The sequence below is a fragment of the Eretmochelys imbricata genome, chromosome 11, assembly GCF_965152235.1.
Source record: "Eretmochelys imbricata isolate rEreImb1 chromosome 11, rEreImb1.hap1, whole genome shotgun sequence".
Lineage (NCBI taxonomy): Eukaryota > Metazoa > Chordata > Testudines > Cheloniidae > Eretmochelys > Eretmochelys imbricata.
This window is the reverse complement of record NC_135582.1, coordinates 69,704,742-69,848,920: the sequence shown is the minus strand read 5'-3', so window position 1 is coordinate 69,848,920 and position 144,179 is coordinate 69,704,742. Positions and strand designations below refer to the sequence as shown.

At 46.9% G+C, this 144,179-nt stretch overlaps 1 protein-coding gene across 1 annotated transcript; it reads left to right on the top strand.

Annotated features, from left to right (window-relative positions):
- Positions 1 to 79,414: 79,414 nt before the first annotated feature.
- On the top strand, positions 79,415 to 142,938 carry MLPH (melanophilin). Its single transcript, XM_077829928.1, has 16 exons — positions 79,415 to 79,524; positions 92,129 to 92,350; positions 93,945 to 94,081; positions 98,519 to 98,557; positions 100,518 to 100,612; positions 103,287 to 103,415; positions 105,771 to 105,972; positions 108,233 to 108,450; positions 117,229 to 117,312; positions 119,922 to 120,110; positions 131,683 to 131,838; positions 132,808 to 132,900; positions 136,280 to 136,372; positions 138,033 to 138,090; positions 142,002 to 142,099; positions 142,912 to 142,938. Exons 1-16 carry the CDS (start codon positions 79,415 to 79,417, stop codon positions 142,936 to 142,938), a joined length of 1,950 nt encoding a protein of 649 aa, XP_077686054.1.
- Positions 142,939 to 144,179: the final 1,241 nt, after the last annotated feature.

The following is a 144,179-nucleotide window of genomic DNA, read 5'->3' as shown; positions in this document are numbered from 1 at the left end:
CACCTTTTACCATTTCCACAACTTTCAAATGTTTACTTTCCTCCAAACCCTGTATTATTAATTTCTGCAAAAGGTATTTGTAACTTTTCACTCACTTCTTTAAATCACTTACATTTAGTTCTTTAAGGTAGTGCAATTTGTCTGTAACAACTTAGCCACCAAGTACAATTATTGCCACACAGCTGCCTTAACCTGTGCTGTCTTTACCTTGAGACTGTTCAAAGAGGCAGTAAAACATTTGTCTCCATGGATGCCCATGGATCTTTTACTCCAAAAATTCCAGTGGAACACAGCAGACCTCCCTCATACTTTGTCCAAAATAACCCAAAACATTTCACATAAGTATCCAAAGTACCCTCCATTAAAATTTCAGAAAAACAAAAGTGTGGAAAGGCAGGGGGAGGGGAGGGGGAAGAGGTGGAAAGAAACCAATTAAGCCTGTCAGGTCAGTTTAAAGTATAGGCTACCAGCAGCAAATTAAGTAAACCGAGAAAAAGAAGAAGGAAAAGAAGAAAAGGATATTGTTAGCTCTGAGCCAAGAGTAGGCTCCCTGGGTTGAAACAGTTGGGAACCCTTATCCCCAGGTTCTCATTCTGGCTCCGGGAAAAGAGTGTGGGTTGTTACCTGCTCCTACAAACCCTGCCATTTTGCATTTTGAAACTTTTTTTTTCCTCTTTCTCTCCACTCCCCCAGGACCAAGTCCCAGCTCCAGACTCTAAAGGTAGTCTGTTAACTCTGCTTTTGACTTTAAACCCTGTTGTGCCAAATCGTCTTTCACTACCGCTAACTAATTTACAACCCTTTAGCAGCCCCTGCTGAAGCAGCACCAAACTTGAAAGATTCCTGGCAGCTTCCCATAATGCTGCCCTTACGTCAAACCTCTCACAAGCGGACTGAAGTGCCTCCTTTCCCTGGAAGGCATTCAGTCCCCATGGGCAGGGACCTTCTTCCACTACCCATCTACCAAAGGAGGGTGGGCTCCTCAGCCACCCCGCATCTCTCTGGGTCCCCTAACACTGCCTCCATTTCCTTTTTAATCTCATCCCAGATTGACCCCTGCATCTGGTATGGGCCCTGGTTCTTCCTTATCCATTTATCCAAAAAATCCTTTACCCTGGCTTGCCAGAACTCGCAACTACCATCACGAGAGTTCGCGATACCCCGCCCCAAGCAGCTGTGCGGACTGTTGGGGAGGGGGACTTACAGGCTGCCACTCACCTATCCAATGCGATGAATCCAAGTCACGGCACCAAGATGTTAGGGGGCTTATTCCTTCACCCACTTACTTCCCTGGTCCTTCTTGCATGAACAGAGAGCAACAATACCCAAAGTCCAAAGGTGCAAACAATTCCATGTTTATTGGGGTGAACTTCCAGCAAGCATGATTCCAGTTTCCTTCCTTAGTGTCCTCCTTCCCAGCTCTGACACCACAGAGCCTTACCTGTGTCCCTGTTCTCATTCCCCCCCCTTAGCAAAACAGGATTCCAATTTCCCCATTCCCTGTTCCCATTCCCCCCCTTACTTCCTGATTGACTGAAGACTATATAGTAAAACTTGAGGTCTGCTGAGCTATACCTTAACCAATTATTTTTCTGAAATTTAACTAACCAATCCTAACATGCTGTAACATGATTATTTAACCAATTATATCCCACCACCTTAATTAGTTTACATCCAGCAAAATTAATTATACAGCAGACAGGAACAATCACAGAACCAGACAGAGATTATACAGACATACAATAGGGAAATGGGGACTACAGTGATAGAACAAACACAGAAGAGAGGATTTCACATCCCAGCTATTGATAAGTGAGTTCTTGCCAGACAGGATGCTATCAACCTAAGTTTTCTTTTACATTTTCTAGGCACTTCCCTTTCTCTGGAGGCGATAGGCTTTATCAGGACAGGACTGTATTCCTAACAGCCCAATAGCACCTGATTTCAATGTGACTAGTTTTGAATGTAAGGATGTGACCGTTCGCTTCCCAGCTTATGGTTGCCTCTGCTGCTTAGCCAAAGGCCTTAGCCTAAGAACAGGGCCTCAGACTGCCGCAGTAAGAGAAGACCCTTACACCAGCAGACAGTGATTTTGATTCTTTCTTTTATACCTCTATAACTAGCTAAGTGATAAGAATACAGCTAAGTTCTTAAAGTATAGGCCTTTACCGACAGGCCTGAATATCTATATCCTAACACAGGTGACCAGAACTGGCCATTTGCATGCACAATAACTCCCATTTGCACACGAAGGCATGGCAGTTGCACACACAAATTAGGGGTGCAATGGCACATACATTTTGCACATGCATTGCATGCCCCAAATCAGGAATCACACTTCTCTGTGTCTTAGCATCCCCATTTATACAGTGGTGATGGTAACACTTACCTTCAAGGGTGTCAGGAGGCTTAACTTAAGTTTGCCAAGCAGACTGCTATAAAGGGCTATGGTAGTCAACATTTCATTATCTTCTGCCTCTAAAATGGAAGAAAAAATAACAAATCTGCATGGACATTATAGATTATGTGCAAATTTTGTTGATCAGTTTTACTGGAGAGATGTTACAATGTGGGTCAATAAAATTCCATTTTGAGACAATTAATAATAAACAGAACATACAAAGTATGACTGTATGACTGAGCCTAATTGGCACGCTAATTAAAGAGACCAAAGAAGCTCACAGGACAACTAGCTGGAATAAGGTTCTTTGCAGAATATGGACAAATATGATCAGTTGCGATAAGGCAGCTGGAGCAATGACTGCTAGACAAGTAAATATGCACAACCAGTAGAGAGTTCAAGTAATTTATTGACAAAAATGTTCCGTCATTTATTCCAAACCACAGGATTTTCTTCTCCAGATTTGAGGACTTGGGGCCAGATCCTCATCTTGCATAAATCTGCATAGCTCCATTGAAGTTAACACCCTCGGAGCTATAACACACCTTCAAAAATAGTAATAAAAGTATTAATTAAAAATCTCAGCAACCACTATAATTTCACATAAGCCTTCTGTGAAAGACTGAATTTACAACTGTTCACTAGAGACAGAAATGCAGTCTTAAATTTGCCAGATTAGGCTGGACTTAAGGTAAAAGCATATCTCTAAAGAGCAGAATAACTTACAGTTTTGAATTGTTCACAGCAGGCTCCATGCTAAATTGTTGCTCAGCTGGGTTTCCCCATTTCTCAAAAAAAGCATGTTATGCTAGATACACACCTCTCTGATGCTCAAGTCCCATTCTATGCAACTCTCATTGATTCTACATACCAAAGGGAGAATAAACCCTCTAGGCTTCTCCATTTGGGGATTGACCCTGGACCATTCAAGCCAATGGGAGCGTTTCCATTTACTTGAACTGGAGCAGAATCAAGTTCTTATACTGCAGTCAACGGAGTGACTCCTGTTTTTCACCACTGTAAATTAGAGCAGAGTTTGGCCCCATCATTGGAAAGCAAGATCATGCAGTCAGACACACTGTGACTAGAAGGATCAGGTTTTAGACCCTCACGCAAATTACCAACATTGAACGTGGCACCAGTTTCTGGAGTGTAATTCACTCCATGCTCTTGCCAACTTGTTTAGTCCTACTGAGTCTCCCAGCTGACAAGCTATCTGGTTACAGGTCATACCTCTCTGTTGTTAGACACTTGATTGCTCTAGGATGTGAGGTGGATTTGCAAATCTCCTGAAGGATCTGGGCTCTGTACCTGACTGAATAGACTGTACTCGCCCATACCTGTCATCATCTCATGTGGGACCCTAGTTAGAGTGGCAGGTGGGTGTTCCCACAGAAAGCCATTGCCTAGGGTGGCAGGAAGCTGAGGCCTGCCTCCTCACTAGGGTGACCAGACGTCCCGATAAAATCGGGAAGGTTCCAATATTTAGTTGTTTGTCCCATGTACATCGGTCGGGACGCCATTTGTCCCGATATTTTGCTTCGGCGGCACTCCGGCTTTTTTTTTTTTTTTTTTGCTTGGGGCGGGAAAAAACCTAGAGCCGGCCCTGGTGGGGGGGTGAGCCTGTGGCTGCTCCCCCCCATGTGTCCCGGTATTTTGTTCTTGTCATCTGGTCACCCTACCACTCACAGCTCTTTCAGAGGCCGGCAGAGGAGATGCCATGGGCTGAAGAGCGAGGCCTTGCCATTCTGCGGAGAAGTGCCTGCCGGCCCAGCAGAAGACTCCTGTGGTTCGGAGGCAGACGGCCACCCTAGCAGACGGCCCAGCTGCAGAGTCAGGTTGGGGGAGGCAGAGGCTCCCACACAGGACCCTTGGTTGGACTGGCAACGGTGTGACTGGAAGGCCTCCCACCACACTGTGTTCAGCTGGGGGAGTGGGGGGATATGGTGTCTCCTCTGGCCCAGGGCTCTGCACCGACAAACATTGGAAGCAGCGCACTGACCAGGAGCAAGGCCTCGACCAGCCTGAAGAGCAGCGGCACCATTCTCCCTGCATGCTACCCCAGCAACGGGCAGTGTGTGGGCACACATGTGGGAGGGGGGGATGCTGAAGTGTCCAGCAGAAGGTACTGCCACCGATGGAAGGTACTGCCCCTCCCCGCAGAACCTCACCTCGCCCAGGGCTGGCCGCAGGGGCAGCCTTGACAATTTTAATAGGAAGTGCAAAAGCCAGACATGCTTGAAGGGCAACAGCTGCCTTTGCTAAAGCATAGAACCAGTCTTGGCCTTGCTCACTTCTACCATTGGCCACATTCACGTCCCTAGCTACCAAGTTTTCTGCAGCTCCCTTCGTTGCGGGGGGAGGAGTGGAAGGGGGGGCACACAAACTATTTAATGAGCTAACTGACATAGCTGCAAGTAATTTGCATATGCCCATAACTTCAGTTCAGGGTCAACGCACCCCAGATTGCCTTACTCCCATCCTGAGTCTGGTTTCCTACCAAAGAAGTGTGTAAGGGGGTTAGAGAAGTGGGCCCCCTGCACACTCTCCCTACCTTGAACACCCATGCCAAGGGCATATCACAATCTGTCCTTTAGCATGCTGGCTTTTTTGATGGTCGAGAAATTACCAGGAAGCCAGTTAGGGACCACACAGCCAAAATGAGGCCCATGGCAGATGCTCAAGAAGAAATATAGATTATAGTTGTGGGTGAATCACAAACCGTGATTGCCAACGGCCCTTTGGAAATTATGTCCACAATCAGCAGACACTGGGCCAAAATTCACCACTCGCTTACAGGCAAATCGTGGAATAATTTTTTGGTATCAAACTTTTGCCCCATCCAGCTGTGTTATGACTGCATGTTCAACACATACCTTGCACATTCAAATGGGGTCACGTTTTGACGTCCTTACTCAATTGTCAGCAGAGAAGAGCTCTTACTGACTTCAGAGGGAGTTTTGCCTGAGTAAGAACTAAGGGCTTGAAACGCAAAAGGGGCACAGCTAGAACACTTCAGTGTAGAAGCTACCCACAAGAGCCAGTAGCAAGGTTGACAGAAGAATTCCTCTGTCAGTGTAGCACTGTCTGCACTAGGGACTAAGGTGACTTAACTGTATTGCTCAGATGTGTGGATTTTTCACACCCCTGAGAGACACAGCTGGGTCAATCTAACATTGTCGTATAGACCACACGTAAGTAAGGACTTCAGGATTTGCCCATGCATAGGATATAATCAATAGCTAATTAGCTACGGTCCAGTGGACAGGGCACTACACTGGGAATTAAGAGCCTTAGAGTCTATTTCTGGTTCTGCCATCATCCTGCTGTGTGGCCTTGGGCAAGTTAGTTCTCTCTGTTTGTTTTCTCTCTCACCCCTTGTCTATTTAGACTTTATGATCCTTTGGATAAGGGCTTTCTTCTTACCTATTCCTACAACGGCTACCACAATGCTCTCAGTTGGGGGGTTTGTTTTGTTTTGTTTTGAGATATTGTGCTACAAACAATAATTGATCATAAAAGTAAGTCTCAATTAATAATGAAAAGTGATAATTGCATAATTCTGAGTTCTGTCCTAGCCTCCTATATGCATATAATTTCCATTGTCATCAGTACAAATTATGCACAAATATCCAATGACACTGTAGGATTCATAGAATCATAGACTTTAAGGTCAGAAGGGACCATTATGATCGTCTAGTCTGACCTCCTGCACAACGCAGGCCACAGAATCTCACCCACCTACTCCTGTAACAAATCCCTAACCTATGTCTGAGCTATTGAAGTCCTCACATCGTGGTTTAAAGACTTCAAGGTGCAGAGAATTCTCCAGCAAGTGACCTATGTCCCATGCTGCAGAGGAAGGCGAAAACACCCCAGGGCCACTGCCAATCTTCCCTGGAGGAAAATTCCTTCCTGACCCCAAATATGGCAATCAGCTAAACCCTGAGCATGTGGGCAAGACTCACCAGCCAGACACCCAGGAAAGAATTCTCTGTAGTAACTCAGATCCCACCCCATCTAACATCCCATCACAGGCCATTGAGCATACCTACCGCTAATAGTTGAAGATCAGTTAATTGTCAAAATTAGGCTATCCCATCATATCATCCCTTCCATACATTTATCAAGCTTAGTCTTGAAGCCAGATAGGTCTTTTGCCCCCACTGCTTCCCTTGGAAGGCTGTTCCAGAACTTTACTCCTCTGATGGTTAGAAACCTTCCAGTAGCACTGTAGGATTTATCAGAGGAGCTCTCTGTTAAAAAACCCAGAAGTCTAGTGAAAAAAGCTAAGATACAGCCTCACAGATAAATAATGACACTGGTGAAACTCATATGGTCTGCATTATATTTCTACAGCAGTTCTATTTAAAACATATTTGACTGGTAATTTAATATTTTGTATTTTTATGACACCAATTTTTTCTTAATATGGTTTTAATATTAAAGCTATCTAACCTACTGCTCTGATTGTTAAAGTAGAGTAATGGAGGTTTAAAAGCTTACATATGATTGGCTTTATTTATGCTAAAAATCTAGTTAAAGGTTTTTCTTTACAAAAAAAGGGTTGAAGGCTTCATGGCAAGGGTGTCATAGCAAATCCAGCAATGTGCTTGGAGGGTTTTGTAATGCATAATATTTTTCAGTTATTTCTGTTAGTGGTTTCATAACAGCCTCAATCATCAACTCCAGCAATTCCCTCTCTTTCTGCAGAGGCACTTTGAGCCTCCCCAGCAGCATCAGGAAATATTCCATCTGCCAGCTGGAAAATATCAAAGAGAGACATTCCAGATAGAAACGGTCAATTCAAAGCAAAGACAAATCCTAGCCATATTTACAGTCTGTCATCAGAGTTTATCTAGAGATGATGGGGTACAAACATAGCGTAGAAAATGGAAATGGTACTTATGAGACTCAGACTTGTTTCCATCTTCAACCTTAAGGGCGGGGGGACTTTGATCATTATTAAAACATACCATCTTGATGTGCATGAAGGTCTGCAGACAGTAGCCGAGCAGAATGGCTAACACTAGTACATTTCCTCTCTGTAGTATTATAGCCAGACATGATTTAATGGCCATGAGTCAGGTTTAGGTTTTTCAAAGATTCCTTTCCCATCTAGCTAGCACAGAGCAATAAAAAACCCAATGAATTATTTTATGATCCCTAATGCAAAGAGCTAGATTAAGTGTTGGACTACACGCCTGCACAGGGGAGCAAGTTATCCAGAATCATAGAAATGTCGGGATGAAATGGATCTCAAGAGGCCATCTAGTCCAACCCCCAGGATTAAATATACCCAGCCCATATATAGCCTTATGCAGGCTACCTGGGATTCATGTGTCTGTCTAGCTAAGGTACTTCTATGTCCCCTATTATAACAGTATCCAGGCAGCTCACATTCCTTAACATATTTATCCCCAACTCCCCGAGCAGATAGGAAAGTTCCAATTTTCCTGTCAAAGAGTGTGGACCCGTCTGGAGTTCTCCCTTTCAGCAACCCATAGCATAGCAGGCATGTCTGCCTCAGTTTCCCTTCTTCAGACTCCCCAGAAGTACTCCAAAGCATCTTCCCATGTATAAATATAGCCCTTGTGGGGTTCGTTTATTATAAGAATTCCCTCACATCAATCATAACAGGAGGTCCTCACTGAAAGTCCAGATTTCCCAAGTATAATCCAAACAGTACATGCAACATACAGCCGGGGCGTCCCTCACCAGGTGCCGGATCACCAGTGCAGCCCCGATGCCCTTCACCAGGCTGTGGCTTGCCAGCACAGCCCTGGCATCCCTCACTGGGCCCTGGCTCGCCAGCGCAGCCCTAGTGCCCCTCACCGGGCCCTGGCTCGCCTGTCCTTGTACTAGGACAGTCGTCCAACTGGAGTGCAACCCTGCTCTTCCCAGCAGTAACCCCCAAGCCTCTCTACTGGGAGCATCCTTTCCAGGCGAGCATCCCCCATCCTCTGATGGTGCCTTAGGGTCCAGCTGTCCAGCCCTGGAGATGTCAGCAGGTCAGCCCATCCACTGCTCCCCTGCCTTCAGGCCACTCCAGCCCTGTGCTCTGGCTTAGAACCTGCAGACAGCTCCCTTTATTGCTGTTTCTCCTGCCTCCAGGAGGCTGTTTGGCTGTCAGATTGGGAAAGTCAGCTAGCAATGGGCTCTTGGCACTCTCCGTGTCTTCAGCCTTCCCCCAGGAAACACCTTCTGCTTCCTTCCAGAACCTTCCACAGTCCCCTGCTCCTCCCACCTAGACCGGTCTGCTCTGACTCACTGGCTTCCTGCGGGGACTTCCTCTTCTGGCTTCACTCCCTGAGCCTTTATAGCCCCCAGGTGCTACCCCGCCGTCTTCACTGGCCAAATGGGAGCATCTCTCCTGGTGTGGGGCCTATTTCATTTACAGGGGCCAGCCACCCTCAGACTGAGGGGGAGCCCACAGATGGCAAACAGGCACCTAACTCTCCTTGAAAGTCATTGGGAGTTAGGCACCTGACCTACGTGCCACTTGCAACTTTAGAACATCCCCCCTTAACTGACCAATCTACAGGAGCTGAGCCCTGGTTTCCTGTATCCCAAGTTAGTGTCCTAACCTCTAGACTAGCCTCCCTGCATACTTATTCATCCCTCAGAGCAGGTGGATAGGGAAGGGTGGGGAACGGAGAGTGCCTTAGTTCCACTGCCACTCACTAGCCAGCATGTGCGAGGCAGCAGTTACTGCTGGTATAAACCAGCTGTAATTTGCTACTCCCACAAGGAGCAAGGCAGATAGCGGGATGGAACAGTGGTTTCCTGAGCCACAATTCCTTCCCAGGAATGTTCCTGGCACAACAAAGCTACATGCTGCCCCTTACAATGGGCTCAGGACACAATCTAGCCCAAAGTCTGGATAGGAAGAAAAATCAATATTGAAATCAGCACCAAAGCACCTGAAAAGCAGATCGGGTGCAGTCCTGGCTCCGCTGAAATCCATGCCATCATCTTTAGCACGCAGCTAAACCAGAATGCTGTGTAAACTGACCCATTGGACCCAGGACGTCCTGGGCTTGGGGCAAATGCTGATTCTGCAGCCAGTCATTCTGAAAGTCATTGGGGGAAGCATTGTTGCTGGGATTCATCTGGAGTCACCTACATTTTTGCATCACTTGTATTATACATCGCACAGCAGGACACAAGATTAGCACTTAATTTTACCAAGCTCCTTCCTAACTTTTACTTCCTGTGTCTCAGAAGATGTTGTCTTTTCAATACTGTAGTAAATTCTCAACTTAGGGGGTAGGAGAAGAACAGCTTTGGTATTATCCTAAAGAAATTCATTTTTAAGGCCAGAAGGAGCCCTATTTTCCACCGCTTGTTGGGCTTGAGGGCTGGGCAATCCTTTTTCTATTGGCTTTGGGCCAGATTCTGATCCCTTCACTCAACACCTTACTCCATAAGTCGTCTCGCTGATTTCAGCAGTGGAGTAAAGGCTCTCATTCAGGGTACTAGAATCTCGGGCTTTGTATATATATTTTTTTCTGCCTTCTACGGCAAAAACATAAGCTATTTCTATGTCAGGAATCCCAAAAGAACTTTGTTAGTTGAACCCAAAGGCTTCTTTATGAACCATGTTTCGGGCAAGTCATCTCAGCACCAAGTGGTCCTGTCCTTGCAGAAGAAAAATCATTTCTCAGAGAAGGGGATCAAGTCATCACCTGCATGGCCAAATAGAAGGTTGGGGAGCATTCCCCTTTTCAAGCCCCCAGCCTGTACTCAAGGCTCCTGTTAGCATGAGGATACTCTACCATCAATCTTGAACCTTAAATTTCCACAAAATTTGAAAGACAGGGTGAGTGAGGTAATATCTTTTACTGGACCAACTTATATTGGTGAGAGAGACAAGCTTTACCCACCTCGTCTCTCTAATATGCTGGGACCAACTTAGCTACAGCTACACTGCATACAACAATGCAATTTGAAGGCACTGCACCCAGGGGACATTTCTTCTCTCCGGAGTAAGGGCTCCAGGATTGGGCCCCTTAAAAAAACAGTCAGTGGGGCAGAGGTGGGCCAGTGCTGAGCCCTTTTGAAAATACCACTTAGTTAGGATTTGGTAGTGACATTTGTATGTGTGGTTAGAAAGAGATGCTTTGTGGGGTTTTTCAGCTTCCTTGAATGCAGCGGGGCCAGATTATTCCCTCAGGCATAGACACAGAAGCTGCTGGGAGTTGTGTATGTGTCGGGGAGGGCGGGATCCATCTGTGTGAGTGTAGCAGGGGTTCTGTGCCAAAAGGGATGAATCTTATTTATTATTCCCTACTTACAATAAATTGAATTTCCATCAAATAATGGCATTGTGTGTTAAGAGCATTTATTCTCTTTTCTATGAAAAGCTTCAATGTCATCTGCGGCAACCCACTCAAATAGAGCCCCGCCGTGTAATGTAAGCCCTAAGACAGCCTCCCCATGGGGCGCTATCACCCATATAGAGGGTAGGATGCCTCCAGAAAGCCCCACCTTGGGATAACATCACCTATGTGGGGGAAGGCCCACCAGTAAGGCCACCTTCACCAAAGTGTGAGGGAGGCCCCTAAACTTTTCCCCTTGTTCCAGGAGTGCGCTACATCTGTAATTATGTCAATAAGTTGACTGCGAGGCCCTGGAGAAGTTCCACTTTTCACAGCTATCCTCACTCATCACTGCAGAGACTAGAATGTTGCCCAATGAGCTGAAGGAGTGAGAAGTCTCTGATTTCTGATGCTACATTAAGAGCTGATGTAAGGAGCTGCACAGAGGAAGCCGTGTGACGTGCTGATATCAAATTGTATTGGTCCTACAAAACCCAGGATCTAAGCTACAGATTCTTAAGCACCATCTACTGACACCTTACCTAGGCACTAACCATTCCCACAGATACACACAGGGAGGATCCATAAACCACTCCTACAGCTTGGGTCACTTAGAGTACTTAGTCCACCACTGAGGACCTTGCTTAATAAGTCCTGTCTGCCTTCCACTCCATCACAAGCCTAAGCAACTCACCCCTCGTACAAGGAGCTGAACATGCTCAGAACAGTATCTCTCTTCCTCCAGAAGGCATAGGTTGTGTGTCCTTCGGGATCTGTGGCTTTCCTCCCAGAGAAAGTGCTTGCAGTTCTTGGAAGACAAGATTGATGTTTGTAGTGAGGTTAGCTAGTGACAAATCACTGAAATTAGGGGCCGAAAAGACCTGTTCATCTTGTCCCTCTGTCTGTCAGCAACAGGACAACATCTAACCTGGATTATGCATGGTTAACTGAACTAGAAAAATCTGATTTTGTGTATATTGTACCCTGTCACCTTAAGAAAATTGTTCTTCTGTTTTTATTATTTACTTCCAACACAAAGGATTTACGTCCTAGACCAGGATCGCAGGCTGCATTATAATTTTGCTTGAAATATATGTTTTTCATTAGTTCCAAAGGATTTTTCATAGCTTTCTTCTAAAGTATTTTCCCCCAGTTAGGACATGATCTGGAACATATTTTCTAAAGCTTCTCTTGGTTCCACTTCTCTCCAAGTTTTGTGTTTTGTGTGTTGCACTGCATGCAAATACTTCACTGACATTTCCACCAACTATTTGGGACTGTACTTGGGCTTAAAACAATAGGCGGCACAGTGCAGAGGAAATTCTGAGGTATGTGGCGGGGGAGGGAAATGCAGACAAGATAGAAAATAGCAAATGTTGCATGTGAATAAGTTAGGAGAATACATACCCTGCTCTGCCTTCCTCATCACATGGTGCAAAGAATACACCTGCAGCCAGGGGAGTGATTCAAAATAATGTCTGCCTCCCAAATATGATTCCCTGCTTTGTCCTTACCCTGTTCATATTCCCGATTAGTCTTAGTCTGTGATGTGAAGTTAAGTGGAGGAAGCACTGTGGGGTGGGTCCCATAAGGGAAGGAGGAATCTTAGTTGGGTCCTGATGAGTAGATCAGAAGATCCTGGGTGCAATCCTGGCTCCATTAAGTTAATGGCAAAACTCCCATTGACTTCAGTGGAGCAAGGATTTTACCCATAATGCACATTGGAGTAGTAGATTACTGCTGATTCTATGTCCAGCTGAGTCATTATATAAGGAAGGACGGTCCCAGGGTTAGGGCACTAGCCTGGGAGATGGGTGTTCAATTCCTTGTTTTGCTATATGACCTCGGGCAAGCTGTTTTGCCTCAGTTCCCCATCTGTATAATGGAGATAAGAACACTGCCCTATCTCACAGCGGTGTAATGAGGGTAAATTCATTAGAAGTTGTGATGAGCTCAGATGCAGTGTTAATGGGGGCCAGGTACCCAATAGATCTGTGTAGGAACTAGAGTTTCCATTTTGTGGGAAATTCCGTGAATTTGAATTTTTGTTTCCATTTAGAACAAAATCAAAAATTTTAAAATATCCTGCAAAATAAAAATGGGGGGGGGGGGGTAGGGAATATCATTTTGTGTTGATTTTTACATTTTTATTTATTGTTTTACATTATAATACAAAATAAAAGATATTTCAAAACAAACAGTCATTTCCAAATGAAAAAATCCCAATGGTCCATTCTGAAAATGCTGCATTCAGACATTATGGAAGCCCTTTGCGTCACTTTTTAAAAATGAAAATCCGTCTAAATCAACATTTCACTTTCAACAAATTGGCATTTTCTGATGGGAAAACATTCTCTCAGAAAATTCCCAGCCATCTTTAGTACCTAAGATAAATAGAGTGATGGGATAACCTCAGACGAGGAAGTAAAAAACAAGGCTGTACTGATACTATAAGTGATGCTAGGCATAGTGATGCTATACATAGCAAATCATGTGCTTAATCCAAACCTGGTTCTTATTTGGCTATCAGTCATAGGACATTGGAGCTTATGCAAAAAACAAAATCAAGTGAAAAGACTCCTATCGTACCACTTTCTTTTACCACTTTCTTTTCACGTCATCTCTAATCACAAGGAACAAACTACTCTCAAACATTTAAATAATTTTAATCCTGTTTCCCTGTAATGTAATGTGTGTACAGGACCATGGTTTAATTTGTAAGTAAAGTATTCAAAAGTGGCCACTGACTTGGGGTTCCTCTGTTCTGTGCGAGGGTCAAGGTAGTTCATGGTGGCGTCTGAAGTTGAATAACCAAAAATCTCTGGCCACTTTTGTAAATTTTGGCCATAATCTTTTGTGGCAAATTCAAAGAAATTGTGTTGTTTTTGGAGCCAGCTGACAGTTTATGAATTTCAGAGTCTGAATGAAATTTCAAATCTGGGGAGGAAAATTGGGACAATCAAGCCCAGTCCTTTCGGGCTTGAGCTAAAGGAGAAGTTCTTTAGTGGCTGCAGGTTGTTATAACCCTGGACCCAGCCACTAATGATCATATGCATGAAAACCCTAAATCAAAGCCATCAGAGGCAATGGACAGACTCCCTTTGACACCAGCTCTGGATCAGGACCCAAGCCAGTGTATTACTATATGGTCTAGAGTGAGTTCTGTGTGGATAACAGAAAAAACACCTAAACTCTACAATAATTATTTACAGTGCTGGTTAGGATCACAAACATGTACAACCATTCCTGTAAGCAGATCTCTATGCACTTCATGGCTATGCACCTTTTATTGTAGCATTTAATCCATCTGAGGATAGGAATAACATTTGCCCACATTTTTTTCTTGTTTATACCTCTGATGGGGTGTACAAACCCCACACTGGGCAACAAGGGGTTAAGGCACTGCTCTGGGCTCAGCCAGCCCCACCCTGCTGCACCTGTAGGAAATGCTCCACCTGGAGGAGGAGTTAACAGGCAGGGGAGCAGCACACATGGGGGCTGACCAGAGAAGAGAGCAGAACTGCACCCTGCAGCTCCGGCAGAGAAGAGCTGAGGGGAAGGCAGAATCTCTCCCCATGACAACTGCCCAAAAGTCCCTCTCTGAGGGATGGGAGGGCCTCCTACAGAGACAGCCTGAGAGGGAAGCATCCCCCACTTATACAAGCTTTAGGTTTTGGTAATTCCCTTGGTTTGGGTTGGACTACCCCTGCAGGGGAAAGCCCTAGGACTGAGCTGGTCCAGAAGGATGGGCCACACCATGGAAGGAGGCAGGTGCCACCCAAAGGAGGAAGCTGCCACGCTACACGCAGCCGCCAGAAGGTGCCTTGTGGTGTGCAGACACCCTTCACACCGTCTTAACCCAGATGGCAACCCTCGGATAATTGCGGTGGCGGGAGGGGTGATAGGAAGTGGCCCAGGGAGGGCATCTTTAAGCAGCCCCAGCTGTCAGCTCACTGATAGCCCTCAAAGAGCCCTGGGTCAGAGCCTGGTGGAGTGCGAGGGCCCAGACTCACCTACCAACACCCCCTCTGCAAGTCAAAGGCCTAAGCCCTGACCGTTACAGGATGCTGCCCTACCCACTGACCCCCAGGTAAGGACCGTCACAGTACCCCTTACACCTTTTCCTTTCTGTGCCCGCACCCAGCCACCCTCCCCATTTCCTGCTAAGCCATACCCCTTGCTGCATTATTACGGGCATAGCTTTCCTACTCCTGTATAACATGAGCATAAAAGCACGTACAGGTTTATTGAGCTATTCAGGTTCAAGCAAGTGAACAGAACATGCTTGTGTAAGTATCTCAAAATACTACACAGCCGAGGGGTATAAAACTCAAACAAATACTTCAGAGGGAATCTAAATGTGCTTGGAGATCAAACATAAAAAGACAAATGAACACAGCTAAGCAGTGGGAAAAATAGATTGTAGGGCTCGCCTGCTCTCAGGCTTTCAGCCAGATAGGAAGGGTAGTCTAGAGCAGTGGTTCTCAAACTAGGGCCACTGCTTGTTCAGGGAAAGCCCCTGGCGGGCCGGACCGGTTTGTTTACCTGCCACATCCGCAGGTTCAGCCGATCGCGGCTCCCACTCGCCGCGGTTCGCCACTCCAGGCCAATGGGGGCTGCGGGAAGGGCGGCCAGCACATCCCTTGTCCCGTGCCGCTTCCCGCAGCCCCCATTGGCCTGGAGCGGTGAACCGCAGCCAGCGGGAGCCGCAATCGGCCGAACCTGGGGATGCGGCAGGTAAACAAACCGGTCCGGCCCGCCAGGGGCTTTCCCTGAACAAGCGGCAGACCGGCTTTGAGAACCACTGCTCTAGTGGACAAAGCACGGGGGTTGGAGTCCCAGTTCACTCTTACACTGGTCACATGACCTTGGCCAAATCAAGTAATCTATATCATGGCTGTACTCTCCTACCTCAGAGAGGGGTTGTGAAAATGAAATCCACTAACTAATTAAAGGAAGGCAGTGTGACCTAAACTATACAGCACTGAACTCAGAAGAGAGGGGTTCTCTTCCCAGGTGGGCAACCACGGACAAGTCATTTTGCATCTCTGTGACTCAGCCTCTCCATCTGTAAAATTGGGCTAATGATGGCAACCTACTTCATAAACTGCTTTGAGACCTTCTGATGGAACATGCTAGGTATTAGTATTAATGACTATGAGCTGTTCATATACTTTGGTTATGAAGTGTCAGATCAAGGTCTTCACACAGACAATGGCTGTTGTGTAAAATATTTATGAATGATCCGGAAAAGGGATAACAAGTGAGGTGGCAAAATTTGCCGATGGCTCAAAATTATTGAGGTTAATCAAATCTAGAAAGGAGGCTGCATCACTCTGGAATGGCCTAACGATGCACAGGGACTGGGCAACATGACGGCACATTCAGATCGGTATAAGAAGGGATATTGTGAATTAATGAAACACATTAAATTATCTGTACACACTCAGGAGAAAAAAGGGCCTATGAATCACTCAGTACTGCTCATTGAAAACATCTGCTTATTGTGTGGTAATAAATAAACAATGTGAGGGCATCTTACAAAAGAGAACAATGCTGAGACTATTATAAAGCCATTATATAAACGTATAATACATCCTGACTTCAAAGACTTCCAAATGAGGGTGAATAGAATATAGCACGAATCAAAATATGGGTCCTTTCCTGTTCAAGGCAATTCTTGGCATGTATGCCCTGCCATTTTCTGGATTTCTTTAAACTAAATGATTTTAAGTAATTATTTCACTTACTGTGTTGTTCTTTTTTAAATTAAATGGCACAGCGAAGTCAGGGGGAGAGACCCGCTGGAGTGGATTTTCAGTTTTGTACTGTCAGCGTGTATGGTTTAAGTATGGGGGCTCCAGTAGTAGCTAAGGATGGACAGTAGAAGTCTTTTAATATGGACAGTCTGGTGGCAAAAACTGTGAGCAGATTCTCACCAGCCCTTCAGTCCCTTTGCATTGGTCACTTGCTGGGGAGTCCCCTAGCACAGGGGAGTCCCTGCCTAGCATAGCTGGCTCCTACACCACTTCTCTGCAGACTTCTGTGCCAGGGGGTGTGTTGGGAGAATCAGACTGGGAGGGATAGCTAGAGCACAATGTACTTTGACATCACCACCTAGCAAATGCTCCCTTAGGGATGACTGTCGGTTGGTATAGGTTAGAGCAGCCCTGTTAGGATATAGATATTCAGGCCTGTCTGTAAAGGCCTATACTCTAAGAATTTAGGTGTATTCTTATCACTTGGCTAGTGATAGAGGTATAAAAGAAAGAATCAAAATCACTGTCTGCTGGTGTAAGGGCCTTCTCTTACTGGGACAGTTTGTGGCCCTGTTCTTAGGCTAAGGCCTTTGGCTAAGCAGCAGAGGCAGCCATAAGCTGGGAAGCGACCGGTCACCTCCTCACATTCCAAACTAGTCACATTGAAATAAGGTGCTATTGGGCTGTCAGGCACTATCAGGACAGGATTGTATTCCTATCCCCTCCAGAGAAAGGGAAGTGCCTAGAAAATGTAAAAGGAAACAGCATCCTGTCTGGCAAGAACTCACTTATCAATACTGGGATGTGAAATCCTCACTTCTGTATTGTTTTGTCATTATAGTTCCCACTTTGCTATTGTTTGTCTGTATAATCTCTGTCTGGTTCTGTGATTGTTCCTGTCTGCTGTATAATTAATTTTGCTGGGTGTGTAAACTAATTAAGGTGGTGGGATATAATTGGTTACATAATCATGTTACAATATGTTAGGATTGGTTAGTTAAATTTCAGGAAAATGATTGGTTAAGGTATAGCTAAGCGGAACTCAAGTTTTACTATATAATCTGTAGTCAATGAGGAAGTGAGGGGGTGTGGGTGGGCATGTGGGTGTGTGAGATGGGAACAGGGAATGGGGGTAAGAAAATTGGAATCATGTTTTGCTAAAGGGGGAAATGGGAACAGGGAATGGGAGTAAGGAAGTTGGAATCATGTTTGGCTAAGGGTAGGAATGGGAACAGGGACACAGGTGTAAGGCTCTGTGGTGTCAGAGCTGGGAAGGAGGATACTAAGGAAGGAAACTGGAATCATGCTTGCTGGAAGTTCACCCCAATAAACATCCAATTGTTTGCACCTTTGGACTTCGGGTATTGTTGCTCTCTGTTCATGTGAGAAGGACCAGGGAAGTAAGTGGGTGAAGGAATAAGCCCTCTAACAAGCCCCCAGGTTGCTCCTCTCTGTGATTGTTTAGGGGTGGGCTGAGAATGAAAGTGCCATAACCTTTGATAGCCCCTGCTGCTTCACCAGTTTAAGACAGATGAAGAAGAGGACGTGCCCCAACAGATGTAGGAGAAATGAACCTCATCCAAAGCCCATTGAAGTAAATGGGTGCCATTCTGTTGACTTTAATGGACTTTGGATTAGGTCCTAAATCTGTATTTTCATAATGTCCCCACTCATCAAAATTTCATTACTTTGAATCCAACTGAGAAAATAAAAATGGCTCTGGGAGAATTCACCATTTACAGAGATCCCACCTATAAATCAATTCTTCTTCATCGGCTGTCTTGACTGTGTGTGGCTTTATTATAACAGCTGTTGCGAATAGCTGTGCGGAGATCTTTGCACCGCTAGAGTCTGTATGCAAGAATAGGTAAGCTGGAGCTGGGGTTTGAGTGTGGGAGGAATATCTTGTCCATGGGTAACCTCAGGTTTGCTTATTTCAAGAAAAACAAATGTGATCATTCCAAACATCTGTAGTAGCTTCACTTGGAAACCCTGATTGCCATACAAGAGTCAGAAACACTCCCTGAGGCTCTCTGCATACCAGTACTGTGGTCTAGGGACCTGATTTTGGCTCCGAGACCAAGGATCATTAATTAGGCTCTTTCTCAGCTGCCTGTCACATTCAAATCAGAGATACTTCAGAGATTTTTTGGTAACTCTTTGGTGCAAGTATAAAGACTGAGCACTAAGAGGACTGGTGTAAACTGGGAGATTCCACTGAATTTAAGAGAGCTATGCCAATTTACATGAGCTGAGAATCTGGCCTAATAATTTGTCCATGATGAGTACGTTGCCACAGTTAGTAATGAGCTTTTCCTCTCCTCTATATCACATGCATCATGCAGTGTTCCCAATTGGTTTCGTTTTCTGTTTAATTCCTTCTCATGTCTAATCATGCACCTCATGGTCCCTGGACATACTCTGAGCCCTCTAATGTGTTTTGTTTATTTCCTTCTACAAGGTTCAGATTTTCTGCAGAAGGTTAAATGGCTGCACTCCAGGAAGCTGGAGGACTTCCTACAGAAAAGTCTTGTATCTCAATCCAGAACAAACAATTGTCTTAGCACAGACTTAAGAACTCCCGGCACATATGCCCACGACACACATGCCCACCTCGTCTTCTGCCTGACCCCTAACCTATCACCACAGCTAACCTCAGGTATTAATTACAAGTTAATTATCAAAGAAGCTATTCTTCGTGGAGAGAGGGGGAACTAAGCCTTTCCTCAAGGGGCGGGAAGAGAGCTCGAGGAGCGTGGGGTGAATTGAAGTGGCAATGTGGAGAAAAGTGTGAGGGGATCTGAGGGGCCGCATTGGTTTCCATTGAGACGAGTTCTGAGGACAGAAGTCAATAAGAGCTCATTGGTGACAAGATGGAGAGCACATTTCAGTGTAATAAAAACTTAAGGTTAAATCAATGATAACTGAACACTGGGATAATAAACTCTGAAGCCTAAGATACTACCTCAGAGGCCTATTCTATACAGGTTCTTATACTGCCCTCACCCCTGTATTATCTGTGACCCAAATCTTCAAAGGTATATAGGTGCCTAAATATCCATGGGGATCTGGACCTGACCACCTTCCATTTGTGCATGAAGGACATGACTAACATCTGTCACATGATGCTCTTTCTTTCTTTTTTCTCTCCCCCAGGGGAGAATTGTGTGTGCAGTGAATAGGGCTGTTTGAAAATTTTCCAGAAAAAGTCAAAAAGCTGCAGTGGCATGAGATCCACCTGCTTAGCTTTCCCTTTTCCACCCCTCCTCCTTTGGAGAGTCAGGGGATGCGGGGGGGGGGGGGCGGCAGAGACAAATACAGAAGTTTTCGTAAAAAGAGTTATAGAACTTTCCCGCTGTTCCCTTTGTCTCTGGCTGCAGCTCAGATCTTCCTGTCTTGATACATGGTCACCAGGCTGACAACATCTCTGCTTCCTGCTTCATTACTTCATATTCCACTTTGTCACATGGTCAGCATTTAAACTTGAGTAATTTTAGTAGAAATATTTTCCGTGGGATCCAATGACTTGAAAATCTATTGCTGTTTGCCTTGAAGGGCTTTTTTCTCTCCATATTCCTGTGCAAATGTAAACAAAGTCAACTGGAGTTAAGCATGCACATGGAGAAAATAAGAGAGCTTGAAATCTACCATCCAAAATTAATTGTTTTCATGTGTTCATTAGCACTTCTGCTGAAAATGTTAACCGAGGGGTGACAGATACCCCTGGGCAAAACTCCCCCAGTGGAAGTGGTCTGATGGGAGCATATTATCACAACTGTGTTTTGCTCTGGTTTTCTAATTGTTTATGGATGCAATCCGAAAAGTGTTAGTTCAGGGGTAACATTTTCAAAAGTGACATAAGCACTTAAATCCCAGATTTGTAAAGTTATTTAAGCATCGCTGTGCTCAGCGTTACAATGACTAATGATTGACAATCCTAAACCTCATTTTCAAAAGAGATTTAGGCACCTAGGAGCCAAAATCCCATTGACAGTTGGTGGTTAAACCTATGGTTAAAATTTGCAGTAGAAGTGCCAGGAATTCATGACCAGCATAGATGGTAAAATGGTTGTTGCTTTGTGTGCAATGAAAGCCAGATTATTAAAGTGAAACCAAAGATTGTTTGCTGTGTTTATATCACTGACCTGCTTGATAACGTGTGAGGGCCAGGCTGTTCTGTGATGATAAAAGAAAGTTCAAAGGAAGGGATAATAAAGAGAGCAATCCCGTTTCTAAAAACACTGAAAACAATTAATTTTGCATGGTAGATTTCAAGCTCTCTTGTTTTCTCCATATGCATGCTTAACTCCAGTCGAGATTGGCTATAGTTGCACATGACTATGGAGAGAAAAGAGTCCTTACAAGGCAAACAGTGATGGACTTTCCAATCACTGTATCCAATGCAAAACATTTTTATTACACACACCCCCCAGGATGTCAATGGGAGTTAGTTGCTTAAATACCTTGACCAATCGGACCCGTAAGAGCTTAGGTTTTATTGTAAATCAGTAGGACTTACATTCCTAAGTTAATTTTTAAAAATGGGGCTTTGGCTTCTAGGGTTGGGCCTACACTACAGATCCTATGCCGACACAGCTGTGCCAGCGTGGCCCCCTAATGCAGAGGCAGTGTAAACCCACAGGAGTTTTTCTGCTGGCGTAGGAACACCAGCTCCCTGAACAACGTTAACTGAGCCAGCAGAAAGAAAGAGGAGGACTTGTGGCACCTTAGAGACTAACCAATTTATTTGAGCATCAGCTTCCGTGAGCTTTGCTACGAAAGCTTATACTCAAATAAATTGGTTAGTCTCTAAGGTGCCACAAGTCCTCCTCGTTCTTTTTGCGGATACAGACCAACACGGCTGCTGCTCTGAAACCTGAGCCAGCAGAAGCCCTCTTCTGGCCCCAAAGCGAGGTCTGCCCTGGGGGTGCAGCCAGCACTGCTATGTCACATCGCTGTGTGGTTTTTTTCACACCTCTGACTGACAGCTATGCCGGTCTAACTTTTAAGTGTAGACCAAGCCTAAGTTACTTAGGCCCAGACCCACAAAGGTATTTAGGCACCTAACTCCCATTGAACTCAATGTTTAAAACTTTACTCCGTTTCTGTAAAGCCCTATATGGCTGGGGACCTGGGACCTCTCTAGCAATGCATCACTGTGATGAATGAGATCAGCTGAATCAGTTTGCAGGCAGCCTCTAAGAGGGTCAGATTCTGATAACCACCTCTACCAGCAGTGGATCTACTCATGCTATAAGGTACCCCGTGGGAGTAAGGGTGCCAGATTCTTCCTTTCGGAGACGAAGAGCGAGGCGCTCTAAGTGGGAAGGAGAGGCATTTTAAATATGGCCCTCACTCCATCTGTCACTGCTTCGTTTAAAGAAGCCCCCAGAGCACGGTACGAGGCAGATCTCTTTCATTAATTACTTGCAGGACTGGGAACCGTTGCTGGGTTTTTCTGTTCAGATGGCATAGCACAAAGAGGGCTGTTGGGTCTCCTGTGCGCTATCTGTTTGGCTGTGTTGCTGAAATTCGAACCCTGAATGGGTGAATATCCTCCCTGGTAAGCAGCGAGAGTATCCTGAACCACATGGTCTATGTGAATCATAGAATCCTAGAATATCAGGGTTAGAAGGGACCTCAGGAGGTCATCTAGTCCAACCCCCTGCTCAAAGCAGGACCAATCCCCAATTTTTGCCACAGATCCCTAAATGGCCCCCTCAAGGATTGAACTCACAACCCTGGGTTTAGCTGGCCAATGCTCAAACCACTGAGCTATCCCTCCCCCCACATACTTCCCCCTATGTGGAGTGGACTGAGCTTGTTAACTAGTTTATATGAAGGGAGTCTGTTTTTTTAGGTGTTCTTTATACATGCAAGATTGACATGTTCTCCGAGAGGAAGAGGTGGGGAAGGATTACATAGTTACAGTTACTGTTTACCAGCCTTTCCAACAGCTGGTGGCAGAAGCCAGTGGAAAAAAGGCTTCAAAGTTCCCTGTAAAACATGGTTCAAATGAAGTCGCCAGCCTTACTAACGCATTCTCAGTCAAACGTTTCATTCGTTCTGCGTGCGAAAGCCCTGTCACCCGCCAGCGTTATAACACTGCACATTTGTCCCTTTCTCTTGTAAAAAAACCTACCGAGCAGCAAGTTGCTTGGATCTTAAGAGACGTCATCAAAACTTGCTCCAAAAACGGCAACAGCAAAGCGCTGAGGAATTGAACTGTGGTCCCCAATAAAGCACAAATAATTGGGCTGTGCCCCTTTTGGGTGATTTTTCTCTTCCAGTGGAATAGGGTCTCACTGGTATACAGTATAGGTAACCATTCTAAGGCAGAACACAGAGAGGATGAATTTGAGCAAAAGCCATTTGTGCTTGGATACAGATTGCAGAATGGCATTCTGCACTCTTTTCCCCATATGGAAATAAGCCACAGTAAAGACATAGGAAGTGTCTTGGATACTTTAGCAGCAGAAGAGTTTATCCAAGAAGACAAAAGCTTAAACAGTAAGGTCACATGGTCTGCAGAATGGCATAGCAGATGTCTTATGAAAGATAACAGCATCTCTCTAATTTTTTTTTTTTTTTTGCTAGAATCATAGAATATCAGGGTTGGAAGGGATGGCAGGAGGTCATCTAGTCCAACCCCTTGCTCAAAGCAGGACCAATCCCCAATTTTTGCCCCATATCCCTAAATGCCCCCCTCAAGGATTGAACTCACAACCCTGGGTTTAGCAGGCCAATGCTCAAACCACTGAGCTATCCCTCCCCCCTAAGAGAGAAATGAATAAACTTCTGGAGGAAAGAAATGCTATTGCACACAAAAACAAGTGTGTGATTTTAATTTGAGCCGTGAAAAGCACTTCATCGCTGTCACCATGTATAGAGATTAATACTCAGAGCATTGCCTGTGTCTAAACAGATTTCAGAGTAGCAGCCATGTCAGTCTGTATTCGCAAAAGGAAAAGGAGGACTTGTGGCACTTTCTTTTTGTGTCTAAACAGTAACCAAGGATGTAGAAATCCACATCGTGGTGAATTCTGCAAATTGCATGGCTTCACTCTTCAGGATAAACTTATTCATCCAAAAACTTGAACTGACAAGTGAGTTAACTAATTGCTGGTTATTTGTTCTCCTCTTTAAAATGTTTCTAGTCTTCCAATCAAGAAGCAGAAACTATACCATGTGACTCAAGTGACCAACTAAGCAACGTATATGTAGAATAGTTAAAGTGAACAGTTCAGAAACACCTTCCAGTCTGAACTCGAGCTGGGCAGGAAATGGCTTTCCCATCCCATGCAAATTTGAGATTTCAAAAAAATTGCTGTTCCACACTGGGATGAAACCAAAACCTTTGGAATTTTTTTTTGCAAGGGGCGGGGGGGTTACAGTTTCCCCAAAATAGCCTGGTGGGAAGGGCACTCTCCTGGGATGTGGGAAACCCAGGGTCACATACCTGCCCCAAATCTGGCAGAGCAGGGATTCGGATGTCCCCTGTCCCAGCTGGATCTCTTTCCATGTGTTTAGTTACATGGGATTCGGTCACTGGAAGAAGCATACTTTCTGGCTGAAGTGTTCAAATGTTGCAAAGTGACTTAGGAGTCTAAGTCCTATTTGAAAAAGTAACATGGGTTCCTACGTCACTTAGGTGTTTTTGAAAATTTCAGTGCAATGATAAGAATAGAGGGTAACAATAGTTATTTCAGGCTATATTGTGTGTGGCTCTAATGCAGCAAAGAAAACCTCCTACAGCCCAGATGGCCATGTTAGGGGTCCCTGGACCTTGGGTCCATAGGGAAAAGCAAGGGTTGAGTGGCTGGTACTCCACCCTGAGCCAGGAGGGGATGGAGAGGGACCAGGCCAGGGCAAAGCTTGGCTGTGCTCCCTCAGCTCACAGCTGGGAGGGAAGTATGCTACACCCTGTAAAAGGGAGCAGCATATTACACCCCACCCCTTCACCCCTCATCCCCAGAAGGAGGCAGTTCTGAGTCAGTTCCTCCCTGGAACAGCATGACTATGCACCATGCCATACTCAGAGCCCTGAACAAGGGCTCATTCTAACCCTTAAGTGGTATACCAAACACACTAAGTGTAGCTCCTCTGTAAATCATGCCAAGTTTGGGCCTCTTGAATGCAACAGGAATCTTTGCGCTGATTTCAAATGAGTGTTGCGTGACTTCGTGGTCACCTTATTGGTGGACTATCACAAACAGGCAGAGCCCCAGGAATGATGATGCTGGCGTGAGCTCAGTAAACAGAACATGTGTTTATTACTAGGTTACATACAGATCACAGAGGCAGCTCCTCATGATGCCGGTTGGTACTGATGGAAAAAACATTTTCTTCTCCTTCCAAGCAGGAAGCACAACCCCACCCTGAACGTGCTCAGAGTTACTTCCTGAATTAGGCATCTTTCCCATCAAAGAGGAGCTGCACCTGCTGGTGTTTTCTATAGAAGTGCAACACACAGACCCCTCCAACATGGTAACTGTTTCATGGACTTTGGATCAGTATTGGAGCTGGTCGGAGTATTGATTATGAATAACATACACAGTGAATTTAACCTTTTCTCTCCCTTTTTAGTTCTGGAATCATTTGCAGATCCAGATTGCTACTGATGTATTCTTTCAGCATAATCACCCAATAGATTTTAAATACAAATCAAATGGGATAGCTCAGTGGTTTGAGCATGGGCCTGCTAAACCCAGGGTTGTGAGTTCAATCCTTGAGGGGGCCATTAGGGGCAAAAATTGAGGATTGGTCCTGCTTTGAGCAGGGGGTTGGACTAGATGACCTCCTGAGGTCCCTTCCAACCCTGATATTCTATGATTACCAAATGCCTGTCTAACATCTGTATGAATAATTTACATAATCAGATTACAGCCTACAGCATATTTGTGAACTGCTCACCTTGATGATCCACTGGTTATGGTATGTTTCAGAGTAGCAGCCATGTTAGTCTGTATTCGCAAAAAGAAAAGGAGTACTTGTGGCACCTTAGAGACTAACCAATTTATTTGAGCATAAGCTTTCATGAGCTAAAGCTCACTTCATCGGATTCATGGTATGCAACCAGTAATTCCGTCTCCATGTTAGGATGACTGAAAGTTCTTAAAGCAAAATCTAACACACTTTTGGCCTGAATTTTCAAATGATAAAAAGAAAAGGAGTACTTGTGGCACCCTAGAGACTAACAAATTTATTTGAGCTGTAGCTCACAAAAGCTCATGCTCAAATAAATTGGTTAGTCTCTAAGGTGCCACAAGTCCTCCTTTTCTTTTTGCAAATACAAACTAACACGGCTGCTACTCTGAAACCTTTCAAATGATAGTAACTTGGAACTGATTAGGAAATTCTTTCAACAAAATTTCAACTGGCACACCTTCCTTTTTTGTCCCTTTTTCATCAAACATCTTTCCATTTCAGTCAAAACTGAAAACCCCTTTTTTTTTGAGGGCCAAAAAAAAAAAAAATCTTGGTTTTCAGGTTTGATTAAAATCTAGAATTCTAGTTTTTAAAAACAGGCATTTTCCATCAAAAATTCAATTCAGTTGAAAAACCAAATTTTCCTCAAGCAATGTGATGACAATCTTTTTACCAGCTTTAAATCACTCAGATCAAGAATGACTCACCTAGACATAATATTTGCCATGTCATACCAATTACAGGCTTCTAGAAATGTAAAGTTGAGTGGAAGGCCAGAAGATCACCAACAGAATCTTGTATAATTCAGTGGTTCTCAAACTTATTTGATCACACTCCCCTTCTTTGTGTCTGTAGTCATTTATGCCCCCTCCCCCACGCCCACAACACAAGTATGTATACTGCCACCCAGCTCTGAAGGCAGCGTTGCCGCCAGCAGCAGCGCAGAAGTAAGGGTGGCCTGGTAGGGAATTGTCACCCTTACTTCTGCACTGCTGCTGTAGGCCCAGAGCTGGGCATCCGGCCAGCAGCTGCCATGTCCCTAAAGCTTCTCACGCCCCCTCAGATTGGGGTCGCACTCCCCGGTTTGAGAACCTCTGTTGTATATAACAAGATCATTGGTGCTATCTAAACAAGTCTGTCTGTTCTGACTGGATTTCAAACTTAAAATGAGAGGGTAACACCAGGTGGCAAATAACCTTAGCTTAGCAGCACATTCAACTTGTATGTGTTTTGTCTGGTAAATAGTGTAACCTCATTTTACTTCAGTTCAGGATTTAACTTCGTTAATTGAAAGCAAATGTCCATACGGGAGCACAGCACTTTACACTTGAAGTTGAACAGTTGGAAGCAAGAAAAAATCCTTTGCAGATGCAGATTGAAATAGCTGTAAATTGTAACTCCTTTGTCCTGGAACACACTCATTTTCTTTCTTTCTTTATCTTCCCACACCTTCAGCTGCACGGGGCCCTAATATGTGGGTATAAAAAACATACTTGGATAGATCATGGTAACAACAGGGTATTCTCCTGACACATGCACAGTTCTAGTGCCAGATCCTGTGTCTTAGGAAATACCAGCTGTTATTACCCTGAGGTGAAATCAGGAAATAACAACCATTGTGCTTGGGTTGTGAGTAGAGTTTGAATTTGGAACCTTCCGTAATAAAAACTACGAGCTTCTACCAATTGAACTAAACAAGTTATAGGCTGAAGTAGCTGCCTCTTATATAGACCAGCCATTAGAGGTGAACACAGACATGTATGCAGCAGAAAATGGCCTGGGGAAGGGGAACTGTAAGGAGGGAAGAGGATTTTTAGCTTTTTTAAGTTTGTTGGTGGGTTGGTGCTTGGTGATAGATTAGCCTGAATAGCTGCAGTGCTCCTGCAATGTATAAAGTTATGTCTTGGATTCCTAGGGTGTGAGTGATGCTTGCTTATTAATTGTTTAACTCTTTTTGTGTGGGGTGGGAAGGCAAGTGACAGGGGAAGGGGGGAAAGAGATGTGAAGGGCACCAGCATGGAGAAGAGGAGGGGGAAGAGAAACATGGGAAAGCACAACAGATGGGAGAGTCATTTCATGGCAAAGTGAGTAGGTAACAGCAAGTGTCAGCAAAGCCCATGAACTGCATCTGGGGGCGTCCGGAGCCCAGGGGCTAATCTGGAGAAATCCATGCTGTGAGGTCAGCAGCCATGCCCACCAGCTGTGAAAGTGTTTCCTGCTCCCCCACTGCTTTTCCCAGGCCTCCAAAGGAGCTGGAACTTCTAAGCTCCACCCATGAAGCCTGGTGCTCTTGGCTGGTGAAGGCCTGGCCGTGTGGTGGTAGTGGCCCGAAGTAGGACTAGGCCTAGCAGCAACTTGCCCACATTCTCTCTCGTGACTGCAGCATTGTCCTGAGGCACGGCTTCTATTAGTGCCACAGTCAAAAGGGGCTTTAACAATGAAGGAAGGTAATGATATGCCACTCGGCTGGAGGTCTGCCCTGACCTACAGTCTCTCTTGCCTGATCTCCAGCCCCTCCCCTGAGGCACAGCTTGGTGTCTGCTCTGCAGATATTTCCCCAGGACCATGGTAGAGCTGTTTCCCCAGCAGCTTTGCAGAGGGGATGTTCTTAGATATATGGCAGCAAATTTTTCTCTCCTCTCCCACCATGAGTAATGCTGGCCTCCATGAGTAATGCTGGCCACCATGAGTAGTGCTGGCCTCCATGAGTAATGCTGGCCTTTGGCCTGTGTGACTTTTCCAGTCATGCTTCCAGGAACTCACATGTACACTTGACCTGCCAGACAGAGCCACTCCTCTCTCTATCGGACTCTGGTGCCAGAAGGCCGGAGCAAAGACTCAACTGTCTAACTTCTAATGCCCCTTAGTTAGTAACTGCGCTTCAAACCTACCTCTCCTCTTAGGCCCCAGCTGGGAGGTGCACTCCAAAATGCTGTGTAGACATGCCCTTAAGCAGCCTTCATCTCAGTGTTCTCTAGCTGAACACCAAGGCTCACTCTGGGGCTGGTTTGCTGGTACTCAGTGGCTCTTTCAAGTGCCTTGGCAGCCCCATGCCCCTCCTCCTAGGGAAATAAGTCTGGTGTTGGTCAGCAGCACAGACTGCACTGCAGTGGAGAGCCCCTGGAACAGGGGGTGTGCTAGGTGCAGGAAGAGACATGATCACTTCTAGATAGACACAAGGCAGGATAGTCCTAAGTAGTGTGTGGGGGCTGACTGGCACCCTCTCCTCCAGGATAGATGAACCATAACCCACCTCTGCTCAGTCCCTGCATCCAACCTTTACAAAACCTAAACTTAACTTCCCCAATACTAATGTCTCCCTACTGTTACTCACACCTTCTTGTCAACTGTCTGTAATGGGCTACTCTCTTACCACTTCAAAAGTTATTTTTCCTCCCTTGGCATCCTGCTGTTCATTGATTTATCTCGTTAGACTGATCTCACACTTGGTAAAGCAACCCCCCATCTTTTCATATATTTATACCTGCTCCTGTATTTTCACTCCATGAATCTGATGAAGAGGGTTCTAGCCCACAAAAGCTTAAGCCCAAGTAAATTTGTTAGTCTCTAAGGTACCACAAGGACTCCTTGTTTTTGCTGATACAGACTAACATGGTGACCACTCTGAAACCTGTTCCCAGAGAGTAATTATCAATGGTTCACAGTCATTCTGGAAGGGCATATTGAGTGGGGTCCTGCAGGGATCAGTTCTGGGTTCAGTTCTGTTCAATATTTTCATCAATGATTTAGATAATGGCATAGAAAGTACACTTATAAAAGTTTGCAGATAATACCAAACTGGGAAGGGTTGCAAGTGCTTTGGAGCAGGGGTTTTCAAACTCTGGGTTGCGGCTCCTCAGGATTAGCCACTGGCGGACCGGAGACGCTTTGTTTACCTGCAGGGTCCGCAGATATGGCCGATTGCAGCTCTCAGTGGCCGCAGTTCACTGTTCCCGGCCAATGGGAGCTGCGAGAAGCAGCGTGGGCCGAGCCGCCATTTCCCGCAGCTCCCATTGGCCAGGAATGGCAAACGGCGGCCACAGAGCTGCGATAGGCCATACCTGCGGATGCCGCAGGGAAACAAAGCATCTCCGGTCCACCAGCAGCTAACCCTGCAGAGCTACGACCCAGAGTTTGAAAACCCCTGCTTTGGAGGATAGGATTAAAATTCAAAATGATCTGGACAAACTGGAGAACTGGTCTAAAGTAAAAGGGATGAAATTAAATAAAGACAAATGCCAAGTACTCCTCTTAGGAAGGAACAATCAGTTGCACACATACAAAATGGGAAATGACTGCCTAGGAAGGAGTACTGTGGAAAAGGATCTGGGATCATAGTGGATCGCAAGCTAAATATGAGTCAACAGTGTAACACTGTTGCCAAAAAAAAGTGACTATCATTCTGGAATGAATTATTAGCAGGAGTATTGTAAGCAAGACATAAGAAGTAATTCTTCCGCTCTACTCCATGTTTCAGCTGGAGTATTGTGTCCAGTTCTGGGTACCACATTTCAGGAAAGATGTGAACAAATTGGAGAAAGTCCAGGGAAGAGCAACAGAGATGATTAAAAGTCTAGAAAACATGACCTATGAGGAGAGATTGAAAAAATGGGTTTGTTTAGTCTGGAGAAAAGAAAACTGAGAGGGGACATGATAACAGGCTTTAAGTACATAAAAGATTGTTAGAAAGAGGAGGGGTTGTTCTCAACCCCTGAGGATAGGAGAAGAAGCAATGGGCTTAAGTTGTAACAAAGGAGATTTAGGTTGGACATTAAGAAAAACTTTCTAACTCAGAGTAGTTAAGCATTGGAACAAACTGCCTTGGGAGGTTGTGGAATCTCCATCACTGGAGGTTTTTAATAACAGATTAGACAAATACCTGTCAGGAATGGTCTAGTTGTTACTTAGTCCTGCCATGAGTGCAGGGGACTGGACTCGATGACCTCTCAAGGTCCGTTCCAGTCCTACAGTTCTATGATTCTGTGCCAAGTGTGACTTAAATAGTGTTTACGGGTTTCATTTTTCCCGTCTTCTCAGTGTGAGAATGCCCTTTTGTTCTTGGAAGTAGGATTTAATGCATGTTACAGTGTGATTCCTGCCATAACAAGATGGCATGACTAAACTGTCTTCCAAGATCTTCTTAGTGTGTGAGCAAATGGTCAGTCATGGGAAGATATGTTGTTCTAACCTAGCCAGACAATGAAAGGTTCTTGGAGAAAGAACTGTCTGAGCAATAGTAGTATTTACTCTCTGCCTTGGGCTCTGAATAGAGTCAATTCTTGAGGCTCCATTCTTGACTGGCTATCCTGGAACTAAGGATTGGTGTGGGCTGAGATCCTCGAAACAAGGGATTGACTATGTGTTGTCTGATTATCTTATTTCAGGAGTGGTATAAATAAAGCAAGTGAAACTTAGAATATAGCCAGCCTCCATGTCTCCTCCCCTGGAGGGCATGGCACCAGAGATCTGCTATTGCTTGGCAGATGGACAATGGTGGCATCACAATGGAACAGTGGTGTCAAAAGACCCAACTATATCTCTTAATTCTTAGAATCAAAAGCCATCTTCCTCCCAAGCATCTTGTAGTCCAGGCATAAGATAAGTGCTCTTTTATTAGCAGAGTTCCAGCAATCTGCTTCACACTCACTCTGAGTGTGCACTAACTCCACCTAGTACCAATACTGCATGAGATGCTCAAGTCAAGAACAGCATCCTCAGACATTGTGACAGAAGCACTCATTAACCTGACTCTGGTCAGATTGTGAACAGACTGAGTTGCACATTTAAGGCTGCTGTAATGAGATCCTGTCAAATGTGTATCTTAAATGCCTTCTTTTCCCCATGTCCCATCCACCCCTATCTCCAGAGCACTTAATATTAGAGTTGGGGGAATAACTGATTTTTCATTTTGGTGGCAATTCTGAAAAATCAAACTTTTTGGATCAGGTCAAACTGAACGTGAAAAATTTCAGAACTTCTGGTGAATCAAAAATCTGTTTGGGGTCTGTTGCAGAGCAGGGATTTGAACCTGGGTCTCCCCATCTTAGGTGAGGGCCCTAATAGCTGGGCTAAAAGTTATCATGGCAAACAGAGCGGGGGAGGGGGGGCAGCAACAGCTCCACCATTACCACTTCCTCATCCTCTGGCCCTCTTGCGAATGGCCGAAATTACCCGTGTCAAATGTTCAAATAGTTCCGGGTTGACCAAAACTGCATTTTTGGCAAACTGTTCACCTGAAAAATGTTCAGAAGCCCACAATCCAAAAGCATCAGTCTTTTTTGGAAGTTAAATAACATCCAAGGAGTTTAGGCATCTGACAGAAAAGCCATATATCTGCTTCAGTAACTTGGGCGCATCTGCGTTCCAAAAGAGAAACTACTGGCTATATCCGTTCCTTTCAGCCAGCAGGAACGTGCAATAATGTTCAAAGTACAGTATGTACCCTGCTCTCACAGCAGCATGTTCTCTCCAACTGTCCTCTTAATGTTTCAATTGATGTATATACTCTAGGAACATCCCACTAATATCCTCCTAGCTGTGCTCTATAGAAGTACAAATCTCTGCAGAAAACATCTGGTCAAATAGCTTAGCCAAGCATCCCACTAAAACTCCCTGTATAAAATAGCTGTCACAAGAGAACTCAGTGGAAATATATTCTACATGAAATAAGCACCCACTGAGATGTCTAGCTGTGATGCACTTGGCAGAGGATTTTTAAATGCTCTTTTTAGCTCTTGAGGAAGTTTTAAGAGGCTTACAAATCATTGCCATGTAAATATCAGACACACGATAATCATTACTACAGTGAGCTTATTTTTTGTTGTTGTTTAGAGAAACATTGGGCAGTAATATAATCATCAAATCTCTCTATGTAACAGAGTGTTCCCTTATTAAAGTGAGCCTTTTTACAGCAGCCAGGATGTGGTCTTTCTGGTGATTTCTATTAAATTGAATGAAAATGACTATTCGTTTTTATCAAACCAGGTGTCAAACTTTAATATTCTAAAACATTGGAGCGGTGTGCTAGCTGTAAAATGCATTTCCTGAGTTCAGTAGGTACAGGAGGTAGGCAAGTGGTTAAAGTGGTTAGTGTTGGGCTCTTCTCTCCTCTATAGACACACAAAGTACAGCCACAAAAATAATCCTTGTAGCGCACGCGTTAGTTCTTGTTCTCCCACACCTTGCTCCATTCTTCCGCAATCCATCACCCTAATTATCTGAACCTTCCCACCCCTAAAACTTTGACCTGTGTAAGCCATGGCCACGTGATGTGATGCTCTGTCCCCCCCGTGATGGCTGGGCCTGAGACATTAAGGAGCCTGTCTACAGCCTGTGCCATGCTCAGGCAATAGGAGCTCACACATGAAGATGTAGACAGCCCAGGTTCGATCCCCGCTGCCGACAACCCATCCAAGGAGGTTACACCTGTAAGAATTCTGCTCTTTGAGTTCCCAGACAACTGTTTTCCCTTCTTGTGGTGCTTCCCCTGATCTCTCTGTGCTATGCCCAAAACCCATGGGAATGTGAGCTACATGATCAGCGTTCCCCTAATGCAGAGATGTTTAGGTCACTGCCGCTGGGTGTTTTATAGTCTCCAAGTCATCTGTCGTCCCCAAAGATAGCACCGGTACTATATCCCAAAGAACTAAAAACCAAACAGTCAAGCTAGCGAAACAACCGGGCTGTGATAGCTACACAAACCAAGCAGCATTTCAAACAAATTATCAAGAGCAACCAGAGAAATACAGAATAAAGGGAAACTTTGAAAGGAAACCATTGCCGTTGTAAATTGGCTGAGCAGGAACTGGCAGCTAATAAAATTACTGAGTCAAAACCGTGGGTAGTGCAAATGGACTTCAGCAGAGCTATGCAGAGTTACATCAACAGAAGAATCCATTTCCATAGGCTTCTAACGATGGAACAATTCTCCCCTAGCCTTTATGGGGTGAAGGCTTCAGCCATTACTATTGATTTTTGGATGCCCAGCTTGAAACCCCTTTTAAAGGGGCCTGACCTTCAGAAAGAGTTGAACACCCACTCTCAGAACAGCAGGTCTCTTTAAGGTGTCTCAGTATTTGGCATAAAAAATTCCCAGTTTATATATATACACACACACACACACACACCCCCACACACACACACCCCTTGGCATATACAGCTGTATCAAAGTATAAGTTTATAGAACCAAACATAGACTGTGTTACCTACATTTCTGACGCTTATTATAGAGCTTCAGAGCTTTACATCTTGTTGTCTGCGACAAACTGTTAAAACGGATTTTAGATTGTGCGTGTATATTGCTAGTTTTAGATAAAATACATGTGTGAGGTAATTATCTCAAAACTGTGTTGCAAACCAAGGAAATTCAGAGCATATGGTTAAAGTTAATGTCTGGACTTCTTTGAAGGCACTCAAAGAACTTTAACCCTGTAGGGAGACCATGCTATAACCGTAAGATGGAGATTTGTTGTTGCAGACTAAACTGGTAGATTGGGGGAGGGCGTTTCCTCCTCTTAGCATGTATTAGGTGTATTACTGTAGTGCCTGGGAACCCCAGTCTATGGACCAGGACACTACAGTGCTAGGTCCTGTACAAACACAGAATGAAAAGACAGCCCATGCCTCAGACCGCTTACAAGCTAAGCATAAGACAAAAGACAACGGATAGAGACAGATTGGCGAGTACCAGGAAGCAGAGAAGATATTGGTCAGCATAATAGGCTGTGGTATCAGTGTACCAGTGGCCTACCCATACAATGTTTTTCGTAGCCATCACACAGAGGAGAGTTTGAAGCAGGATAACGTGGTGGCTTTTGCAGATCTTTGAGGAGGTCCTTGCAAGTGTGAGGGACAGCATGGGAAAAAGTACAAAGGGGCTTGTTTGGAAATGTAACTAGTAGGTGATGGAGGCTGGCACATGGGCTGATTGGAGGAGGGAGCTGACATCTTGATAACAAATGAGAGATAATTGGTAGGGTGGAAAGAGGCTTTGAAGGGGCTTGACAGTGAAGACAAGCAGCTTATGTTTGATGTGATGGAGAAGGGGGAGCCAGTAGAGAGATATCATCTCTGTGTCTCAACCTCTGGGATTCTAGGCCCGGCATATTATTGTGCCCTATACCCCCATCCTGTAGTATATCTAACAATATATCATAGAAGATTAGAGTTGGAAGAGACCTCAGGAGGTCATCTAGTCCAACCCCCTGCTCAAAGCAGGAACAACACCAACTCAATCATCCCAGCCAGGGCTTTTGTCAAGCCGGGCCTCAAAAACCTCTAAAGATGGAGATTCCACCACCTCCCTAGGTAATGCATTCCAGTGTTTCACCACCCTTCTGGTGAAATAGTGTTTCCTAATATCCAACCTAGATTTCCCCCACTGCAACTTGAGACCATTACTCCTTGTTCTGTTATCTGCCACCACTGAGAACAGCCGAGCTGCATCCTCTTTAGAACCGCCCTTCAGGTACTTGAAGGCTGCTATCAAATCCCCCCCTCACTCTTCTCTTCTGAAAACTAAATAAGCCCAGCTCCCTCAGCCTCTCCTCGTAAGTCATGTGCCCCCTAATCATTTTCATTGCCATCCACTGGACTCTCTCCAATTTGTCCACATCCTTTCTGCAGTGGGAGGCCCAAAACTGGACGCAGTACTCCAGATGTGGCCTCACCAATGCCGAATAGAGGGGAATGATCATGTCTCTCGATCAGCTGGCAGTGCTCCTACTTATACAGCCCAAAATGCCATTAGCCTTCTTGGCAACAAGGGCACACTGTTGACTCATATCCAGCTTCTCATCCACTGTAACCCCTAGGTCCTTTTCTGCAGAACTGCTGCCTAGCCATTCGGTCCCTAGTCTGTAGTGGTGCATGGGCTTCTTTTGTCCTAAGTGTAGGACTCTGCACTTGTCCTTGTTGAACCTCATCAGATTTCTTTTGGCCCAATCCTCTAATTTGTCTAGGTCCCTCTGTATCCTATCCCTGCCCTCCAGCGTATCTACCACTCCTACCAGTTTAGTGTCTTCTGCAAACTTGCTGAGGGTGCAATCCACGCCATCCTCCAGATCATTAATGAAGATATTAAACAAAACCGGCCCCAGAACCAACCCTTGGGGCACTCCGCTTGATACCGGCTGCTAACTAGACATGGAGCCATTGATCACTACCCGTTACGCCTGATGATCTAGCCAGCTTTCTATCCACCTTATAGTCCATTCATCCAATCCATACTTCTTTAACTTGCTGGCAAGAATACAGTGGGAGACCGTATCAAAAGCTTTGCTAAAGTCAAGGAATAACATGTCCACTGTTTTCCCCATATCCACAGAGCAAGTTATCTCGTCATAGAAGGCAATCAGGTTGGTCAGGCATGACTTGCCCTTGTTGAATCCATGTTGAGTGTTCCTGATCACCTTCCTCTCTTCCAAGTACTTCAAAATGGATTCCTTGAGGACCTGGTCCATGATTTTTCCAGGGACTGAGGTGAGGCTGTAGTTCCCAGGGTTCTCTTTCTTCCCTTTTTTAAAGATGGGAACTACGTTAGACTTTTTTCAATCGTCTGGGACCTCCCCCGTTTGCCATGAGTTTTCAAAGATAATGGCCAATGGCTCTGCAGTCACATCAGCCAACTCTCTCAGCACCCTTTGGATGCATGAGATCTGGACCCATGGACTTGTGCACATCCAGCTTTTCTAAATAGTCCTTAAGCTGTTCTTTCACCACTGAGGGCTGCTCACCTCCTCCCCATACCATTCTGTCCAGTGCAGCAGTCTGGGAGCTGACCTTGTCTGTGAAGACCGAGGCAAAAAAAGCATTATCATAGAATCATAGAATATCAGGGTTGGAAGGGACCTCAGGAAGTCATCTAGTACAACCCCCTGCTCAAAGCAGGACCAATCCCCAACTACTTCAGATTTTTCCACATCCTCTGTCACTAGGTTGCCTCCCCCATTCAGTAAGGGTCCCACACTTTCCCTGACCTTCTTCTTGTTGCTAACATACCTGTAGAAACCCTTCTTGTTCCCTTCACATCCCTTGCTAGCTGCAACTCCAGTTGTGCCTTGGCCCTCCTGATTACACCCCTGCATGCTCGAGCAATATTTTTATACTCCTCCCTGTTCATCTGTCCAAATTTCCACTTCTTGTAAGCTTCCTTTTTGAGTTTAAACTCACTGAAGATTTCGCTGTTAAGCCAAGCTGGTCGCCTGCCATATTTGCTATTCTTTCTGCACATCGGGATGGTTTGTTCCTGAGCCCTCAATAAGGCTTCTTTAAAATATAGCTCTCCTGGACTCCTTTCCCCCTCATATTAGCCTCCCAGGGGATCCTGCCCATCAGTTCCCCGAGGGAGTCAAAGTCTGCTTTTCCGTAGTCCAGGGTCCATATTCTGCTGCTCTCCTTTCTTCCTTTTGTCAGGATCCTGAACTCAATCATCTCATGGTCACTGCTGCCATGGTCGTCCATCTACCTCGTACACTGATTAAATTTAATCCAGTATTCAGACATACCAGCTGTTGCTTTGTCAGATGAAACATGGGAAGGGGCTGGGTGGCCCCGTCTAGGAGCAGTGCTTGGTCAGTTTAGGTTCTGGCCCAACATTTCTGTGCTTAAAGGTGCTGTGCGGTTCCCCTGGCCGCACACTCCACTGGAGCCATACTGCTAGAGAACCCCCTACAGTCCCCGCCTCTGCTGTCCTTGGGGGACCCCAGGAGCACCTTAGAAAAGAGGAGTTTAAATGGGGGCACAGCCATCTCTGCACCAGATCTGGAATAGGAGGCTTGGCATGGGCACGACCAGGGAAAGGGAACATAGCTGGAGCACAGCTGTATCGAGCAATCCCCTGCTGGTGGAGCAGCCTCTGAAGCTTATTACACACCCCTGTAACTTACAGCAGCCCTAAGGCTGCTCTTCATTGTGCTGAGGAATGAACCAGCCCTATTGCCCACTCTCCTCCCCCATGGTGTTACTTCTCTGTACCCGTTTCCTGCATGGTGTGGGTCCTGCTTTGGTGTTTCTCACACACCCAAAAATGCCCATTGGTTTCAGCAGGAGCCTTGCTGTATGAGGAATGCCATATTAGATGCTTGGATACCTTACACAGACTTAAAGAGGCATCCTTGTCTTAACGGGACATGTTTGTGCACATTCAAGAAGCTCTGGGCTGCCCTGAGCTCACCTAACTAAATTAATCTCCTCAACTGTAAAAAGAAAGACAAGGAAACTTCACCCTGGGAGAAGCAAACGCAGACTGGCTTTCACTAACATAGTTTGCAAACAGTTTATATTTTTCTTCTTTAGCAACCGAGGCAACAAGGAGGGGGAAAGGCAAACACGCAATCGCTCCCACAGGAATGGGAACGCCTTCCAAAAGGTGTATTAAAAAAAGGAATCTTTAAAAGTTATGTTTGCTGCTTTTCCATGGGTTGACTTTCTGGCTGGGAAAATGGCCTGTTGACAGTCCCTGGCACAAGAACTGCATGGAACAGCTTTCTAGAGGAGCCGCACAATGTGTGACCCCAAAAAAGCTCCAGAATTTTTGTTTTTCCCAACCCACGCCCATTTGAGGAATAGGCTCTGAAAATCCTGCTTCCAGAGGGATGGAAAGCCCCACCACCACCACCCCCTTTGTCCTGCTTGATGAGTAATTGCTGCTTCGATAGAGACAGACCCAAAAGCTAGCCAGTAGTCTTTTTTTCTTCCTCACCCTCATCACCCCAAAAAATACCTCCCATTCACAGGCTCTCTCAATTGAGATCTCTTGTGGCTTAATTCAGCAAGGCCCCAATCCTGCAAATCACTTAAGAACATGCTTAACTTTAAGCACATGAGTCGCCCCATTGAAACCAAAACGAGGCATGTACTTAAGCATTTTGTGGGACCATAGCCTAAATCCAGAGCTAATGTAAGCACTCCAGCTTAATACCTAATACTCCAGCTCCTATAGCCCTCTGGACTTTGGGGCAGCAGGGGAGGGATCTGTACTTTATCCCTCCAGTTTTAATTTGTGTCACGTGTTGCTTCGTGTATTGATTGTCACTGTGTGACACTTCTAGCTTCACCACATGCCAATTATTGGTTTTTAAAAATACAACTCAGACTGGAGTGTGTCCACATTTCAGATGACTGGGTGTGACTTTTCACATCCCTGAACAGGTGAGCTAATATGGAGAAGGCAGGTGATTTTACAAGACACGGCAACATGCTTCCACAGATCTCTCAACGCAGACTTGCAGTTCAGTAAATCTGGTGCAAGCCCCTGTGTGGAGCCTCTCAGGTCACGCTTAACCCTGGTCTACACTAGGACTTTAGATCGAATTTAGCAGCATTAAATCGATGTAAACCTGCACCCGTCCACACGATGAAGCCCTTTATTTTGACTTAAAGGGCTCTTAAAATCGATTTCCTTACTCCACCCCTGACAAGTGGATTAGCGCTTAAATTGGCCTTGCCGGCTCGAATTTGGGGTACTGTGGACACAATTCGACGGTATTGGCCTCCGGGAGCTATCCCAGAGTGCTCCATTTTGACCGCTCTGGACAGCACTCTCAACTCAGATGCACTGGCCAGGTAGACAGGGAAAGAACCGCGAACTTTTGAATCTCATTTCCTGTTTGGCCAGCGTGGCAAGCTGCAGGTGACCATGCAGAGCTCATCAGCAGAGGTGACCATGATGGAGTCCCAGAATCGCAAAAGAGCTCCAGCATGGACCGAACGGGAGGTACGGGATCTGATCGCTGTATGGGGAGAGTAATCCGTGCTATCAGAACTCCGTTCCAGTTTTCGAAATGCCAAAACCTTTGTCAAAATCTCCCAGGGCATGAAGGACAGAGGCCATAACAGGGACCCAAAGCAGTGCCGCGTGAAACTGAAGGAGCTGAGGCAAGCCTACCAGAAAACAAGAGAGGCGAACAGCCGCTCCGGGTCAGAGCCCCGAACATGCCGCTTCTATGATGAGCTGCATGCCATTTTAGGGGGTTCAGCCACCACTACCCCAGCCGTGTTGTTTGACTCCTTCAATGAAGATGGAGGCAATACGGAAGCAGGTTTTGGGGACGAAGAACATGATGATGATGATGAGGTTGTAGATAGCTCACAGCAAGCAAGCGGAGAAACCGGTTTTCCCAACAGCCAGGAACTGTTTCTCACCCTGGACCTGGAGCCAGTACCCCCCGAACCCACCCAAGGCTGCCTCCTGGACCCGGCAGGTGGAGAAGTGACCTCCGGTGAGCGTACCTTTTAAAATACTATACATGGTTTAAAAGCAAGCATGTGAAAGGATCACTTTGCCCTGGCATTCGCGGCTCTCCTGGATATACTCCCAAAGCCTTTGCAAAAGGTTTCTGGGGAGGGCAGCCTTATTGCGTCCTTCATGGTAGGACACTTTACCACTCCAGGCCAGTAACACGTACTCAGGAATCATTGTACAACAAAGCATTGCAGTGTATGTTTGCTGGCGTTCTTTATCTCTCTGTGTTATCCTCAGGAGAGTGAGATATAATTCATGGTCACCTGGTTGAAATAGAGTGCTTTTCTTCAGGGAACACTCAGAGGAGCCCATTCCTGCTGGGCTGTTTGCCTGTGCCTAAACAGAAATGTTCCCCGCTGTTAGCCACAGGTTGAGGGGGTAGCCACGCGGTGGGGGGAGGCAAAATGCGACCTTGTAACGAAAGCACACGTGCTATGTATGTAATGTTAACAGCAAGGTTTACCCTGAAAGAGTGTAGCCACTGTTTTATAAAATGTGTCTTTTTAAATACCGCTGTCCCTTTTTTTTTCTCCACCAGCTGCATGTGTTTCAATGATCACAGGATCTTCTCCTTCCCAGAGGCTAGTGAAGCTTAGAAAGAAAAAAAAACGCACTCGAGATTAAATGTTCTCCGAGCTCATGCTGTCCTCCCACACTGACAGAGCACAGACAAATGCGTGGAGGCAAATAATGTCAGAGTGCAGGAAAGCACAAAATGACCGGGAGGAGAGGTGGCGGGCTGAAGAGAGTAAGAGGCGGGCTGAAGAGAGTAAGAGGCGGGCTGAAGAGAGGGCGGAAGCTCAAATGTGGCGGCAGCGTGATGAGAGGAGGCAGGATTCAATGCTGAGGCTGCTGGAGGACCAAACCAGTATGCTCCAGTGTATGGTTGAGCTGCAGCAAAGGCAGCTGGAGCACAGACTGCCACTGCAGCCTCTGTGTAACCAACCACCCTCCTCCCCAAGTTCCATAGCCTCCACACCCAGACGCCCAAGAACGCGGTGGGGGGGCCACCAGCCAACCAGCCACTCCACCACAGAGGATTGCCCAAAAAAAAGAAGGCTGGCATTCAATAAATTTTAAAGTTGTAAACTTTTAAAGTGCTGTGTGGCATTTTCCTTCCCTCCTCCACCACCCCTCCTGGGCTACCTTGGTAGTCATCCCCCTATTTGTGTGATGAATGAATAAAGAATGCATGAATGTGAAGCAACAATGACTTTATTGCCTCTGCAAGTGGTGATCGAAGGTAGGAGGGGAGGGTGGTTAGCTTACAGGGAAGTAGAGTGAACCAAGGGATGGGGGGTTTCATCAAGGAGAAACAAACAGAACTTTCACACCGTAGCCTGGCCAGTCATGAAACTGGTTTTCAAAGCTTCTCTGATGCGTACCGCGCCCTCCTGTGCTCTTCTAACCGCCCTGGTGTCTGGCTGCGCGTAACCAGCAGCCAGGCGATTTGCCTCAACCTCCCACCCCGCCATAAACATCTCCCCCTTACTCTCACAGATATTGTGGAGCACACAGCAAGCAGTAATAACAGTGGGAATATTGGTTTCGCTGAGGTCTAAGCGAGTCAGTAAACTGCGCCAGCGCGCCTTTAAATGTCCAAATGCACATTCTACCACCATTCTGCACTTGCTCAGCCTGTAGTTGAACAGCTCCTGACTACTGTCCAGGCTGCCTGTGTACGGCTTCATGAGCCATGGCATTAAGGGGTAGGCTGGGTCCCCAAGGATACATATAGGCATTTCAATGTCCCCAACAGTTATTTTCTGGTCTGGGAATAAAGTCCCTTCCTGCAGCTTTTGAAACAGACCAGAGTTCCTGAAGATGTGAGCGTCATGTACCTTTCCCGGCCATTCCACGTTGATGTTCGTGAAACGTCCCTTGTGATCCACCAGAGCTTGCAGCACTATTGAAAAGTACCCCTTGCGGTTTATGTACTCGGCGGCTTGGTGCTCCGGTGCCAAGATAGGGATATGGGTTCCGTCTATGGCCCCACCACAGTTAGGGAATCCCATTGCAGCAAAGCCATCCACTATGACCTGCACATTTCCCAGGGTCACTACCCTTGATATCAGCAGATCTTTGATTGCGTGGGCTACTTGCATCACAGCAGCCCCAACAGTAGATTTGCCCACTCCAAATTGATTCCCAACTGACCGGTAGCTGTCTGGCGTTGCAAGCTTCCACAGGGCTATCGCCACTCGCTTCTCAACTGTGAGGGCTGCTCTCATCTTGGTATTCATGTGCCTCAGGCCAGGGGAAAGCAAGTCACAAAGTTCCATGAAAGTGCCCTTACGCATGCGAAAGTTTCACAGCCACTGGGAATCGTCCCAGACCTGCAACACTATGCGGTCCCACCAGTCTGTGCTTGTTTCCCGAGCCCAGAATCGGCGTTCCACAGCATGAACCTGCCCCATTAGCACCATGATGCATGCATTGGCAGGGCCCATGCTTTCAGAGAAATCTGTGTCCATGTCCTGATCACTCACGTGACCGCGCTGACGTCGCCTCCTCGCCCGGTATCGCTTTGCCAGGTTCTGGTGCTGCATATACTGCTGGATAATGCGTGTGGTGTTTAATGTGCTCCTAATTGCCAAAGTGAGCTGAGCGGCCTCCATGCTTGCCTTGGTATGGCGTCCACACAGAAAAAAGGCGCGGAACGATTGTCTGCCGTTGCTCTGACGGAGGGAGGGGCGACTGACGACACAGCTTACAGGGTTGGCTTCAGGGAGCTAAAATCAACAAAGGGGGTGTCTTTACATCAAGGAGTATTTCAGGCAGGACTTCACAGAGGGTTCCAATAAGAAATGGTGCACCTAAGTTATTGTTCTTATTAGAACAAGGAGGTTAGCCTGGCCTCTGATTGATACATGGCTAGATTTACCTCGCTGCACCTTCTCTGTGAGTGACTGCAGTGTGACCTAGAGGAATGAGTCCCCTAGACAGGGGAGGAGGCAAATGAGTACAAAACAAATCTGGTCTATTTCTTGTTTTGATCCACTCCATCTATCTTTTACATCTTTGGCTGGCAGCAGACGGTGCAGAAGGACTGCATGCCATCCACATCTCATGGCTGCTCAGCGGAAGATGGTGCAGTAGGACTGCTAGCCATCCTCATCTCTTGCCTGCCCGGCAGAAGATGATGCAATAGGACTGCTAGCAATTCGTATCGCCTGTCTGCTCACCATAAGACAGTTCAATAGGACTGACTGCAGGACTAAAGAGAATGACCTGGTCAAATCACTCCAAATTTAGTCCCTGTGCCCATGTCTGCCCAGGCGCTCCCAGCCGACGTGGCCAGGAGCATCTCGGACATGACGAGGACGGCTACCAGTCGTACTGTACCGTCTGCTGCCACAAGGCAATGAATCATAGAATCATAGAATATCAGGGTTGGAAGGGACCCCAGAAGGTCATCTAGTCCAAATGGGTTGCTGCTACTATGTAGCAATGCCGTACCGTGTCTGCCAGCACCCAGGAGTCATAGGGTGACGGTTACCTGAGCGGGCTCCATGCTTGCCGTGGTATGGCGTCTGCACAGGTAACTCAGGAAAAAAGGCGCGAAATGATTGTCTGCCCTTGCTTTCACGGAGGGAGGGAGGGAACGGGGGCCTGACGATATGTACCCAGAACCACCCGCGACAATGTTTTAGCCCCATCAGGCATTGGGATCTCAACCCAGAATTCCAATGGGCAGCGGAGACTGCGGGAACTGTGGGATAGCTACCCACAGTGCAACGCTCCGGAAGTCGACTCTAGCCTCGGTACTGTGGAAGCGCTCCGCCGAGTTAATGCACTTCGAGCATTTTCTGTGGGGACACACACACTTGAATATATAAAACCGATTTCTAAAAAACCCACTTCTATAAATTCGACTTTATTCCATAGTGTAGACATACCCTTAGAGAATGGGGACTATCGGGGCAGTACTGTAGCTATGTCACCATAGCATAGATGCACTGCACAGGGTTCATTTGTGATATTTCAACTCTGCACATGGACAAAGTTCTTAATTTTTTGTTCACACTGGGAAAATCAGTAAGCTGTTGAAAATGTTCTAGCTAGCTCACTTAATTAACACCTTATTAAACACAACTTAGCACCTAGTTTCAGCAGGATTTCATTCCTTTAACAACGGGTCTGCTGGACCTGGTTAATACATGACTTTCTCTTGTTGCTGGGAAGTCTCAATCCGGGCCACAATTAGCTGGGCACTGTACATACAGTCTCCCTGTGCATATGTTCCCTGATTGTAAAATGGAAGTAAGCCCAGAGAAAGTTTGTCTACACATGGAGCTTTTAAAAAATGAGTGCTTTTTTCCAATTTAGCTTAATCCACTTGTTAAAGCTACATTCAAACAAGACACTTGTTTAAAACAAATACAACAGTTTGGGGTCAATCAAAATATGTTGGATTTTGACTTTATTTTATAGATTTTTCTATAACTCTTAATATAACTAAAGCAATTTTTGAAGCAGTCACTTCAAAACATTCCATTGTGGTCAGGTCAAAACATTAGTTTGACTTTAACAAAAAGCTTCACTTTGATTTTTTTTTTTTTAATAAAAGTTTATCTAAACTGGCACTTTCCAATGGAAAACGGTTCTGTTGAAGAACTTTGGACAAACTCTATCTCTCAACAGAAAAAAAAAAAAAATAGATGACTTCATTAGGCATCCAGTGCTCAAACCAAACCTGCCCGCTAGGACTGTTTCATCTTGATAGTTCTAGAGCAGATGAAAATTCACTCTCACTGCCAGTCTCAAAACCAGGTAGCTCAGGAGAATGACAAGTGGGAGAGAGGTTACAAACTACAGATCTACAAACTACAGGAAGGCAAGCCTGATGCTGGTCTTAGGCCAGGTCTACAGCACAAGGTTTTATTGCCATAAATACATTGGTCAGGGGTGTGGAAACTTAGCTCTGCTGGCAAAACAGCCAGGGTGGACACAGCCGTGCCAAAAGAGTGCTTCTGTTGGCTTAGCGAATGTCGTTCGGGGAGGTGGGGTTACTATGCTGACAGAAAAATGGTTTCTGTCATCATGAGCTGGGCCTTCATGAGGATATTCTGCTGGCACAGCTAAACCAGAAACGCTATATAGCGTAGACCAGCCCTAAGTCTGGTGAAAACGAAAGGAAGGTACAAAGGATGCAGTTTGGAAGTAGAAGTATTAGAATTGCTTTTGATTCCTGTTATGCCTATTGACTGTAACACTTTACTATGAGTGGGTGACTATTATGCTGTGATTAGCATGGTGGCAATATGTTTCTATCCCTCTTGATTCACACATCAATCCATGCCAAGCCCTGTTAGCTGAAAACCATTGCTTCCACGCACTTGAAAAAGGCTTGTTCCCTCCAGCATTGTGATTTTGAACATATGTTCCTCTGAACTTTGTGATGAAAGGGAAGATGACGCTCTGTCACGTCTGCAGCTAGAATAATGCTCAGCGTTCGCAAACTTCAAGATCATCCTAATTTCTTTCACAATAGCTTCTCGAGAGGTTAACAGGCTGGCCGAAGGAGTTTGATTTTAAACAAATGACCCTAGTTCAGAGCAGCTGTCTCAAAGAATGTATCAGACAGCTGTTTCCCATTGCGCTCCAGTTGTTGGGAATCTAGCATTACTCCTTCCTTCTCCACATTCTTTGAGACAGCCATATACAGTATTGCTCCCTCCTGCTTTATCAAGGGGTTACACAACATGTAATAAATGAAATGTCATCTTTCTGGCTTCTCTTCCCTTTGCTATTGGTTTGGCAAGAAGCTTCCTTTTCTGAAATGGAGCTGAACCTTATCTGGAGGGCCCTACCCAATTCACAGTCCATTTTGGTCAATTTCATGGTCATGGCCACTGCCTTCAGAGCTGAGCAGCTGGAGGGCGGTGGCTGCTGGCCAGGAGCCCAGCTCTGAAGGCAGAGCCCCTGCCAGCAGCGGGGCAGAAGTAAGGCTGGCATGGTACGGCATTGCCCCCCTGACTTCTGCGCTCCTGCTGCTGGCGGGGTGCTGCCTTCAGAGCTGGGCACTTGGCCATTAGCCACTGCTCTCCAGCCAACCAGCTCTGAAGGAAGCGCAGAAGTAAGGGTGCCAATACCGCAACCCCCCTAATAAAACTTTGCAACCCCCTGCAACTCCCTTTCGGGTCAGGACCCCCAATTTGAGAAACGCTGGTCTCTCCCATGAAATCTGTATAGTATAAGGTAAAGGCATACACAAAGGACCAGATTTCATGGGGGGACACCAGATTTCACAGTCTGTGATGTGTTTTTCATGGCCATGAATTTGGCAGGGCCCTACTTATCTGACTTTGCTAGAGCGGCTACAATGAAATCCTTGTTGCCAGGCAGTGGTTGTCTCATCTCGGTAGAATACACCTAAGGAGACCCAAAGGAGAGCAGTGAAAAGGGGGGGGCAATATATGATAATCCGATTTGACAAGCTCAGCACTATTGTTAAAGGCCCAACCTTGGTGCAATCACATTTCAAGGCAGTTTGTCAGCTGGAGTAAATCAGTGTAGATCCATTGACCTCGCTCCACTGAAGGTCAGTCTACACCAGCTGTGGATCTAGCCCTTCTCCATCAGGATTTATGGTGCCTGGGGGTGGTGGGGTGGGTGGTAGTAGAACATAAGCCATATGACACTTCCCCAAGTGCTTCATACAGAGTATTGAGCCTTCTGTCAATATTCAGCTTCTGGGTTAAGAGAGAGTTTCAGACACAGCTGGTAACATCATCCATTCATTGAGAGATGACCCTGCCCAACTGGTTCAGGTTATTTTTCTCTGATTGCAGTGGAGCAGTGCATACTGGGATCAACAGTCGCCACAAGACTCTTGCTTCCTGTGGACTACTTGCTCCGTTGCCCAGAAGCTCACGACCATCCCTGATATCTCCATCTCTCACTCTTCTCCTCCGACACCCACTGAAGACTAGATCTCCCCTTCAGTCCTCCCTTCATGGCAGCCAGTCCTCGCAAACCCCTCGCTCAGTCGTTCTCAAAAGGCCACTATAGAGACACTGAGCTCCTCTTATTCTGCCCCTGTGGCTCCCAATGGCTCCCAACGCCTCCCCGCTCCTTCACACAACTCTGCATTTTCCCTCCATCTAGCTGCTCTCTAGTGTGACATCTTCGTGCTCTCTTGGGAAAACATAAGAGGTAGAGCTGGTTTGGAAAATGAGCTCTTTTTGCTGCAAGACTGAAATTAAATTTCGTCTACATTTTTTTCCACAGACAAGGCCAAGTTTTCAGCAAAAAATAAAAAACTTAAATACTGAAGCTGAAAACATCCATTTAGAAGGAAATGTTGCTGTAGTGACTTATGGGAGATGACTCATGCCCCCCATTCTCCTCTGTGGGCCTGGTTCTCTGATCAGACCACATCTCCCATAATGCAATACATTCGTACCTCATAATAGGGGGAGAGGGTTGCATCATGGGAGATGTGGTCTGGTAGGGGAGATCAGCCCAGAAAGGAGACCTGGGTACATGAGGAAAACAAGCTATAATTCCCGTGAGGCACCACCACATCACTTCCAAATAAAAATATGTAGAGTTGCGGGATTTCTTTAGCAAGCAATGACATCAAAGGGCGATTTCATTAGCCTCTTCCTTGAGGTGCAGGAAATCCTAAAGCTCTCCCTTTCTTAACTCAGATCTCATGCTCAGAAACATACTTCTGACCGGAGCTGGGCAAATAACTGACTTATTTTTTCTTGGTTTGCTAGCAATTCCAAAAAAACAAATGTTGTGGATCAAAACCCACATTTAGTTAGGCCCAAAATGAAATGTTATGTTTCAATGTCCAGTTTTTTAATGTTTCCATTTTTTAATACAACTGAAGGAAATTTCCAGGCAAAGTCACTTGATTAAAAACCGTGGAACCTTTTGGTGGGGAGCACTAACAATTCAGCAAAAACTGACATGCATTTGCAAAATGTTTGTGCTGCTGAAGCTGCAGGGGTTTTTTACCAAGAAGCAGGGGGGGGGGGGTGGTTGGGCCCAAAAATGTCACACACCTCTATGGGAGGTCTGATCATCTGAGGCTCACCAGAAACCAGGGGAATACAACTGATGAGTGTGAATATATCTAGAGATCAGCAGGGAATGGGGTTAACTTTTCTCCCTGAGGAGCAAAAAGATCACAGCGGCACGTCCTCAGTGTAGGATTGTCTGGGGAGCAACCCATAAGGGCAGTGAGCTGTAGTGATTTATGTCTTTCCAGGACACCACAGGACATGATCCCACTGACTTCATTGGGCTTTGCATCAGGCACTGGAAACGGCTGTGTTCCAGACACTGCAGCAGGGTCTTAAGTGGGAGTTGGGGAAAATGCTAGCTGGGGAAATTCTGGGATTTTGGCTTTACAACAATGTGATCTTTCTGGTTCCATTGAGAAACCAGGCCCTGCTGGGTTTTTTAAACATCTTAACCCCTTCCTGTGAGGGGGAAAGACTTTTCCCTGCTTCGACTGGGGTCTAGAAACTCAGTAACTCAGAGCTGTGGCACTGAGAGAATCTGTGCTCTGCTCTCTGCCTCTGGTATTGTCCACTGTAAATCTGTTAAAATATCCTTGATTATATTTTTTTTAACATAGCTGCAGGACTGATGGGACTTTTTAGGGGTATCAAAGTTTTTCAGGAATCAATTGAGAAATACCAGGTGGGTGAGGTGACATCTTTTATTGGACCAACTTCTGTTGGTGAGAGAGTTTTCGAGCTTACACAGACCTATGACCCTGCAAACAACGAATCAATCACTCATTCGGCCTTGGGTTTCAGGGGGTAGCCGTGTTAGTCTGTATCAGTAAAAACAACGAGGAGTCATAGAATCATAGAACCATAGAATATCAGGGTTGGAAGGGACCCCTGAAGGTCATCTAGTCCAACCCCCTGCTCGAAGCAGGACCAATTCCCAGTTAAATCATCCCAGCCAGGGCTTTGTCAAGCCTGACCTTAGAAACCTCTAAGGAAGGAGATTCTACCACCTCCCTAGGTAACGCATTCCAGTGTTTCACCACCCTCTTAGTGAAAAAGTTTTTCCTAATATCCAATCTAAACCTCCCCCACTGCCTTGTGACACCTTAGAGACTAAGAAATTTAGTTGGGCATAAGCTTTCGTGGCATTCGGCTATGTTAACCTTGGCTGCTATGTGGCTCTAGTCCTGTTGTTAGGGCTAACATCCACGAGGTGGCACAAGACAACCAGTCCTGTCCAATCTCATCATGCATCCTGGGGATAGAAGGCAGCTGGGGAAAAGGGGGTTCTGTGGGTTAAATGATTACAAGGTGTACCGGTTCGTTTTACCCCTAAAGTTTACTTGTCCTGTCCAAGTAACTGCCATTTGCTTGGTGGATGGTACTGTAAGTGGACATCAGGAATACTAAAGACTCATGACATTGCAGTTACCACGTAGCAAGGTTAAAACGACTCCCCCTCTCTTTCAAGCTTCCCCCTGTATTTTTGGTGCATTGCGTGAGGATTCTGCTATATATGCTTGGCAGATGGCCCTTGGAAGACTGGGATCTCCAATTTCCCCTAATGAATCAAGGCATCACTTTAAAAATGGGTCTGCCCCTTGACCCACCCTCCTCCCCCCCCCACCCCCCCGCCTCCCGTTTATCTCTGGCACATTATCATCCTCTCTAATCACTTGCTCGTGTTTTGAGTCACTCATGTTGCAGGTGCAGCTTTATTTCCTGTGAGGTCCCAGAAGTGCCCTCCAGAGCACTCGCTTCTCTCTGCCCACCATCCCTGTGTGGCAGACAGTATTCCTCTGGCCGAGGAGTGTCTGGAGCCAGCTTTCTGGTATCCTATCAGTGCAGCTCCTGACTCAGAGGGGGTCACTGCTGGACAATGCTGGGCACTCTTCCCTTCCTTCCCTGGCCTCTGCTGCACACCAGGTCCAGCCAGCCGGCAACTTGGATTTAAATAATTATGATATGACATTTTGTGGGTGAGATTTTTCAAATCCCACTTACAACCCAATCAGAGTTAAGTGCCTTCTTGCCCAGGGCTGCTTTGAATCCCAGCCTACATCTTCAAATCACTGTCCCAGTGTATTAATCAATGCTGGTAACATGCCAGCAAACTAGTGTGAGCCCCATTTTATAGATGGGGGAGAGACACAATGAGGCCAAATAGAGACAGGGGCAGAGCAAGATTAGAACTGAAAATGCCCAGCTCCCAGGTTGGTCTTCAGCCCACTAGCCCCTCCACAGAGCAATAAGAGATTAACTATAAAATGGCCCCAGTTCATTGATAACTGTAGCTAGCTTGGCACATGATACAAACTGATTGATAAGCAGATGGTTTATTAGAACCTCTATTTTACTCAAGCAACATTTAACAGCTCTGCAATCTACCAGCAGCTTCCTGGCTCAAATATGGCACAGACATGCTTCATGGCATCTCAGTGAACATGCCTTTGTGGTACAACGTTAGACTCTCACAGTCCAATGTGGCAAAGTTGGCAAACTCTCCTTGCCTGCCCATGTGAATAGGTTGCCAATTTTTCAAAACTGGACACTATAGGCCCCCCTATCGCTCACTCCTCCCACCCTCAACCCCTGCCACTCGCTCCTCCCTTTCCCAGGACTGGTACTGCCTGCAAAGGCGGGCTGGGAGGAGCTGATGCAGAACCTGCCTGCCTGCCCAATCAGGGCACAGTGGGGCATCAGTCCCCAGAGCCAGGGCTCCCGGAGGCTGAGAAGGTGAGATAGGCTGTCACAGGTGGCGAGCCCGGCCTCTGGCCCCGCTACTCAAACACCACAGGCTGTCAGGATCCCTCCCCTGGTCAGCACTGGTACCTACCTCTCCGCCGGAGCCGGGAGCCCATTCCTCAGATTAAGCTTCTCTCCATCCGCCGAGTTTCTCCAGCAGCTGCTCTTCCCGCCCTCCCAGTGATGGAGGCCAATTGCAGATCCTGTGGTAACCGGACTATTGGTGTCCAGTCAGCAGTACTGCATGGGTCCCCTTTCGACCGGACTTTCCAGTCAAAAACCGGACACCTGGCAACCCTACATATGAATAAAGTTATTTGCCTTCGTGTTGGGAGAATTAAGGCCCTTCCCTCCTCTGCCTTCAGCCTCTAACTCTGAGGAAAACTGTGTTTTATATCTGCCCCTGTGGAGCAGCGAGAGCTTCTCAGACTGGACCAGTGGTGGATTTGGACATGGCCAAAGGCGAGTTGCTGACACCCACCCTGGACGTTGGGGAGAGTGAAGAGGAAGAATGAGGGCATATGCTGGGATCTGAGTGGAGCACTGAGAAGGAGGGGACTGGAGGAAGAAAGGAATCTGCAACCTGCACAGTGCTGTGAAGTGACCAGTCATGAGTAGGGCCCTACCAAATTCACAGTCCATTTTGATCAATTTCACGGCCATAGGATTTTTAAAAAATCATAAATGTCATGATTTCAGCTATTTAAATCTGAAATTTCACAGTGTTGGAATTGTAGCGGTCCTGATCCAAGAAGGAGTTGTGGGGTGGGGGGGTCGTAAGGTTATTGTGGGGGGGTTGTGGTACTGCCACCCTTACTTCTGCGCTGCTGCTGGCAGCAGAGCTGCCTTCAGAGCTGGGCAGCTGGAGAGCGGCGGCTGGTAGCCGGGAGCCCCGCTCTGAAGGCAGAGCCGCCATCAGCAGCAGCGGAGAAGTAAGGACGGCCTGGTACAGTATCGCCACCCTGACTTCTGCACTGCTGCTGGCAGGCTGCTGCCTTCAGAGCTGGGCGCCCGGCCAACAGCCGCTGCTCTCAGCCGCCCAGCTCTGAAGTCAGCACAGAGGTAAGGGTGGCAGAACAGCAACCCCCCTAAATTAACCTTGTGACCCCCCCTGCAACTCCCTTTTGGGTCAGGACCCTCAGTTTGACAAACGCTGGTCTCCCCTGTGAAATCTGTATAGTACAGGGTGAAAGCACACAAAAGACCAAATTGCACAGGGCGGAGACCAGATTTCACAGTCCGTGACACGTTTTTCATGACTGTGAATTTGGCAGGGCCCTGGTCATGAGCCACTCACTTGGCTTTTCCTTGGTAGCTGCTTAGCTTATTCATCAAAACCCCAAGGGGTAGATTCTCTACCCCACTAGAGCTCTGCCCAGATGCACCACCAGGGAGCCAGTTGTGAGCCTACCTGATTCCGGTGCAAGTTTAAAGCTGCAGGGGAGCAGAAGCGATATCTATCTAGCAGACCTCTGCTCCAGCATGCACACTTCCTGCCCTGGCATGCCCGTGATGGACACAGGAGGAGGGAGGCATGTCCCCTCCCTTTCCCGCTGGGGGGAGTTCTGCAGTGCAAAAGGCTGGATAGTCCAGTCTGCTAAGTCTCTAAGGAGTGGTAGAAATCCAAACAACACTGTAGCCTCCTTAGCAGTCAGCACCCTTCAGTGCCTGGCTCTGTAGTCAGATGTAATTAGACACGGGTGCAGGCTAGAACACCAGTTGCCACAAACGTATCTTGTATGTTGTTTCCAGGCTCCTGAGGGCAGTAGGAACACAGCAGGCAGCTTGTGTTTTAAATAACCCATGTTGTGCAACAGACCCAGAAAAAGTTACCCATTAGCTGCTGGTTCACTATGTTGCACAACGCCTGCATTTAACGTTAAAGGGACCAGATCTTCAGCTAGTGTCAGTAGGCATAGCTCACCGATGTCAGCGGAGCATTGCCAGCTTATAGCCAAGCGAGGGCCTGGCCCAGCATTGCCAGCTTATGCCAAGCAAGGGCCTGGCCCAGACTGGCCATAAACGGGCATTACGCTATGAACTGGATTGAGCAACGGCCCACATTGGGAAGATCTAAAGATGAGATGGGACTAGAGCAAGGAGATACAGTAGCTGGAGCTCTCTTACTCCTCATTCATGGGCAGCCCTTTGGGATGTCACATACTAGAGTGGCAGCTGGACACGGCACCGCTAACCTCTGTCCCTCCTTGACAGGATACAGGACATTCCCTGATTCTAACTTTTTACTAGTGAGCAAGAAATTTACTTTGCCCAGCTCATTCTGCTGGAGCTGGAATATGAGAGAGAGTTGTTCAATCAGTGTTAAGCAAGAAGCGACAGAGACGTGAATTGAGAGAATGAGCGCATCTACCAGCCCCTCTCAGTCTGTGCTCTGGACACGTGCTCCCTTCCCCGTTCCAGTAGGTCGGGCGAAAGCTGCTCCTGCCGGCCAAAAATCCAAAAGGAAATAATGTCTCTTGTTTGGTGCAGTTTCAAAGAACAGCAAGCCAAATGGAAACTCATTAGAGACCAGATCAATAGGCAGCTCCCCACACGTTTAGGGACACAAGTTAGACTCTCCTTACGTGACCTTGCTGGGAGCAGTTTCACAGCTGTGCTGTGTCAGGTTGTGGGCATTATTCCTTTGCCAACAGGGAATGCTCTGCATATAGCTGCACTTGCTATGCCCCTTGACACCTTGCTATCCACCTCTGTGCCCCTTGACACTTTGCATCTTTATTACTCCACATCCGAGGTCCTATTCCCAAGCAGTAAGGCAACCTGGCAGCTGCATTGCTCTACCAGTAAATCCACAGAAGCCAATGGCATGTCTCTGAGCCTACCGTGACTTAAGGTATGTCTACCCTGGAAATGCTACAGAGGCAAGCTGGAGCTGTTCCAGTATAGACCCTACCTATGCTGGCAGGAAGGGTTCTCCCATCAGCGTATGTCATCCACCTCCCCGGAAGGCAGTAGCTAGGTCGATGGAAGAATTCTTCCATCCATCTGGCACAGTCTATAGGTTGGCATAGCGACGTCTCTCCAGGGTGTGGGGTTTGTGGAGATGTAGCTGTGAAAGTTCCCAGTGCAGACCAGCCCTAAGAGAGACTGAACTCAGTGTGCTGTTGGGAACAAGCTGCTGGTACGCCACTCCGCACGCTTAAGAAAGATCCCTTTGCTACAACACTGCCTGCCCCCCTGCTTGCTGTTAATTCCCTCTGCGGCAAAGTTACTACCTTTTCCACCATATGCAGGATTTAATCATATGTACTGCACACATAAACTACCCTAAAGGAACATTATTAAGGTTGCAAATACTCAGTGTGCAGGCCGTGCCAGAATAAAGATTGCTTGTGCACCTTTACTTCAGTGCTTCTGCGCTACAATGGTCTTTAATCACACGATCTCACGTAGTTTTTTCCACGGGATCCCTGCTTCATTCGGCACATGGGGTGGACGGTGCTCAGTTAATGAGCCGCTAGTCCATATTTTCTTTTACCCTCGTTGTTCCACCTCTTGACCTTATTTAGTGTGTGCTCTTCCAGCACCGCTCTGAACGCAGGCTTGTTAATGGCCCCCTGGGGTTTTCTATGGGGTTCATCACGAAAGTATCTGAGTGCTTCATACACAATAATGAATTTATTGTCACCGTACCCCTGGGAGCCGGCTCAGCTGCTGCCTAACCCGGTGGGCTTCTAAATTCTCTAGGTGCTTAACTTTCCGCTGGTAAAGTCCCTGCGGCACTTTAATTTCTACCATTGGGCACAGCTTCGCCCGCAGTCACACACACAGTGCATACCCTCGGTGAGACAAGGCTGGGCAGCCCGGGGGCATCCCTGATACAGCACCAGCTCCACAGCAGTGGTGAGGAGGAGCAGCAGTGGGCCCCCCCACTGCCCACTCATGAGGGGGGGTGGCAGGGCTGAAACTGAGCCAGTGGCTTTGCGCCTTGGTGCCTGGGGGACGCAGCTCGGTTCAGGTTTGGCCCTCAAGCCTGAGTGGGCAGTGGGATGTCCAGCACTGCACCAGCTCCTGCACCTCAGACCCACACAGCTGAGTGGGGCAAAGGCTGTAGCCTAGGCCTTGTGTCCTAGCCTGCTGCCCTGAAAGTCACCACCATTTTTACCATTGATTTCAGTGGGAGCAGGAGCTGGCTCTAGACGTGTTATATAACAGTGCACCTTCTTTGTTCATCCGTTTATTATGCCCTTTGTTCCTTGATGCTGATTAGTTTTTCTCTTTAATTGTAGTAGAGGGTTGGGGGGGGGCACTGCTACGGAAGTAACAAGAAAGGCTTTTTCACAGGGTACGTACGCGGTTGTTGTCCGATGAACATTGCACAGGGTTATAACAAGTGGGGAGCGGTCTCGGGGTCCTGTCTATAACACTCTGGAACACGGTTCCCCTGCCTACACACCTTCAGGCGCCCCTTTTCAGACTGTAACAGGCACTGTTTTTAACTGCAAAACCATGGAAAGAAAAGCTGGTCAGGTGATGTCTCCCAACTTCATAATGAATAGGCCTAGGGCTCTTTTCCAATTTGAACATAACGGTTGTTACTGTTTCTGCTTACATAATAATCTAGAACCAAAAGGAGCGTGATCAGATGAGTCATGATTTGAATCAGAAATGTGAAATAACCATGGCTCAGAGAAGGGAAGCAAAACTTGCTCTTTCTAATTCAGCTAAACTAATGTGAGCTAATATATCCAGCTGGTTATTGTATCTTAGCATGGACTCAGCTGTGTAGGCTTTTGATCTAATACTCTGCATCTTGAGATCTGCAGAATTTACAAACTCTCATCCCTGCTGGAGACTAAGGCTACGTCTACACTGCAGGCTGGGTGTGATTGCAGTACCTGTGGACACAGGTCCAAGATCGCTAGCTAAGAGGATCACTGATAGCAGTAAAGCCATGGCTTCACTGTGGACTAGTTAGCTGAGTAATTACCCGCCAGTCTGAGGGACCATCTACTGCCCATCTTCACTGCTGTTGATGCTCACACCAGCAAGATCAGTAGCAGGGCAGCAGGTCTTGAACCATAGTCTAGCCCAGGCTCTTAGGAACTAGGCAGTTCCACCCTGCCATTAGGGTGACCAGACGTCCCGATAAAATCGGGACTGTCCCGATTTTTAGTTCTTTGTCCCGCGTCCCGACCGATGCACGGTCAGGACGCCATTTGTCCCAATATTGCGGCTTTTTCTTTTTTTTTTTTGCTTCCTCCATGTGTCCCGATATTTTGTCCATTTCGTCTGGTCACCCTACCTGCCATCCAGTAACCTGCTAACAGCTGCCACAATAGAAGCTGAACTCTGAGAGTCCTGGGATCTGATTGGTGGAATGCTAGGGGTCCTGATTGGTTCCCAGCTCTTATTTAAATCAAGCCCAGAACCAGGAAGTTGTTCTTTCAATTGAGTTTCCCCTGCTTTGAATTGTCTCTTTTGCACTACACTTGCTCCTACTGTCTGCCTCCTGACTCAATAGTTTGCCCTCTGACCTGTCTCAGACTCTGACCTCCTGGTATGTGATCTGGCCTGATTCCTGCTCTGGCCACTAGGGAAGACCACCCACTTAGTCGGTGACGCTTGGGTATGTCTATTGATGCTGGAATCACACCTCAGACTGCAGTGCAGAAAGAGACCGTCATCCAAGACTTCATTTCATGCACGTAAAGTGAATAGTCTCGGCTCGGCTACATGCAGGGGAGAGGGTTTGTTGGATTGGGTCCAGAGCCTATAGCTCTCCTTTCCTTTTGTCTAGTGTAACCACTTTGGATTCTAAAGGGCTAGATCCTTGGTTCCGGTCTCAGGAAGGAGTGTGCGAAGGCATCTCTGCCCAAAGGAGTGATAGCAGCCCTGGGCATGCTCTTTTCGTAGCCATGCCCCCTTCACTGGGCGTGGCTCTGGGCCTCCTCCAAAGGTTCTCTAAGATGGCTTGAAGGCTGCTTTGTGCTGCTGGAGCAGAAGAGCTGGGGGGGCCCAGGATCGGGCCCTGAGTCATGACAGTAGAGGTCTAAATCAGGTCTGTAATAGAAAGGCTGCCTTCGGGAATAAAGGGCAAAATCTGCTCCAAACTCGATAGCATTGTTTCGGTGTAAGTGAGAGAGCATTTGGCATATGCTACTAGTAACATTTCTTGGCTAATCCCCCTATGAAGACCTAAAATAGCCCCTAGTGCTGCTTTTTAAAGATGTGATTCACTTTTCATTCCAATTCTAATGGAGGAATCCAACCTGTGGGACATAAGCCAGATCTAACCTCCTTCATGTTAGTACCCTGGGCAAAATCTTCAATTTGGACCTCTCTAGGTCCTTGCATCCAGGCTATGTCTAAATCTTGCTGATTCTGTCTGAGTAAGATCTGTAAGATACGGCCTTTCCGACCCACCCACACAGCCAACACGCTCTCGCCTGAGCTCCCACCTCCTGGCTCAGTCCCTGCAATGTCCCTTTGCTCTGGGCTTGACACGTGCCTGGTCTTGCCCTGCTCCTGTCCATTCAGACTGCTGCTAAGTTCATTCTCCTAGACCTTCGCTTGGACCATGTCACCATCTTTTTATCCCTCCACCGGCTCCTCCTTCTGTATCACATCAAACATAAGCTGCCTTTTATCTCTTTCAAGGCCCTTTGCTGCCCGGCCCCACCCTACCCCTTCTCTGTCATTCAATAGCAAGGGGCCGACTCCTCCTCCGGTTGCTCCATGGTGCCAGCCTCCATCCCCCACTTGTTAAATTTTCAAACAAGCACCTTCATCCTCTCTCCCATGCTTATGTGTGGGGATGAGCCCCCCATTAACAGCTGCAACAAAGCTCCTTCCCTCAAAACTCCCTTTTCCTGAGGTTAGGCGGCTGGTGTGGTGTGACCCCTGCCGATCAGCTATATTGTCTCATTGTTTCCTTGCTCTCCTCCGCCTGTGTCCATCTGTTATCTCTTATGCTTTGGGGCAGGGACCGTCCTCTTGTTCTGTGTTTGTACAGCACCTAGCACAATGCGGGCCTGGTCCATGACTCGGGCTCCTAGGCACTACTGCATATTCTGCTGCTTATAAAATGGCTTAATTCTCCTGCTGGGGAGAGGATGAGAGAACGAACACATGGCAGATGTTAGGCTTTTTGCTTAAGCACGATTGGAAGATGCTCGGATACTACAGAGAGGAGCCTAGCATAAAAACCTATACTGAACAAATATCTTTAATACAGTTATCCTCAGAACACCCCCACTAAACTCCTATGCTCTAGGTGTGGGGAACAGGATGCCTGGGCCATAGAAGGGGATTAAACGCAATTCTTCTGAGTACCTGCCTAGCACCCTAACCACTGAGCCATCCTTCCTCTACCTCTCCGAGTAGTTACATTCCTATTGCTCTTCGGGGCTGAGAGGGACCGACACAGTGTTCCACAAAATGAGATGGAAAAGGGCCCTTCCTTGCCTCGCGCTCACCCTGTGGGTGGCAAGCAGCTCTCCCTCGTCTGACCCCTGCCCCAGCATCCAAGGCAGCGAGATAACTCAGGTGGCACCTAAAGGCACTGTCCATCCTGAGCCAGACCCTGAAAGTGTGGGTCTCCTAGTCTAGCCACCGTCACCAGCGCATACAGCCCCTGGGCCCTGACCTAGTTTAATCACACAAGAAGCCACAGTGGCAGCCTCTCAGATAAGAGGTTTGAGAACTGAGCACAAGCCTTTGACCCGTGTCCAATGGCAGCCTCATAAAGTGAATTGTTAACCAGAGCAGGAGCTGAAGGGGACCGGCGCGTCCCTCCCTCTCTATGAAACAAACGGAGGGCCTGATTCAGCTGCCCCACTAAGCGGTCCCTTCCCTTCCCTTGCCTTGCCCTGGTTTCTGTAGCTAGTGGAGTAAGGAACCACTCACTGTAAGAGAGGCAGAGCTGAGCCCAATGGGCTGGATCCCTGCCCCCTGGCTCTCTCACTGCTCTTCTCTTTGAGCCAGGGGCCAGGGAACAGGAAGAGCCCTGGCTTCAACCCCCTTTCTTGCTGGCCTGCTGTATAGGGGGATAGAGCTGCTTTCCCCCGCCTCCAGAGCAAGGAGGTAAGCAGGTGAGCGCTGTGACCCTGCGAAGTCCGCTCACTCCGTTACAATCTAGCCCTCTCTGAACAGCTGTGTGTATCCCCTGTGAGACGCTGATGGGAGGCCTGCATGGTAAATGACAGGCTAGGTACCTGTCTTTGTACTGTGTGTAGCCTTCCAGGATTATACTGGTGTCACAAGGTACTCCTCAGTACGGGCATCCGAATCTGGCTGTGGGCCGGCCACCTACCGTTGGAGCTCCCCGAGTGTGATCTGGTGACATGCCCCAACTGAGATGGGCCTAAGCTGCCCAGTTTGCATCTAGATCCGGACTTTGTCAGAATTCAGAGGTGTTTTCAACTAGGCAAAATCCCAGTCCCTCCAGTGGCTACCTGGAGTGCAGGGACACTAGGAAAGGAGTGTTAACATGCACAATGCTTGCAACGCTCCCTCCACCTTTCTGACACTAACGGGCAGGTGATGCAAACTTCACCTAGCTAATAGTGCTTAGTCTGAAATTTCCCTGCAGATCTTCCATGTGCACAATTCCACTGAACTCATTACACCCCTGGGGCATTTTGTGTGCAGAGGGCCATTAAACAGAACCTTTTCAAGCAAGAAAATGTAGGGCAAGGCAATTCGCTCTGAGTTCAGTTCAGTCCAGTCCATCCACTGTTCCTTTGGGCAGGGAGGAGATCAGGGTAAGCTGATAGTGTAACTAACACACCCAGATCCAAACGATATATACATCCAATGATCCAAGCCTAGTGAAGCCAATAGAAAGATTGCTGTTAATGCAATGGGCTTTGAATGAGACCCAAGTCTTCCCCATTAGCCCCATTCTTAAAAAGGAACAGTCATGTGAACAGGGGCAAGATATCCTTCACCATGCTGCTGGAAAGCAAAGGTTTGTTCATTTTTTTCAGCACACAGATTTTTGTTTACTATCAAGGTGAGGGCTTAACCTAGTAATTAAGTCACTGGGATGGAGCTCTCTTCTCTGTCACTGACTTCCTGTGTGACCTTGGGCGAGTCACTTGAGTTCTCTGTGCCTCTGTTCCTCCATTGTAAAATGGAAATACTTGTCTGCCTAGCCCGCAATCCTGAAGTCAGGTCTGGGTAGGCACACCCCTGCCGCCAGACCACCCCTCTGGGGAAACTGAGGCAGTGAGACTAACTGACTTGCCTGTGGCCACACAAAGTCACCAGACTGGAATTTGGGATTGCCTGACTCCAAATTGTGCTTGCTCCACCAGACTACATTGCCTCTCAGAGTTCTTGGGAGTGGAATTTGCTCCAAGCCACGTTCCCTTTTCTTGAAAAGCCATTGATCATGTGTATCGTCATCTACAGATGTTGTTTATATTTTCCTAAATCTAATGGCATTATGACCTATGCTAGAAGGGAAGGATCTATGCTCGGGAGAACAAATGGCTTGCTGTACTGTCTGGCAGCAAGCAATGTGAAAACTTCCTCACCCAGCTTGCTCCGTAGAACCAGTATGATTTGTGATGGTCACTGCCAGTTGTGTGCAGAAGCTGTCTTGTGGAGAGGTGTCCTGAGCATCTCTAGTTGAGACCACCAAACTCATACTGCCTGGTCTGATCGCCACTGGATGTCAACCCAGTCTCAAGAAACAAAACCCTGAGTGTGTTAACCTACTTGCATCGTCATGGCCCCAGTTTTAATAATGATTTAGTATGAACTCATGCCACAAAAATAAAATCAATAAGCAAATGGAAATACATAGGATCACCCCCTATGTCACCACATCCAATCCAATATTGATTTCAGCATCTGAAAGTCTCCATTAATTATCATGCACCAGTAGGCAAAATATCACATGCTGCAGACACGACTCTATTCAACGGTTCCCAAACTTTGATCAAATTTAGTTTTAAAAAATGTATCCGTTCTGGAGACAGAACTAACCCATGCTTATTTCTCTTGCAATAAGCCCCAGCATGATGTAGATAACACAACACAGTCACTTTAACTTGATTTTTTTCCTCCAAAGCCTAATGAACTTGGATTTTCTGTGTGTGAGTGATGCTGGGGTTTTGGTTTGGTTTCTCTGATTTGTTTTTTGGCCTGGTTGTTGTTGTTGTTTTGTATGTTGCTTTATATTTTTGTTGTGTTATGCAATCACCTGCTTTCAAGTCACAAGATTTCCAAGACTGAAAACCCTGGGTCTTTTCTCAGCTCGTTAAAAATTGGCAAATATTTCCCATTTCCTTGGGGGGGGGGGGTATTTTATTTTCTGCAAAGGCATTCCAAGCTTGCCAATAGGAAGAGTGTCTGTTAGTTGAAGTGCCTGGGCCAAATTCCTCTCTGGTGTAACCCCACCGGCTTCGACAGAGTTACACTGGGGTTGCATTTGGCCCCCTGTTTCCTGTCTATTCCCCTGACGCTTTACTGCAATCTCCGAAGAGTCGCTCCTCTGGTTTGCTCGGAGGAAGTTGACTCTGAAGCTCTAATCGCCCCCATGTGATCGCTGTGCGCCGATGAGGTGGTTTGTTCTGCCCAGCCCCAGGGCAGAGGATGGGAGCCCAGCACTGGGAGCATGTGACAAAAACATATTTTTACTCCACCCCCTGGACTGGATTGCAGCCGAGCCAGACAGGGAGAGAGGGAGACAGATCAAAGCAACATCGGCTGCCGCCCTTCACAAGGTAAAGTGCAACTTCACCTTCTAATGATCAGTTCTGGGGGCTTTAAACAAGGGATCTGATCGGAAAGGGACTGGGGGTGCCTATTTGTAATCAGTAAGTTTCTTAAACTGAGAGTTTCCCTGCCCTGTTGCAGTCACCAGCCCTGCCCTGAGGCTGCACTTGATATGGAAAGTGAAGGATGTTGCCAGCAGCCCAGGTAAGAATGATGACTGGACAGAGGAGGGAGAGAAATACCCGTTTTATTTTGAGGGGTGGTGCTCAAAGCAGGTCAGCTTCCAGAAAGAAGGAGAGCTACATTCTGGATTAACCTGTAAAGCAGAGAGTCTAAACTGTGTCCAGAAGTACAGCCCAGCTATTGCAGCTCTGCCTTGAAAGAATGTCCCTCGAAGTCCTATGCTAGTTTAATCAGCAGGAAAGAACAGTGGAAACTGGTGTATGCTCCCCTGACATTGAACGCCCTTCCAGCCGGCCTCGGAAATTATGTCACTCTTCAATGTTATGGCAGATACCTAGCCTGAGGCTGCAAAATGCCAATGTAAAGTGCGTTCATTAAATTTCACATGCGCTCCATGTCATTTGCATGGTTGGAGGCGCCCTTCTTTAGCTGAACTTTCAGAAGAGCGTGCCTTGGGGAACAGGGCAGTTTCCTCTGACTCTGAATTTCCAGGCTCCCCTGGGTTTAAGACATAACCTTCCTTACCTATAAATTGAAGAATTGTCCACATACTGGATCGCCTGTCGATTTCAGCTGCGGCTGTGTGGGTAAATCTAGTGCAGTCCCTGAAAATGTAAGGACCATTTGTGTGTGTGTGGTAATTTCATTTGCAATGCAGTATTAGTAATAGATCTTCATGGAAGCCTATAAACCACTCCGAGAATCTAGAATATATCTAGAATCCATGCAAGATGTAATCCTGCCTACTTTTTGCCTCCACACTCCTGTTGACTTTAATAGAGCCACAAGGTGTAAATGGGGTAGCGGATCATGCCCCAAGGGGTTAATTTTCAGCATCATGTAAGCAGAATAAATGGGGGCAACTCCCATTATTGTTAACAGAGAGGCTATCTAATCTGCCCCGTGTAGGGCTGACTCCTATACAACCACGGTGGCAGTAGGAAGTAACTTTGTTTTAAGACTCTCAATATCTTAGAAAGAACAGGAGTACTTGTGGCACCTTAGAGACTAACAAATTTATCTGAGCGTAAGCTTTCGTGGGCTACAGCTCACTTCATCGGATGCATGCAGTGGAAAATACAATAGGACGATTTTATATACACAGAGAACATGAAACAATGGGTGTTACCATACACACTATAATGAGAGTGATCAGTTAAGGTGAGCTAACTGAGGAACAGTAGGGGGGGGAATAAACATGGGAAATAGTTTTACTTTGTGTAATGACACATCCACTCTCAGTCTTTATTCAAGCCTAAGCCCCTCTGCAATGTACATTGGCCAAACCAGACAGTCTCTACGTAAAAGAATAAATGGACACAAATCAGACGTCAAGAATTATAACATTCAAAAACCAGTTGGAGAACACTTCAATCTCTCTGGTCACTCGATTACAGACCTAAAAGTCGCAATATTACAAGAAAAAAACTTCAAAAACAGACTTCAGCCAGAGACTGCTGAATTGGAATTAATTTGCAAACTTAGGCTTGAATAGAGACTCGGAGTGGATGGGTCATTACACAAAGTAAAACTATTTCCCCATGTTTATTCTCCCCCTCCCCACACTGTTCCTCAGACGTTCTTGTCAACTGCTGGAAATGGCCCACCTTGATTATCACTACAAAAGGTTTTTTTTCTCTCCTGCTGGTAATAGCTCACCTTACCTGATCACTCTCCTTACAGTGTGTATGGTAACACCCATTGTTTCATGTTCTCTGTGTCCTACTGCATTTTTCACTGCATGCATCTAATGAAGTGGGGGGAGGGATAGCTCATTGGTTTGAGCATTGGCCTGCTAAACTGAAGGTTGGGAGCTCAATCCTTGAGGGGCCTTTTAGAGATATGGGGCAAAAATTGGGGATTGGTCCTGCTTTGAGCAGGAAGTTGGACTAGATGACTTCCTGAGGTCCCTTCCAACCCTGATATTCTAAGTGGGCTGTAGCCCACAAAAGCTTATGCTCAAATAAATTTGTTAGTCTCGAAGGTGCCACAAGCATGCCTGTTCTTTTTGCGGATACAGACTAACACGGCTGCTACTCTGAAACCTGTCAATATCTTAGGTTTTATCATTTCAAACAAAACCTACTCCTGGCCCTCGTGTAGGGGGAGGTTAGTTTCATTTTTGGAGATCAAAAATTGTTGAATTTAATGGATCCTGGCAGGTGCGGGGTGCCCACAATCCTCCTGTCTTCCATGGCAATTGAGGGCACTTACAAGGCACCTCGCACCATGCCAGACTGGGCCCTTCCTTTACTTTCTATCTGTCTTTTGCTACTGAGTCTTTAAATGGAGAACCATTCCCAACATCCAGCTAGGGAACAATGATGTTGCTTCCAAGCACTGGTATTTTTATTGACCCTGTGGCTCTTAAATACAGTATGCCACCGAGTGCTAATGCTTTGCAAATATTAACACATTCCTAAAGGGGAGGGCGTGGATGTGGGGGAAGAGGGTGTGTGAGAGAGTAGATGTCATTAAAAATAGTTCTGAGTACGTATTTATGATGTCCACTTGACACCCTGCCAGTGTCCTGTGATTTCCAGAGAATAATTCTTCTACCTCAAAAGTCTTTAAAAGAACAACGAAGGTCTGAAGCCACTTTGCCTGTGACGTGTCTTCCTCCTTCACTTTCTATCACCCCCTCAGTTATTTCCCCCCACCACCGTTTATAATTTTATAAATTCATGTACGGTTAAGAAGAACTATTACCTGGAAATTATGTTCCGTGAACCTTGTTCATTATATACTTTTTAAAACAACTCTTTACATTATTCTCCCCAAATTATAAAAGGCCCCTCTCCTCGGCAAGGCTTATGAAAACAAAACAATTGTGGCGTTTTCAGGCCTTCCTACTTTAAAGCTGTGCTGAGCCAAAAAGGTACACTTACAGCTCAGATTTCAAACCACCAGCTTCTGGAATAAAATGTCAAAACATGGAGTTATTCCAGAAGAGCTAGTTCACTTTAAATGTATACCCGACCTTATTCTGGAATAACTTTCATGTATGAACAAGCCCATGTGTTTGAGTTTTAAACCCTGTATAGCTGATTTTATCATGGAAATGCTAACAGACATTACAGTATATGTTCAGCTATTACCATAGAACAACACTACGATATTCTAGAGTTTTAATGATTCAAAACACTGCACTTTTACAGTAATGCTGCTTACTCTTCTTTCTTTCTTTTTTTTTTTTTTTAAATTAATCATTAGGTACAATAAACATTCGTTTCTTCTCTTAGGGGAGACATGTTGGAAAAGCTTTTGTTTCACTCAAACCAACTTTAATTCACTGATATTAGGCTTTCCTTGATTACACCTGCTTCTTCCAGAAACCGTTGGACTGTCTCCCAAAGAGGTTTCATTTCCAGAATTGCTGACCTCCAACATTGAAGTTAATGGGAGCTCGGCACTTCCGAGAACCGGGCACCTATTATCATTGTGCGAGTCTAATCTTAATGCACGTATTCCAGAAGACTTGAGTACATAACTGAATTAGTTACTGTACGTTAGATCAAAGACGAGCATGTGAGTAGCACACAGACAGCTGATGAGTTGAAGTATTTATCTTAACACCTGTGTATTGATTTCCTTAACATAATCGGAGGTTAGAAATTAAGCGTTCTTTAGACGCTATATCGATGCATCTTCCAAAGCCCAAATGTAGGATGTAATGTGTGTCAAAGACAAAAATGAAGGCTATAAAAAAATTGCCATGTGGGACGTTTAACAAGTCTGAGGGATTCCTCCCTTTAGTGTAGACAATTCTTTCTGCAGGCTCAGCTTCATAGGTCTTTATTTCTGATACAAATCATTTTCAGTAATTTAAGCAAGAGGACACCAAAATTGTGTGAAACAGAAGTAAGTTGGGGCCTAACATGAGTGATGCCTCCTGAAAGGAAATACATTTGAGAGGTGCACTAACCATGAGAATTTCTGGCCAAAATATCTCATGCATCTAAGATCCAATGCTCATTTCCTTAAAGGGACATTGTCAGGTTAAAAAAAAAAAATTAAATTATACCCGTGCTGCTAATAATATTTTAGGATGCAAATTGAGGATAGAATTTAAGCACATGCTTAACTTTAAGCACATGCTTATGTGCTGTCCTGGATAGGAATGCTTTCCTGAATCAGGACCTAAGTTATTAAAGGGAGTGATTTTTTTAAATCAAATTCACTGTCCACTACTTTAAAATATTAGAATTTACTTCTTTCGTTTCTCTCAACTGATACAACAGGGGGAAAGTGGTGAGGCAATTTCACACATCCCAGCCCCTATTGTCCGTTCCCTTTTGTTGTGGAGCTTAGGGTTGCCAATGCTGCAGGGAAGCGATTGAACACAAACACAAACTGGTTTAATGGAAATGATTTAAAAACCGATACATTAAAAATCACAGGGTTGAAAGGGACCTCAGGAGGTCATCTAGTCCAACCCCCTGCTCAAAGCAGGACCGATCCCCAATTTTTGCCCCAGATCTGGGTTTAGCAGGCCAATGCTCAAACCATGGAGCTATCCCTCCCTCCTGGTATGAAAATCAGTATGAATGGAAATATTTTCTTTTTAAAAAGAAGCTTAATTCATTTGTACCCTTTTGATCAGGGCTATGGTTTTCTATAGCTGAAGATTTTCTTTTCTAGCCGTAAATAGCTTTTCAGTAAACACAGTCACTGTTGGCCTCAACTTGGGCAAACCTCCGTCTATCCAAGATATGTGTATGGCCCCCGTTATTGTAGCATCTGAGTGCCTTGCCGTCTTTAACATATTCACCCTCACAACACCCCTGTGAGGTCGGAAAGGGTTGTCCCTCCTTTACCGATGGGGAATTAGAGCACAGAGGGTATGTTTACCCAGCCCGCGGTAGCGGTGGGACTCCCAGCTGGGTCAGCAGACTCAGGCTCACAGGGCTGGCGCTAAACTAGCCGTGTAGACAGCACTTTGAAGCTGTGCTTTGGGCTCTGAAGGCCACTTCCCTCCCCAAGCTTCAGAGACCCCCGAGCTCCAGTCCAAGCTGCAGCATCTGTTTTTAGTGCCTCAGCACGAGCCTGAGTCTGTTGGCCCGGCTGCCTCTGAGAAGGGGGGGCTGACACAACCTGCGCACCCCGTACTGTCGGTGCTTGAAAGTAAATCCACATATTAAAGCAGGTTAGCCTATTGTTATTTCACATGCCGCCTTCGGGGCCGATCCGAGGCTAGTGTAAATCCCTCACAGTGCCAGGTAGCAAAGACATTGCTGTAGTGAAAATCAAATCCACAAGCTATGATGCACCAGTGGGAGCAGAGGCTCCTTGAGCCCCCACTGAGAGTTTTCGTCTCACCCCACCCTGCAGATTCCCCCAGGACACAGTTATGTCGTGGTGGGGGCAGAACTCGTCCCCAGAAGGATTACACGGTCTTGCTTGCAGAGCTAGAAGGCAGCACAACCCGCGGACCAACATTCTGTGACAAGGAATGTGTCCTTTCCTCGGGCTGGTTGAAGTAGCAAGAGGAAAGAAGCAACCAAAATGTATCTTATTAAACTCTGGTGGCTTAATTACAGCTGCCCAGGTCTTCCTCTTAGGATCACAGACTATCAGGGTTGGAAGGGACCTCAGGAGGTCATCTAGTCCAACCCCCTGCTCAGAGCAGGACCAATCCCCAATTTTTGCCCCAGATCCCTAAATGGACCCCTCAAGGATTGAACTCACAACCCTGGGTTTAAGTAGGCCAATGCTCAAACCACTGTGCTATTCCCCCCCTCCCATGTTTGCTCCACTCTTCAGGGTCTTTGCCCCAAGAACAGATGTTTTCTTGTCTGTGTGCAAGGTACAAGGCTCAGCTATGAGTGGTAAGGCTGCATGCACATGGTCTGGCAACAAACTTCCTCTAATTTCACTAAGTGCCCTCTGATCTTGTGTCATGGGGCATACATCCTAGAGGTGGATTAATCCCTTCTAACTCCTTCGCTCTGGCCACAGTCTGTATCATAAATGTCTGAAAAGGGGAAAAGCCAACGGAATTCTTGCTTTGTTTCCTTATAGGGATCATGAAGTGTAAAACTGATCCTTCATGACACCCAGACCCAGGTTCTTCACTCTAGTGTCTTCCACAGATGGAATCAGTCTGTTCTCTCCTCTCCCAGCTAGTATGTGAGGCTTCCAAATACAGCATGATCAGCTTTGAGGCCTGAATCTCCTCTCACTTACACCTGATTTACACCAGTTTAACTCCATTGAGTTCAGTGGATTTTCCTGATTTTCACCTGTGCACACTGGAGGAGAATCTGGCCCTTTCCCCTGTTGCATTAGGGGATTTTGGAACATTGTTAGTGTTAAGAGTCAGCTCCTTGGGGAACCATAGCTTCACTCCTAATTCATCAGTTCTGTTTTTATGGTGGTGAACATAAACCTTCTGAATTTGAACCCAGTGTAAACCAATGCAGTGATAACTGCCTGAGTCTGCAGACAACCTGAAACGATTGCTCCAATGTGTGAGCTGCCTCATATATCTCAGCAGAGCATTAAATCTGAGAACTAAACCTGACCATTTAAATGTTAATATAGTTAACTATGACCCTGCTGGGTCACTTCAGCAGAAATATCCAGCTAATGTCCTTCCCCTACAATCCCAAGCTACCTCGCACATCTGCAAGTGCTGGAGGAACCAACTAGGGGCCGTGCTCCTCTTGACCTGATGCTCACAAACAGGGAAGAATTGGTAGGGGAAGTATAAATGGGTGGCAACCTGGGCAGCAGTGACCATGAGATGGTTGAGTTCAGGATCCTGACAAAAGGAAGAAAGGAGAGCAGCAGAATACGGACCCCGGACTACAGAAAAGCAGACTTTGACTCCCTCGGGGAACTGATGGGCAGGATCCCCTGGGAGGCTAATATGAGGGGGAAAGGAGTCCAGGAGAGCTATATTTTAAAGAAGCCTTATTGAGGGCACAGGAACAAACCATCCCGATGTGCAGAAAGAATAGCAAATATGGCAGGCGACCAGCTTGGGCTTAACAGAGAAATCTTTGGTGAGCTTAAACACAAAAAGGAAGCTTACAAGAAGTGGAAACTTGGACAGATGACTAGGGAGGAGTATAAAAATATTGCTCAAGCATGCAGGGCTGTAATCAGGAAGGCCAAAGCACAATTGGAGTTGCAGTTAGCAAGGGATGTGAAGGGTAACAAGAAGGTTTTCTACAGGTATGTTAGCAACAAGAAGAAGGTCAGGGAAAGTGTGGGACCCTTACTGAATGGGGGAGGCAACCTAGTGACAGAGGATGTGGAAAAAGCTGACGTACTCAATGCCTTTTTTGCCTCAGTCTTCACAGACAAGGTCAGTTCCCAGACTGCTGCACTGGGCTACACAGTATGGGGAGGCGGTGAGCAGCCCTCAGAGGAGAAAGAACAGGTTAAGGACTGTTTAGAAAAGCTGGACATGTGCAAGTCCATGGGGCTGGACGCAATGCATCCAAGGGTGCTGAGGGAGTTGGGTGATGTGATTGCAGAGCCATTGGCCGTTATCTTTGAAAACTTGTGGATTGAGGGAGGTCCTGGACAATTGGAAAAAGGAAAATATAGTGCCCATCTTTAAAAAAGGGAAGAAGAAGAATCCAGGAAACTACAGACTGGTCAACCTCACCTCAGTCCGTGGAAAAAATCATGGAGCACTTCCTCAAGGAATCCATTTTGAAGCACTTGGAGGAGAAGAAGGTGATCAGGAACAGTCAACATGGATTCAACAAGGGCAAGTCATGCCTTACCAACCTGATTGCCTTCTATGATGAGATAACTGGCTCTGTGGATATGGGGAAAGTGGTGGACATGATACATCTTGATGTCAGCAAAGCTTTTGATACGGGCTTCCACAGTATTCTTGCCATCAAGTTAAAAAAGTATGGATTGGATGAATGGACTATAAGGTGGATAGAAAGCTGGCTAGATCGTTGGGCTCAATGGGTCGTGATCAACGGCTTGATGTCTAGTTGGCAACCAGTATCAAGCGGAGTGCCCCATGGGTCGGTCCTGGGACCGGTTTTGTTCAACTTCTTCGTTAGTGATCTGGATGATGGGATAGATTGCACCCTCAGCAAGTTCGCAGATGACACTAAGCTGTGGGGAGAGGATAGGGATAGGGTCCAGAGTGACCTAGACAAATTGGAGGATTGGGCCAAATGAAATCTGATGAGGTTCAACAAGGACAAGTGCAGAGTCCTGCACTTAGGAAGGAAGAATCCCATGCACCGCTATAGCCTGGGGACCGACAGGCTAAGCAGCAGTTCTGCAGAAAAGGACCTGTGGATTACAGTGGATGAAAAGCTGGATATGAGTCAGCAATGTGCCTTTGTTGCCAAGAAGGCTAATGGCATTTTGGGCTGGATAAGTAGGAGCACTGCCAGCATATCAAGAGACATGATCATTCCCCTCTATTCGGCATTGGTGAGGCCACATCTGGAGTACTGCGTCCAGTTTTGGGCCTCCCACCACAGAAAGGATGTGGACAAATTGGAGAGAGTCCAGCGGAAGGCAATGAAAATGATTAGGGGGCACATGACTTATGAGGAGAGGCTGAGGGAGCTGGGCTTATTTAGTCTTCAGAAGAGAAGAGTGAGGGGGGGATTTGATAGCAGCCTTCAAGTACCTGAAGGGCGCGGTTCCAAAGAGGATGGAGCTAGGCTGTTCTCAGTGATGGCAGATGACAGAACAAGGAGTAATGGTCTCAAGTTGTAGTGAGGGAGGTCTAGGTTGGATATTAGGGGAAACTATTTCAGTAGGAGGGTGGTGAAGCACTGGAATGGGTTATCTAGGGAGGTGGTGGAATCTCCATCCTTAGAGGTTTTTAAGGCCCAGCTTGACAGAGGCCTGGCTGGGATGATTTAGTTGGGTTTGGTCCTGCTTTAAGCAGGGGGTTGGACTAGATGACTTCCTGAGGTCTCTTCCAACCTTAATCTTCTATGATTCTTAGTTATTAAAAATCCCAAGGGCTTCCTCCTTAGCTCCTGAAACATCTAGATTCCCCCATGACAATTTCTACAGTGCAGTTATCCTTAGAAAAACCTGCAGCATGTTGAAATCCTGAAAATGTGGGCCCAGCACAAATGGAATTAATAGCAAAAGAAATAACACTGGGACTACCATAATGAACATGTTATCAATTGTCACAGCTCATTTAAATGCAAACGAGTTGAATTAAGCTGCCACAAAGTTTCCAGTTTATGATATCACAGAGCCACTGTGGTTGTACCGTAGACTATTTGAGTAGAAGTAGGATTGATGGGATGAAACTAAGACGTTATGGCTGAATATCTGGGAATGCTTCTGCCAGTGAGATGTCTGAGGCTGTGGAATAGTCTCTGAAGGCCAAATGACTCCTTGGCCTAATGGCTGCTTGGCTCTCTGGTGCAATCGATTTGTAAAGCATTGGGAATGTGCAGTAGGAATCACTCCTGCACTGGCAGTAGGGAAAAGGCCTGGGTAATTTACTAATAGGTCCCATCTCTGGCTTCTGTGATTCTATGAAATGCTTTTACTCTAGACTCCACACAATAGCATTTCATGCCCAAGGCTTGTTGGACTAAATTCATCCCTGGTGTAACTCCACTAAGTCAGTATCGTTAAAATCTGTGATGAATTTCCTGTTGATTCTCAGCCATGTCTCCTGGAATGTGGCTGGCATTCACGCATTGTTCCCACAGGCCAATTTAAGCCAAGCCATTCAATTCATTGTGTTCCTATCCATTACTGCTTAGCTGTAATAGGAATATTTAAGTCATTAAACACCTGTGCATGCTGTATGCTTGAACTCATGTCAGATAGGAAAGGAGTTGACTTATGTTTGTTTAGCTACTGTTTACTTTGCACGTTTCCATTAATTTTTATTGGTTTACAGTGCAGCTGGCTTCGCTAGGTATTAAACATCTGCACAGAGGCAGGTACAATAGCGTCTTGTTTCTGTATATTTTCATGCATTCGATTTAACCCATTCAAATAGTACCAGAAAACAAAAGCAAGTGTACCTCTTTTCTAAAAAAAAACGAGGAGTCCTTGTGGCACCTTAGAGACTAACAAATTTATTTGGGCATAAGCTTTCGTGGGCTAGAATGAAGTGGGTTCTAGCCCACGAAAGCTTATGCCCAAATAAATTTGTTAGTCTCTGAGGTGCCACAAGGACTCCTCGGGTTTTTTTGCTGATACAGACTAACACGGCTACCACTGAAACCTTTTTACTAATGTAATTCCTGAGACAGTACATCAGATTTACACTGTTTTTATAACAGAGATCAAAATTTAACTCCCCTGAGGCATGGTCAAGCTTGGTTTCTCAAGGAAAAAGTCCTGTCCTCCTGACATAGGGCCAGATTCTACTATCCTTTCTCACACCTTTACTCCAGGGTTGCTCCCACGGATTTCAGTGGGACAGCTACCTCTGGAGTAAGCCACTACTCAACATGGGGAAAGGGATGGGACTCTGCCCCTTGATTCTCAAACTGAAAAACATTGTAAGTGTATTGCTAAGGGTCAGATTGTTCTCCCATTGAGTAGCATCTGACTCCTGTTGAAGCCAGTGGAACTTCGTGTGAGTAGAATCTGGTCCTAGTTAAAGACACACCAAAAGCAGAGTAAGAACGTCTGAATCTTGCTCATACTCGTTTAAAAAATGGTATGTGAATAATAAATACATGGCATAGCATCACTGCATCAATCAGCAGCAATGCTCCTGTGATTTTAGCATTATTGTCATATAAGTATTCCTAAAACCGGCGGGCTTGTATTTTGGCATCAGTCAGTTGCTCTGATATCGAGCCGATTAGAACATCACTGAGAGCTCACACGCAGAAGTACAGGGCTGCAAGCTGGTCTACCCTCGCTGCGTGTCGTAGTACGGGAGGGAGACAGCAGCCAGGCACAGCTTTGAGTCCATCCACCTCATCCCCAGTGCACCAGCCAGCACAGCCATGCCTACACGGAGAGGGAAGGAAGCTGCACCAGGTAGAGGCCTGTCATGCATAGTTTAGGGGGGAGGGGTAGCTCAGTGGTTTGAGCATTGGCCTGCTAAACCCAGGGTTGTGAGTTCAATCCTTGAGGGGGCCATTTAGGGATCTGGGGCAAAAATTGGGGATTGGCCCTGGTTTGAGCAGGGGGTTGGACTAGATGATCTCCTGAGGTCCCTTCCAACCCTGATATTCTATGTACTTCTCCTATGAAGCAAGGGAGAATCATGACTGAGTCAGAGTCAGAGTTTGGGTCCTAGTCCCCCCTTGGGGCAGTGCAATAATGCACAACTTTTCCTTCAAAGCTAGCGGTAAAGCTACAATGTAGCCCCTTAAAGAGAGTAGCAGGATTTTATAACGGTTGGGATTTAAAGGAGGAGGAGGGAGACTAAGAATAATCTCACTAGTTTCCAATCTAGGCTGTGTCTATCTAGTATGGGATAACATGATTTTGGCAATTAATTGATCTTTAAATATTCATGGTAAATAGGCCCAATGGCCTGTGATGGGATGTTAGATGGGGTGGGATCTGAGTTACTACAGAGAATTCTTTCCTGGGTATCTGGCTGGTGAATCTTGCTCATATGCTCAGGGTTCAGCTGATCGCCATATTTGGGGTTGGAAAGGAATTTTCCTCAAGGGCAGATTGGAAGAGGTCCTGGAGGTTTTTCGCCTTCTTCTGTAGCATGGGGCACGGGACACTTGCTGGAGGATTCTCTGCTCCTTGAAGTCTTTAAACCACGATTTGAGGACTTCAATAGCTCAGACATAGGTGAGAGGTTTTTCTCAGGAGTGGGTGGGTGAGATTCTGTGGCCTGCGTTGTGCAGGAGGTCAGACTAGATGATCATAATGGTCCCTTCTGACCTAAATATCTATGAATCTATGAATCTATACCCATGATCCATCTTAATGTCCACTGTCAATCATACACACTGCTGTCAAATCTGGAACACACGCCTTTACAAGTTACAGCCTACACTGTGAGTGTTAGCGGATTGTCAGTTCCCAGTAGGAACTGCTAAACAAAGCTTCCTTTTCTAATTTCCAGGGGCTGTCAATTTCTAACCCTCATTAATGTCCTGGTGATGTTTGCTCCAGCAATTGATCAAAGACTAATGAGAGCCCTTTTTCCTTAGCCTAAAGTTATAACTGTGATAAGGTTTGCCTTAAACTCTATCCAAAATGAGATTGGACCATTAAATAAAAGTTGCAAATAGCAATATATAAAACCATAGGATGCCTGGTGTATATCCAGTTTGCAGGTAGAGCTGTTTGAACTTGTTTTCTCCCAGTGCCCTGTGTACTGAATGTCATTGCAATGTTCTGAAGGGATGCAAAGTGCAAACAATAGGAGCGCTGTAGAAAACTACAAACGGGTGAAGGGGAAAAATGGGATTACAGACCTGAGAAATCTTGTGACCGTTCCAAAGAGCGAACAAGAGCCAGTGAACTTGCCTTTGACGTGAGTGGAGGCTTCCTCGGGGTTGGCAGGCAGGGCTTTCTGCCTGCCGTGTTTGGATACAGTGTAATCTCTTCACCCTGCAGTGAATTGGATCCTTTGTGTTAGTTTTGCTTGCCTTCTTTCAGCTCAGAGAAGGGCATGAGCTGCAAAACTAAGATCTCAATTTCAGCACCACCAGGACCTCTTGCTTCTCCCTGGCCACTTGCAGGGATTTGCCACGGTTCTGAGTGCATAGGCCATTAGGGAGTCTTGCACTCTGATGGCCTGGTGAGGAAACACAGATTTACAGCACCAGGTTCACAGCTGGTATAAATCAGCAGAGCTCTGTCCAAATCCATGGAATTGCACTGATTTACACCAGCTGAAGATCTGGCCCATAATATCAAAAAGAGTAGCTGAGGATACACTGAGAGACACCAGATTTTTGAATTAACCTTGGCGACTTGATTTTCAGAAAGTCAAGTCTGGGAAAACGTGCACGATAGAGTTGAGCAAATAATTGATTTTTTCAGTTCAAGGACGAAATCAAACCATCTTTAAAAAAAAAAATTTGTTCAGTTCGAACCAAAAGTGAATTTTTTTGGTTTTTCCCACCAGAACGGAAAAACTGGGGGGGAAATTGTTTGTGGTTGAACAAAATGTTTTGTTTGACCCTGTGACAGGGTGTACCAGGGCCTTTGAGGCGCCCTGCTGGAGGCCCTGTGGTCCTACCACACCCTGCCCCAGAAAAGGAGCAGTGAAAGTGAGTCCTCCAGGCCTGCCTAGAAAGGCTGCAGGGAAGCAGCCAATCAGAGCCCATCAGGCTCTATTAAAAGATGCTGCAGGGGCTGAGCAGGTCAGTTGCTGGCTGGGACCAGAAGGGGGAAGAAGGACTGGAAGGCCGTGAAACTCCACAGGTAACGAGATCTGGAAGAGACCCTGCTCAAGCATGGACCAGAGAACCCTGAGGTAAGGGTGAAGAGCAAGGGGGTCTGTGGGAAGTTGCTCAGGGAATAGCAGCAGCAACTATTAAAGGGAGCAGCACGTGGCGGCTATTTGTAGGTTCTGTGGGTTGGGACCCAGAGTAGTGGGTGGGTCCCAGTCCCAACACTGGAAAAGTGGCCAAAGCCCCAAGAAGGGGACAAGTTTAATTTAGAAGCCCAAGCACAGGGCTAGAATTTAAAGGCAAAGAAAGCCCTGGGTCACTGCTCTGTACCCGGGCAGGGACAGACTTAAAGCTAGCCCAGAAAGGACTGAGAACTGAGCATGGAGACAGGGTTGCAGACATTACCAAGGGCATAGGGAGAGGCCCTGTTGGACCTCTTATCCTGGAAGGGGTTTGTGAGGTCATACACATTGACTGGGTGTGACTTGGCCAGAGGGCTGAGCCACTCAAGACCCACCTGACGAGGGTACCAGCTGACAGGGGACACCCCAAGAAAGAGCAGGTTTGAACCCACCCAAAAGGGGGCGTTCACGAGAGGGAGTGGTCCCTATCACACACCCACAACTATTTTTTCCCTGATTTTTTCATTTTGGGTTATTTTCAAGTATTTCTCTCTTATTTATTGAGAGTTCCGCTAAATTCACTGTTTCAAAATGGAAAAGTTGAAACGTTCCATTTGGAACTGGCCAAACCGAATCCTTGCAACTTCTTGAATTTTTTCAGGGTTGTTTTTTTTTTAGCCAAAACTATTCACCAAATTTGACCTGAATTTGCCACTTGTGTTCTGAAAAACTTCACCCAGCTGTAGTGCAAAATGCATGTATACTTATTACTAAGCAGGGGTTCAAGGGCGGATGTGGGGGTGGTGGAATACAGCTAAAAGCAAAGAGGGGCTCCCCCTTTTCTGCCTGGCTTGAGTTAGCAGCACTCTCACATACCACCTCATCCTTCATTGCTGTCACGATGAGCGCTCTCATTCCTATTTCATTCCTGTTGAACTATCTCTAAGGCTGCTTAAGTGACTATGCTGAGGACGTGGAGAACTGAAATCTCCACTGCAATGCATGAGCTTTGCTGGGAGTATGAAGGCGAAGGCAGCTTCATTTAAGCAGCCACAGTGGTATGTGCTACTTTTTCCACTTGCAAGTCAGGTAATTGCCTCGATAGCCAGCCAGTGGTGGCCTGACTTGTGTGCACAAGTGTCTGATTTCTGTGCACCGCTGTGGGAATCTTGTGTATAAAATAAGCATGCAGTTGCACACCTCGCTTTGTGTGCAGCCTTGGGCTCCCATTCTTCTGAAAATCAAGCTGTCAGTTTAGTTCGAGAAGCCTGTTGGTTCCTGGGCTTGATCTACACGGAAAACTTACACCGCCATACCTATGTCTGTCCGGCGTGAAAAAATCCACACCACTGCCCGACATAGCTATTAGCTGAGATGGCAAAAAAAAAAAGCCTTTTTTAAACTGATCTTACAGTAATGCTGTCATTCTGAAGCCTTTGGGGCCAGATCCTCAGCTGGTGTAAACCAGCTTATCCTACATCGATTTACATGAGATGGAGATTAATTCCCTTTGGCTCATCCATGGTCACCAGATAAGTAAAACATCTGCTGACTCAAGTTAATAAGTTTTGTGCATTTTATTCGGACATATGTAAGAGAGGGAATGGGGAAATCAGCTGATGGTCATATTGATTTCATTTTCTTAAAATAGAAGGTTTGTTTGTGGCTTTCATGCTGATGAATGCTCTTGTGTAAAGCTGCAAAATTCCATGAACAAACATTAAAAATATCAACTTCAGCTCGTACGTGCTATTCACTGTCAGGCAATAGCTTTCCCATTGGATTTCCGAGAAAGGTTCGTATTTAAAAGTTGCGGCAGCTAACTTACCAGAACTGTATCAAGGAAGATTTTATTTTTTTGTTTTTTGGCTCCAGAATTCTAGTTCAAATGTCATTTTCATGTGATGCTGCCCTGTCTGACCTCTCTGCAGGCACATTGCTGACAAAAATGACATTGCTTATGAAAACCGCAATATTGAGGCCCCGCTAATAAGAAGTGTAGAACCAGTGCAGACTGTTAGACCAACTCTGCTGTTGTCTCAGTTCAGCAGACCACCTGAGCGTGTAGGTTTTTTCCATTGAGCATCGATTTTCCAATCAACATCGATTCTAGTGAGTCTACTCCAGTTCTTAAAGTAAAGCCTTGTGCTTACGTTCTTGGCTGAACTGGGGTCCCTTTGAAGTCAATGAGAGTTTTACTGATTTCAGTGGAATGAAAATTGGGCAAATGCTGAATGCTTAGTGTTTGGCTCTTGGGCTTAGTGGTAGCTTCCTTCATAAGCAATCCCATTGATTTCCATGGTAGAAGGCGCCACTCGGTAAGAGGAGGTAGCAGAATCTGACCCTATGATATTGAGACATGTTCACAGTCATTTTCAGACGAGGCTCCACGTTGTAAAATAAGGAGTGATCCTCTTCCTGCTAAAGTTAGAAGGGAGCATTGCCATTTACTTGAATAGCAACAAAAGTAAGACCAGGATGTCAAACTTTTCATCACTGTTGTGCAAGCAGTTGGTCATAGATGCCAATTTCAAGCAAAAACAATGCATTCTACTTGATCTCTTGCCCAGTGGGACCAAAAGTTGTGACTGTCTTGTCAACAAAATATTTCCTTCCTTGTATGAGCAGCGTATGTGCTGTTGTGTTTGTGAAGGGCCTGGAAACTGCAAACAGGCATGTAGATACTCAGTACAGTATGAATAGTTAGAATGTTTTTGGTTTTTTGTCTTCTCATTAATGAATTCAGAACAGAACAGGAGCAAACCAATGTTTGAGAGGTCCTGGGATAATTGCAACAAAAGCCCTTAGACAGGATCTTGATGTGATGCTAATTGTCATCTATTGACCTGCCGTTTGGATTTATTGGTGCAAAGCCACTCTCAAATCTGCTTACATAATTTGCTGATAAACTCATTGCTCACTTCTGCCAGTTAACTAATTGTTCTTATTGGGCTCCCAATGCAGCTGGACAAGCTAGAAATAGATTCATGGCTTCAAAGGAAAGGCATGTGCTCACCTCAGATATTGACTTCTCCTGAAAACACCGTTTCCACACAAAATTCATTTGAATTTGGATTCAGCTCACCTAAAGTCCTTTTCAGGCCCAAATCCGGTGGTTGTTGTTCTGTCTGTTGCTCAAAGTGAATTGCTAGACTGAATTACTCTTCCTCTTGCCTGACAGCTAACTAGCTGTGACAAGGAATTTCCAGCCTGGACTGTAGGAGACTATCTGAAATGGAGGTGGCATGGGTAGAACTCATTTTGGGTGGATGGTCTATGTTGAGAGCATGGTCTCAACAGATAATTCTGCCAGGATTAGAAGTTCTTCGTACCTCTTTAGTGTGTCTTCCTCTTGCCTTAAATACCCAGGGGGAGGGAAGCATATTAAGTAATGTTTTCTCCTACAAAGGAAGAAAATAGATTCCTTTGAATACCCAGAGTATTCAAGGACAGTGCCGCCCACTCGGTGACAGAGAAATGTTTTATTAAGTGAATGAGAAGCAAGGGTGATAATTAGGCCAGTTGTGGCAATCAGATTATTTTAGGTGTTATCCTGCACCCGGCGGCTTGTACTGTGTATTAGGGCTCTTGTTAATAACAAGAGATTTAAACCTTCTGCCTTCAGGGATCACATGCATACTCTGAAACCAGACTTGTCTTTTAAGTTATGGTGGTGACATTAGTGAATTCATGGTGACAACATTAATGTTACGATGACACTGTTCAGTAAGTTGCAACCAAAATATGCTTGGCTTATGTACAAAGCTGGGACCAAATCAGATGAGAAAGAAACAAGCCAATGAACCAGAAGAGGGGAAAAGGTGTTCTGTGACAATTGGCTGCAGGTGTCTATAGAATGCTTACATAAGGCCAAAGCTGGCACCCTCTGTCAAAGGGGCAGCAACACCCTTGTCCACAGATGTTCAGGTCAGGCTAAAGACCGGGGAGCTGCAGTTGACATCAGTTTGACAGGGAAAACCTCTCCCAGTAGGGAGACATCAGCAGGCAGGGACCACATCCAGAACCACATGGCCTGAGGACTGGTTGGCTTGATACCCATTAGCCCTGCAGCTTAGTGTAGAAAATAAGGAAAAGGAGAGAGAAGAAGTTGACAAAAGCCACCCTGCTGCCTTTGGAGTCCATGGGGATGACATTTTTTTCATCCTATAGCTGCCATGGCAAGCAGAGAAGATTCTAGAAGTCCTGTCACCCAAACCCTAAACATCAGGCCTTGACTTGTTTGGGAAATGTTTGAGATGTGTATAGTTCAGGTACACTTTGTAAACAGCCTGTATAATCAGCATTATTAATGTTAATAAGCATTTTACTCTCCAAATGAAGGCCTCAATTGTATCAGGCTCTCTCAGTATGACTCTGGGCAAAGGGATAGAGCCTTCCCCTAATTCCAAGGAAGCTGTCCATAGGCTTTAGACCACTACAGTGTTACTCTTTGAAGGCAGGCTATGTCAGCAAGTGATTTGCATTGCCACAACCGCCCACCCATTGTACACAATGTCACCGCACATTCCAAACCATTGGAATGAACCAACTCATACAGATATTGACAGAGGTGGAGTAAGTTCCTTCCCTCTGTCAATATGAAATACCTCCCAGGAGATGCATGAGCATGTGCCTTGTCTGACAAAGAACATGACAATGTCTCTTTGAATCTAGACTGGCTCTTATATAACCTTACTGACCTATTTCCTCCTGTTCCCATTGTTTAGATCCCCTGACACAACTGCTTGCTAGGATGGGAAGGAAACTGGATCTTTCCAAGCTAACAGATGAAGAGGCCAAGCACGTCTGGGAGGTGGTTCAACGGGACTTTGATCTGCGGAAGAAAGAGGAAGAGAGATTGGAGTGAGTACATTCTTTATGCACACTTCAAGGCTTTGATGACTTACAGAAGGAAATAGCAGGCTCAGATCCCTGAGGTCTCTTTTAACATGAGAACAGACAAAGCCAACAGTTTGAAAATCTGGGCAAGAAAAAACAGTTTGGGCTTGACCCTGCTGCCAGCAAAGCCAACAGGAGAAAGGAGCAGCCCATTGTATTAACCTAGTAGTCCACTGCATTTGGTTACAGTCTGAAGGGGAGGCTCCAGATACTCAGCGGTGCAAATCAATATAGCTCCATCAGGATCAATCACTGATTTTAAATTAGTGGAGCTACACCAATTTTTGCCAGCTAAGTATCGGACCAGAAGTTCAGTGCCCTCCCCCCAGGAATGTCATGGGCCAAAGTCTGATTTCAAAGATGCCCAGCTTTCAGTGTATGGACCAAAGTCCGGAATTTGGCTTCATTGCTTTTACTTTTATTGGCAAAAAGAAAAGGAGGACGTGTGGCACCTTAGAGACTAACAAATTTATTAGAGCAGGCTTTTATAAACTAACAGCAGAGTAAATTCAAATACCTGCGTGGTTCTCATGAGTGGGCAGTTTGCAAAAGAGCTGGCTAAAAATAGGTCCACATTTATAACGTTTTCATCTCTTCTTCATTTAAAATTGGATGAAATTTCTAATCCGAGAGGTTTTGCCCAGCTGTGTTCTATAGTATGTATTGTACATCTCAATGCTGCAAAATATATGGTGGGAAAGTTCACTGTACTTGCTGTGACCAGCAGAAATGTCCAGTTCTGTTTTGAAAGAGGAGTGACTAAAAACTTAGTTTTATGTGAACTCGTTATTTCATCTTCTGTGTGACGCTGCACTTTTGCTGACCTTGTTGGCACTGAACTGGTGAGCCTGCAGAGGAGATTGAAATTGACAAATCACTATCCTCTGACCTGCTCTGGGGGTAGGAAACTGATTGATTTCAGGCCTTTGGCTCAAAAGAATGGAATAACAGTGACCGTCTCGTGCCTATGCGCATACTGCATGCGTGAGCCACCCTGGTTTGTTTGTGGTAGGTGTCCCCAGCGAAAACACCTGGGGCCAAATTCAGTTTGCATAATTAGATACAACTGTGATGGCTTTGAAAAGGGGTTGCATTGACTTATACCAGGGCTGAATTTGGTCGTTTGTGGCAACCTGCTGGGGTTTGTAGTTTCCCTTTGACAAAGGGGACATTTTAAAAGGGAAAAAATAATAATCACTAACAGTAACGGGAATCTTCAGAACCAGCATCAGAGCATCTTACCCATGGCCACTGAAGGGTTCCCGCTACCAGCAGCCTCCTCTGGACAGTGTCTAGAAAAATGGGTGCTAAGGAATTTCTCAGAATGGACTTCAGAGCACCTGAGCTCTTGCAGATCAGGAAGTAAAGTCCAGTGTTTAAGGCACTAGCCTAGGACTTTAGAGACCTGGGTTCAGTTCCCTGTGCTGGCACGGACCTCTTGTGTGACCACGGGCAAGTCTCTGTCTCAACATGCCTTTCTTTCCCACCTGAACAGTGGGGATAATTGCACTGCCCTGTGTCTCAGGAATGTTGTGAGGGTAAATACATTAAAGATTGTGATGCACCAAGAGCAGACCCCCTTCTAACCCAATGCACCAACGGGAGTAAATAGCGAATGGGCAGCACCAGTGCGCCCCACACACATCTGGAATGAGCTCAGATTCACAAAACACGTGGCGTTTGAATAGGGAAATGCCGTGTGTGTGGGAGGCAGAGATTGTTACTCTGAATGATTTTTTTCCTACAAGATCCTCTATGCGTTACATGGTCCCAAAGGCTGTGCCATGTTAATCATGCAGCTTGGCGAGCAACGACAAGGGCGTTAAAGTAACACAGTTACCTGGAAAGAGACAGGAAAGACTAATGCTGTCCTGGAGAGGGAATTGTTTATACTGTACGCTGAGGTAAGAGAGCAAAGCAGCTCCACCGTGAATCATAAATGTGGGTGACTTCCTGGAGATTCTGTTTGCATTGACTCCTTTATAGTGTCTATAACCATAAAACATGTTCCCATGCCCATGGTGAGCTGACTTCCCGGCAGTTCAGGAGGGCCAGGGAAGAGTGAATTTATAGTGCTCATGGCAACCAGAAACAACTAACGCCTGCTAGACGCTGACATACCTTAAAGTTTCCCTGCGGCTCTGCCAACAGGCCTCCCTCCAGACTGACAAACTCCCTGTTGTGTCTCCTGAGCAGAAATGGCCAATTACACTGTTGGACAAACTTTTTATCCTACTATGCCAGTCCCTTTAAATAGGCCCTTTAAATGTTTAGAGTCGGTGAGTTTGATTCAGTGTGGCAGGGAGCAGTGTTTTTTCTTTCTGGTCACTGGTCCTGAAAACCATTTTTGTACCAATTCATCAGCTAAACAAAAGTCTCTCCCATGTGATTTCAAAAGAAGCTACCTTGCCAAATGCTAAGGCTAGAAAGGAATGTTTTAGATCATTTGATGGCTGGGAGCACAAGCTTGCAGGGCCTAGAAACCAGTTGGTTTCTATCGCTAACATATTTTTTTATCAGTGCCCCCTTTTTTACCCTGTTCCACAATGTAAGACATAAAAGAGTCAGCCAATGCAATGAACCCTTCATGCTGCCTGGTCACCAGGGGGATGAGATCAGGAGGTTGAGTGTGTTTTGAGGGCTGGTGGACAGGGACAAGGCGCCTGCCAGGGCTACAAATTAATACTTTATACTCTAGCACACAGCTCATTTCTGTTTCTGGTTTAAGGTTGGGCCTTAAAATGAAGTTCTTGCCATTACCATCTTTCTTTTCTTCATGTTGATTCCATCATGACCTTGGGAAGTGCTCACACAAACAAGCTTATTTGTCCTCCATAGTCAGCATTGAGTGGCTGGAGATTTGTCTGTGTGGTCCCTACAAAAACGTCCAGCCTGCCTGTGGTTGTTCATAGTCATGGACCAGGACTCCACTGATGTGGAAGGTACCAGGCAATCCTGCAGAATGGGCATTTGATGGGTGTATAAACACTATCCTGCCACAGCCACTAAGGGGTTAAAAGACGCAGTAGCGATCTCCTCCATGGTGGCTGATTGGCACTAGCTGAGGACCAGGAGGGGGTGGCCAGGGAGTCTGAGGGGGACTTTGCATCAGACACAAGGGGGCAGGAAGCAGCTGGAACCCCCAGAGACAAAGCTCTGAAATGAGTCACTCTGCGAAAGCAGCTGGAGGCCCCTGAAGGTAGGAGGTGGCCCAGGGAAGCGGCAGTGAATCTGAGGGAGCAGACCTTAGCTGCTCCGTATGGGGTCCCTGGGCTGGAACCCAGAGCAGAGGGAGGCTCTGGGTTCCCTGCCTGCCACCAGCAGAAGGGCAGGAAAAGCCCTGTGGATGCAAGGGGAGAAGGACCACTGAGTGGATCCAGGGTGGGCTGCAGACCTGCCAGAAGGTCTTAGACTGTTTTGTTTGTTGAACTCTTCTACCCCCGAAGAGGTGGGGACTGTAAGTGACCTAGTTGGAGGGCTGAGTCGTGAGAAGGGGCGAGTCACTCCCACTTGGAGGGCCTGTCAGTGGAGGAGACCCCAGAATCAAGAGGCTGCTGCACCTTGCCTGGCCATGAGGGGATGTACCAGCCACTGCATGACCCTTCCACAGGGAGAAAGCCCTCCAGATCTGCTTAGCTGGCCCTGGAGCCTGGCTGGCTTGCATAGGTCCTTGGCGCTCCAAGCTGAACTGTGGGGATCACAAGGGCTAGATTGTGCCTTGAGGCATAGCCCTGATTGGAGTGGGGCGTATAAGATGCATCGCCCTAGGTGTAGTACCACAAGGCACTGCACCTCCGAGACACCCCTCTGAGGCCCAATCCCTACTTCTCCCTTGCTGGGGCTGCAGGGTTGTAATCTGCTGTTGGCCTGTACCAGCGGCAGATAAGGACAGCAGTGCACTAGTCTGGCTGGTGCATGGGAGCCAAGGCTTTGTTCATCCCTGCCCATCCACCTGCTTTGTTGGCTGCGCTATTCTGGCTGGGGCATGGGCTGGGGAACATCCAAAGATCCTCCCATATCCCACCCCCCTGCTTAGGTGTGTAAGTGAACAAATGTGCAGGGGCCCGCTTTACCTCTGAGCACCCAGACCCAAGGTCCGTGCACCCCGTTCTGGGGTACAATGGTAATTCTCATTCCTCTGTGCAGACATGTAGCCCACGTGACGGTCTAGCCCCTGGCAATTTACAGTTCTTCACCACTGAGGTAGAACATCTGTCTGAATGGCAGAGGCATTCGTGTGTATGGACAAGGAGCATGGAGACTGCTCGCTCCGGCCACACGCGGAGGGGCAGCTAGAATGGTGCGGTGTCTAAAATGTTCGGTCAGGCTCCATTGAACAAGCTGCCTGCCACAAAGGTTTCACAAACCAGTCGGAGAACACTTCAATCTCTCTGGTCACACCATTACAGACATGAAAGTTGCGATATTACAACAGAAAAATTTCAAAACCAGGCTCCAGCAAGAGACTGCTGAATTGGAATTCATTTGCAAATTGGATACAATTAACTTAGGCTTGAATAGAGACTGGGAGTGGCTAAGTCATTATGCAAGGTAACCTATTTCCCCTTGTTTTTTCCTACCCCCCCCACTGTTCCTCAGACGTTCTTGTTAAACCCTGAATTTGTGCTGGAAATGGCCCACCTTGATTATCATACACATTGTAAGGAGAGTGATCACTTTAGATAGGCTATTACCAGCAGGAGAGTGGGGTGGGGGGAGAGAAAACCTTTTGAAGTGATAAACACCCATTTTTTCATGGTCTGTGTGTATAAAAACATCCTCACTGCATTTTCCACTGTATGCATCCGATGAAGTGAGCTGTAGCTCACGAAAGCTTATGCTCAAATAAATTGGTTAATCTGTAAGGTGCCACAAGTACTCCTTTTCTTTTTACATGAATTCTGTATCCATTTTTACTAGGGTTCATAACGGGGGCTGGTCTAAGCCACAGATCTGACAGGCTGTAGAAATGGGCAGAGCCAAGAGGGGGTTGACTTTCTGATATTTTTCAGAACCTCCTCGCTCAGGTTTGGGTTTTGCAAAGTGAAATCCCAACCTGAGGCGTGTTTTGGATCCAAATTAGAGCATAAGAAAAGGAGTCTGTTTTGTCCGACATGCAGGTGCCTTGGATAAACAGTCCTGGAGCGTTTTGCCTCTTTCCAATACAGAGCTCTAGTTAAGTCAACACAGCCACACGGGCATCAGTGTGATCAGAATCCGTTCCTAGGAGTGCAGTCAAGTGTAAGGTGAATTACGTGAAGAGCTGCACAGAAGAAGCCATTTGCAGCATACAGCAAACCCATCAACTGTGATACGTACTCCTGAGTGCAAACATCTGTTAGCTATTTACATATACACACAGCACGGTCAGAACAAGCCGAGCTCAAATAACTACCCCTCGCCCATGTTGGAAGCACTTGGCTGCCTTACGGTGGACTTGATGCATGCCCGTCTCATGGCACGCTGCTCACCCTGGTCTGTAGGAGTGCGCCCATGCAACTTGGTGCAGCACCACGTACAGTAATCGGGGAAGTGGTGTGACGGGCATTATTGCCTGAGCAAGTTCACTGTCTTCTCTCGCCATCCGTGCTGCCTTCACCACGGACCTGTCTGTGATAGCTCACTGCTCAAGTTGCAGTGGGGGAGGTTTAGGTTGGCTATTAGGAAAATCTTTTTCACTAGGAGGGTGGTGAATACGTTACCTAGGGAGGTGGTGGAATCTCCTTCCTTAGATATTTTTAAGGTCAGGCTTGACAAAGCCCTGGCTGGGATGATTTAGTTGGGGATGGGTCCTGCTTTGAGCAGGGGGTTGGACTAGATGACCTCCTGAGGTCCCTTCCAACCCTGATATTCTATGATAGCTTTACCCCTAACTCGAGAGACAGTAGCGTCTTCTCCATGAACCTCCGACCCCTCTCTCTGCTAGCCTGCCCCCAATGGGATGGCTACGGATATCCTTGCAGGATGGACAGCCGCCTCCGTCAGTGACCATAGTGCTCCTCTGCCGATCTGTCAGGATCACCGTGGGGTCCAAGAGTGGGAAACAGCACGATGTGCCCGACCACCACAGGGAGCGTGCACAAAGGATTCAAGGAACCGCCCCAGAACCGCTGCACCATCCCCTGTGTCTCACTATTCTTTTTATGCCCTACAGAGAGGAATCCTTGGCAGAGTGCAAGGTGGTCCCTTTTAATAGTCCATATCCTTCTTCATGAAAGTGTTCATTTTTAGCACCATATCTTGGCTGTCGAGCAGCAGCAGAGTATTGGAGTAGCACCTAATTGGCTCCAAGCAAGATCAGGGCTCTGTTGTGGTAGGTGCTGTACAAAACACATGGCAAGTGACTGTCCCTGCCCTGAAGAGCTTACAGTCTAAATAGATGGCCAAAGGGTGGGAAAAAGGGAGTGTCGTCGTCCCCATTTTACAGAAGGGGAAAGTGAGGCATGGAGAAATCAAATGACTTTTCCAAGGTCACTAAAGGTATATCTAAACTACAATTAAAAAACCTGCAGCACCGAGTCTCAGAGCTGGAGGTCAGCTGACTTAGGCTCACAGGGCTCAAACTTGCAGTGGAGATGTTTGGGTTTAGGCCAGAACCCGGGCCTACCCCTCTTTGTGGGATCTCAGAGCCCAGGCTCCAGCTTGAGCCAGAACCCCGACAGTGCAATTTTTATCCCCACAGCCCAAGCCCCACATACCCGAGTCAGCTGACCCGAGCCAGCCAGGGCTGTGCTATGGGTCTTTAATCACAATGTAGACATACCCACAGACTGCCTGTGGGTGAGTTAGGAATTGAACCCAGGTCTTCTGAGTGTTCGTTCAGGGCCTTAACTTTTAGAGCTGGGTGAAATTTTTCAATCAAAACTTGAGGCAAAAAATGCAGATTTGGTAATCCCAAACCACTTTGCCAATGTGAGTCCATTTGCCGAATAGTTTCAGTCAAAAAAAAATTCCAAAATATTTTGTTTGAACACTTTCAAAATGAAACGTTTTGATTTTTTTTATTGAAAATGAGTTTGTGTGATGAAATTTCCTTTTATTTTTAGAAAATTAAAGAATGTTAAATTTCAGAGTAGCAGTCGGGTTAGTCTGTATCTGCAAAAAGAAAAGGAGGACTTGTGGCACCTTAGAGACTAACACATTTATTTGAGCATCGGCTTTCGTGAGCCACAGCTCACTTCATCGGATGCATGCAGCTCACGAAAGCTGATGCTCAAATAAATGTGTTGGTCTCAAAGGTGCCCCAAGTCCACCTGTTCTTTTTGAAGAATGTTAAGAGCTCAAAATCTAAAGGTTTAATTGAACCCGACATTTTTTCAATTTGCTAAAATTTTTTTAAAACAAATGTTGTTTTCCCCTGATTTTTTTTTTGTAATTCACCATGCACCAAACTCCATTACTCACAGTGCGCAGCAAAATCCAATCTCCCTCACTACCGTTCTCCTGAATGAGCAGTTTTTCTCAGCTAAAGTCTTCTGTGTGCGCTTGTTACTGGATCAGAATCTCGCCTCACCATTGCTGCCAATCCAGGTAACTGTCAAGATTGCAAAGGAAATGCTTCAGATCTACAAGGCAGAGCAGAATCCAGACCCTTGATTGTGTTTAGATTTTCAAACTGAATATGAATGTTGTCCTCTCAGTCTTATGTTACCTTGAGTTGGTTGCTCAGTTCATTCATACCAGTTACATAGTTTAATTCAACATCGGGTCATTGTACAAGGAGAAAGCCATATGACTGCAGACCTCGATCATTAGCGACAGCAAGGGACAGATTCTGATCTCCGTAACCACCCAGGTAAATTCAGAGCACCTCCATTGAGGTGAATGGAATTGTCCTGGATTTGTGCCAGGGTTAATGGGGTTGCAATCAGGCCCATAGAATCTATCCTGCACTGTCATCTGAGCCCCTCCGGACGCACAGCCTGGAAAGATGGGGGCAAAGGTGTTTTTAGGAACATCTGGTGACAGCAGGGAATGGTTTGCTCTTTGGCTACTGTTCTCCTTTATGCCCAGGCTGGAACAGACTCAAGGCAACCATTTGCAATCCAGAAAAGCTCGATCTCACCCCGCTTTCCCTGAAGCCATCCCCTCAGTATTCTTCTATACCGGGGAGTGGTATGCCAGCCCTATGCCACCCAGCAAACCCTCCCTCTGCAACAGGTATTCCACCACAGGCCTATCCGGCTGTTTTCTGGAATGCCACTGAGGACTTGGGCCTCAATCTGCTCGAGGCTTTTCCCGGTAATTCCATAACAGCCCATGCCAGCCACACCTTCACTTACTCATTCTGCAGGGAATTTAGTAACAAAACAGCTGGCTGCGATCCTGACTATTGAAAAGAATAAACAAAGGCCACGTGGTTCTTATGGGTTTTAAATTGGTTCAGCTGAGACCTGTTATCTCCTTGGCAGGGGAAGGGAGGAGCTGGCAGGCTTTGAAAACAGGAAAAACTGGTCTAGTGAAAGTTTCAGGTCCCTCTGATCCTCGAGTACTGTACGCAGTGGGAAAGTTCATTGGGCACAACACAGAGCAATTATTAGTTAACATTTCTATTGGAGTATTACTCAAAGGCCACACGCTGGTTGGACCCCCCTTGTGCAAGGTGCTGGACAAACATAAAAAAGGACAATCCCTACTCTGAAGAGCAACTCTCAGAATGCAGGAGGTGGGCTGCCCGGGTGGCACGGTGTGTTGCCTCGTAGCCAGAGACTTCTGTTCTGCTTCACCTGATGAGTTCTTTCATTCCATAACCCAAACTGCCAACCGGAGCACACACAAACCTGCAGCTCTTCAGCTCGGATGAAGAATGAGGGTCTGTCTTGGGCACCGATGTCCCTGCCAAAAACCGCCTTTGGAAAGGGCTAAAAACCAGCCCCCTTTCCGAAAGCAGTTTTTAGAAAGTTGTTTGTAAAGCCAGAGCCCTTGATCTGTGTCATAACCACAGGTAAATTTGCTGCTTAACAGAGACACCGTTGAGAGAGATTTGGTTTACTAAATATAAAGGGTTTGGGCCTGAGTCGACTCTCACGTTGATTTTTACTCCTGTATGTGCCAGCTAGCATCAAACAGCATAGCTCCACCAAAGTCGGTGTGTAACTGAGAGCAGGATTTGGTCCACTGGCAGCAACTTCTGTATGAAAGTGCTTTGCTCCCGGAAGCAGCGAATGCCAGGGCTTTCCCGAATGAGCAAGCGACGCTGGGGATTCAATTACGTAGACAAAAGGTGGCTGCTGGGGTACTTTTGTAAGTCATCCTCAGCGATGAACAACTTATTGCTACTGTGAACCTCACAGGGCCAGAAGCACCAGCGGAATTGCATGGAGCAGGCTCACATTGGGCTAGATTCACAGCTGATCTAAACCGGCACAGCTCCATTCAAGTAAATGGAGCTGTGCTGATTTACACTAAGTCAGAATCTGGCCGCAGGTGACACTTAGTACCCCATCCTCCTGGAAAATCTTATGCACAGGCTGCCGATGGGCTCTAAGGAGAATTCCCACAGATCCTGCCCTGCGTGCTTCCTCGGGCGCAACCCTGGGCTCTTCCCATCCGTTCCACTGCCACCCAATATTGAAAAATGTTCATGAAGTCGAATGGTTTCTTCTTTTCTTCCGAACTGGCTTTGTTGACCTGGCATTTTAATCTTTCTGTTAGTGGGTCGTACTGACATCCATTTATTAACCCCTTGATAAAAGCATTACAATGGTGTACAGCTAGGGTGGCTACCCTGGACGCAACTAAATCTTGTGAGAACAGCTGAGCTACTGAGGTTTCTAGTCCATGTGGAACGGCCGTGTTAACTGTGTTCAGGAAGTGGCAGCTTTCCAGCCCTGCCTAGATGGAAAACAAGCCTTCAAGGACCCTTCCTACAAGTCAAACATGACGCTTCTTAATCATAACCCAAAAGGCAAACAAGCTGTGGTATGTACTAGCTAACGCACTGCACTGCAAACAAATAGAAATCCTTCAGGTATTGCCACAGATCTGCCATTAGGACACTGTTCTTGCTCAGCTGATTTGGAATGTGCCTTTACCAACCCTGGCTGCTGCTTGAAATGCAGGCCACGTGGAGCGCTTCCTGCATTGAGGATTGCCAGTTGTCCAGACTGGGAAGCATATCCTAAAAGCAAATGAAATGCTTGCCTCACAATAGACTCTTAACAAAGTTCCAGCCAAGATTGCTTTCAAAGCGCACACTGTATTAGACAGCCGTTCATGGGATTGTCATGAACGTCTCACATGGTTGCTTTCTTCGTAACTGACACGTGGCGTTCTGAGACCTTTCTACGGTTTTTAAACTGTAGATGTTTCATGGACTTTAGTACTGCAGGACTGTGGAATGGGTCCAAAAACTGTAAGAACTGATAGTGAAATCTCGGTTCCCTACCATGTTAATTGTAAATAGAGCACTTTCCAGTGAAGACATATGTATTCAAACAGCTCCTCTTCTTCTAGGTAACAGGTCTATACTGAAGATATCCAAAACCCCAATTCACAGCCAAACTCCTATGAAAATAACCTACCCGTGAAGCTCCTAAGGGGAGTGGGGAGAATTGAAAAGCAGAAATAAATTATGATTATTTTATTATTTATTATTGTGTGTATTATCTGTATAATCATCATGCCTAGATTCCCTGTTCATGAACTAGGACCCCATTGTGCTAGATGCTCAATAGATAGTCAGCAAAAAGTCCCCAGAGACTTACAATCTAAGTATAAGACAAGAGACAACAGATAGTACAGACAGATCTGGAAGTAACAAGTAAACAATGTGGCAATAGTGATCAGCATGTTTAGGCCGTGGTTTAGAATTATTGGGCCAGACCCTCTGCTAGTGTAAGCGTCATTGAAGTTCTAAGCATCTGGTCCTACGGCTTTTAATTCCACAGGGGAACCTAAGCCCAATGGGTCTGTTTTGTGGTTTTGGATTCAGCCAAAATCTTGTGAGAACAGCTGATCTACTGAGGTTTCTACTGTTTACAACCAAAATCTACCAGGGCTACCTGGCAGGATTTCATAGAATCAGAGAATATCAGGGTTGGAAGGGACCTCAGGAGGTCATCTAGTCCAACCCTCTGCTTAAAGCAGGACCAATCCCCAACTAAATCATCCCAGCCATGGCTTTGTCAAGCCTGATCTTTAAAACCTCTAAGGAAGGAGATTCTACCACCTCCCTAGGTAACGCATTCCAGTGTTTCACCACCCTCCGAGTGAAAAAGTTTTTCCTAACATCCAACCTAAACCTCCCCCACTGCAACTTGAGACCATTATTCCTTGTTCTGTCATCTGCTACCACTGAGAACAGTCTAGACCAGTGCTTCTCAAGCTATCTGATCTGAGGGACCGGCAATTTTTTTTCCAATGTGCGCGCACACGGGCAGCCGATGGCTCGCGGACCGGCAGTGGTCCGCGGACCACCACTTTCAGTAGCACTGGTCTAGATCCATGCTTTTTGGAACCCCCTTTCAGGTAGTGGAAAGCAGCTATCAAATCCCCCCTCATTCTTCTCTTCTGCAGACTAAACAATCCCAGTTCCCTCAGCCTCTCCTCATAAGTTGTGTTCCACTCCCCTAATCATTTTTGTTGCCCTTTGCCAGATGCTTTCCAATTTGTCCACATCCTTCTTGTAGTGTGGGGCCCAAAACTGGACACAGTACTCCAGATGAGGCCTCACCAATGTTGAATAGAGGGGAACGATCACGTCCCTTGATCTGCTGGCAAAGAGTGTAATGCATTCTGTCACTGTGCTAAAAGTGGCCCATTTATACTCTCAGTTAAATACCAAACATGCCCAACAACCCTTGTCAGCAATGGATTTCAGCAAACCTGACCCATATAGCCCATTTGGCCTTGCACCCAGGCCCGAGCCTAAATCTAATCTGGATCCAGAGCCAAACACTGCCTCTTTGGCCCAGCTCTGCTGGTTTCTAATACTTGTTTCATTAGTGATAACAGAGCAGAGTTCCAACAAGCCATGGGGCTTGGAAAACACTAGAGTGATTTCTAAATGTCATGGAGCTTGTCATGTGGAAGGATGCAGAGCTAAATGAAATTATACTTGGACAAAGTCACACAGGATAAACAAATCCATTAATGGGCCAAATTCCATGCTCAGATACACTGATGGAAATCCAGAGGGTCGCCATTGCTTTCAGTGGTATACAGTAGAGAGGTATAGCCTAGTGGCTAGAGCACTCCACTGGGATTCTGGAGACCTGGGTTCTTTCTATTGCTGGCTCTTCCACTGGCCTGCTGGCTGACTTGGGGTAAGTCACCTCTCTCCCTGTGCCTCAGTTTCTCCATCTGTAAAATGAGGATAACAATTCTGACCCCTTTGTAAAGCACGTTGACTTGTAGAGATGAAAAGAGCTGTGTGATAGCAAGGGACGATCACTCCAGATTTACAGCAACGTAATTCAGAGCAGAACTGGGGTTGGTGTGCTTAACGATTACTGTTGAGTCAGCTGGTCTCCCAGCTGAGAGTCCTCAGGGCTGCTTCCAGATTCAACCCATGTAGTGTAGCCATGTCTGTTCCTCGTTTCCTGATGTCAGTGTCTGGCTTTTGTAGGGAACTGAAATGCAAGATTGAAAAAGAGAGCACCAAAAGGGAGCTCTTGTCCAATCAATCCCACCTCAACGAGACCCACTGTGTCCACTGCCTACGGCCCTTCAAGTTCCTGGTGAACAGCAAGCGCCGGTGCTTGGACTGCCATTTCTACACCTGCAAGAACTGCAGCCGCTACAATAAAAAGGAGCAAGCCTGGATCTGTGACCCTTGCCGCTTATCCAGGTAGAAGGGCAGGGATCAGCAGCCCCGCGGACGAAGGGGTTTCACAATGCAATGGAGCTGGAGATGAGAGGCAGTGTGGCCTAGTGGGCGGGCCCTAAGCAAGACACTCGGGAGAGCTAGGTTCTATTTTCAACTTTGCCACAAGCCTATTGCTGGCCTGGGGCAAGTTGCTTCATCTCTCTGTGCCTCAGTTTCCCCATCTGTACAATGGGGATCATAATACTGCCCTCCTTTGTGAAGTGTTTTGAAATCTACATGTGAATGATGCTCCATAAGAGCTAGGCACTATTATTATGAGTAACCCCAAAGATTAGGCAAAGTAAAGCCATGGTCAAGGATCACAAAGGGTCTCACATGCAAGTTCCCTCTCCAAAGGGTTTTGATGTTGTAGTTGCTGGGCAGTTCCTGTTATTTTCAGGTCATTTTCCTGAACTTTCCAGGGCCCCCTCTACACCTTCTGGGTGCCTAGTAGCAGAGAGCACAGCCTCTCTCCTTGGGTGTGAGCAGTGACCCGCTGCAGCTCTCAGCACCTTTCCTCCTGTGGGGGAGAGAACAGGGCAGCCCTGGGCCGTGTTCTCATCTAAATACGGGCACTGCTGTATTGGCAAAGAAAAGAGGAGTAAGGATTCATTGGAGAGCTCGGTTAGGCCCTAAAGGAGCTGGCTGGAGTTGGACTGTAAATAGGGCCTTTCTGCCCCCAGGAGGAGATGGTGCTATGTCCCTGTCTTTTCCCCTCCCCGTCTTCTGGAGCAATATGCCCCTCTTCTCCCAGGGTGCAGGGAGGGAATGAACCTTGCACTCCCCAGGCGTAGGGACTCGGATGGTGACGTCCTTGCCTGAGATGCACTATACAAGGAGGCTCCTGGTAGTCTCAGCACTCAGTCTGAAACCGAAGGCGCTGGTGTCTCAGAGCAGCTGAGTGGAAGGGATTATCACCCCGGGCGTGGACCCTCTGAAGCAGTCTGTGCTCTGGGATTTGTGTGGGTGTGTGACCGAGCATAGAGTGGGCCCCTTCATGATCTTGTCTTCTGGAACAGGCTATCAGATCCTTCCGCTGCACACAGCCGGAGTTTCCATTGATAACGAGTCAGAGAGAGGTTAGACCATTAGTGTTGGGGGAGCAAATAGTGACCAAATGCCAAAACAACTCCGGACACCCGCCATATTTGTACTGCAGGCAGGGAGCATTTTTATTAAGGTTGAAACTCCAGGCAACATACCACCGCCCTGAAAACACGGCAACTTAACCAATGTGAATATCCCTTTTGCAGTTACACTTCTATGTTGTGGATGCCCCAGAGAGATGGGGAGTAAAGAGACATCGGAGGCTCCAGGTCCACTATTGTTTACTGGCTCTAAGTGGAAAGGAGGATACATATGTGTGTGCAGGGTAGTACAGTAGGGAAATAAACCCAACATCTTGCCTTTCTCTGTGTCTTCCACTGGGGCCCAATCCAACACTCAGTAAACTAAGGTCAGCGAGAGTCCTTGCATTGACTAGGATGGATCGGATCAGACATTGGCCAATGAAAGCACGACCGCTCTGGCTCATGTCTGTTAGTTACCGCCTCTCTCTCTCTTTCTCTTTGGGCAGGATTGTGAAGATTGGCTCCCTGGACTGGTATTATGAACACGTGAGATCCCGTTTCAAGCGGTTTGGAAGTGCTAAAGTGATGCGGTCTCTCTACGGCAGGCTACAGCATGGGCAGCAAATGAACCCAACGTTGCTAGGTATGGCGAAGGGCTGCACTCCTTTTGATCTGCCTCACATGCGTATTTAACTAATGGTTGTGCAAGTGTAACCCACACGCCTCCTGGGTGCGGTGTTCTGCCCCATCTAGTGGCACCGAGACCACTTAGAGAGAGAGATTAATGAGTCTGCTCTGCAGCCTCGGTTGAGAGCTACGTAGAGCTTAGCGCATGCAGTAGAGGCTCATGCATTTAGCTCTAGAGGTCCCAGGTTCAATCCCCCACGCTGATGAGCGGCGTCTGTTGGTGTTACGTGACTCTTCGAAGATATACAACACAGATACATAAAAACGGCCATACGGGTCAGACCAATGATCCATCTAGCCCAATATCGTGTCTTCCAACACTGGCCAGTGCCAGATGCTTTAGAGGAAATGCACAGAACAGGGCAATTACTGAACATCATCTAGTCCCAGCATCTGGCAGTCAGAGGCTTACATACTAGTACTTATAATAATATAATACCAATTAATGCTAAGTTATTGGTATTTTTTGCTGTTAGTAAATGAGACAAAGATTCAGTTAATTAGGATTCACTTAATTAGCTGCTCTGCCACAGATTTCCTGAGTAACCTCTGGCAAGTCTTTTAATCTTTCCGGGCTTCAGTTCACCAGCTACAAAATTTGGATTGTCTCAAACAGAGACTCAAACTGACTAGGTAAAATGTATCCCTGGTGTAACTCCATTGATACCAGGGATGAATCTGGATGTGTGTGGGTATATATATGTGTGTGTCTGCTGTGCATCTACATATAAAAAATATACAAATATGGTGCTTTTATATCAGTATTCTCACTGTTGTTTAAAATATCTCTAAGCCTATAAGTGAGGGCCAGATTCCAGCCCAGGCTAAGGCCTCTTTGCGCTGCACACAGGGACACTAAAGCTGCCCTAAAAGGGTAGGTGAGGATTTTCCTAGGTAGGAACAGCTGCCAGAGCTGTCTCCCCCATAGGCAACGAGTTATATGGGCCCACGGTGCCCGTGCTCCACCAATATTCAGGAACATGGACCCAGCTCCACCAATGTTTGGGCTTATATTTTCAGAGCCGTCCCGTCCATAGGACGGACCGGGGCAACCATTCTCGGCCCATGGTTTGGGGGCCCCTGCACTTCAGAGGGACGCGGGGTCCAGGAAGCCCTGGGGGATTAGCAGGGGGCCTGGCACCGGCAGCAGCGAGAGACCCGGCCCCAGCCTGCCCCGCTGTGCTATGCCCCCCCTCTTCCTGCCCCTTCTCTGCCCCGCCCCCCCTCCATTCTTTCCCCCAAGCTCCCACCCAGCCTCTTCCTGCCCCTGCTCCACCCCCATTCCACCCCTTCCCGCAAGCCGCCGCCACAACACGCCTCTTTCTGGCTTCCTCCCCCGAGCGACACCTGGCACTGGCGGGATGGAGCGGAGAGAAGCGGGGTGGGCTGGGGCTGGGTCACTTGCTGCTAAGCCCCCAGGCTGCCCTGGACCCTGTATCCCCCTGAAGCACGGAACCCCTCAAAGCGTGGGGCCCGGGGCGGTTGCCCCAGGCCATCCTATGGATGGATGGCTCTGCTTGGACCCATTCTGGGCACCACCAAAAATTATACAAACCTGGTGCCCATGGTCTCCTCTGAACCCGAGACAGAGATGTGTTGGGTGCAGGGCTAGAGTGCACTGTGATCTGTTGAGCCCAGTCTGTGTAATGACCCTGAGGGTCTTATTTCAAGCCAATGGAAGCTAAAACAGCCCTCAGTTAATTCAGACGCGCTCTAGTTTGGCCCGCAACCGGCTGAAGGGACGGGGTTTGAATTCACCTTCCCCGTCCCCCTAGTCTCCTCTGTGCCATGCTCTGCTCCAGAGCAGCAGAAAAGTTAGTCCTAAGCCAACATTTATGCTTCCTAACATAAAGAAACCCAAGGAGCGCGGCTGCTTTTAAATAATTGACTTCATCCGACCGAGGGCTGTTTACACAAGGCGGGTTTCTCGTCTGATCGTTTTCTGCACGCTGATAAATGTTTGTATACTGACGTGCCAGTAGGTGGCAGCGTGGGACAGTTTTAAAGACTGACAACACTGTTGTTAAAGCCTTTGGAACAGGTCTTCGGTATTCTAGAGAGTGGCCTGATGGCATATAAACGTTTTCAGTGTGGCAGTCCAGGGATTGGATTTATCAACAAGGCTACCATCAGCATCATATGCTTAACTATAGAACTCTGTAACAATTAGCTGCTGCCAACATGATACAGTTTTACTGCTATTTCTGAATGCACACCTTTGAGAACTGGTTCTGTTGTCTATGGTGAGATCGGGGTGGGGGGATTCTTTTCCCACTGTGAGGTCCCAGCAAATAGGATGCACTGATGCCATGGGTGTACATTGATTAAGCCTGAATATCCTTATTCTTTTCCGAAGTCCACTAGTTCATGGAAATACAATTAGAAGCCCAGGGTGTAGATAGTATTTAGTATGAAATTAAAATGATTGCTGGATCTAATGAGCACCGTTCTCAGCAGTACACCGAAAGAGTAAAGAGCATTGAGGTGTTTAGCTTAAAACAAAACAAAGGGAATACTGAAATGAGAATGAAGGATCGTAATTTGCTTAGTCTTTTTTCATCACAGAAGGGCTAGTAATTTTTTATCAATTAAAGTACCGGTAAAATTGGCAGGCTCCTTTCACGGAGTTAATCTTCTTATAATAACTAGCATTTACTATGGGCAACATGATAGAGTAATGCTAGGCCTTTATGATTTGTGCAGCACCCTGTCATCTACCAGACACACTGCTGAATCCTAGATTCTGCAGGGAATTTAACGTTAAGTACGTATGTTTAGCCCCATTGAAACTTAACGTTTGGCATTTGCTTAATTACATTGGGGAATCAGGGTCTTAACGGGTTGTTAATGTCGTCCTAACAGTGCCCATGCCGTGCTTGGCCATGCAGTCCGATACAACCCACCCCAATATATTTATCCGCCCTCCTTTCCATCCCTGCATGATCCCTTGAAAAACATGGGGAAACGGATGAGCCTCGCAGCATGTCATGAGCTTCAGAAGCCCTCCAACCCCTCAGTGGGGAAGTGAATTGGACAGCTGAGTACTGTGCCCTAAGAGCTCTGCCGCCCCCAGCTAGCTGTGGAAGGCCTGGTTAGCTCTCACGCCTCGGCTCCTGGCAGGTGCACACACATCACTCAGGCTTTCAGGCAAGGCCCAAACCATTCAGAGCCTCGCTGGCCCCCAGCACCTGCAGCCTCACCGTGAAATCACGTTGCAGGCAGCACTGATCAGGGCACAGGTGTCGTGGGCTCGCTGCGTGGAGTGTCGCTTCACAAACAAGCCGCCACTTTCTGCCCCAGCTGCGGTTTCTCAGTGGTGTTAAGGCAGAGCCTCGGGTAGAGCATGTTACTGCAACCCGGCCTGGAGATGGCAAGGGCAGCGATAACTGGGGCATGGGCAGCGGCCGAAAGAAAAGGACACAATGGTATGTAGCACTGTTAGCAACCACTGCTAATGGGCCAGCTGGCCAGCAGCACCCCCTAGCTGTGAGCCTAGTAATAAGTGGCAGGCATACCCCGCAGTCAAGCAATATAGCCTTGGTCACTTCCATCTTTTACTTCCCATTGTTTTAAGCATTCTTGTTCTTTTCCTGGCTGAGTCTCTGCTACCTGTCCCTCATGCGTGCCCCACTGTGTGTTAGGTGCTGGCTAAGTCACCCTGAACCAGCTGGCTTAGGTGGGTATCATGCATATTATATTCCATGCCTACTTGCTATGGCTGCTCCATAGACATGCTGGACAGGAAGGGGTGATGGAACGGAGCCTGGTGCAAACTTGGCATGAGCAGAAGAGCAGTGATCCAACTATGCCCTCTCTGAGCTCTTGGAAGGAAGTGGCAGAGCCACTCAAGTGATCCCAGATGTGCCCCAGGAGTATCTGCAGATATAGTGCCCATTCATGCCTGCTGTCCTGGGTCCTGACCCAAATCCCACTGACGTCAGTGACAGTCTCCATGGATTCCACTGGGAGGTGACTCAGTCCTGTGGTGATGCTGAATGAATCCCAGTGGAACAGGACCTTTGCCATACGTTATCCTAAGGCCTGACACTGAGAAGTGCCCATCACCCACGACTCCCTAGTCAGGCTATTAAATAAGGTAACAAAACCAACTGTGTGTTTGTTGCAGGAAAGCACTGTGCAGATGTTGGTGCCAAATACATAAAGTGTGAACTAGCTGCATTAAGCCTTTTTATGACTCTGGAGCATGGGGCAAAATCTCACTGATGTTGAGTCCGGTTCTGACTCCAAACTCATGGTCCAGTTTTTTAAATTTTCTTTTCTGATTGTGCCTTGAGAATGCTGGAGAACAGACTCGAGCTCCTGCTAAGCTTGGCTCTGGAAGTTGCTTTGTGTAACATACCTGTAGAAAGTGTTTATTTTTCTTCGTACTTAGGTCTTCATGACCGAGTTTACAGCTTGCCAGACATCAACAGTAAGTCAGCTTTTTTAATGCCGTTTAAAAGGAAATCGTAGCAGTGGGCTGCTCTGACCACTCAGTGTGGTACTAGTGGAGGTTCCCAAATCTTCTGCTTTCTTGGTTCGTGTGAGCCCAGCCTGTTGTACACTTCAGAATAGTGTGTATCAGGAGGGGCGATGGTAAATTGGAACCTCCATAATGTTGATCCTTTTTCACTCTAACAATTGATGCCTGTTCTGAGACTTCTGTTTTTCCGATTTAAGCTCTGATTCAGCAGTGCTCTTAATCACATGCCTATCTTTAAGCACATGAGTACCTTGCTGGGCCTTGATAATGTCATAACTGGGGGTTCTTGCCAGTGATAATCAAAATTTCCCCAATTCCTATAAATGGGCGTTTTGTCCATCTCGGGTTTGGCTAAAGGGCTCTCTGGGAATAAGAACAGGAGGACTTGTGGCACCTTAGAGACTAACAAATTTATTTGAGCATAAGTTTTCGTGACCTACAGCTCACTTCATCGGATGCATGTAGTGGAAAATACAGTGGGAGATTTATATACACAGAGAACATGAAACAATGGGTGTTACCATACACACTGTAACAAGAGTGATCAGGTATGGTAACACCCATTGTTTTATGTTCTCTGTGTATATAAAATCTCCCCACTGTATTTTCCACTGCTTGCATCCGATGAAGTGAGCTGTAGCTCACGAAAACTTATGCTCAAGTAAATTTGTTAGTCTCTAAGGTGCCACAAGTCCTCCTTTTTCTTTTTGCGGATACAGACTAACACAGCTGCTTCTCTGGGAATGTTACTGTTTGGGGTTGTGGATTATCTGTGCTTTTCAAAGCAGTATTGACTCCCATTGAGAGCAATGGAGCTACTCCTTACAGTAGTATCAGGTCTGGAAATCAAGGGTTGTGATCCATTAATATAGACGGGTTAGCACAGAAGGGTGAAGAGATCTGGATTTTCTCTTGATTGTCCCTGCTTTATATAAGGGGGCAGGTGAGGATCAGGAGCAAAATTATATTGGGCTGGAGTTAGAGGTAAGAATAAGCAAATCTAAACTGAACTTTAGAATCACTGGCTTAGACTCACTGAGGTTCTCCGAGACTCAGACTCACACCAATCTCCTGTCATGTAATTTAACCATCACCTCTTAATTAGGCCTAGTGAGTCCATGTTGGTGAATCTTTTACATCAAAGAGCTGGAAGATGGGTCTGCAGCAGGAAGAGCAACTAGTGAGAGGATATAAGATGATACAAGTTTTATAAGAAGATACAGGTTGTGAACCATGGCCACATACACCACTGTCATCAAGACACATCGCATCTGGAACCGTCAGCTCCAGGAATGCTGACCTATATCTCTTGAGCTAAAGGAGACTTCCCTGTGCTGTAGTAGGGTGACATAGCGTATATTCCTTGGATCAGCCACTAGGGTGAGACATGATCACACACTAAGGCAGTGTGTTAGGAAAGCATGGGCCCATGAGCACCTCTTGATGCCAATGACTCCAATAGGAGCAGGAGCTGCCCCCGAGAGGCGTTATAAGAGGAACACCAGTATAGGCCCGTTGGGTTGCCATCTCTGAGACACATTGGCTTCCCCACCCAACACCACCACCAACAAAAAGGGTCCCAATGCCAGCCCTGGCTAACGGTTACTGAAATGTGCTAGAGAACCATTGTACACGCCCGCACACCAGAACACTAAGTTTATTTTTATGTTTAACTGTCCCAAGTAGAAAAAAAAAAAAAATCTTTTCACCAGCAGCTGCAGCCGTAAGAAAACCAGCAAGGCTGGTTAAAAACCAGCCACATGGCAACCCAAGGGTAGCCAACAGACAATGTTCCTTCAGCCGCGCGATGGCTGGAATGCTTCAGCCTGCCGCTCTGAAATCTCGTCCCTGAGTGGTGCTGGGGCTACCAAGCCCTTGATGCACAATGTTGGCTTGTGCTCCTTCCCAGGTGAGTGCCAGCTGCATGCCGGCAGTGGGGTGGGCAACGACAGCGATGATGAAGATGACCTCTTGGATGGCGCCGAAGCTGAGCACTATACGAGGGTGAGCATTTACCTCTGTGGACATGCCAGGCCTCGTTCTACGTGCTTCGGTGTGGACTGTGCTCTTCCCCGCTCTGGGCTTTCTTAGCTGCGGGGGGCTTTCTCTGCAGGGGTTTCTGTTGCTTTGCTTTTCTGACACAAACCTATCTTCCCATGTCGCCAATGTAAATGCTGTAAAGAAAGTGCTGGACACCCGCCCTCAGGAAATTAGGGCCCTTTGTGGTGTCAAACTCCCAGAAATTGAGGCTCCCAAAATCACTAGCCCATTTTGACCAGGTTTCCTTTCCCCTGATTAATATGAGCATCCTGGTTCTCTCAGAGTGACACACTGTGACAGGTTGGGGGTCCCGTCCAGTGCAGGGTGAGTGCACCCTATCCCTCAAGCCGCCATTTGCTTCTAGGCAGTGAGGCCTAACGGTTTAAGTCTACCGCCTGGCTCTTTGCTATAGGGCTGTAAGGCCTAGCGGCCAGAGTCAATGACAATACCCTGACTCCCAGGGCAGTTAGATTTAGTGGCCGGAGTCAACAGGGTTAGGCCGCCTCCCAGAGGGGCGGCAGCCAGGGTAGGGAGACCCAGGCCCTCCCTGCTCCACCGGGTCTCAACCCAGGGCCCTGGTAATGTGCAAGTGAGCTCGCCACGTAGAGGGGATTCACCAGAACCACGCTGACTGCTGTAGGGACAATGGCTAGTCCCTCCCGGGGCTACTTCCTATCGTGACTTCTGTAGTCCTGATGTAGACATCTTCAGGGTCTCTGGGCTCCTCTGGATGCACCAATCCCAGGGGCTCTGACCTCCAAGTGGCGTCCTCAGGTACCTGGCTGTCTGCCTGAGTCTCGGTGTCTCTGGCTCCCGCAGTCTGGGGCTTCCACCGCTCCCGGGCTGGAGGCTGCAGCATATGTCCATCTTCTCTGGCGACTAGACCAGACTGACGGGGGCTGCTCCCTCTTATACGGTTGCTACACTGTGAGCATGCCCAGTTTGGACATGGGGGCATGGCTTCCCCAGCCCACACTGAGGAGTTAACCCTTCCCCGTCCAGTGCGGGGTGAGTGCACCCGTCACACACACCAACCACCTTTTTCTAAATAGGAAGGAACAGTGTGGCTTAGAGGGCAGAGCACTAGACTGAGACCTGGGTTCTAGTCCTGGGCCTGCTGGGTGACCTGTTGCAGTCACTTTGGCCCTCTCTGCCTCATTTTCTCTCTTTGTAAAATGGGGATAATAATATTGACCCTCCTTTATACAGCACTTTTAAGATGAAAAGCCGTAAGTGCGAGCTAGGTATTGTTAAATAGATTCTAAACGTCACATTTCATTTTCTATAGGTCAGCCCCTTAGCCAGCTTTATTACCACATCCATTTGTTAAATCATTGGCATTATCTGGGGAGGTAATTGTTTCTTTCAGTTGGCCTCCTGGAAATGCAGTCACTTCATTTCAATCTAACCAGTTAAAGATACAAACTATCCTTCCCCAGAACTATGCCTGCACTACGGCCCTTACAGTGGCATGGCCGTACCCGCTGCAGCTGGGCCACTGTAAGGTCTCCTATGTAGCCGTTCTATGCCTGTGGGAGAGAGCTCTTTCATCAGCGTAATTAACACCCCCCCTCCACGAGCGGAGGTAGCTGTGTCAGCAGCAGAGCATTTCCCTCCAACACAGCGCTGTTCATACCGGCGCTTCTGTCGGTGAAACTTCTGTCGGTCGGGGGGGAGGTTTCACACCCCGATGGACAGAAGTTTTACTGACAAAAACGCTAGTGTAGACATCGTCTTAGTTTGGTGAAGGATCTCCTTTGGGGGCATAAGCATCACACAATGAAGTGTAAAATTCCACACAGGCCAAATAAATTAGATCTAATTGCAAGGGGCATTTTAAGGAGCGGAGAGGGCAGTGCCTCCTAGCTGTGGCTATCTCTGAAGGATCCCCTGGCTGAAAAGGGGGACGCATGTTTGAGGATTCCATAGCAGCTGTTGGAATTCTCTGTGAAATCTGAGCCAATCTCACTTCCCCATAAGTCCTCAATGAACCTCCAGTTGAGTTTCTCCTCAACAGCCCAGAATACTATGGTCTTGACCGAAAGATCATAGAATCATAGAATATCAGGGTTGGAAGGGACCTCAGGAGGTCATCTAGTCCAACCCCCTGCTCAAAGCAGGACCAGTCCCCAATTAAATCATCCCAGCCAGGGCTTTGTCAAGCCTGACCTTAAAAACTTCTAAGGAAGGAGATTCTATCACCTCCCTAGGTAACGCATTCCAGCGTTTCACCACCCTCCTAGATCACTGAATTCTTAGGGAGTCTTTCCATTCACTTCAAAGCACACTGGAACAGACCTTGCTCATCGGATCCACACCAATATTGGATATCATTCCCATTCTCATTTACACATCTACCCTTTAAATAGGAAGAAATGTGACCCACATTCTGCCCTCAACCACCCAGACAGCTCCACTGACATGTCAGCAGGGTTGCATGGCAGAAAGAGAGAGCAACATTCGATCCATAAATACAATTAGGCAAACCAGTAATGTCAGATCTGTAGCCAGTAGAGAAGAAAAGACACAACCAGTAACATAGGCAGAGATAGATCGTTATGGGCTGAAAGAGTCATCAGACCCCTTTTTAAAGACTAGCTGTGTTTACACTGAATTTTTCTTTCTTCCGCTTTCTAAGATGCGCAAGACAAAGCGCCTGCTGTCTGTTCATCCCTTTGATTTTGAACTGGACTCAGAATATTCTGCTCAATCACGTCGTCAATCTTTGCAGCTTTCTCAGACTCCGGTCAACCAGGATGGCCACCAGGTATGGGGAGGTGGTTGAGGACTGCTGTTCTCTCGTGCCTTGCTCCCTTCCTTTCTTGTCTTCCACTGTCCAGCTGCTTGGAGTTTCCAAAGGTATGATGTTGATTAGCTTTTCCCCCTTGCTTTTTTTTCTGCCACATAGACCTTACTCTTGATGGCCATGAATCAGAATGAGGATAGTGAATTGGAGTGAGGACTGGTGAGCTAGGATGGCAGGAGATTTGGAAAAGATTGTGTCCTCTGGTCTCATTTTCTTCTGGGTTTAATTACTTGTTTTTAAATTGGCCCCTGCAGGAATCGGATAAGTCTCTGTTTCTTTGCAATCCCACATGAACATAGGCTCCGTTCATTTCTAGCCTCAATGGAAAGGGATAAAGTTGGCTTCTTGTGGTTCCAGCTAGCTGCTCTTGCTAGAGATGGCGAGCAAGGCAGGCTGGGAATTGTAGTCCTTGTATCCACAATTGTAGTACTGGGTTCTGTCAAAGTCTGCTGAGGAAAGGAGTGGGAAATATGAAGACTCTTTTCTCCCTGTTCTGTGGGAAACCTGAAGGGAGCGGAAGTGCTTCTCTAAGTAGGACAGGCATATAACCAACACACATCTGTTTTCTCTGTAATTTTGTTCCTGTGTTTACGCTGAGGCAGGCCCCTCTGGGGAGGAGCTGAGGCCATCTAAAAAGACTGATCCATAAAGTCTTGACAAGCAAAGCTGTTCTTATTGTTTGCAAAACTCCTGGGGCCTGGCTCTCCTAATTGGCTTGGCCTGTCACAGCAAGCCACATGGAGATTGACCTTCTGAAAAAGAGAGGGAATTGTATGGGTAGCGGAAGATTTCCCAGAGCTGAAAAACAACAATTTTGCATAATTATTGCATAACAGTTGTGCAGAAGAGTACAAAACCAGCTTCATAATACATCGATACTTCTTCCGGTCATCAGTGGCTGTTACCAGCCATTGCAAACTGAGAGATGTTAGTACAGTAGAACCTCAGAGTTAGGAACACCAGAGTTACAATCAGACCAGGCAACCACACCCCTCATTTGGAACGGGAAGTATGCATTCAGGCAGCAGCAGAGACTAAAACAAACAAAAAACAAATGCAGTGCAATACTGCCTTAAACATAAACTACTACAAAAATAAAGGGAAAGCAGAATTTTTTTTCTGTATAGAAAAGTTTCAAAGCTGTACTAAGTCGATGTTCAGTTGTAAACTTTTGAAAGAACAACCAAAACATTTTGCTCCGAGTTATGAACATTCCAGAGTTACGAACAACCTCTGTTTGTGAGGCGTCCCTAATTCTGAGGTTCTACTGTACCTAGATTGAACAACACACCCAATGACTGTGAAAGTCACACCTCGACGTAGCATGTACAACATAAGAGATTCTTCTTCCTTCCCCAGACCTGAAGAAGAGCTCTGCATAGCTCTAAAGGTTTATCTCCACCAACAGAAGTTGGTCCAATAAAAGACATTATCTCACCCACCTTGTCCTGTCATAAAAGATCCATGTATTCTACTTGATGCACAAAAAAGCAGCGTCTCTTGCTTGATGTCCAAAAGGCAGACAGAGTTTTTCTGAAATGTTCCGAACTGACTTGCACACAGGCTAGTGGTGTGCAAACCTCAAAAGTAAAGAGTAGTGGTTCAATTTGTACAAGAGCCCAGATGTTTGGGTGCTGATCTCAGCCTTAATTCACACCGTGCAGACTTCATGGAGTTGCAAGACTGGATAATCCATTCTTGCTTCTGGTTAAGTCAGAAATACTGAGTTGCCTTTTTTTTCTTTTTCCTGCTACCTCATCACTTAAAACCCGTCTCCTGGGTAGAACCAGAAAGTGCTGAGAAATGTAACAATAACTTTTTAGTTGAAAAGTCAACCAAACCTGGGAGTTTTCAAACTCCAAAATAAGTTTGATAAAGCTTTTGGGGCAAACCGTGTAGGTTGGTTCTAGCCTGTCTTTGTGAAGGAGTGTGCTTGTAGCCTATGAGAAAATGACTCTCTTTAAGAACCATCTGAATATAACCAGGGTTTTGGGAGCCACATTATTGTTTATTCAGTAAAAGGACTTGACATTTTAAAAACATAGACACATGGGCTGAGATTTTCAAGGCTGCTTAGGGGATTGTGATGCCCAATTCCAATTAAAACTAATGGCAGTGGGGTGTACTAATTCCTTAGGCAAGCATTTCAAATCCCATCCACTTTTAGGTCTTGGTTCAGGAATTGGAACTAGAGAGTTGATCCACTAATTCACTGGTGGGGAAAAATAACCTGAAAATATTTTCCTTGAAAGTGGGTTATGGGGAAAGGGCCACACTGCTTATTTATAGGTACTGACCCATGTCCTCTCTTCTCAGTCATTCCCGGATTTCCCTGATGCTGGTGAGGACACCTCCCAGAAGGAGACAATGGTTGCTGAAGCAGACCTGGCTGCAGTGTTCCACCAGATCCTTCAGGAGCAGGGACAACATATGACCCCTCCAGAGCAGGAGTTTAGCACCGAGGTCCGGCTGACAGTGAACTCACGAAGGAAGAGCCTGGAAAGGAATCCCAAACCTGGTAGGCTACACTGACCAGTGTCCTGTCCCATTTGAGGAAAAGCAGCTGGGCCAGCAGTTCTAACAGAATGGAAATGTTAATGGTTCCAGACTCTTAAAAAATAACTAAACTACTAAAACACACAGGGCCTGACTTTCAGGTGCATAACCGTCCATCTGATTTGCACATGCAAATCCGCTTATGTAGCTAGCTGGTCATTTGGGCATAAGCAACCGATCATCCTGGCTCCAAAGCAAGGAATGCCACCTTCCGAATCACCAGCCTCACTCCCTGCGGCGCTCTGGGCTGTGCGAGGAGGTCTCTCAGGTCTACCTTGCTTAGCGTGTCAGATGAAATTGAAAGCCAAAGTAGCCTTGCTTCAGGCCTGAGTGCAGCCACATTTTAACTTGCTCAGCCAGATTCCCATCTGGTGTAAATCATCCTAGTTCTAATGAAGTCAGTGGAGCACTGCTGATCTACACCAGATGAGGATTTGGCCACCGTGGCAGAGCAGTGGCTCAGTTGCGTATGGCATGATGACAGCTTATGTCCTCATTTTCAAGTTGTGCATCAAATGTACTCATTTAAAGTGTACTGTCATGCTTAAATCTGTTTGGGGAGATTTCTCTGGCTCCGGAGCCTGGTGCAATCAAACCCTCTCCTGAGAGGATCAGGAGTTTATGGATACTATAAGTACTCTAGCGAATGAGATTAAAGAAAACAAATTCTTCTTTCACTAATGTGCTTTCTCCTACCAGGGTAACAAAGCAAAATGTGCATGGTGCATAGCTTAAACATGGGCTGTCCTAAAATATAATCTCCCGTGTGTTTTTAATGTATTGGCTGGATTTATTTACACCCAGGTGACTGTGACCACTGAGATTAGCCGAGCTAGAGGTAAATAAAATGGAGGTACTATATAAAATAAAAATAACACTCTGGAACTGACTTAAAAAGCATTTAAAAAGGCTTTTATTCATTTCTCCCAGGTTTGAGGCCTGATCCAAAGTGCACTGAAATCAATGGAAAAATTCCCTTTGACTTCATTGGTTTTCAGATTAGGTTTTCTGAACTCAGCTCCCAAGACTAGTGAAAATGTAGACTATTTACTGTCTGGTAGGTGAAGTCCTTGATCCACCCACAGCTGTGGTAATTCACACTTCCCTGCACTGCCCCGACATCTTGTTCGGGAGAGTTCGCCTGTGGGGAATCATTCCAGTCCTTGGTCTTGGTACTGAGCCTGCCAGCAACGGTGTCAGTTGGGCAAGTGGGTCTTGGGATGTGGACCTGTCTCCACCAGGAACCAGGCTGAGACCACCAATGAATGTCACATACATGAGGGAAGTAGCTGCTAGATAGAGCTCAGTCAGCAGCTACCTGGGCTGGATTTGAACCCGTGAATATAACAGTGAAAGTTCCCTAGACCATTGTCAATCCGCTAAGTAGTCCAGCTGCCTCACTGAAGTCCTGTAAGATGCTTTTCACTGTGAGATAATACTTTGCCCCATAAAGCACCTTTTGGGTGAGGGTCTCTTAATTAAGTCTTGCAAAAACCCTAAGTGGGACGATTCCTAGTTTAACTGACTGGAAAGCAGAGGCACAGAGCAGTACTGTACATACACATAGCAAGAGACGGATCCTGTGTGCTCTGATCGTTAGACCACGCTCCATCCAATGTAGCATAGAAACTGTAATGTCAATCCTGTTTGTTCTGAGCACTCGAATTATTTTAAACTGGGTTTCGAGCCCCACTGATATATCTGCTCTCTTAAATGTTACCTCTGGATAACAACCCCCCCGTAGCCCCGATGAAACAGTTGTTTTTCAATGCCTACATGATGCAGTTCACTGAAAGTAAGGGATTTCTGACACACGCCTTGAATGAGCTCAGGGGCTTTATATCGAAGCGTTTCGTAGCTTTCTCTTTGCTGACGTGAAAAGCCCTCTAACTTTGTTACCTGAAAGCTTGGCGTGGTGAGTATAGGACACTATGGGTATTCTCGCAGAGGATGCATTCGTTTTTGCTTTGAATAAGCTATTGCTGTTAGAGTATCCACTGCTACAGTTTGGAAAGGGAAGAACTTGTCAGCTCTTCTAACGAGGCATCACAGTGTGATTTATTTAGCAGGCTTGTGAGCGTCTGGTCTGAGGAACTGATACAAAGTCCACTGAAGTCACTGGTGTTCTGTAAAGCTATTTAGTGCTTTTTCCTAACATTGTTGCTGTTTCCTTTTTCACCTCCCCTCACCCATCCTTCCGCGGGCTTTTCCTGAAACCTAAGATGATAATCCCTGCCCTGGGCCTCCAGTGAGTCGAACCCGTTCTGTCCCCAAAGGCAGCCCATGGAACAAGCAGCACCGACCCCAGTACTCGGCGGATAGGGACACCTCCGATGAGGACGTAAAGGGAGCCCAGAAGATACCTGTCTGCCAGCCCCATCACATGAAACGCCGAAACAGAGCCTCCTCCCAGGAGAATATAAACCACTCCGGAAATCAGGTAACAAAGGGATTTTAAACCATTCCCAGTAACTTGTATGATCTGTTCCGTGGCTGAGACTCTGCAACCTAAGTCACCTTTGAAAGAGAATGGTTCAGGCAGATGGGTCTCATAAATGGTGGCTCTGGTACAGTGAAATAATAATCTTCTCCAGAGCTGGACTAGCTGCTCTGATGGATGGTGAGAGGGCAGAGAGAGCACACTGTATGCAATCAAGAAAGCAACTGCAACTGCCTGTAAAACCAAGGGATCAGTCCAGCAGCACAGGGGCACTCCAGCCACAACCACTGATCCCACTCACAAGCCCTATGCTAGGGGCCAAGAACGGTGTGGCCTGGAGTAGATATACCAGAGAGTCCACCACTGCAGAGAGAATCCCCAGGAGACTGGCTAAGTTGGTTTTGCAGCCCCTTTGCATTGCCAGAGTAGTGAAAGGAGCTGTAACTTTGGCTATGACTACACTACCGCGGTAAATCGACCTATGCTACACAACTCCAGCTACGTGAATAACGTAGCTGGAGTCAACGTACCTAAGGTCTAGTTATCATGGGGTCTACACTGTGGGGGGGGTCGATGGGAAAAAATCTCCCCGTCGACTTACCTTACTCTTCTCATCAGGGGTCGACTGGAGAGTAATCTGCAGTTGATTTGACGGGTCTTTACTAGACCCGCTATATCAACTGCCAGTGGATCGATCTCAGAGCGTCAATCTCGGCTCTAGTATAGACCTGCCCAGAGTCTAGGATCTGTCTCTTAAGATATTTTCCCGGTACCATTTTATGGCTGGCTGGCACCTAACTATTCATATCCCATGCCACATTGTGGGCCACGTTCTGCTCTCAGATCCAGAAGGGAAGCGGGTTGATTCCATTGCGGGTTGCACCAGTGTAACCAGGTGTGGTTCTGGAAGTGCACATTTAAAGCCTATCAATGCTCCCGAGTTATGTCCTGGGCGGAGAGAGACCAGGCCCTTCTATCTCTGTCCCCTTCTTTACACGGAACATTGCTGGGCCTATCGTCGTTTCCCCACTCTGTCCTATTCGCCACCACATTTTTTAGTTCAGCAAGAAGAGGAAATGGAGTTCTACTTCACGCTCCATTTAGCTGTAATAAAAAGCCCAGCCTGTTCCATTTAGTCTATAAGCTGCCTGTAGTTTCCTATGCACCTGAAAAAGGCTTTACTCACATGAATGGATCAGTGCTTTAGGAGCCAATGAAGCCTTGGAGTGGAATAGCTGCTCACCTTCGTGATCCTCTTCTTCTTTTGTCGCTCTTGGAGTGTTCCCAAGGCAGTTGGAAACAGTCACTCTGACTCATCTCATACCTTTGATCAGTGATCCCAAGGGGAAAAGCTGCAAATGTTGCTTATTTTAGGGTGGGGGGAAGGGAGTTAGATTTCTTCCCCCTGTATTGAAGGTTTTAAACAGATTACAAAACCGCAGGTTGATTCAGCAGAAAACCTTGCTCATCCAATAAACAAAAGCACACGGTGGTGTTTGAACAAGCAAACATGCAGTTAACATACAGGCCAATTTCCAAGCTACATTTACAAGAAGTGGACGTGTCTGGGTTCTTTGCACATCCTAAATATCAGTTGCATTCAGTGGGTGTCTAGGGGTGGGCAACAAATGTGCACTCTGACCCGAGGAGCATGAAAGCTGAGGCTTACATGTTGAAAGCTAGTTTTAAACAAGACTGTGCTTTCCCTCCTCTTCCTAAATTCCTTCAATGCATATTGTAAGTAGTGACTGTCCTTCATTTTACATTAAATGATAAAACATGAACTGGATATATGTATGCACATGCAATGAACACAGTACGTTACCGTGGGCAAATAGGGCCAAATTCCGCTTTCGTATACAGCCACGCTGGCTTATTGACTTCAAAACAATACTCGGATCAGTGTGACAGTTTATTGAAAAAGGACAGATTTAAACCTAAAAGAGAAAAACCACACACTTACTACAAAATAGCTTTTCTGGAAATGACTAGAAAATGTAAATTATAATAATCCCTAGCTCTTCTCTAGCACTTTTCATCAGCAGAGCTCAAAACAACTTTGGAAAAAGAGGGCAGGATCCTGATCCTCATTTTATATATGGGAAACTGAGGCACAAAGGGACTTGCCCAAAGGGTCACTCAGCAGGCCAGTGGCAAAACTGGGAATAGCACCCAGGTGTCCTGAGTTCCAGCCACGTGATTTATTTACTAGGCCACACTGCTTCCCCGTAACAAAGCAGATCCTGGGGTCCAACACACAGCATCAGTTTTTAGGTACAGCTGGCCAAGAATCTTTGACAAAACTTGCAATTTTGGCACATGTCTTCATAAAAATGACTACAAATTTCAATGGGAAAAAAGATCTAATAATTTCAGCAACCATTTTCAAATTACATCCTGTTTTTCAACAAGCTCTACTCTTACGGAAAAAATTACCTGCTTGAATACACCTTTCTGTTTTTTAGAGGAAGAATTGTTCAACCAAATATTATTTTCAGGCCAAAAAGCCTCTGAGGAAAAATGGGGAACAACCACTTTTCATACTGGAGAACAAATGGGCTGGCCTGAAAAAGCGGTAAGATGGTATCACAAAGCTCACCTGGGATCACCACTGATAAAGCTCTCCAGAGCAGCCTTTAAGCCAGAGGAGTCAAACTCGTCCGCCTATAGCAGTCAGGAGATCTAGCAATGTCATGCCCATCAATAAGAGGTGCACAGCTAAGTCTTGCAACATTGTCCTAACGTTTATCCATAATGCCCTAGTCTAACTGCTCTGATGATAACATAGAGAGGCCAACTTTCTAATGTCCGAAAACTGTATGCCCCTGCCTCACCTCTTGCCTCTGAGGCCCTGCCTCCGGCCCCACCTCTTCCCCCAAGGCCTCGCCCCTCCCGCTCACTCCTCTCCCCCTGTCGCTTGCTGCTCTCCCCCTCAACTCCAGCGTGAGCAGCCCCAAGGGACTTGCAAACCCCAGCTCCCAGGCGGGCTGGGAGTGCAGGTCAGAAGAGCACTGTGGCCACTCAGGTGCAGCCAGGCAGCCCTGCTGGGGAGCTAGGATGTAGCCCCCCACCTGCCCCCCTTTGCACTGCCTGCCCTCAGGGCCGTCCTTACCCATACACAAAGTACGCAGCTGCGTAAGGCACCAGGAAATTTGGGGCATGCTGCTCCAGCCCCTGCCCCGCCTCTTCCCCATGACCCCCACCCCTGCTCCGCCCCAGCCCCGCCTCCACTCCCCTGAGAAATGCAGCAGGGCCGGCCCCAGCCTCGCCAACGGTGAGTGCAAGGGGGTGGTTCCCCCCTGCCCCCCAAGCCAGCCCTGCCCCCCAAGCCAGCCCCGCCCCCCGCGGAAGCCTGGGGCCCCAGACACGCACCCCATGGGGGGGCTGCATAGGGCCCCAGAATAGCTAGGAACAGCCCTGCCTGCCCTGCCCAGCAGCCCCCTTCCTCGCCCGCTCGCACCCTCCCTGCCCTGGAGCCGCCTGAGAGCTCGGCCAGGGGAAGCGCCGGCTGCCAGGGCAGCTCGAGCTCCTTCCCTCCTGGGGAACGTTCTATGCCTGCTGAGAGCCCTTACCCCACTCGCCGTGGGTCCCCCACTCTGTCTTCTGCCCCAGCCCCGCAAGCCAGGCTCTGCAAAGGGGCCGTCTGCGGCCCGAGCTGGTGCGCGCGTGCTGCCGAGGGAGCCGCCTCTTCAGGGCCGGGCAACAGGCTGCCACTCCCCCCCCTGCCTGCCGTAACCAGCCTTTTAGTGTCTGGTCAGTACTGACCGGACTCTGCCAGGTTCCCTTTTCGACCAGACTTTCCGGTCAAAAACCGGACACCTGGCAACCCTGAGCCCACAGTAGTGATGACTCCTTTGCAGATAATTAGGTTGATCCTACAAAGATGATCCTACTTAGTCCTACCACAAGTGCAGGGGAGTGGACTAGATGACCTCTCAAGGTCCCTTCCGGTCCTATGATTCTATGAAACACCATCATAAAGTATTGCCAACCCCAAGTGTTCAAAAAATCATAGATTCATTGAGTGTAAGGCCAGAAGGAACCATCTCACTTCCTTTATAGCACAGGCCCAATAATTTAATCTGTTAGTTACCCCTGTATTGAGCCTAATAACTTGTGTCTGACTAAAGCATTGCTTCTAGAACAGCATCCAGTCTTAATCTGAGATCTTCAAGAGATAGAGAGTCCACAATTTTCTTTGGGTAGTTCGTTCCAGGGGTCAATCATCCTCACTGGTAAAATTAACCAAAACAAAACTGTGCCTTATTGTAATCATGAGTCAGGACCCCAAAATCATGACAATGGCTTAAAAATCATGAGATTCTTAATAAAAGTTGGGGTGGAGGATTCCTGCTATTCCTCTGGTTTTTCGAGTCTTTGAGGGCAGGAACTCTTTTCTTCAGGCTTTTTCTGCATCCCTGAGGACTAGAAACTTTTTTTTTTTAATTAAAATAGAGATTCTCACATAATCACCTGAATCCAGGAGCTGGGGCTTTAAGGAAAAACATTAGCAATCATGAGACCTGTGAAAAGATTATGAGAGTTGGCAACACTGGAATCATGGATAAACATAGTTGGTCTCTGTTTAGGGCCCAGTCCTTGCCGCATTGAAAATGGTGCTAAAACTCCCACTGGCTTCAGGAAAAATAGAAACCACTATGGTAATTTATTTTTATAACAGAATATTTACCACTTCCCCACTGTTTCCCTCCAAAAATTCTCCTAGTCCCATGTGTTTCAATGGAGTTAAGTGCTCCTGGTTTTCTCCTCAGATGTCTTTCTTCATATCTTTCGAATGTTCACACAACTTAGGGATGGTCCAAACCCCCAGGAAGTCAGTGGGTATTGAATCAGGCCCAAAGTGAACAGAATGCATAATGGATGAACCAGTCTTCTGGGATACTTGTATGTAGAATACCCTTGTCGCCTGTTCCCAATACAGGAAAGAGAGGTGATACCATGTGCAAATGCCAACCAAAAGCAAAGCAAACAAGAAACATAGGGGTCCCTGAATTAACCAAACCCCCAAATTCTGGAAGGTTTCAGATGTCTCCTGACTCTTCATAGGATAATTGAGGTTTTGGCAGCAGATCCTCAGCTGGTGTAAATTGTCCTAGCTCCACTGAAGTCACCAACTGAGGAGCTGTCCTCTACTGTTTGTTTGTGGTTTTAAAAAAAAACTTTAGTGCTGAGAGGTTGTCTGCCAGCCCTCATCATGCAGCCAATACAGCAACATTATAGCTCCTAATGGAGATTTATGGAGGACGCGCCAGCCTGAGTCTAACTGGTGTTGCATATACTAGGTTCTAATAAATTGGGCAAAGCCTAAGGACTAATCTGATTGTACCTTGAACTTGCCTGACTGAGTCTTTGCAGTTTTACAGCATGGCTCTGGGTAACCATATTACTGCTGAAATAGCTCAGTAGACCCCCGATAGTGCTTGGGGCTGAATTGTGCTCTCAGTTATACTCCTGTAACCTCAGTGTCCTACGTGGGGCGGGGTGGCTGTAACTGAGGGCACAATCTGGGCCCTTGGGAGGGTTTGGTTCTCAGGGGGAGAGTGCATCAGCGCAGACCTAGAGGCTGACCCAGTCTCACTTCACGTTGTGGCTAGCTTGTATTAAAACTTTTAGAGCTTGGACAAACAGCCTCTGGTATCCCCAAGGAGCCCTTTCAGTAGCATTATCGATTTATATAGGGGTTCTTTGTGATCTGACCTTTCTAACCCAATGTATTGCCTCATCAAGGCAACACTCCCACTTGGACTGTTAAAACAAGGGCGTGTGGCTTTGCCCTCTCTTCTGGATTCCCTTCTTGAAGCAGATGGTCAAGCTGTAGCCTTATGTAGAGTAATGAGTTACTTTAATTACCCACCCCAAGGTGAGGGCTTACACCTACTTTAACCTGTGAGAGTTCAGCCCCCAGATCAACTACAGTACAGAGGTTATCAATGGATGGGGAACCAATGACGCGTAACGGAGATTAACCGGTACTCTTTCTTTAATAATTGCCTTTCTTAACCAAGAAAACAACATACACATGCTGGAGTCTGGTAAAGGAGAGCGAGTACAATACAGAACGTCTAGCATTTTCCCGACACACACCATCCTTTGCGGAAAAAACGAGATTTACTCATCATCCTCAGCATCATCCTCACCACCACCATCATCTGCATCACCAGTGGTCACCATCCTGGTATCTCCCAAGGCAGGCAGGCAAGCCAGGATACAGTTTTTACAATGTGTTACACCGACGCCCATTGACGGTAGCATGTATTTATGAGGGTTTTAACCACGTTTCCTTATTTGAACTTCCCCACCCCAGTACTTTTGGGGTGCCCCTTTTCCAAAAGGCTAGCTTGTTCATTCCCCTTGATGTCACTTTATCACAATAGTCACAGGCAAGTTACCTTAAGGAGGTTTTTAACATTTCATCCCAACTACTAAGGGTCGTCTTGTGGTGTCTACTGAGCTCTCATAGACATTATTATCCAAACTCAGCAGTTATTTTCAAAACATCAGCATATCACAAACATTGATACAAGCTTAGCAGGTTTACTATTAATTTACTTATGCTAACTTATCTTTATAATATAGCAAATTTCTCCTAAGGCCTAATTTGGCTAAGTTAAATATTTTAGCCTGTAGGTTTCTTGCATTTCAGCTTTAAACCTTAAGCTATCTTTTACCTATTACCTATCAAGTACGTCTCTTATATCCATCTCTTTTAATGGATTAATTTATTAGTGACACAGCTGCAAGTCTCAGCCTGCTTATTGGCCGTGGTGTGATGTAAGCGCTGGCCACATCAGATCCAACAGGGTTTACTGAGACTTCACTTTAGAAATTATTGGATTACTGCCTCTATGTGGATTTAATGCTACTAAAGGTGCTTTCTGTTAAGGATGATAATTACAGTAGTCTGCTCTGACGTACCCATTTTTTTACATTCATCTACTGAGCTTACGTTATTCTTTTAAACAGACACAGCCACTCCAAGTTCTTGTGAGGATCTAATTAATCATCTATTAACAAATACAAAAGTGGCATGAAAAGAAAGAAGGAAGTGTTAAAAACACACACACATTTCTCTTGTTTCATGTACTGGCCATTCATCTTTTAATGGGATGCATCTGATGAGAACAGGCTATGACGTGGAGAAGATTGTCATTTCCATTTAGAACAAGTTTTCATCTTTTTTTTTCTACCTAAAAAAAGGCTTTTAGAAGGAAATGTAATTATTTACCAAAAGCATTGGTTTCCTTTGAAATGTTCCAATTTTTATTTATTTATTTATTTTTATTAAATGAACATTTTCATTTTGGCCTTTGAACATCAAAAAAGTATTTGTCTTTGATTTTCAGTTTTTGAGTTTTCTGTCCTCTTTTCTCCACTCCCCCCCCCCCTTTTCTTCACCGGACAGAGCAGCCAAAAATAAATAAATAAAACTGAAAAACGTTTGGGTTTTGAAAACCAAAAATGAACATTTTTATTTAATTGAAAAATCAGAAAATTTCAAAGGGAACACTTCTGTGCGTGGTTTTCCATTCAAAAAGTGTCATGGTGAATAGTTACCTTCTTTCCTTGGTGTATTAGAGAGAGGCTGATGGGGTGCTAGCTGGCTGAAAGATTTATCAATGGGACATGGAACTTGGCCCAGACTTGAATCAGACCCAGTCTGTTAATGAACATAAAATGATTTTCTTTCTGAGACCATTCACTTCCCAAGGGGCAATAATAATGGTTTGATGCTCTCAGTCAATGACAGGCTGGTGTCCACATCATAAAAACAGAAGGTCAGCTAAAAAAATGCACTGTGCAGCAGGAAATCCCGTTGGTGGGGTAACACCTCTACTGCAACAGGGCTCAGGGAAAAGGGTTCAGGAAACACCAGCAACACAATGGAGCATCCAATGTCCTGACTGACCAACAGGCAAACCCTGCATCAGGCAAGCTGCCCTCCCTCCCTATCCTCTCTCTCTCTGATATTGGCATTTCCAGTCTAAGTTTGCCATGAAAATTCAGGTGGAACAAATCCAAGGGCATCTGAAAGGCATATAATTTTTCCTACCTCATTCTACACCAAGCCCCTTGACTTGTATTCTTGAGTAGATAGAGCCATGCAAATAACTGGTGTTTTGGTTCACTGGCAATTTTCTGGAAACTGAGGGGGAGACAATGGTTTTAGGCCAACCCAAAAACAACTTTTTTAAAAAAAGTTGATCAAAATGAGAAGTTGAAAGAAAAATTAATTTCAGATTGAACAAAACGTTGAGTTCAACCTACAATGAAAAGTTGGGGTTTGATTTGAAGTGGGGTGTTGTTTTTTTAACAGTTTAAATCATTTAGATAAAATGGAAATTTGAAAAAGGAAGTCATTTCAAACTAAAAAATCAAACCAAGCATGTCAAAACAAAGCGTTTCAGGGTTTGCTAAAAAAAATTTTCTATTTGACTGAAAGGATATGATGAAATTGACATGAATTTGTGAAATGTTTCAGTCAACCCGAATCTGCATTTTTCTTCCCAAAAAAAAGTTTTGGCTGAAAAATTTGGCCATCTCTACTCGGGATTCCCTTAGGCCCTTTTGAAAACCACACCCATTGTCTTTCTATTAGTGATCTGTTCTGTATTTCATGCTTAGCCAGGGGCACTGGTGGTGGGCTCTGTTCTATACCACATTCTCCATTCTGTTGATTAGATCTGCCCTGGACTGTATTCTTGCCCTGGTGGTGGGGTCTGTTCTATACTGTATCCCTTTCTCTCTCCTCTCCCATAGATATTTGAACTCAACAAACGCATGTCAGCTATTGAACGCATGCTGAACCGTCTGGAGGAAAGAATCCTGGTGCACTCAGAAGAGGTAACAGTGCCAAGTTGGGGGGCTATGCACAACAGGCGAAAGTATTTCCTTTCGCAGTCCCCCCAAACTCCTTTGAAGCAGCTTGCGTTGCATCGTCAGGAGACGTGGCTCCCACTTACACAGGCAGTAGACAAGAAATCTGCTGTACAACACAGCACCTGGGGAGGAGAGGTGCTTCTGGAGACAGAAGGTATATGTAGGAGGTGGATAGTGCCGCCGGCTGCATCAGTGAGTATGTCTGCACTGCCGTCAGGAGGCCTTACGCTGCTTACCGCCCGGGTACGTACGCAGGGTTCCAGGCAGGCTTGAAGGGAGGCAACTGCTCCACCACGCCATGCTCCCATTCTAGCTTGATTAAAGCTAACTGCTGTACTGCTATCACATCTCCCGATTGCAGTGTAGACACACCCAGTAAGTCAGGGTGCCCTGCACGCCACAGAAGTGGTGGCCAAAAGGACAGGGATGAAGTCGTTCGTTTAAATACTGGGATGTTGATTGCACCAATAGACAGACTAACATATAACCCAACTCCCCAAGGTGCTTAGTTCTGTCCCTCCCCAAACGTACACCAGCACCTACCACAAGCTTTAGTCTCTCTGGAGCTTCCTGAAAGAGGAACAGAACTTTCTGCCCAGGAGGATACAGCATTGGTTGGTGAGTGTGCATCTTTCCATTGATAGAAAGGTCCTCGAGCTCCATGAAGGCTAATATGATTTTCAAATGGCAGATGATTCTTCTTTTTAACCATTTATTTTAACCTTTTAGACCCTTGTCATTTTTCAGGTTGTAAGTCTCATCAGAAAACTGAATGTAATGATAACCATTCATTTTCCAAACATGCCACTGGTATTCTGACAGGTCCTCAAATTAGCTCCACGTCGGTGCTTTCTCTGCACAAACAAGACTGTTTGTTTTATTTATACTGGTCTAAGCAATGTTCCTGTATGTGTGTAAATGCTTCCAGAATGGATGAGAATGCTGGGGTTACGACACAGGAATCCATAGCTACGTTAAATGTAATAATCGGTGTGTTGTGAGTAGCAGATTCTAATTGAGAAGGACATTTGTCTTTTCCATGTGATTGCCCTTGTTTCAATGGCCATCAAGGAAGAAGATCAATTTAATTTTAAATTCTGTTGTGACATTGAATCAGCTGGTGCATCGGTAGGTCACTTAGTGCTAATTTGAGTTTCCAATTTTAGGATATTTAGGCACTTTGCTTCCTTTACATGCAATCATGCAGTTAATTTATATGACATTTGATAGCTCAGTAGAAGGGACAAAAGCAATTATGAAGATTCATGCAGGTCTGGCTTGAATGGGGGGGTAATTTCTCCCTGGTTAAAATGAAAGATGGGTTCAAAGTGAAAAGTTTGGTGCTTGCTCCAGATCCAAACGTCATCAAAATTTGGGGGTGTTAGAATCCAAGATTTAAATGCGGTGCCTCTCTAGATCAAAGAAATGTATTTACCATTTTTCAGCTAGCTCTGCTGGGTTGGCCTTTTGATTTTTGTTTTTCCTTGGTGGAAAATTTTGATTTTTTTCAGCACAAATTTGAATACCAACATATTTTGGTCAAAAACTAAAATATTTTGATTTGGTTGGGAATGCTGCCAGAGTGCCTCACAGGAGTTGTAGTTTGTGTTCCTCATGCTCCTATTCTCCTCAATAGGCCAGGCTCCCTGGCCAGACTACATCTCCCATGATGCACCACACTCTTCCCTCTTGTAGACGGGAAGCTGTGCATCATGGGAGCCTATAGCCATGTTGCATCTAGTGACAGCATTGTATTTCAGCATTTGGGTTTCAGCCAAAATATTGGTTTGGCTTTTTTTACAAAAAAAATCAAAATCTTCTGCAGGAAGCAGAGACTTTTTTGCAAAGAAAATGTTGTTTAGTCAAAAACTCAATTTTCTGTCAAAAGTTTTGATGGAAAATTTTCAACCAGCCCTGTTTATTCGGAGGTCCATTCTTTAGGACAGGCTGCTCTAAGTTACTAGGCTGGTGCCTATCTAGCTCAGGATCTGATAGCACTGTGTGCTTCTTAGCCTGGATTCACAGATGGAGCTAACTTATTGTGGGATACAACCTGCCACTTGTGTGCTCCAGCTTGTATTTGTTATGTGAGGGATGGCCCTAAACTGCCTGAAGATAGTTGGCCCCTAAGTCATCCATATTGCACGTAAAATCTGACATGGAGTCATACCACACATGGAATCTCATGGAGGTCTGTGAGCTGGAAGACTCCAGGGTCTGGTTGTTTGAGAAGATGAGTAATAGATGCTAAGTGGTGATTGCGTAACCCACCATCACGCAGTGTGGCTCTCTCTCCCATGCTAGTGGTTGGATCTCATCGATATTTATGACTCTGCACAGCCATCTCAGGTAGAGGCTTATTGCTTTTGATCCAGAGGTCCTGGGTTTGAATTCTGCTGCCAACAATCCACCCAAGAGCATTGCATTACATTTGACCAAATAAATGACCGAATAAACCCTCTCTTTTATCCTTTTGCTAGCAGAGGCATGTCACAGGAAGCCTTAAAATACCAACAAATTTCAAATTGCATGAACACCAACAGAATGAGAATTGCTTGCTTTTCTACCTCTAGTCTCCGGCCCCTGAGTCCCACACCGATCCTGATGTGGAAGAGGAGGAATTGAAGAGGAAGCTGGAAGAGTTAGCCAGCAACATCAGTGACAAAGGAGTTTCTTCTGAGGAAGAGGAGGAAAAGAAGAAGGATGAACCAAAACCAGAAATGAGCTCCTCCAGCAGTGACCCGCCCAGTGATGCTCAGAAGGTAGCATGCATCCTACCCTCTAAAACTCAGTACCATTCTCACACCATTCTCCATGTTTCCATTTATGTTCCTAAGCTTCCCTCTGCTCTTAACGTCTTATAACTGCACCACAGTCAAGTACCTATTGACTTTTCCTACACCCCATCTTGGACACTCAGTGCTGGCACCTAAGATCTTTGCCTTTTCCCCCTGGCTGGATGCTTACATTGGAGACTAGAGCTGTTGTTCTCAATCTGTACCATGCTGGGACACACACACATCCAGCTTCCCTCTCCCATTTAGCAATAAGGGAAGTGCAAGGTGGCCTCAGCCCGTCCATGAGCCCCAAGTTGAGAACCCATGACTTAGGGTGGTTCATAAACCAACCCACATCATAACTGAAGCCGGGAAACTACCTGAGTTTTTCCCATCCCTAAATCTAATCGGCCACCAATGGGGGTGCATACTTTCTACTCAACAGAGACATTCATCTGGGCTTCTGAGAACAGCAAACGCTTTGCTAAAGTGCTAGTGGAGAGGGTACAAAGCCCTCCCCACTTCTTTGGAAGGTGGGGCATGGGGGGGAATGTGGTGAAGTATAATGGTGAAATCCTGCCCCCTGCCTTTGATGCAGAAGATGGGTGAAAATATAGAAGATTTGCTCACTGTTTTGTATGTGTGTGCAGTGGGGAACCTCAGTTCATTGGATGCCTCTCCCCATGATGTTCTGCAGCATCAGGGATAGTGAATTGGGAAGCAGGGAGCTGCTCTCCGCGGCAGCAGCCACTCATGCAAACCCAGAGGGGCTTCCCTGTGTAAGATAATCCCAGCAGTATGAGCTCCTGCTCTGCCCTGTCAAGCGGGGCTGGGCATCAGTGAGGGGATGTTGCTGTAAGGGCTGGAGAGCGGGGTCTGTTATGAGGTCTGGCTCAATAATAGCTGTCAGGCGCTCTGTAAGTGCACAGTGCTAAATCAGGGAAGTGGCAGAGATGGGGCTTGAACTCAGGAGTGCCTGTCAGCTGGGCCTGTGCTAACCCACTGGGCTCAGAGTAAGACTGCACAGCCCCCAAAAAAAAAACCCATGGCAGCGAGTCTCAGAGCCTGGGTCAACTGACTCGGTCTTGTGCTGTGGGGCTAAAAAGAGCAGTGTAGGCATCCCGCTCGGGCTGGAGCCCGGGCGCTGAAAACTGGCGATGGGAGAGGGTCTCGGAGCCCAGACTCCAGCTTGCACAGGAATGCGTTCGCTGCTCTGGTTAGCCCCATAGTGCGTGTCCAAATCAGTTGACCCGGGCTCTGAGACTCACTGCTGTGGGACGTTTTTTTGAAGTGTAGATGTCTCCTCAGCAGCCTCCAGGACATAGACCCACTTCTCCCATCCCCTCCTCCTGTAGCAGCCCTTCCCTGAGTCCCAAGCAGATTTTGCCATCAGACTGCAAATGCGGGCGGGGCGACCCAGACGTTTGGCATCTCTTGCTGTGTTGTGTCCTGTGCTGCCAGTGAAAGAACAGGAGTCCCGGGCATGGATAGTGCGGTCTCAGTGGGGACACTCAGTGTTACTGGGAGCAAATCCAGGCCCCTCCATGGTGGCGCGGACCCTCCTAAAGCAGAGGTTCCTCTTGGCAATCGGGCTGGATGCGGGGATCCTGTGTGTGACAGCCCTGCTCCATATCTGCTTCCTGAAGAGCAGGTGAAGGGCTGGTGGCTGGGCAGGGCCTGAGGACCTGCTGCTGAGTAGATCCTCCAGTCCTCAGGGAGGCCTGCCTAGACTAGTCTAGCTATTAGCCCCCATAGGGAAGTACCAGCGTCCAGCCCACCCTACGCTGGGCTCAGACCCCCATGTTGGACCGGCAGTGTATATGGTCCAGGGGTACATCAGTGATGAAAAGCCTCCGACTGGTTTTGCAATAAACCCTTCCTTGTCCTTTGCGGTGTATTGAACTTTCATGGACTGGAATCACTTTTTCACACCTAGAAAGTAGCTGTTCCATTCAGCACCGGAGCCAGGGCAGTGCAGAGACGCTCACTGACTTAACCCACCAGAGACAGAGGTCTCCAGGCCTGCTCTGCAGGAGGAGGGTCATTCACTTGGTGTTCTTATTAAGCTGAAAAGCCCTGGCAGACAGAGCCGTTCTGCGCTGTTAACACACTAGAAGCTCTCCTCTCCGTCCCTTCACAGGTCTTTTTTTATCCCTAAATTGTATGACTCAGTCGGTCTGTATTGACAGCTTTGGTGATGAGGCGTTGATGACAACCCATAAAGGATGGGAAGTGAGTCAAATATTAATTAAAGGAAGAAAGAGCTTGTGCCTCATGTATTCTGCAGGCCTCGCACAAGTTGTTCTTTCCTTCGGAGGTGTTCCATTAGAACAAAGCAGAGAGGTCAGCATTCCTTTGGGTTTTAATGGCTCCTTTGTCCGGGTCTCTGTGTTGTTGTTGTTGTGCACTTTGACACGTCTCCTTTTAATGAGCAGCTTCACTGTCAAAGGAGTGAGGCTGGGCCATGTTGCACGTAACTGCTTGTGCAAAGCAGCTTTCATCTGCATGATTAGAGAGTCTTTTATTTGTCCAGGAGGCCTTTTTCTCTTTGTTCATCTGAATCCGGAAAGAAGATGCTTGGCTGCAGAGATGTAAATGACTCAGAGCAGTGGCGAGCGGCCGTACAGGGCACCTGGGTTGAGTTTGTGTGTGTGCGTGCTGGGAGAAGATCTCTCTCCCAGCCCAGGGCTGAAGTTATATTCTAGGGACAGTCGGCATTCCACGTACACTCCTTGGGGTGCAGCTTGCTGTTCTCTTCACAATTCCCCAGCAATATGCTGTACCCTCGCAGAACGGCTCTTTGCCAGAAAACTACTTAACAGAGTCCCAGATTCTCTCTTCAGGGATCAGGTTGCTCCTCCCAGATTCTCATGGTGCATCTGCACTGGCCTGGGTCCATTTGCATAAATAAGAGCAACTTTGGATCTGCTCTAACTTTATGTCAACTGGCTACGATCTCATAAAACCAAACACCAGTCATGAATTGGCAAACACAGGCGCATCCCAAACACCCCAAAATCTAGATGGGTCTAAGTCACGGTTTTGATTCAATCCATGCTAAAGACAATGTGGCCACTTGCAAAATTCTGATCAAGGTTTGCATTTCAAATACCCCCAAAGATTGGATTTGGGTTTTTTATTCAACTCCACGTCTGCTCAGGAAAAGCCTTATAAACGGAAGGAAATGTCATAAAAACAGACTCCTTTTTCTGTGAACAGCAACTTGGAAAAGACAGATTTCTGTTTCCACCCATGGGTACACCACAAAATACCAAATGGACAGAGTTAGCCACCTCCTTGCTAAATGCTATGCCAGAAAACATGCTTGTCTATGGTGTGACCCTGTAAACACACTTGTTTGTCTCTGCCCATGGTGTTCATATTGTGTCTGTCACCATGGTATCTAGGAAGTTATCAGTAGGGAGTAGGATGGCATCTTTCTTTTTACTGTTTTTAAGTGTATCAAAATACAGGGCTGACAAGCTTAATCCAGAAACAGGTAGACACGGTACAAACTTTATCATACAGCTCTGACAATACTCCTCAGATGGGTTGCTCCTAGGTTTTGAGGAAATAATATGCCTTTTCCTATCCCCACAGAATCTGGGCAGTATTGATATCCAGGATCAGACCCATTGTATCATGAAGCCATGTGTTGCAATTAGACACTAAGCATTCTCTCTGTGCAGCATTAGAACTGACCAGTTAGTAAGATCAGCACTACCCTAGGACACAGCCAGGACCACGCAGGCAAAGAGGCAGAAAAAGGAACATTTTCTGCAGCTTGTCAGGGCTGCCCACCAAGAGCAGCTGTGGCCTGATAAATCAGTGGTGTGTAGCATCAAGGAACGCAGCTGGGCTAGAGGAGGGGAAGGGAGCATTCAGCCCTGGGAATCCATCCCGGAAATAACAGCCACCCGCTTCCCTGGGCTGCCTGTTGAGAAGCAGATGTCTCAAATGGAAAGTAGAGGCAAGATAAGTAAACAGCCTGATGCAAGTGTCAGCTCCCTGGGGTGGCTGGGAAGGGACTGCAGCCGCTGCACGTTTGCACAGATTTCATGGGTTATGCAAGTAATGAAGACTTTTCTTCTTAGGCCACACAAGGAAGAGACTCAAAGCATTGGGACTTGCCTCTAGAGCTGCTCCACAGCCATCTCTGTTATGAATTATTTGTATTCCAGTAGCGCCCAGAGGCCCTGCCTGAGATCGGGGCCCCATTGTGCTAGGTGCTGGACTTGCACATAGTGAGAGAAATTCCCAGCCCCAAAGAATGTACAGTCTGAATAGATCAGCCAGCAAGGCAGGATTACCCCCATTTTACAGATGAGAAAACTGAAGCAGAGAGAGTGATGAGCAGGATTTTCAAAAGCACTTCAGATTGGCCTAACTCTGCTCCCTTCAAATCCCGCCCTAAACACTTCACCCAGGGAGTCTCTGGCAGAGTTCGCAATTGAACCCAGATCTCCTGGGTCCCAGCCCACTGCCTTATCCAAATGCCCATCCTTCCTCTTTGCTGTTGTCTGGTTTAGTTACAGGCCTGCCCACAAATACACAAGGCCCAGCGGTTAATCCAACCCCACGCTTTCCAAACCAGTGCCGGACAGCTGGCAGTGCCAATTAAGCTATTTGGAATGAAGTGCCACCCACGACCCACACCTGTGTTTGCCAGCCTTCGAGGCACTGCACCTGCTGTTTCCTGTTTCCCTTGCTCCCAGAGCTATGTTAGCACCAGGGCCCCACTGGCACCTGAGTGGATGAGGACTTCCCCGTTTAATGCCCCTAACTCAGCTGCTGCTTTTACCACCGTTGACCTCTTGGGAAAGTGTTTGTAGACTCGGTGGCTGGGCTAGGCTGGCACCAGGGGCATGAGCAGCTCCCAGCGGCTGTGTCTGCATTTCCAAAATGAGGCAGTGGCGTGAGGAAGGGAAAACAGAAGGGGAAGGGCTGTGGCTGTGATTGAAAAGCTGGTTCAACGGCTTCCCTTTGGTTCAACAGCCACCAAAGCCCTGAACCGAATTCTGCTTGGTTGCATGTGTATAACTGAGCTGAATGGCAACTGCAATGGTCGGGGGGATTGCGGTAATATTGTGTACCACAGCCAGCAAACAAATAGCATTACTATTGGCTGTATGCGGCGCCTAGAAATCCCAGCTCAGGTTGAAGTCCCTTTGTGCTAGGTGCTGTACAAATACCCTGCAAGGGCACGAGCCGCCCTCTTGCAGCGTTCTCCTGCAGTCTGTAGTTATGTGCAGGCTGCCGGCTAATGGGAGTGCGTCACCGGCGTTCTGAGACGGTTCCTTTGTCACCGCTGTACTCCACGAAGTCTGATCCGAGATCAAAGCGCTCCTTAAGAGCCACTTCCATCTCCAGCTGAGAGCCCTCAAGGAACAACAGGAGCCCTTTAATTACAGCTCCTCATCCTCTGCCGCCCCCCCCCCCCCCCATTTAGGCTGTTGTGTGTGCGCGTACGTTACTTTTTTCTCTGGCTGTGTGGGGCGTTCACAGAGGTCATCGGGTCCGGTTTTGTGTGACATCACAGCCACAGTGCTGAGAGCCAGGCAAGAGTCCTTGAATGAGAGGGCCAGGGTGAGGATGCTTCTCCCCTCCCTGGAGGGCGGAAAGACAGGAAGGAGGTGGACGAAGCCTGTCAAAAACCTGAAGAAATCGTAAGGCTCCCTGCTGTTCATAGGCAAGGCTCACGCTGAGTGTGCGGGGCACAGCAAAATGCCCAGGGAGGCTACAGCCCCTTGCTCTGGAGGCGTAAGAATTAAAACAAAGATTTTAAACTGAGAGTCGTGACCTTGAGAATCAGATGTCAGGGGAATCGCTCCCCTGCCCACCTCCTGGTTGTACCCAGGCATTGCACAATATGAGAGGGAGGGGGGGTGCACCCCTCTAGCCTGGTATGAGAAAGGCAGAGGACCACTACTATAGGCTACAGGGAGTGTTGATTGAGTTCAGTGTGATGAGCTCTCAACTCTTAGTCGTCTCCAAGCAAGGTGTTTCTGATACTCCCTCCCCCTGACACTTTCCATTCCTCCCTGGTACAACTAGATCTTTCAGGATACAATCCAGGCTAATGAGTAGCTTTGTCATGCCTGCCCTCTAACCTGGGGTGCCCTTTACACCGCTTTGCTGCTGTAGCCTCTATCTGGACTGCTCACAAACAGCCTCCAGCATGCAAGTCACTCCCAGCTATAAGAAGAAAGAACAGGAGTACTTGTGGCACCTTAGAGACTAACAAATTTATTAGAGCATAAGCTTTTGCGGGCTACAGCCCACTTCATCGGATGCATAGAATGGAACATGTAGTAAGATAGATAGATAGATATAGATATACATACAGATAAGTTGGAAGTTGCCATACAAACTGTGAGAGGCTAATTAGTTAAGATGAGCTATTAAACAACTATAAACAGCTATTAAGAAAACAACTTTTGTAGTGATAATCAAGATGGCCCATTTAGACAGTTGACAAAAAGGTGTGAGGATACTTAACTTAGGGAAATAGATTCAATAAGTTTAATGACCCAGCCACTCCCAGTCTCTATTCAACCCAAGTTAACATAGTTTCCCAGCTATGTCTGTGTGTGCGCTACGGCCAGTCAGTCACACTCTGGCTCTGGGTTATTCTGCAGGGTGACCCCAGCACACTCCAAGTCTTAGATTTCCCCCCAGAACAGTATGTCCTGTACTGCCCAGCCCTCTCCTGGGCAATACAAATTCATATAAAGTCCATTATTGCTTTAATAGAAATAATACCCCCCCCATGGAGTTTTCCGGACAGTTCCGTTCAAACACACTGCATTTGATAAAACAATAAGAAAAAGTTTATTAACTACAAAGACAGAGCTGTTAAGTGAATACAAGTCATGAGACATAACAGTCAGAAATGGTTACACAAAAAATAAAGGTTAAACACAACTGGTGCCTAACTTAACAAACTATGTTAAATTCAAAGCAGGGTTTTCTCACAACATGCCTTCAGCTTTACTGACCAAACTTCTTAGGTAAGGACCTCTTCTCCAGTTCCATGCTGATTCTTTTGTCCCTTCTGGTGCAGTGAATCGACGGAGAGAGACGAGAGGGTGCCTCGGGGGTGTTTTTCCTTCCTTTTCAAAGTGTCAGTCCCCCTCTTGGAAAACATTTCCCGATGAGATTCAAGAGACAGGGTCTGTAAGGAAGGATGTTCCCTGCTGCTTTTTCCTCACCTGTTGGAGCATCTTTTGTTTCCCTTCCTGCTTGCTGACTCTGTTTACTGCTTAAATGCAAATGAAGCAGAGAACATATTCCTTTGATTGAGACAGATCTGATTGCCAGCCTCAGTTTGGAAGATGTGTTAAGAATACCATACAGTGGAATCTTCTAACGTCACATACAGTGTTGTTGCATGTATTTTATTAGGACAATATTGACCAGCAAATTATGAGTTTTCAAATGATATCTCACAAGGCGTACTTTGTACAAAGATTGATACACTGGTGTGCAGGGTGTGGACATGTGTACATTTTGTCATACTGGCCTACTGTCTCCAACCAATATTGTAGCCCCTTGTGAATGTTTTACTAAGTTGCCCATTCTCACGCTGGGAGGAGGGGAGCTCTGGGAGAGGTGGGAGGAGGGTTTCCTTCAGGAGAATGGCAGGTTGATGAGGAGTGAGTGGTGATTGCACAGGAGACGGGGGCCATTGAGAAAGGGCATAGAGGTAAGGGAAAGGCAGAGTATGTTCTCCACTTTAATATGTTATAACTAGACAGTGACATGTTTAAAAGGTCTTAAAGCATGTGCAGCGTTAGCTCCTCTGGGCGTCAGCCGTGCTGTGTGGCTTCCTGAGCTAACCTCAGGAGGATGACCCAGTGTAGCAGGTTCCTGGGCTGGGATGGAACCACCATAGCTGCTCCTACACTCCCCCTCCATCCAGTGCCGGGGGAAAGAGCACATTGACCCTGGCAATCCCCAGCTGTCAGAACAGCCCGTAAGCCATCTTTGCTCCACCGCCCCAAAGCTGCCCCAAGCACTGCTCAGCTGCAGCTGAGGATCTGGCCCACAGTTTTAGATGGGGAGAAGTCTCCCTGTCATGGCCCTCAACCATCTACTACTTCATATCCCACCCAGGTGTAACTCTCTCTCTCTCACACACACACACACACACACACACACACACTCTCTCTCTCTCTCTCTCTCTCTCTCTCTCTCCCTCTGGGTGTGCTCAAGTCCTCAGGAGGGGAGCCCAGCTTTGATCTGTTGGCAAAGTCTCCTATCCTGTGGCCGTTTTACACCATATCAGTTGAAATATTAGTCACTCGATCAATCCTGTGGTAGTGGGAAAGTTTGGATTAAAATGTCATTCATTCACCCCTTACCAACCACCCAAACTTTACTTTGCCCCCTGCCCCGTTCTGGGATGGAAGTGTGCTGTTGGGTGGATATTGCTGACATTATACTTGTAAGGGCCTGATCCAAAGCCCTTTGGAGTCAACTTGAGTCTTTCCATTAACTACACTGGGGTTTGGATCAATGAGTCATAAAGCTTGAAGAGGGCTCATGGAGTATTTATGTTCAAGTGCTATACAATTTCTCCTAGTGCGGTGTGTCCGTGGAGTGGGAGAATGTCTCTATGAATAGGAATGGAGTGATCAGTCTGTTGCTAATATGGTAGTGTAGGTTTATGCAAGTGTGGGTAGAGCTGGTAAGTTTGTATTTTCACTATTGCGTAGCATCTCCCACGCAGTGTTTTGTAGTAAGTAATGCTGTATAGTATTGTTATCGTGTATTGGAAAGGGAGTAGAACTTTTAAACTTCCAAGTCATTTCTTTTGACCTTGATAGATAGTTTTGTAAGTTTTAGTGGGCAAAATGAGGTCTGGGTTGGTGGATTTTGCTTTTGAGTTTGGGAATAGTTTTTATACTGTGTATCAATCATTCTTCAGAGGGTTTAGTCATAAAAATACAGCTACAAAAGGCAAAACTTTCTCAGAAATACCGCGGTGCTGCTGGTTTCCGAATGAAATGCTACATCCCAGTGACAGTGGGACCCTTCACATCAGCTTCTGTCTTTGAATTCCTCCCCACAAAGAGAGAATCCAGTCATGAACTTTAGGTGCTTTCTAAAACCACTGGGGGGGCTCGTACTCAGCTCAGCGATGTTGTTCACGAGAAACAGGAATGGGGTGGGAGTTAGATCACACAGGTGGGAGTTGCCCATTCAAGAGTAATATTGCCACTCTGGGCAAGTCATTTCCCCTCTCCTATCTCCATCACCTGGATATTACGAGCATTAATTAGTGTCTGTAAAGTAACTTCTCTGAGTGTTTTTTAATTGTCCATCAACAGATTGTGATTGTCAGTGACACACGGAAATGATTTAACAAATAGCTGGAGTGGATAATTGCAGTTAGTTAGAAATATACAACACTCTGATTTTTCAGGTTTAATTGGACACATCAGGCATATGGCATCTTTCTATTCCCTGGTTGGATTCTTAGTACTTGAATTTATTTTACCACGCCCCACAGTTGTACCAGGTGCCTCCCAGTGCAAGGCCTCCTGCCTTGGAGAGTTATTCTCTAACTTCACACATTACACAGTACAGGGACAGCAAGCCAGGGATCTGTGCGTGGGGGAGGAGAGGCTATTTGCAGTAATAAGATAATGGGATCATTCAGCAAAGCATGTAAGCAGTATGCTGGCATTCTTACTATAATAGGGCTATTTTGCATATTAGTTATTAATGTCTTGTACAATCAAACGTCTAGGTTGACTCGGTCCTTGTGGGTATCAAGATAGTAGTGGTACTTCTGTTTAACATAACACTTAGAATCAAGTGTTCGATGCGTGTATTCATCCGTACGAAAGTACCATGTTCTTATGTTTTTACGTTCTCATGATGTTAGGCCCTGTATATTATTTATTAGGTGGTTTACAATGGTGCCTAGGAACCCCAGGCATGAACCAGACCTGGTTACAGTTTTGTCATGGAAATCGTGAATTTGAATGAAATCATTGACATCTTGGAAACAGCTATAAAAACACATTTGATTAGGCTCCCAAACCAAGTGGCATTGCAACCCAGCGCATGGGGTCACAGCACCACTCAGGTTTGGCCCGGCAGCACCTCCATAAATGGAGACCAAGGAGCAGCTGGGCCAAACCTAAGTGGCGTTGGGACCCTGTGTGCTAGGTTGGAACACCCAGAGCAGGAAGCAGGGCCCAGACCTGCAGGACGGGAACCGCCCTCTGGGGTAAGTGTCAAGTAGGCTTGCTCTCCAACCCCTCCCCCCCACGGGCCTTATCTTCCAAAAAAAAACCACTATACTCTTGTGTATGTTGATGTAGAGAAAAATACATTATTCTGTAACTTTCCGTGATTGTTTCCAGCACCTCTGCTGTGAAATTTACCAACAGTTTTCCATGCCAAAATCATAGCCTTAAGCAGGACCCCACTGTGCTGGGCACTGTCCTGTATTTATTAGGTGTATTACAATAGTGCCGACCAGCCCTATCAGGATACCATTGTGCCAGGCACTGTACAAACACAGACCAAAAAGACAGTGTCTGCCCCAAGGAGCTTAGACAAAAAAAAAAGAAAAAAAGGCTCTGAATACAACTATTTTGTAACCTGGTTGTACTGGATCTATAACAATATCAAAAGCTACAACAATGAAATGACGTACATTTTAATGAAAATCTCTCTCAAAATCAAGTAAACCAATTTTCTTTTTAGAATTTGATGGGAGTCATCAAGAATAAGCGTTATTCGTGGTAATAAGCGAAAATGTAGTCGTAATCAAATGGTGTATTAGGATGAGTAATAATGTTTCTTTGACCCTTTTATCTAGAAAGAAATGTTTACACATATCTTGAAATAGACCCCAGTCAGCACATGAATGCAACACCTTGTGGCAGGCACATGGAGGAATCCCTACCCAGAAATGTATTTTCAGAACATAAGGATGCTATAGATAGGGACTGGTGAGTTAATTACACCTCCAGCTCCCAAAGTGTAGCATCTCTATACCGCACATTGCTCTTCGGCAGATCCAGACACAGCTACAGAAGACAGGAGGCGTTCACAGCCTGGCAGTGTTGTTCCCTCTCTCCTCTCCTTGCAAGCATGCTACGGCAGGACACAGCAGCCTGCGGTTGTTTCAAAGTGCCTGCCTCCTAGTCTCAATGCACGACGTGAAGATCCTTGTTCGGGCGCTGACAGCTCGTGGCGTTTTGTCCTGGTATTTCAGAAGGAGCTTTTACCGCTTCGCCATAGCGATAATTGCTTTTGAAAAAGAGCAAAGGGGAGGAAATGGCCCAGTCACTGAGAGGAAGGAAGCCCCGCAGGAGTCCGAAGGTACAGACTGTTCAGCAAAAGAGAAGTTTGTAGTTATACAGCGCTGACCTCGCCAGTCATGGAGACCATCTGGGGCTGAGTCCATGGTAACCTGAGGACTGTCTAACTAGCAAAAGAGAGCAGCCAGTGTCGCCGCAGCGGGGGTTAGAATGGGAAGACGGCAGAACAGACGATGCCTGACTGCGAGGTGAGTCACACGATGGCTTTTTTTCAGGTCTGCACGACTGCTGGAAAGACATCTGGGCTGGACCAAACCCCGAGGGACCTAGAGGAACGTGCACGGCACAGCGGGACCACAGACTCCGAGCTGTCAGAGCTGGAGGACAAAGTGGCATCAGCGGCCATGCAGATGCAGCGTGCCGAGAGCGAGGTAATAGCTCAGTTATGCAAAGTGGGTGATCCAGCACGGTCAGGCTAGCTCTTGCATTGTGATTTATTTGTATGATTGTAGTGCCTCGGGGCTGGAGTCATAGACCAGACCCCCAGCCGTGCTAGGCACTGTACAAACACAGCGCTGGGCCAACCACTGAATGCTTCATCATTTACTCAGTAAGAAAATAAACTCTGAATGAGCATTTCCTTTACACTGCCGTATTTACAGTGGTGTTCACAGCCGTACGCACGGTGTGTATCACTGGCAGCAGGGAAGTTGCGGGCAATTTGCTGAGGGCCCCCAAACCAAGTGGAATCGCAACCTGCAGGTGGGGGATACAGTGCCATTCAGGTTTGGCCTGTCTGGAGGGGTAGGCGGGCCAAAGCTGACTGGCGCCACGACCCCCATTCTCTAGGTCACAACTCCAATCAAATTTGGCCCATCCACTCTTCTGTCTCTGTCAAGGTTCCTTCCCCACTCTGAACTCTAGGGTACAGCTTTGAAAGTATCTTGTCTCCTCATTGGTCATTTTGGTCAGGTGCCAGGGAGGTTATCTTTAGCTTCTTAACCCTTTACAGGTGAAAGGGTTTTTTCCTCTGGCCAGGAGGGATTTAAAGGTGGTTAGCCTTCCCTTTATATTTATGACAGTCTCCATCTATAGAGGAGTGGTCGGGCCAAACCTGAATAGCGCTGCAATGCCATGCACTAGGTTGCAACACCCAGAGCGGAAAACTGCACTCAGTCCCCGGGGGACAGGAGCCACTGCTCCGGAAGGAGTGCAGGACGGGCTCACTCTCCAACCCAGCGGGGGCTGAGCGTGGCATGGACCTGGCGGGCAGGGCACTGGGGCCAGTGGCTGCAGCGGAGGTAGCTCCAGAGGGATTGGTGGTGATTGGGATCTGCCCAGCTCCCGTGGTCATTTCTGGGGGCGCACCTGTGGGAAGTTATGTGCATTTTGTCTCTTAGGTTTCCGATATAGAGTCTCGAATTGCAGCTCTGAGTGCTGCTGGGCTGACAGTGAAACCAGTGGAAAAGCCAAAGAAGAAATACAGCACACAGGTGAGTGTGTCTGCCTGCAGAGGACGTACCCAGCATTCAGATGTTAACGCCAGAAGGGACGGTTATGACCATCTGGTCCGACCGCCTGCATAACCCAGCACTAAAAGCCTCCCTTGCCAGTTCCTGCATCAGGTCCTTAACCCAAGTGCTGTTCTACTTACAGTATAAACAAAACAGCTCTGTGATAACAGTCCCTAGCTCTTGCCATCAGTATCTCTCAAAGTGCTTTGCAAAGGAGGGCAGTAGCATTATTCCCCCCCTTACACATGGGGAAACTGAGGCACAGAGAGGGGACGTGACTTGCCCAAGGTCACCCAGCAGGCCAGTGGCAGGGCAGGGAATAGAAGCCAGGTTTCCTGAGTCCCACTCCAGTGCTCTAGACACTGCACATATATTTACATAATTCTGGGCTGCTGTGCTATCCCCTATGCCCCTTGCCCTATGTTCATAAGGAACTCGTTTACTGCACGCTGTCTCCTTCTTTATAAGAAAGAAATCCCAACCATCTGTCACAGGAAATCTTAAGTTTTCCCCAGTCATTTTAGAAAGAAAAGGAGGACTTGTGGCACCTTAGAGACTAACCAATTTATTTGAGCATAAGCTTTCGTGAGCTACAGCTCACTTCCTCGTATGCATACTGTGGAAACTGCAGAAGACATTATATACACAGAGACCATGAAACAATACCTCCTCCCACCCCACTTTCCTGCTGGTAATAGCTTATCTAAAGTGATCACTCTCCTTACAATGTGTATGATAATCAAGTTGGGCCATTTCCAGCACAAATCCAGGTTTTCTCACCCTTCGCCCCCCCCCCACACAAACTCACTCTCCTGCTGGTAATAGCCCATCCAAAGTGACCACTCTCTTTACAATGTGTATGATAATCAAGGTGGGCCATTTCCAGCACAAATCCAGGTTTTCTCACCCTCCCCCCTTTTTTCCAAAAACCACACACACAAACTCACTCTCCTGCTGGTATAGCTTATCCAAAGTGACCATTCTCCTTACAACATGTATGAAAATCAAGGTGGGCCATTTCCAGCACAAATCCATGCACATTGTAGGGAGAATGGTCACTTTGGATGAACTATTACCAGCAGGAGAGTGAGTTTGTGTGTGTGTGTTTTGGGGGGGGGGGGTGAGAAAACCTGGATTTGTGCTGGAAATGGCCCACCTTGATTTTCATACACATTGTAAGGAGAGCAGTCACTTTGGATAAGCTGTTACCAGCAGGAGAGTGAGTTTGTGTGTGTGGTTTTTGGAAAAAAGGGGGTGGGGTGAGAAAACCTGGATCTGTGCTGGAAATGGCCCACCTTGATTATCATACACATTGTAAAGAGAGTGGTCACTTTGGATGGGCTATTACCAGCAGGAGAGTGAGTTTGTGTGGGGGGGCGCGGAGGGTGAGAAAACCTGGATTTGTGCTGGAAATGGCCCAACTTGATTATCATACACATTGTAAGGAGAGTGATCACTTTAGATAAGCTATTACCAGCAGGAGAGTGGGGTGGGAGGAGGTATTGTTTCATGGTCTCTGTGTATATAATGTCTTCTGCAGTTTCCACAGTATGCATCCGATGAAGTGAGCTGTAGCTCACGAAAGCTTATGCTCAAATAAATTGGTTAGTCTCTAAGGTGCCACAAGTCCTCCTTTTCTTTTTGCGAATACAGACTAACACAGCTGTTAGTCTGAAACCAGTCATTTTAGAGATCCTCATCTGCAGCAACCGCTGGCATGTCAGCATACCACCCCTTAAAATTGGGACATGAGAACTTTCCCACCTTCTTAGGATCAGTCGGCCAAGGGCAGCTGAGATCCATATTGTAAAAGGAGATTTTATCTCCTGGCTGTTGTTATTGGAATTGTGGTGGTGCTTAGAGGTCCCAGGACACCACTGGGCTAGGCACTGTACACATACACACAGTACGAGACCAGCTCTGCCCCTAAAACCACACTGTGACACTCCCCCAGAGTAGCCAGGGTTGGAAGGTACCACGTGCCCTTAGTGGGAAGCAGTCTTGTCTACCCCTTCTGTAGATCAGCTCCCTGAAACCACCAACCTCTGGCAACACAAGCGCTGCCTGCCAGGCCTCTGCAGGCCTCGCTGTCTCTGTGCAGGTGAGCAATGGGCACACACCAACCCCTCTGCAGTGCCCCACCTCTGCTCCACTGAATTCTCACAACACTCCCAAAGGAACAGCACATACCCGTGCAGGATGGAACTCAGCATCACCACAGCCGTTAGCTTTCTCCTTCTCTCTCTCTCAATAGTGAAAGCAAGGATATGTTTATTATCAAAGAACAGAGATTCAAGCCAGAGTGAGAAAGGATATTGGAAACAAGTGGTTACATATAAAACAAAATCATAACCTGCTTTCTGGAGCCAAAAAGTAACTGACGAGGTATTCCCCTACCTCCTCCAAGAAAGCATACTTACCCCAAGTACTTTCCCTAGTGTTTTCAGCTGGTTTGGTTGAGATCCCTTCTCATAGGATCAATCCTGCTGATAGGTTGTCCTCACAAACTGAAGGAATGCACAGTATTTCATATGTCCCTCAGATATGGTTTCAGAAGTTAAGTGTATTGTCCCTCAACAGACAAACTCTTGCTGTTTTCCTCTTCCTGCAAATTTCCTCTCTATGAAGATTCCACAATCCTTCATTAGCATTCAGCTCAGGCTTGTAAATGGAGGCCCAGTGTGAACCAAGCAAGACTTAATTTACATGTAAACAGACCAATACATGATTCTTGTCTGAGAGAAAACCTGCTTTTCACCTTTGCTGGTGGCCAGTCCCTAGACCTTAAGAACATAATCTTCAGTGTAAGTACGTAACTCCTTCCTCAACACACGCACACACATTTCACAATGACATTGATGGCCAGTGTGACACTGGCTTTCTGTAGACACCTCACGTGACACTCTTTGATGAACCAGAATGTAAATGTCAGACCCCAGAGCTTCCTGTAACCCTTATGCACTCTGCCAGTTGGCATCAAGAGCTCATGGGACACACTTATTACAATCTAAATAGACAAGACAGTCAGACATTGGGAGGGGAAACAAAGAGGTGACGTGATTTGCCCAAAGTTACCTCACAGGTTAGTAGCAGGGCTGGGACAAGAACCCAGGACTCCTGAGCTCTAACCCAGTGCCCTACCCACAGGATCAGCTATTTGCTCAATGTCACTCTTTAAGCAGTCAGTTAATGTAACTCCTAGGTCCCTCGATATCACCATGGAGGATGAGCTGCCATGGAGAACCAGTGCTGCAAATGTCCCAGCTGCTATGGTCAGCCCAATGGACAGCTGTGCCTCTCACTTGTCTTTTGGCACTGAAGAAGTCATAGAAATCTTTTACATTTCTTCTGTTCCAAGCTGTTTATGCTCCAGCCTCCCAGGAACGCAGGTAGCAGTCAAGGGGATCAAAGTACGGACTCTTCAGAGATGGCATCACCAAATGACTTCAAAGTGAGTACACAGATGTCTCCTGGCTGTCAAGGAGGTGATTAAAACAAACCAGAGAAAGCTTGGGTAGTCTGCTCAGGAATGGTCTGGAAAGCCTTTCTCCTCTAGGCCACCTGTCTGAACATAAGCTGAGTCTGGAGTGATTGTGGCCACTACCCTTTGAAGAGACATCAAGTAGCCTGTGTGAAATGGGCTTGGGGGACTCAGCCAATTCCTAACGGACATGTGTCCACGTCACAGATTCATCACCATCAATAATTGGCAGCTGCTGTTGGCAGACCCGGCAGAAAGGCCAGTAATCGGCATGGAAACTACACTGTCCTCTCATACATAAAGGGCCCTACAGGAGGGTGGCTTGCCTTGGGCTGGAGAGCCTGGGGCCAAGCCAACCCCGATACCAGGATTAGCCTTGCCTGAAGGGAACCAGGGAATTTCCTGCAGAAGATGGCTGCAGTGAAGAGGGTGGTGAAGCACTGGAATGCGTTACCTAGGGAGGTGGTGGAATCTCCTTCCTTTGAGGTTTTTAAGGTCAGGCTTGACAAAGCCCTGGCTGGGATGATTTAGTTGGGGATGGGTCCTGCTTTGAGCAGGGGGTTGGACTAGATGACCTCCTGAGGTCCCTTCCAACCCTGATATTCTATGATTCTATGAGGCAGAAGCTCTGGGGGCTGTAGTAAGACTGCAGACCCTGAGACCAGGGGAATGGCTGCAGCTAGGAAGGGCTGGGCGTAGCTTGCTAAGGCAGGAAGGGCTCTGACCAGACCAGGGCATTTGGGCTATACCCCGCTGAAGGGTGTTTAGTTCTAAGCTTTGAGTTAATAAATCAGACCCCAAGAAGGGCTGGGAAAACCCTGCATGGAGTTTATTTGGGGAGCCAAGAAGGGAAACAGAGAGGAGGGACTGCATGCAGGACCGTTCTGGGGCTACCGGGGGGAGTTGTGAGGTAGCCACTGGGCCACAGACCCAAATTATCCCTGGTCGGCAAAACATGTGCTTACGTGCATGACTGAATAGGAGTCGACTTAAGCAGACGTGTAAATGCTTTGTTGGTTCGGGGCCAAAGCAATTACTCCGGCTCAGGGCTGAGACCTAACGGCAGAGCCGCTTAGGGAAGTTTGCACTGGTGCTAGCTGTTCGGTAGCTGACTATAGGGCCACAAATCTGGTATCTGTTACGAATGCTGCATTAGTTTCATTCTGAAAGTGCAATAATATCTCTTAACCCTCTGGAGAATGCAGACTTCTGTATGGTGCACAGCCTCCTAGCCATTCACCTTAAGGCTAACAAGGTGCCATCTAAGGTACAGTGTCCTAGCACTAGAATTAGTTCCAGGAGGGCTGTCAGGATTTCTCTTGTCAAATGGAGTTTTGCTTTGGGGAAGAATTAAACAATGATCTTTGCTTTGCTTTTTCCCCTTGTGCATCCCATCCCCGTGTATCCTGGGTACAGTCAGCTAGTAAACACAGCGTTCCCACCGGTACACGCTCAGCTGACTGATTCTGACCGGGATGGACATGTGAAGGCATGCTGGAGATTGGTATCTTTCCTGAACACAGAAGGAAAGCCTAGCTTTAAGGCTATCCACTGGCCCCCTCCTACAGTGCTTCGAGAGAAAGGACACAGTCCCAGGGATTAACCGCAGCTCTGCTCCTTTCTCTTCTAGCTAATGTCTATGCCACAGGCGTTAAGGAGAAAATTCAACAGTTCCCTTGAAATTGCCGGTAAGACTTGTGCTCTCTGCTTCTGTCTGAGGAAAGGGTGGGGGGTCATGTCATACCTTGTGGGGACTCATGCCCCACATTGTGGGGGCTGTACGTCACGTCTGTCCGGCCTCCAGCCGTGTTTTTCAGCCAGAGAGCTGGTATGGCAAGGGCAGGGGAGTGGGGTTTTAGAAATTGGCCTGCGGGATCTGGGAAGGAAGTAGAGTCCAGTGGCCAGATTGAGGCAAAAGGCTAAAAAATCTTCCTGGCCCCCTCCCAGCAGAGAACGGGATTCTGTACTCTCCACTCCCCTAAGGAAATACAGATTGTCAGCATTCCCCCACCTCCTCATGTCTATGGTATTTGCCACTCCCCTTGTGGGTTTTTCCTCTATGTGAGTGCCTTTACAGTCCCCAGACTGTCACCATTCTGACCTCTTCCACGGGGGCAGGAGCCATTGCCTCGCCCAGCCCAGGGCCATCTATACTACGGCAGCTAGAGGTGTCTGAAAGAAGACGAAGACCAGAAATTCAGCAGCCGTGGCCGTACAATGGGAAGGTCTCTGGATATGTTATGCCCTGGCGGCTGGCGGCAAGAGCCATTAGGAAATGATTTTTCCACTTCTCTCTTATCTTGAATCATAAGCTTGCAGGAGGGATTGAAGAAAGAGCTGTTCTCCTTCTAGATAAGTGCTGAGTAGGAGAAGGAGTGGCGAGGAAAGGGAAAAGCAATCATTTAATACCGAGAATGAATTTATCATTCTCATCCCCCCCGCATTAAAAGTGAATTGCAAGGCACTTTTCCTGATCTGAGTCTCACAGGGAGCAAAGTCCCTTCTCTTTGTTGGTGAAGAGGAGTCATCGGCTCTTCCCCTGAAAGGGCAGCTAGATAACCGGGGTGCTGCACTCCTGGCATGCAGATAGAGCGATGGGGCAATCAGCTGACGTCAGGACAGGAGTCTAATCCCCCAGGCGCCCCCCCAGGGAAGCAGAATGACTCTGTATCTCCTTGTCACTCTCCCCACAGGTCAATGACGTGCAAGGTTGTGCAGGGAAGGACGCAGATAGGGGAAATTGGAACGAGGCGAGAGTGAATGGGAGATTATGTAGAGGTTCAAAAAGCTGCCTCATTAAGCCTGCTGTTTCTGGGTTTGTAGGGGTGTCGGGAGTTCAGAGGGGGACTTGCTCGTGCCAAGGAAGTTTCCATAACACAGTGTACCATGCAGTCCTCCTCAATGCAGCGGGCTAACGAATGGGAGTTTACACTTTGCTCCCGTATGCCACAGTGAAGCCCAGTTGGCCAGTCTGTGCCTCACTGAGGAACGAACCCCTGTAGCTGGGGTTTCGGATGCAGCCATACACCAGAAAAATGGGCCACGCTCAGCCCTGCTGTAACTGTGCCCCACTCTTTGGAAATCAGCAAAGTGGCATATGCTTACTCCAAGGGGGATTTGGGCCCATTGTGTCCCTTCACCAAGGAATTGAAGTAATTAACCTGCTATTGGGAGCCTCGGTGCCCAAAGTGGGGCCAGATCCTGGCCCATGCTAAGGCTTCCGTGGTGCGGAAAGTCGCTGAAGGTGACTGAACTGTGCAGCAGAGGATTCCTCCCAGCTCCTCCAGTGTAGGCAGGCATAACAGGGCTGGGTTGAGTGCACCGTCATCTCCAGGCAGCGTAACAGCAGAGACGGGCTGAGCGGTTCCCAGAACTGGGCCGGGGGGGGGGGGGGGGACAACAAAAAGCTCTTGTAAGGCTCCCTTTGTTCCCCCCTCCCCCTGACGCGTTTTGCACAGCTCCAGCACTCCCAAGGACTTTCCTGTCACTAGAGGTGTTTGCAAGGTCTGCCAAGAGCAAAGCCACGTGAGAACCAGAGAGCCCACCAGCTGAGTGCAGGAAGGGAGAAATGGAGAGGTTACCCCCGCTTTGTCTGATGCTTTGAGCGTAGGAACCCGAGTCTGTGTTTCAGTGGTACTGCGGTTTTCATGCAGAATGTTGTGTTTGTCTTTCTCGGGCGCTAAGGACCTCCAGCAAACAGATTTTAAAAGAAAACCCCTTGATCGCTTAAACGTGAGTGGGCCGTCAGGATCAGAACAGTGGTTCCTGAACGGCTGCGTTTCCTCAGGGATATCCCTTTTGAATCCTGACTTAGTTTAACGGAAACAAGTCTGAATCCCTGGCCCCACTCCAGCGCCAGTCGAGCTGCGGAAGAACGGGCTGCATTCATTCCACTCCTACATCATCAGCTACTTCCTAGGTCCAGCACCTTTCTAGTTAATGAGGAGGCATGAGGCCGAGGGGACTTGGCTCCATAGTGAGCCAGCAGGTTGAGCTGGCAGTGCAGACCTTGCCTGATCTTGTGAACCGACTAGATTTGCTGTGGGATCGTTGCAGGAGAGCAAACGCAGCCCTGCTTTCAAAGAGCAGCCCTTTCTCTGACCAGCGCGATCCTGGAAATACCTGGTGGAAGCAGAACCCAGCTGTAGTGTGTACGTGAGCCTTTGTTCTTTTGAGCAGAGGGCCCCTGGAAGCACCGTGCCAAAAGATGCACCCCAGGGGGTGGATGGGCAAAGCTGGTTCTAAGCCCCTTGTCTGCCATCTTATTTCTGGGCTGCTGCAGGGGGCCTGCTCTAAGCTCCAGCAGCCTCCCAAGGGCTGCCTATGAGCTGTTTACAGCCCAGAATGGCCATAGCAGCTAACCTACGCCCCTTCCAGCCCAATACCTCTCCTCCAGCCTCAGCAAGCACCTATGCAGGGCCTCTGAGGGAGGAACCACATAGAATATCAGGGTTGGAAGGGACTTCAAGAGGTCATCTAGTCCAACCCCCTGCTCAAAGCAGGACCAATCCCCAATTTTTGCCTCAGATCCCTAAATGGCCCCCTCAAGGGTTGAACTCACAACCCTGGGTTTAGCAGACCAATGCTTAAACCATTGAGCTATCCCTCCCCCCTACAGCAGCCCGGTGCTGTTCCTCTGCCAGGGGAATCCTCCTTCCCCATCTGCGGTGCTCTTACAGCCAGTACGTGCACCTCACGCTGGGGCTGGTGGAGAGTGGCTCCCAGCCCTGCCCCAGCACAACCCCACTTGCCAGACCAGCCGTGCCAGCTGAGGATCCCTATGCTAGGAGAATCCCCCGCTGCTACCTTACAGCAGTCCCTTCTGTGCTGCAGGGGGCATGGGAGGGACAGAGGATCTGGCCCCTTATGTTTCTAATGCACCCGCTGTGGTGCTTAGGCACTCTCATGTCTACTCTGAACAGCAGTAATGAAGGTGCCTGGAATATTTGAGCACAGGTCAAGAGTTGCTGTAAGACAGCCTCACCTGCACCCTGGACACCCTGAGTCGCCTCTTGTCTATGCTGGCCAAGAACCTGTTCTGAGAAATTATCAAGCCACGTCCAGGATAGCTGGACACTCTACTGTAATAGGTTCTGTGAAGCTGCAGCTCAGATAGTCTCCAAGGTGGAGTCATACTGTTTTCCTGAATGGGAAGAGGGGGAATGTACAAATATAACTCAGGAGACACTGATAGAATAATGAGTGCACTGAGGTGAGCTGCTGCCTGAATAACCAGCCGGCTGTTGGTTGAATGGTCCAGGCACATTCATGAAATGTATATCCTGAATTATGAATGGAAATAACAACGGTAGCTCAGTGAGTAATTGACCCCTCTGACTGATGTGGAATATGACCTGGCTCATGGTCTGTTTGCCTCCAATATGAAGGGTTTAATTCTCTTCTGATTTACAGTAGTGTAAATTGGGAGTAACTCACTGTTTACACACCAGTGTAAAACTGCTGTAGGTCAGAGGAGACTCAGGCCCAGAGCAGTGTAAGGAAGCTATTTCAAAAGATCCAGGTGCATTTCCTAGTCACCCGCACGTGATCTAGATCAACACCACCAATGTAAGCTATTTTATCTTTTATTTTTGTAAAGACGGCAACGAATCCTTTGATCGGAACTCCATTTACCGAGGCTCTTTGACACAAAGGAACCCCAATGGGAAGAACAGGAAAGCAGATCGCATCTTCGCGGTAACCTTCCAGACTCTCACTTATTGACCCAACACATGATTGGAGGGGTTTCAATCTGCAGTGTCAGGAAGCCGATTAGGGCGGCCATTCTCTGGTCTGGCTCAGCTCAGGGCAGCACCCGAGTGGTGGGAGAGGGGTGTGCAAAGCCATCATTCCTGCAGCTGGGGGTCCTGTCCTGTCCTGTCCTGCTCCTTAGTGCCAGATGCCCGCCCCCTTGCACTGAGGGTTGAAAGGAGCGGAGGGTTGCTTAGAGTTCTTGCTGATCGGCCATATAGGGTGTGGGCATTTCGCTACATCAACAAATTAGCACAGAAGTCTTAGCAAACCCTGTATTACTGAGTATTTCACCCCTCTGATGTTGGTCAAGATGTGCATGGTGCCTCCATGGGGGTCCACTGCTGAAACCTATGAGACACCAATGGTGCCCAGAGACCAGCAACCATTCCTCTGTGGTGTGGTTCAGCCTGCCCGCCCTCAGCCAGTGTGCAGTCACTGGAGCCCAGTAGGCAAGAAATCGAGCTGTTGAGTGCAGAGCTGATCCCAAGGCATGTGACTAGGTCTGCAGCACACACGAGACTATGACACGGGCATGATGAAAGGAGGCAGTTGGATCTTCCAGGGGTACGTCTCCCCCGGGAGCCATACTGGTGGCTTCATCTCCTGCTCTGGAAGGGGCAGAGAGGGTAGCCCACAGTGAGTGGAGATTGCAGGACAAGGGAAACTGGAAGCAAACAGCGAATGAGATTCGTGAGATTCATGAGTTTGATCCTGTAGCCTCCCAGTTTTCAGTTCAGTGTCTTGGTGCCTTGCAGAAGCCTGTGATGACGCATCGACCCTGAAGAAGATGGAGCTTCCCGACACTGCAATTTTACTAACAATGCCTGGCCTCCGCTCAGAGCTTCACTTTTATTTCCATCAACACATTCTCTTTCTTCTGCCTGCCTCCTCTCGCCCCGAAGGGCTGGATAGAGAGGAGGAGGCAGTCCTGTGGGTCAGGGAAATCCTGCCGAGTCGTGCTTACGGAGCTCCGGCTCCACCTCGCTACTCAAGCAACCACGTCCCAGTAAGAAACTTGCTGCCTGTTCCTGACAGGATTTCCAGCCCCCAGTGTCTGGCAAAGCAGCCCCAACTGTCACACCACACACCCACTGCGTCTCTTCCGCAAGTCTCCGATGTTGTGAAACAAGGACGTCTGTCTGCATTTGAAAGCAGCGTTGTCAAGGCTGGTAGCTGTGAGGGTTAACTCAGTGGGCCAGCTACATGCTGGGTGTAGTTCTGGTGGCTTCAGTGGAGTGAGTTTCCACTCTGACATTCGCTTTCCTCTTGGGTTGGTGCAGAGAAGTCAGTGACTGGACCCATCAGTATTCAAGAGTTTGCAGTGGATTTAAGGTGCCCACTCCCCATTGCCTCGAATGGGGGTCACGTGGCTAAAACCCAGCCCAACACTTTGAAAATGGTCACTCCGCAGTTGTCCAAGTTCTGTCCACTCCCACCTCTACCCCCCATGGACAGGAGCGACGGAAGCTGCCTAAGAGAGGCTTGGAGGCCACCTCAGTATTTTAATATAAAAACATTTAGTTTAAGAATGATCCATGTGAATCCTTGTGTGAGTAACAGGTCATTGCATTAGGCTTTGGTCATGAGCAGAGGCACGAACCTCTGCAGATACATCCTGCAGCCACCTAACATAGTAATTGCAAATAGCAGTGGGCAGGACCCAGAGTTACCACGTCACAAGAGATTCTGTGCTTTTTGGCATTTTTCTCTTTCTGAAATAGAACGCAAACAAAATATTTTAACATCTCCAGCGGAACCAAATTCCAAAAAAGGTTTGGGGTCAATCAAAACCTTTCATTTCAATAACACGGAAACATTAAATTCCCATTTCGACTGCAAAACTTTCAAATGTTTCGATATAAAAAATATTTTTTTGAAAAAATCATCTTGAACTGAAAAATCAAAATGTTCTAGTCCCAATATGTCAAAATTGGATGTTTCAACATTATTAAAATGCTTCTTGGGATGTGGAGAAAATTCATCAAAATCAACTTGTTTTTCAAGACATTCTGGTGGTTTGACA

Bases quoted from the DNA above. Each gene is read 5' to 3' on its own strand.
- MLPH (XM_077829928.1), top strand. From the start codon at position 79,415: ATGGGAAGGAAACTGGATCTTTCCAAGCTAACAGATGAAGAGGCCAAG. The intron at 79,525-92,128 runs GTGAGTACATTC...TGGCTTTTGTAG, and splicing joins AAAGAGGAAGAGAGATTGGA to GGAACTGAAATGCAAGATTG. The intron at 103,416-105,770 runs GTATGGGGAGGT...CTCTCTTCTCAG, and splicing joins TCAACCAGGATGGCCACCAG to TCATTCCCGGATTTCCCTGA.